Source organism: Archocentrus centrarchus, chromosome 14 (assembly GCF_007364275.1).
Source record: "Archocentrus centrarchus isolate MPI-CPG fArcCen1 chromosome 14, fArcCen1, whole genome shotgun sequence".
NCBI classification, from domain to species: domain Eukaryota; kingdom Metazoa; phylum Chordata; class Actinopteri; order Cichliformes; family Cichlidae; genus Archocentrus; species Archocentrus centrarchus.
Genome location: NC_044359.1, coordinates 25,199,101 through 25,320,822, shown reverse-complemented (window position 1 = coordinate 25,320,822; position 121,722 = coordinate 25,199,101). Strand labels below are relative to the sequence as shown.

Below are 121,722 nucleotides of genomic sequence, written 5' to 3'. Positions count from 1 at the left end.
GCACCTAAGCTTTATTTTTTACTTCAAGTCAGCAACATATGCATTATTAGTTTGATAATCAAGCCTTTGCTTCCCTGGTACCTGCTAAAAATAATTGCACACCTTTATAGAATACAGGTCTTTTGCTAACAAGCTTGTATGTCGTGTACGCTGTAAAGTCTGAGTATGTTTCAAAGCATGCAAACAGCAGAGAGCAAAGCGTGTGAAAGAAAAGTGAAAGTTTCATTTTCATTCTGAGAAAGTCACCCTCAGCTTAAAGCCTGCCCAAACATGCAGTAAAAATAATCATACGTATCAGTTACTTTTCCTGTTTAAACCAGTTTTATGAAGGCAATTTTGCATGGATAATGTAGGTAAAGTAGGCAGTACGTCAGCACAGTTGTGGTCATTTATTAATTGCATTAAGGATCCCCTTTTAGTTTAATGGCAATCCTTTTGTATTGAAAATTCTTCTTGGTTATTAGTGTTAAATCAAAATATGTACTCAGTTGTATGCTCTTGCAAAAAATGTCAGGGAACAAAATGTGCTTGTGATCTACACTGATGACTGCGGTGATCCAGCGAACCGCTGAACTCGAGTCTTGCTTCATCGTTTAAGCCAAAAGTAAACTTGTTTATCCCCTCCTGTTCGACCGGCCTGCTGGGTGTCCGGTGGAGTCTGGAGAACTGTTAACATGACAACATATTTGAGTGACAGGAGAGATAAAAGCTGCTCTCTCGTCACAAAGGTCTCAGAGGGTGCAAATTAAATAGTAAGCGGCGGGATGATTAGGAGAAATGCTTCATGGTGTGAGAGGTCGCTTCTGTTGAGGGTAAAGGAAGAGAGCAAAATAGGGTTGGAAACGACCATCATTCTCAGATTAATTATTAATTAATTCTGTGTAACAACTCAATCTGAGATGTGAGCAGATGGGGGGAAAAAAAGCAGAAAATATGAAATATGGAAACCAAGATTTGATTTTAAATCAAATGGTGCTGGAAAAAAAAAACTTGATCATGGCACATTCCCCTTTGACCAAGACTGTGTGGGAGGAAGTAGTTTCTGTATTTCAGACTGAATGTGAGACTGGATGGCACCACTTTGTCTTCTCAGCTCAGCCTTCACCTCTGACTTGCAGGGACACATTTCTTTGTTTGCTGGCAGTGTAGTGGCTGAAAACCAAAGGTGGAAAGTTGTACAATCTAAATAGGATTGGACAAAAACAAATAAATGCCTAAAGGAGCGCTCAGAGGAGGAATCATAGTTAAGGGATGGCTGCTGTTTAGTGCAGCCTGTGACCCTGTGGTTTGTATGTGTCTGGTTGTCTGTACAGTGGGTAGAAAGTGGTGCTTATCTCATAATTCATATTCAGGCTGATTTATGTGCAGTCTGTTAAATAACTCAGAAAGTTGCAATAATAAAAAAAGAATTATTGTGATCAGTGAAGCATGAGAATGAATCTTGAGGGATAATTGTGTATTTGAAAAATAATATTTGTATAGCATTTATTAGGCTTCTTGTACTTGGATATTTATATGCAAGTGAAGATGCGTTTCTGAATATTGGAAAAAATTATCTGGAGCTCAGAAAAACTGTGAACTTGTATAAAAACAATTAAGAGACTGTTTCTGATTAGAGTGTGAGAGGAAGCAGAAACAGACAATCATTCTTTGCACAAACTGTATATGAAGAGTGAGACTGGCAGTGCTTGACATACTGAATATGTACAAAACTGACTAATCAAGTCAAGCAAACCTGAGTGAGTCTATCAGAGAACCACAGTGAAATCCATTATGACCCAGCGTGAAAGCAGAGCCAGTCAAATGATTTCTAATATATATCTTTATGTAAATTAAATGGAAATGCAGACAGAATTCAGGAGACAAAATAAAACATGAAGATCTCTGAAGCTGATTAGTTTATTTGTGGGTTTTCTTTGATTGGTTGGCCAGAATCTAAGGTTAATGAAAGGACAGTGTGTGTGTGTGTGTGTGTGTGTGTGTGTGTGTGTGTGTGTGTGTGTGTGTGTGTGTGTGTATGTAAGAGTGAATGAGTCTGTTTTTAATAGTTGGCTGTTGTGCTCCCCTAGGGGACGGCACGCCTCTTTAACTGACTTTGGCACCGTGCCTCGCTGTGCTTGTTTGCCAGCCGTTAACTATTTCCTTTCCATAACCAATCCTGCCTTTGCTCCAGACACTACTTATTTTATTTTATTATATTTTTTTAGTCTTTTTAATTATGCAAACTCTTATTCAGGCCTTGAATGTCATTGCAGTCCCCTTCATTTCTGGTGATTCATTGAAATTGTGATTACAAAATTCAAGTAATGAATATTCTCATTTTCTGTTGGTGGCTTGTGTTCAGTGTCGCCTCAGATAAATGGGTTGAAGCAAAGATGAGAAGAGGGCTACAGAGGTGTGGTAACCTCACTTCTTTCTTTTTTTTAAAAAACCTGTCATGTCTGGCAGTGTTTGCAAGCAGAATTGTGATCTGAGTGCATTGTTGTGCCAAACATATTCATTCTTCCAAGATAAGCTCTATAGAGTCTCTAGGCTTTTCTTGCTAGTGTTTCTTCTTTCTAAAACCACATGACCCACATGTATTTTTTCATTTTCAGTAGATTGCTTCCTGTATATAAGATGGATCAGCCTTTGCACAGCACCTTCTTGCTTTATGCAACATTCTTCACATTGCAGATTAGTCCTTTCCTGAACAGTGTGCAGGTAGTGTTTAATGTGTAAAAAGTAGACGTAGTCCCTTCCTGTAACAGAGTAAAATCATGGCATAGAAAGGTTCATTAAACTTGTGATGTGAAAGTTGTGTTTTCACACTTCCATGCGCAAAATCTCTGGTGATTCTCCAAGTGGAGCTGATGTCATGACAATAGCAGCATAAACAGCAGGAAGTCACCTGATGATGCGTCTCTCCCAGGAGATACTACCACATACTAACCACCCCACCTGCAGAGAGAGAGAGAGAGAGTCAAGTACAGGATTCACAAAGCTGACAGAGTGAGAGAACGGAGTAAGGTGCAAAGAAAGATTCACATTTTTGAGAAAATGCCTTGAACAATTTATGCAGTTTTTGTTATCTGACTTATGCATGAAAAAAATCTGCATTTTTTTTTTTTTTTTTTTTTTTTTAAGCTTTGACTTTAAAAATTTCCCTTTACTGAGGAAAACATTTAGTATTCTGAATTCAGCTGGCCTGATCACAGTATGAAAGAACCACATGTAATTAAGCCAAAATATACAATGTACTTCCTGTTTGTTTTTGGATACGGGCCGGGGCGTAATTTGCGTTTTGACACCTGGCGTAATTCCTGGTGCCTTTTCAGGATTAGCTCCAGGAAGTTTTAACAGCAGCGGTAACATTATCCTCCTTATTTCACTATGTTTTAACATTTCCGTGTGCAGCTGTGATAGTTTTCTTTTCCTTTTTGTTGTTTTTTTTTTTGTTTGTTTGTTTCCAAACCAGTTCCTCAGCAGACATACGTGTGTGTTTAAGCCTGTCAGGCTGTCAGATTTAAAACCGTTTGACAATGCCACCCCACAGTTATCTCTGAAATGAATGTACTAATCAACAGTTTATTGTCACAGAAATACTTTTTGGTTATTGGGCTTCCTGTTTGTGTTTTCTCCAACTCCCACCCCCTCCAAGCTTTGTTAATGTGTGTGTTTGTCCTCAAGGATCCTATACGATTCACAACTGAGGCTACTGTAACTGGCTAAACAGCTTCAACCAGTGACTGCAGGCTATCAGACACTTAGATCAACGCGCAGTGTACTGGCCATCTGAAACTGCAAACACACACCATTTTCTGATGCTTTACCGCTGTGTGAGAGGGAAATGATTAAACAGCAGGAAGGAAACAGGTGTGTGAGAGAGGATATGAGAAAGAAATGATTTTGTCATTGCCAAACACGCTTCTGTGAAGGGAGGTGGGTAGTTGGAAAAGGAGAGAGGAAAAAGGGAGGGAAAAAAACAACACAAGGGAGAGGGGGTAGGGGTGGGGGGGGTAAAACTTAACAAACCACCCAATCAAGCTGCGTTCTTGGAATTGGATCCCTCCCTTTTTTTTCACCACCTGAGAGCGAAGAAACACAGCTGTGCCTCAGAGACTGAAAAACACAGAGAGAGAAACGCTCCAGGAGCAGGTGAGAGCAGCAGCAGGGCACGCAATGAGAGGAAAGGGTTTATAGAAAAATGAAATCAACTTTCAGATAAAAGAAGAAACTTTTTGGGGTTTTTTTCAAATCTTAAACAAGTGTGAGAAAAGGGCCTCTAGAGGAAAACCTGAACTCTCAGGAGAACTGTGTGACAACAAAGCAATGAGCTCACTGTCTCTGGATTGAATGAACACAACATAAAGAGAATAAACCCCGACAGGAAACTGGATGCCAAAATGTGAAAAAAAAAAGGCTGATGAAGAAAACGAAAACGGACCGAATGGCCTGTTTAATTCTTTTTTCTTCCTATTTTTCAAGTTTTGCCTGTCTGGAACAAGGATTTTTTTTTTTTTTTTTTTTTACCAAAGTGTCTTTTTTTCCTTTTTGAGTGTACTGTGGAACAATGTAGGGTTGTCTGTATACCTCTGAGGAGGGCCACATTTTGACAATATTCTACGAGGTGTCGTGAGCTCCTGTGGATATTGGCTCATAAGCAAATAGTGGAGACATGTCTCTAGAAGATGTCAAAAGCATCACCAGCCTTGGAGCTGAAAGCGGTGCTTCAGATCATTGCAACGGCCACTGTCTGAACCAAGGTCAGGACCAGGGGGAGGACCAGAGTGAGGGCCAGGATGGGGTAGTTCTGGAGCATTTTGCCTCTCTGCCAGTGGACAAGTATGAGCCCAGTGACTTTACTGGGAGGTTTACAAAGGTCCAGTTAAGGTCCAAAAAGAGGACCAGGCTCATTCATAGAGGTATGTGGAGACTGACTCTGAAGCTTTTTTTTTTTTTTGTGTGCGCGTTTGTGTGTGTGTGTGTGTGTGTGTGTGTGTGTGTGTGTGTGTGTGTGTGTTTTCTTCCTGAAGACCACAAATTGGGATGAACACATGAGTAAATAAGAAGAGGATTCAGTGAGATGCATGTTTTGTAATATTCCCAGGGAGTTTGCATGTGATTGCTAATTTGAGTTTTTGAGGGTAGAAATGGCAGAAAGACATGTTGAATATTCAGCTGGAAAAAAATGATCCTCTGCTTTCCAGCGGGAATGTGGGTGTGTTTGTTTTTTATCCACTTTGGGATTTGAAAAGGTTCCGATCTTTTACTATCTGTTTAGACCCCGTCTGCCTCTCCATGTGCACCACTACAAAGTTCTTCTGTGTTGAGGCTTGGAAACTAGACTCGACAAGTGTATTTGTTGTGGGTTTTGAAGACCCTGTGAAAACTGATACCCTCTGTGTCTTTAGAAAATACCACAAGGTTACTCCACTAATCCTCAATCCAGAAAAAGACAGCCTGGCCTCAGCATTGGTTTTTTGCCCAAACCGCTTGTTCTCTCTCAGCTTACCTTAACTGGGAGGTTCATGTCTAAACACTTCTTGCTGTGGGAGAATGCCAAGACTTTAGAGAGTCTTTACAGGTATATGGTTAAATTCAACAGTAATATATCACTAAGGTTACATTTATGTGCATGCAATGTTTATTAAGGTTCAACTGATGCTCTTAGTATGTTAGCAAGTGCCACTGAATGGCATTAGAATACCTGTATTTTCAGTGTGTTACTACAGTTTTAATTTTATTACATATCTTATTTAGGTTCTTGATTATCTCACTGCTGGTACACATACCGTGTCTGAAAAATTATGGCTTACAGCTGGGATTGGCTCTAGCCGCTTATAAACCTTTCCATTGTAGGATGATTTCTTTACAATGGAAAATTACAATAGTATAATTGATCTCTCAAGAGACAAGCAGAGCCAGTGTGTTCATTTTTGCACAGTTATAGGCAGGTCAACAGCAATAGGCCTTAAAATCTTCATTTTAATAATTAATAACATACAAAGTTACAGTTATGACACAATAATGCATTGCCTTGCCTACTGACTTTGCATATGTCATTGCATTTGATGAACTTTAAAATAAAAATTGACTTTTTAAGACTGTAGGAAAGGGGTGTGCTGGACTTGGAATACTAATCAAAATCAGCACATCATTGCAAAAAAGTCATGCAGCATGTGCTTGCATGTTCTTATATGCATATTATGTTCCAAAATTGTAATCAAAGGTATAATCACCTGGTTTTAAAGCTCAAAAGACTTGAGTGTACTTTTCCAGTAAATCTGTGACATTAGCATCGTGTCAGAGAGATGTACACCGAGCGCAAGGAAGATGCAATTGAAAGCAGAATGCTTATTTTGTCTCTGGCTATACATTTTCTGTGAGATTTGCCTGAACTTGAAAAAAAGAGTTGCACAGTGAACAGTGAAAGGGGAATTTTGGTGTGAGGTAGTGTCTGTGCAACAAAGCAGCGCCTGCAAAAACATGCAATTCTGGAAAAATTAACAGAGACTTCTCAATAAATTAGCTCGTAGACTGCAAAGGTAAATAAAAATCCCATGAAATGCAACATTACAGATGCATCTCTGCTGAGATAAGCTACATGTCTTTAGGCTTTGATGGCAGTCATAAAATCTGCTAACACAAACGCATTCTCACTAGAGTTATCTGACCCAGCTGTGTCAAGGAGACACTATTGTGTGAGCCCTGAACCTCAAACAATCCCTCTGTGGTTGTGTGTGGCGATCTATTTACATATTGTGTTGATGTGTGAGTGTGTGCTCATTAATGTGTTATGATGGTTCAGTTAACATGATAAAAACACATTACAGTTTTTGTGATTGAGTTAAATTGATATGAAGCTGAAATAATTAATACAATCATGGATGAACAGACATTTATGCTGGCAGTTTATTTGTTGAGTGATTAACAAGTACTTGTCTATAATGTAACATTAGACATGTCCAGTTTCAACTTCTCCATCATTAGGTTATGAAGGATTATGCTCCAGTTAAACTCTGTTAGACTGATGAAACTGTATAATCTCATTGGGATTACATTTAAAATGTCTGTCTTTAATTCAAAGATGCTGGTTGACCCCAGCGAGCCTAAGCAACAGGGTTTTTTGGTTTTTTTTTAAATAGACAGAGCTACAATTGTTATTATAAATTAAGAAAAAGAAAAACTATTTCATTTATCCCAAAAGTTGAGAAATTAGTGTGATGCAAAAAAAAATATATGAAAAAAGTGATTCAGTACATCAAAATTTAGATATGATACAAGGATTTTTAAAGTGAATGCAGATATTGTGGTGTGAGACGGTAAAGATTTCCTGTCTCTGTGGCAGCGGACTTTAACTACTGCATGTCCAGTATGTGGAATAGAGGGTGTTCAGGATTCAGATGGTGGAATAATCCCAACATTGCTTTAAACTGGATTCAAATAGCAACAGTAACATCTTCCAGTGGCAGGTACCATGGTTGCAGTTCAGCAGCAAGGAGACCTCTGAGACACCTCCGCACAATAACATTCAATCACAGCTAGTGCAGTCCCTTCACATCTCTTCTTACCGCTAAGATTAATGTCCCCGTCTGCTCAAAACGCCCTGAACCCAGGTACGGTCATGTGATTCATGGTCAGTCGTGACTCTGTGCTCTCTGTCCGGTACAACCTTTCTCCTTATGCTGGAAGTGAGAAATGGACTTTCCTGTCTTTCTGTCTCACTCTGTGTTTGTGCTGATGTGGAGAGAAGCTGTCTACACCTCTGTATTTATTCTGTGCCATATAGCAAGTGGGTAGTGCTATATTAATGTAGTAAAAGCCTGTCACAGCCACCAAGTTTAACAACTTCTCTGGAATAAACCGTTGCGCTCTCAGTATATTAGGCAGTTACCACACAGCAGATATTGCCATGAGCAGCTTTGAGATTTCCCGTCTAGAAGAGACGACATCAGCTCATTATCATCATCATCACCATTTTTATTACAAATAAAGGAATAACTGGTTGGACACCTTCCTGCATGTTCCTGCCTTGGCACAAAGGTGTCCACTGCTTCTTGGCCTTTGATGTAGACTGCAGCCCCACACTGCCTGGTTTGGTTTCTGCTGGTCTCTTTATCCTTACTAAGGGGTCTGGATGCTGGCTTTCACTGAGGTGCATTTTGTTGGTAACTTAAAAAAAAAACATATAATGATTCAAGTTCACCACTTTTGATTTGGGAAAGATCACATGCATGTCCTCACATATGGATGGATACGGGCACGTATACACATGCGCGTAAACACACACAGACACACACACACACACACACACACACACAGACAAATAAAAAAGGGGGTTAATGATGTATTAAAAGAATACCAGCTGACAGGTATCTCAACCTGTAGCTTATTGCACAAATGGTATTTCAGTTTCCTGCCTGTTCCAGCTACATGACCAGGGTACTTCTCTATATTTTTTTTTTTTTCTGAGGCCCTTAGGAAAAAAAAAATAAAATAAAATAAAGCACCAGTGATGAAGGCGGCTCTGGATTTTACTTCTCTTTATATCATTTCCGAGTCTGGGCTCTGTCTGCCTTTAGACACTTTTTGCAATCCGACTCATCAGGATATGTGTCATTCCACATATGCTTTTCTATCCGAATTTTGTCCTCTCCTTCTGTTCTGCTCGGGGCGTCATTTACAGCCATTGTTTCTTCAGATTCCGGTGACAGCATTACTTCATTCTGGAAAGCTGTAAACTCTTGATTTACAATGAGTACCTTTAATGGAGCTGACTCAGCTACTGATCTGGCAAACAGACTGTTTAGTGTTGCTGGCTTACAGACTGTGCAGACAAGGTATTTATCCTCAAGGCTCGATTGTTTAAATGGAGTTAGCCACCATTGTTAACTCTGGAGTCTTTCGCAATGAGATTTATAGAAGTGTACTGTTTAAACTGATGTTTCTGAAGATTAAAACCATACCTTGAAGTGGATGACATTCTCACAGCTCCTCGCTAGTATATTGCTTTATAACCTTTTTATAACCTCCACATTTCCAGCACATCAGGTTTATATTGTTTGGTACTGAGCAGGCTAATGCTTATTGATTGGCTCACTCATTCATTGTGCCACAAAAGGTCAGGTGGTGTTAGACATATAAACAAGAAATTGAGGGACTTTTTAGATATTTTATTATTTGTTTTATATGTGAGACCAAAACAGTGAGTACCAACCCAGTTTAAACTGTTGCAAGTACTTTAATTGGTTTTGTTTTTTATCGAAAAAGTAGTTACATTACTCATTACCAAAGTAGTGGAATTACAATACAAATTAATTTGTGACCGCTTACTTCCAACACTTCATAAGACAAAGAGTCATAGCACGCGCGTGTGTGTGTGTGTGTGTGTATGTATGTGTGTGTAGAGGAGTGGCATTCCAACAGCTGGCATGCTCAGGCCCCTGCTCAGAACGTGTGGAATCCCAGCCGCTCCATAAGTGTGTGTTCATCTCTATGTCCATTATTTCTTTATTTTTTCCTTCTTATAGATGTGTGTAATTGTAACACTTTGGGAAATATGCCCCTTTTCCCATTGGAAGTCATTAAATTGCATGGATTTTCATTATCATGGGCATGAGCTGTGCTCCAACAACAATTCATTAGCATCAATCAGAGAAAAAAAGAGTCAAACTGCATCTTAATTAGGAGCGTTTCCTCGTCATTGCTTTGAAGAAATGTTGAATTTCCTCCACCTCACCGCAGTTTTTCCTGTCACGCAAGTGTGTCATGTCTAGTTTGTCAGTACAGAACAATTAAAACTTCCCATAGCCCGACAGCTGGCACATGTAATGTTTAACCTAATGTGGGTCAACAAACAAACAATACAAGCTTTTAATACGTGCTTATGATTAAGACTGAATGACAAAGAGATCAGAGTGCAGACTTTTAAATATGATTTAGTTGTCAAATTTGAATTCAGCTTCTTGGTGCACCAGCAGTCAAGTGGATGTTATAAACAGGATGTTCTGACAGTTTGAAGAGAACATTTTGAAAGTTGTTTTATATTTAATGATTGTCAACTTGATCTGCTCAGTTATCTTCAGTCTGTATGCAGGTTAACAGCCAAAATTGTGATTTGCTTATCCTGTCAGGCCCAGGACGGTGATGGGATAAGCGGAAGTTGCAGACAGGAATAGGCTTTCAGTGCTTCTTTGATACATTTCTCCTCCTTTGAGATTAAACTGTAATTGTCTGTTAATATGAACGAGGCCATCCTCTGCTTGGCAGCTCTCCTGTGGGCTGCAGCTTTGCATAATGCTCTATCTTATATACTTTCTACTCCTTTCACTCTCATTTTCTTTGCTCTCCCTCTCGCTGCCGCTCACATGTCCTGTGGCACTTCCGCTGTTCATCCAGGGAATTGCACAATGACCCTAATTATCCACTTGTACTTCCACTCTTTTTAAGCCAGCCGTAACATCATTGCCATAACTTTATGCTTCGGCAGACATTTTCGAGGGTTTTTTAAGGTGGAGAGAATTTAGTTTGTACTTAAGCACATTAAAGACTCAGTTAGGAGTGGAACTTAAGCATGAGATGTGGGAGGTTATTATCAGCTACTAGCAGAGTCCTGGCGTACTGTATGTTGTATTGGTCTATAAATGAATTATCAGCTGCACTGATAAAACAAGTTAAAAGCTTAGGTGAGGGATGCTTCATCAAGCAAAGCAGACTGAAATCTCTTAAGCTGGGATAAGCAACGGGAGCTGACTGCTGTGCTTCGATTTGACTTTTCACACCATGACTCTGCATCTTCTCATTACACAGCTCAAAACAGAGATTCCTCGTTTTCAAAAAGCAAAGAATCAAGCTCACAGTGGCCACATTAAATATTTATCATCCAGAAACAATATCTGTGCCGCCTGAAATGATCGCAACACATTCACTGAAATGTCCTGCTGTTAATTAACATGATCGGAGTTCTTAAATGTGAACATTGCATCTAAATTATTGACATGTTAATTTCCTGCACGCCATCCTGTGCTGCCCGAATCCTTAGCGATTTCTGCTGAAGATGTAAAGCAGTTGTGCTGGATGATAAGTCAGTGCATACGCTGAGAGATAAGAAGTATGAGTCCAGAAATCAGCTGCTGATTTTGATCTTTTTCATTGATTTTTGGTATCCCAGTGCTGTACAGTATATTCTGTAGGAATGCAGAGTGAATATGTTGAATGTTTGGCTGCTTCTGGATTGATGGTGTTACTTAATGGTTGCTGAAGAAGATTTTGTTTACCATCCGCAGCTGATCTCCATTCATGTTTATGTAAACATGGTCTACCAAACTCCACATCACACACAGTCAAAAGCTAGTTACAATTCGTACATAGTATCTGAGGTGGTGCCTCACTGACCAGTTGTTTCTGGCTATTTGCTGGTGCAGCCTGCCTATCACTGCTTCTCGTGGCTCTCATTGGTTAATGCGGGCTGACAGCATTCTCACTCAGCACAATACGAAACAGAGCAGAACAACAATGGAAACATTAGTGTTGTTAGTCTGTGCCATCATAACTACAGCAGTATCATAAGTGCCTCTTCATTGTCCCTCGCTCTGTAGCTTTCACCTTCCCATATTATCGCCCTCTATTTTCAGCATAACCCCCTCATGCTGTACTATCTGCTGTATGTTTTCCTCTCTCTCCCCCTTTCTCTCTTTCCTCTAAGAGGATTGGCTGCTTGCATCTACCAACATCTGTGTATCACTGTCCTGAGAGAGCAAAACAGAGAGGGGATGGGGGGGGTGTTAGCCAGCAAGATAGCAACACAGAGCTCAGGCAAGACTAAGAGCCGCTCTCATTCTCTTTCTCTCTGACATACACACACTCTTCCTTGTGCGCGCACACAAACAAACACACACTCAGCAGCAGACAGCCGCAACATCCGCATCGCTCGCTGCCCACCCGCATCCTTCTCCCCCTTTCTCCTAGCCTTTTTCTTCTCGGAGTGCTTTCCTCTTTCTCTTACTTGCTCCGTCCGCAACGCCTCATCCTGCCGTCCTGTCCCCCCTCTGCTGTCTGTCACCGTGGCGACATAGCCTCTGCAGCCATGGCGACCAGCCAGCAGGATTCAGGCTTCTTTGACATCAGCCTCAAGTCTCTGCTGAAGTCCTTTGGAGGCAGTGAGTACAGCTAACAGATCACAGTTGTTGTTGCTGCTGTGCCCAACAAACCCGTGACACAGTCTGCCCTAAACTAATCATTAATAGATCCTGCAGTGTACAGACTATGCTTATTTGTGTTTACGTTTATAGTCCAGGAACAACAGACGGCATACAGTGTGATCGACACTGTCAACATTTGACGATATTACGTAACGGAATAATGGAAAACAAGTAGTTGAGTAAGAGCTGATCCAGAGGTTGAGGGTAAATCTGGCTTCTCAGCAGTTTCTACAGAACATCACTTAACAGGAAAAAAAAGTCACTCTTTGACTTTGATGTCATTTTTGTGCCGAGCAGATTTGCTAATAAATAAACAAAAAAAACCCAAAACAGATCTGTTTGTTTATATGTGATGTCATTATGTCAACCCTACTTTATGTGCTATCCAGAAGACTCAAAATATCTGTTTACGAAGCAGAAGGTAAAGCCACTGTACGTCACTCTGTGCCAGCAGCATCGTGACTGTTTTCACCGGGACATACTGTACTGTATGAGTCTGTGACATTACAGTAAGCTTAATGCATCACTGTTTTGTTTCCCCACTTGGACTCATCAGTGTAGTTCACCTTGTAGAGGATGCAAAGATCAGTGAGGAGGCTGTGTTGTTGTGCTGCGGTGATTTTCATATGTTGACTGGACGCTGCTTGTGGTAGTCTTCAGCTTGTTTATGTTTGCCTCTGTGAGAAATCACTAGGTTTCATGAGAATATTTGCTATGTGCAGAGCTCATGTATCAGGTGTGCTTTGAAGGTTACTGTCAGTGGGGGTTATGTTGGTGCAATGGTTACAGAGGAATTTCTTGGGGCGTGTTAATGGTTCACGCTAAGCTATTCGTGATGTAATGTAAAATGAAATCTCTGCAGCTGAGATCAGATATGTTAAATTCCAGCTTGTCACAGCTGTAGAACAAATGCAGTTGGTTTGTTCGGTCTGATAGCAGTCAAAAGACTTAAAAGTCAAGAAGCAGGCCGTAACTCCAAGTTAGGTTGGTGTTTTAACTTAAGTTCCTAAAGAGTGAAATCACTTGACAAATAGCTGACCTCATCATCTCATGCCACTGTTGAAATATTCATGCACAGGACTATAACTCAGCTGTATCAACAACTCATATTTTTTTTTAAGACTTTAGGTTAAATCTTTTAGTTTGTTTTGTTTTCATCATTACATGGTATAAAAACCCAACCTCTAATCCAAATGTAAACTAAAGGGTCACACCCATCTCAAATGGGGAAAAGCAGTTCTGTAATCTGCCATCTAACTCTTAAGTTGTTAAGTTTCTGACGCTCTACATCCTTTCACCTGTAATGTTCACAGCAAAGCAGTATTTTGAATTACAGTAGTTGATTCACATACATTCAAGTGGGCAAATGTACCTTTGTTGTACTTAAACTTCTCATAACTACACGAGCATGGGTCAGTTCATATAGAAACAAGAATAGCACAATAAACTCAATAAACTCCAGAATAAAATAATAAAAAGTTTGTCAGGTACCTTTTAAGCGCATACGTTTGGCTCTGCTTGGACTTGTCAGGGCCAGTCAGTGTGTGTTAGTATTATTGTCTGGGTTCCACAACTGACTCATCACAGCCCATATTAAACTGGCAACAGACTGTGCAAGCACGATGAATGATTGATTTATCTTTTCACAACCCCAGAACAACTGTAAGGAGTTAAAAACTCTAGCCTCAAGTTAAACCTCCTTATTAGGATTTCTGGATGACAGCTGCTGTCTTGATGCATCAAGATGTGTACGCTATCACTGTCTCACAATGCATGTTATTCATGACTCATCACATCAGGGTGCTTGTCTGCTTGTATGACATGATGGTTGAAGGTAAACACCAGATGTAAATTCTCTCTGCTTGGTCTATTTTTATCAGATAATCTGCTGATTACTTTTAAGACCGATTCCCGGTCCAAGTCAGGGTTTTAATGTGTCGCTGTCTCCATCCGACAGTCCAAAGAAAAAAAAGCATTGAAACATCAGGGGAATTTCCTTTAATGGAAAAAATTTTTTTTTTTTTTTTGATTGTCCCGTTTTGTCTTTGCCATTTCAGTCCCTTCCTTCCTTCATTTTTGTGCTTCCTTCTTTCCTTTGTCTCAGTCTTGCTCACACAGTTTTAGGTAAAAATTTAGAATTTGTTATAAAATGTCATTAAATCAACACAGGCTTGTATTGACTGGAAGTGACAGAATTCTGCTGAATCATCTCCTTTAATGCTGACTCATGCAAATTGTCTACAAAGATCCCAGGAAGTGCTCTGCTGCAGCATAATTGGGCCACTGTCTCTTTCGACGCTCATCTCATCATGCACAAGCTTGTATACACTCACACACAAACACACGCCTCTCTAAATTGTGCCACTGAGCAGTTGTAATAAGTTATCTCTGTTAGAGACCACCTTGTTTTTACTGCTTTATCATGTGACTCAGTTTTCCTAATATTTAGCATTGTGTACGTGTGTGTGTGTGTGTGTTTCTCTGTATTTGACCATGTCTTTGCATTCATGTGTGTGCAGTTGTGTATGAGTAGGGGTCAGTGGGAGTGGTGGGTATGTAAGAGACTGACCGCCAGTGGTCTATATATAGCACCTCCCTCCGCCCCTCGGCTCACTCTCAGAGCAGTGTTGAAATTCCAACCTAACTTCTCTGGTCAGATCTCCACAAGGAGCAGACTTTACTTAACTGCTATTGGCTACTTAAGGACAGCCACAAAACTGCTTTCAAAGAAGCACTTAATTTCAGTACTTCTTTTCAAAAGGCTTCGAGGAATTCAAGGTCACAGGAACTGTTGTGCAGAGCAGTGGTGGCAGGTCGGAGGCGGAGCAGAAGCAAAAGTAGAAACTGATAGCTGCTTGTAGGCTCATATAGCTCTCGAGCATGAGGCCCCACGCAACCTCTGAGCTACCCCAACCTCTGCTGGAGCAGGACACTGGAAACAATTTTTGATCCCCGTTGGTAGATTTCCCTTACGACAGAATAAATTGTTGTTGGTTGTCTCCACTGTTATTTTAAGAAGACACTTTTTGCACCTGCTCTTCAACTTTGATTGGAGCTCTCTTGGCATCTGAAGCATCGTTTTCGCTTGGGCAACTTTATCCTGGTTATGGCTCGTCCAGTGTGTGGATACAGCTTATCATCCTGTTTGATTTGGACTGAATGTGGGATAGAGCTGTAATGCTGCTGTCATGACGGTTTTCTTTCTCACCTCAGGCTTAAGTCTTTCACTTTTTCTGTCTTTCATTTTATTGAGGATGGAACTTCACACTTTTAGCTTTGGTTAAACCGACCTGTTGCCAAAGCCAGACGTTACGGGGACTTCTGTAGTTTTTCTGACATGGTGGAGTAGACAAACTTCCTCTGGGCCTTTAATCTCTTGCAAGGAATTGCTTTTGTTATAAATCATGGTCACTGTATTTTACAGCCTGTAAATTCCCACGTTTCTTCCCATTTCACCCACTGTATCATTGTAAGATTGTCTGCACCATGGAGGTGCCAACTAAATGGAGCAGGGCTAGTGTGATCAGCTTCATCAAGGGCCTTGGTAAGTGTAAAGGGTTGTGCATTCGTATTAACACCTGCTTGTAAAGCGTGAGTGCTCAGGTTGAACTCAGATAGACTGCTTTGTAAGTCAATGGGTCTGTAATATCCACGAGTTAGTATTTACATCTCACCTCTCCAGTGAGGTCAAGTCACATGGTCATGAAAGGTCAATTAGCCCAGACATTGTTTCTAACTCAAACACACTAGACGCATCTGGAAAATGCTGTGATAACTGCTTCTTTGTTTTGTTTGGGGAAAATAGTGCTTGATACATCTTGTTCCCTTCAGTATATTCAGGGAATCAAACCTGTAAATGTTTCATTCTGTTTGTTTTTCAGAGTATGAGATTTATTAGCACAGGAGATAGCACGAGTCTGTATCTCAGCTGTCTCATCACAAAGCAGGGAGGATTTTGTAAGGACTGCCAGAGTCTGTGCCCATCGCCGAGCCATAACTCACTCAAAATGTGAACTCACAGATGTGGTATTTATTAGTTTGAATATGATTCATGCTCAAGAAGATGATCTTTAACACATCCATTCCTCATGACTCCAGAAGTGAGCCACTGCAAATATGAACTGCTAATGCATATTCGACCTATTTGTCATGGTTCTTTTTTACCAAAAAAAAAAAAAAATCTAACAAACAAACAACAAAAACAGGCTAAAAATGGTGCTCAGTGTGCAACAACGTAACACACTCAAGCCCCCCAAATGATGAGCTCCATGGTTCTAAAACCTTTAGCATTAAATATGCTCCAGATAGCAGTAACATTGATAAAAACGTGTGCAACGCTGTGGGTCACAGAAGTATTGGCTGTGCCTGACGGGTGACCCACAGTGTCACCGTTTAAAAACTGCTTCAGACTAACTGGCCTGTCTTATCTGTCATCAGCCTCTCCAGTGGGACTGAAGCCACCCATCCCACCTGCCAGCGGTACCTTGGGTGAGAGGAAGGGCCCCGTCGTCATGGCGCCTGTCAATGTGGACCCCGAGAGCAAGCCGGGCGAGTTCGTCCTAAAAAGCTTGTTTGCCAACTTCACGTTGCTCTCTGAACGCAAGATTCGCATCATCATGGCTGAACCGCTGGTGAGTGACTGTTACAGTGTTACAGCATCATGAACTTACATTTGGGCCATCTTATCTAATTTTGTTAGTCATAGTGACTTTATATGACAATATACGTATGTTGGCTTGTCTTTTGCAATGCAAAGTTATGTCTGTAATTTGCTATCCCACTTTTTCTATCTATCCAGTCGAGCAGTAAATGAATGAGCAATAAATCAGGGAATAGCTCCTCTTTATCACAGTGTTTAGTGGTTCGGTGGAGAGTATTTTACCATAGATGAAAACCCACACACACTCCAGTGGAAGTTTCTCCTCTGCGATTCTGTCATTTGAAAAACGAGGCAGTCCTAAATAATACAGGCCCACCTCTGCCTTTCTACATAAGAAAAAATTCTGTTGCCGGCTCACAGTCAGACACACTTGCAGTTTTTCATGTCACTTTTTTGTCTTATTGACAAAGACATCTTCTTTTTGGTTAATAAATCCAAATATGCTCTGCGGCAAAGAGCTTTGACCTTCTGACTCAGTAATTTATGAGTCGTGCTGTTTACAACATTCAGGGGCAAACACCTGTTTGTTAGTGCCTAAGGGCCTAATGCAATAAGTAATAAAATATTTTCTGTTCTTCAGACTTTGCTTTTTTTTTTTTTTTTTTGGTTTGTTTGTTTGTTTATTTGGACACGATGACCTTTTTGTTCTTTCAGGAGTTTGAACTGAATTTCTTGTCTCCAAATTTCAAAATAAAACATCCACCTATGTCTTCTAACATGGACGTTTTCTCCCTCTGTCCATTGTTATCTCACAGGAGAAGCCTCTTAACAAATCTCTGCAGAGAGGAGAAGACCCACAGTTCGACCAGGTGTGTGTAGCATACATGGACACCTCACTGCTATACACTGGCTCATTTTTTGAATGGGACTAACCTTTCTTGCCATCCTTTCTCCTTGCTCTTCTTCCATACATCTGTGCAGTTGATCAGCTCTATGAGTTCTTTAGCCGAGTACTGCCTGCCATCCATCCTGAAGACTCTGTTTGACTGGTACAAGAGGCAAAATGGCCTGGAGGACGAGTCCCATGAATATCGACCCAGGGCCAACACCAAGTCAAAAAAGTGAGCAAAGACAAAAAGCACACAAATTGGAGCTGTTTGTCCATTTAGACTGAATGTGGGCTACACTTTATACCTATAAAATACCTTACTTTAAAATTACTTATTCCAAGCAATTCCATCTCAAATATTCTCAGAGCAGTCTGAAACCATTGGTCATTGTCAGAACATAGATGCGAATACCGTTCTTAATCATTCATGTAACAAAGCCTTTGAATTTAGGCTTGAAAACAACAAAAAAAAAATTCAGAAGACTTTGCACAGGTCCTACCTCTGTGGAGCTTCTTTCCCAATTTCTAACAAGCTAAACGCTGAGTCAGCACATTACATAGTGGTGTTGCTAACAAAATGTACTAAAACTAAATAATCAAACACGACCTTCACATCTCAAAAACAGGTGTGCGCACTTTGGCCTACACGTAGAACAGACGCTGTTATTGAAACCGTGTTCATGTCTTCTTTTGTCGTTTTCAGTGATGAGCAACAGAAGGACTATTTATTGGAGCGGAGGGATCTGGCGATAGACTTCATCTTTTCTCTAGTGCTTATTGAAGTTTTGAAGCAGGTGAGCCACATTTTTTAGTTCGAATCATTTGACATAATGTGTATGTATTTTAAAGGTTTGAAAGAGAAACATATGTAGACACTGACAAGTGTTGTCTGCCTGTCTCTCAAACCTTGAAAAATCCTAACATTGTACAGATACTACATTATAACGTGTTGACATGAAGTATTTTCCACTCCATTCATGTGCAGCTGTAACTGAAGCAAATACAAGAAGTCATTTACATACCCCACCCCCAAGACTGTTAATAAAATAGGAAGAAATGGCTCTTATATGTTTAAATGACAAAGTAATTCCAAATATTTTCTGTCACCTCAGATCCCCCTCCATCCTCTTTTGGATGGACTCATTCAAGAAGTTGTTAACCTGGCCTTCAAGCACTTCAAATACAAGGAAGGGTAAGAGAGATAACCTATAGAGATAATAAAAATGTACTAGAATGCATTAAATGCATTTCAGTTTTCAAATTTCTAAAAACTAAACCACCGTATATGATTGATAATATTGATGGTAATGTTTGTTTTTTAGGTATCTGGGGCCCAACACAGGCAACATGCACATAGTAGCTGACCTCTATGCTGAAGTAGTGGGAGTTGTAGCTCAGTCAAGGTACTGTTAATTAATGCTTACACAGCATGCATGTTTGTGTAAATAAATGTTTGTATTGCTCAAGTAATGTATTTGTATCTTTTGCTATAAAGTATCTTTTTAATAATGTGGGTTTGTGGATGCAAATGTCCCAAATATGTACCGAGCCAAAGCTCTCTAAAAACTGTGCAATGTTACTGGATACTTAGATTAGTGTTTTCTAAATGTAATTGTTTAGGAGGGTCAGTCAAGTCTTACATTTCACAGTAATGTGATGCGTTGTCCCCAATGTCTGCAGTGAGTATGTTTCTAAAAGCTTGCTTGGAAATCACAATCAAAGTCCCCCTTGTCTCGTTAGTCTCCAAAAATGCACTGACTAAAGCTATGTGTCTTCATAGTGTAAAACCATAGACAAAAAATATTTATTTTTGCCTTTAATTTGGAGTCAAATCCAGGTTGTGTTACAGCTGTGGGCCTGTTTATCTGGGTTACGAATTTAATATGTAGCAACAGTTGCTACCTGTCCTCTTTTTGACCCCGTTTTCAGTAAAAACAGAGATTACAAATGTTGTCTCGTACTGTAGTGATATCTGCACTCTGCTAGTCTGAATGCGTGTTTGTGAATGCGTTTGTGTGCATGAGAATAACGATAAAGGTCCTCCAACTGCGTATTGTCATGTGGGATGAAGGACAACAAAATTTCCTCATTTTCCTGAATATTCTTACTGTGAGATGCAGGTTTGCACAGCGGCTCACACACACAAAACGCAAACAAACAAAGAAAAGCCCCCCCCCCAAAAAAACAACACATACTTCATTTAATATAGTTATTAATCTAGTATTTTGAGATTTAGTTGAGCAAGTGGAGGCTGTCCTCTCTTTGCGTTACAAAGTGGTTTTCCACTAATCAAGTAGTTCTAACTCGCCTTTCTATGTTTTTCATTTGTACTCCATTATTTACACACAGCTATGAAAAGTTTGAGGACACACACTCATAAACAACCTGAGGTTACACTTTATTATTCTTGGCATTATCTACATGTTTTGTTTTGCTTTAATTTAGTTAATGGATAACAGTGTTTATATGTGCCTTATTGAAACAGTCAGCACAAAGCGCACGGCTGATAACTGTTCCACTTCGTAAACTGCTGTGGCAACATACAAGAGTATGTGCAAAAAAATTACACACACACATACATATTCCCTGCACATCACCCCTCCAGATGCCTTTCTAAATATAGGCCTGCAGAGCACTGGTGGTAAAATCTATCTGGCTGGTTGGTACATACGCAAACAAGCACTCACCCATGTGCATGTGCAACAAAAAAAAGTGGGGCAGAAAAAGACTGTGTGCAATATTAGCAAATAGACAGAGATTGGAAGTCTCGTGCTGCTTTGTTTTACTAATTCCACAAACTGTAATGCCCCCCCGCCTCCCAGCTGAGACCTAGATATAAAAGCATTAACTAAAACTCGAATAGAGCAGTTGCTCACATCTGGTCACCATTTCCTCGGCAGGTTCCCAGCAGTGAGAAAGAAGTTCATCTCTGAGCTCAAGGAGCTGAGGCAGAAAGAGCAGAGCCCGTACGTCATCCAGTCCACCATCAGCCTCATCATGGGACTCAAGTTTTTCCGCATCAAAATGTACCCAGTGGAAGACTTTGAAGCTTCCTTCCAGTTCATGCAGGTAGACTGAGCTACCATGCCAGAAAGGGGCTGTGTACCTGGAAACACTTAAGTGCCATCATAAAGCTTTCTACTTAAGGTCCACTTCAGTAATCAGAGTTAAAGCGCCTTGTTTATCACCCCTTTCATGTGAAATATAATTGCGAGAATTTTTCTATTTCCCATGACCCAGTGCAAAACAAAGCTATGGACATGTACAGAGTGATAATATGTTATTTCTTTCACTCTCTCTGACTGTCTTTCTCTTTCTTTCTTTCTTTTTTTCTCTCTGCAGGAGTGTGCACAGTATTTCCTGGAAGTCAAAGATAAAGACATTAAGCACTCATTAGCTGGACTCTTTGTGGAAATACTCGTACCTGTAGCTGCTGTAAGTGCACTTAATCTTACTGCTCAGAGCAAAAAATACACATTAGAGCAGACTCAGGTTGAAGTTATTACTCACCATTTATATAAGTCTGATGTCTTAGGGTTATCAATATATAATATCTTGTTTGTTTCTATCGGGTTAACAGACAGTGTTATGGTGGGGAAAAAATAAAATCGAATGTATATCGACATCATTTCTGCATTATCCCTCCTCCTGCAGACCGTGAAGAACGAGGTGAATGTGCCGTGTCTACGAAATTTTGTCGAAAGTTTGTACGACACCACACTGGACCTGTCCTCCCGGAAGAAACACTCTCTGGTAAGTGTCTCCCTGTGTTCAGTTTCAGCGCTGGTAATCTCTGTTCATTTCCTCTCCATTACTAGCAATTGGTCAAAGCACTTACTGTAACTCCAACATGTGAGCTTTTATCTCTTCATGGGAACGAGACAGGAGTGCAGTGTGCAGGGCACGGGCTATTTTTTTGAAGCTTTGCCAGATGGGCAGTGTCGGCCCACAGCATGGAGGTGGGTAGGAAAATCAGCAGTTCATCTGGAGCACTGAGGCTACTTTGGTTACTTTTCAGGACTAGTACCTGTAGTCTGTGTGTGATTTTTAGTGCTGTACCCTGTTCTAATCTCCTTAAAATATAGACACAAATTCTTAGAATATTCTTAGAAGCACCACAATGATGTTTCTGTAAGATGTTTTCCCACCTTTGGGATGTGTCCCACAGTCATTTGATGGAAATCTGTGATAACAAAACATGTCATCAGGCTGCTGTGCTGCATTATTGCCGGTTGCTGTTGATGTGCCATTGGTGGTATACGCTCAGGTTCTTCCTGAGTTTCGTGCAGACATGCCACTCTATAAGTGTGCATAGCTCCCCTGACAGATTCTCCACATACTGCAAGCCACCCATGTAGCAAAGACGTAACACACCTCTCTCCAAACAAAAGTCTTCTTTTTTTTTCACTTTTTTTTTTCCAAGTGAACAGCAGACAGGCATGCACACGAGCAAGCAATCATCTGTCATGTGAGACAGATCATAACTGACAGACACGATAGGAATGATGGCAATGTGGTGCTTTTCCGTAACTGTAATTTGGTTCCATTCTGAGTGTCTGAGTGAAAAAAGAAATGAGGGGAGTGTCAGATAACGGATGCTCACTTTGATAAGGAGTGACAGGTAAACGTTGTGCTTTTCAATTGTAGAGTTTTTCCAAACCATGCGTGACGCCTCTGTAGACCCACACTGGTCATTAGCAAAGAATGAGCTGCAGGCTGACTTACAAAACCTTTAAAAATGACTGAACAGAGCAGACATCAAGTCCAAGTTTGCTGGGCATCAAATTTCTGTTGAAAATGTTTATGTATCAGTCGCTTCTTTAAACTCACATTATTGTTGCTTTGATTTGACTCATGTGGAATCCTGTACAGACCGAAGATGGATGTCAGTGCCTGGATTAAAGCTTCCAATAACTAGTGAGAAAGAGTAACTGATGAATTTTGCAGGGATGCACCAAATGTAAAATTCTGAGCTGATATTAATGTTTAAACTAAAATTTTAGCTGGAAGCTAAGTCGTTCTATTTTTTTTTTTTTTTTTTTGGTTGGTAATTACCCCCCCACCCCCCACCTCCCCACCAGTGAAGCAAACAAATCTTAATTATTTTTTTTTAAAAAAGCATTCATCGCATCTGTGAACATTTATCCAGTGTAAAAAATTGCAACAAATTGGATAAATGCTGATTACTGACATCAATGTTTGGCTGATAAGTCGGTTCGTCCCCCAGAATTTGTCATGCGCCTAATTTAATTTTCTCCCATCTGTCTTCTCTCGCTGCACCAGGCTCTGTATCCCCTGGTGACCTGCCTGCTGTGTGTCAGTCAGAAGCAGTTCTTCCTCAGCCGCTGGCACATTTTTCTCAACAACTGCCTCTCAAACCTCAAGGTCAGCTGCTCTGTCTGTGCAATCCACATGCACGAATTACTGCAGAAGGGAATATTTGTTTCCCAAACAGTGTTGTACTCACATAAAACTACAGCGTTTGTGAAAAATCTCTGCCCTGTGAACTCTACAAAGTGACACGTACACGCACAAAATACTGACCTTCACACAACAAAACCCATTCAGCTTTAAATTCATCTGCCAGTGTTTATTGCTTCAAGTGAAACACTGCAGCTGCAAGGAACTAAGTGACTCACCGGGGCTCATAAAGCCTTTTGTGCAAGTTTATGATTACACGTTAAATCTTTAGAATCCAGTGTATGTTGGGCACACAGCAGTTTATACTGTGCCTATAAGGGACAGTAAAAAACAGAAACTCTCAGGGTATTATCGCATCTATCACATTTTTTTTTGCTACCAATCTGCAACAAACTCTACATCTTTAAACTCTTATCATTTTTGTCTGCATGCATGTGAATGCAGAATAAAGACCCCAAGATGGCACGCGTGGCTCTGGAATCACTCTACCGCCTGCTGTGGGTGTACATGATCCGGATAAAGTGTGAAAGCAACACTGCTACACAAAGGTAATGCTGCATGTTGTTGTGTTCCTATACAGCAAAATATAAGATGTAATTGAAAACTTGGTATCAGCCATGCTATTGTTAAATACTGCGTTGCATTTAACAGTCATCAGTGATCTTCTTTCAGCTCTGCTTGTTCTTCTTTCTGCTTTAACATTTATGAGTTATTTAGAGGAATTTCCATAAAACATGGTCCAGTTGTAAATCAAGTCAAATGCAGAGGCAACATGAGATGATTATATTAAGATATGTGATTTACATCTCTTTGTCCCTCAGCCGTCTGACGTCCATCACCTCCACTCTGTTCCCCAAAGGCAGTCGTAGCGTTGTGCCCAGAGACATGCCCCTGAATATTTTTGTCAAGATTATCCAGTTTATTGCTCAGGTATGAGTGACAAACCGCATGAAGTCTTGGATGTACACTTTGAACCTCTTCTTGATCAGAGAAATAAAGTCAGATATGTACACACACACACACACACACACACACACACACACACACAGTGGTTAATCCACAATGGTTCCAGTAACTATTACAGTAATGAAAAGTACAGGATGGCCAAGAATGTAGGGCATGAGGTATTTTTGACATTTCACCAAAATCCATTATCAAAATTGATTCCATGATATCTAATGGTTAAATTAGAGGCTGAGGTTTTGCAACCTGCTCTAATGCTGTTTAAGTGCAGCACACTTTCATTTGCTGTAGTCATTCAGCAGCTGTGTGAAACTCCCGTTGCTGTTTTCATGACTCCAACATAAGCAGTACAAATAAAACCTTCAGTGTCTTGTTTCGTTTGGTTTGTTCTTTGATTTCTTTCTAATGAGTTTTTAATAAAAATGTCTCACTGCTCACAGCAGATACACCTGCTGCCTCACACCACATTACCTCTGAAATCCTGTAACACCAGCATGTTTGTCCTTTGTTCAGGAGAGACTCGATTTCGCTATGAAGGAGATCATATTTGACCTGCTGAGTGTTGGGAAGCCCGCCAAAGCCTTCAGTCTCAATCCAGAGGTAAAAGGAGCAGACAGAGGAATCGCAGTTGCACACAGATGACCGGTGGATCTCTGCAGGCCTTTTTATAGAAATCAGCGGTCCACCTTTAATTTTTAGTCAAAGGAATGTAAAGAGCAGTATGTGGTCTGTTGGAGCCTTGAAACTAATTGCCCCGAAAGAGTCAGTATTCGCTTTTCTAGCAATAGTTACGAGAGATGCACTTGGCAGTGATCATATGCTGTGTTGAGTGCAATGCAATATGTTTTGAACAATTTAAGTATATTTACAATCCCAGTGAGACTTTTTGACAATATGTCAAAAGTCATATAAATACTGTAGTGCTCAGTTACATTCACTGCAGGATCTGCTTCTTATTGAGAAACAGTGCAAGCACCACATGTTCAAGTGCATTTACTCGATTTTTGTTGCAAATCTGCCATTGCGCTTCAAAAACACAATTTAGCGGTGCTTTATCTGTCTTCAGCGTATGAACATAGGTCTGCGGGCGTTCCTGGTGATAGCAGATGCTCTACAACAGAAGGATGGAGAGCCTCCTATGCCCAACACAGGAGCCACTCTGCCCTCTGGAAACTCTCTGAAGAAGAAGAAAACGTATCTCAGCAAGACACTCACTGAAGAGGAAGCCAAACTAATAGGTCTGTGTGTGTCTGGAGGCATTCAGGCTGCTGTAATTTGAATGTCTCCTCCTTCATGTCTCTGTTTCTGTCTGTCTGCCCCCCCGCAGGCATGTCCTTGTACTACTCCCAGGTGCGAAAGGCTCTGGACAACATCCTGAGGCACTTGGACAAGGAGGTGGGTCGTTGCATGATGCTCACGAGCGTCCAGATGCTCAACAAAGAACCAGAGGACATGATCACGTATGTAACTGCAACATGAAGTGTTCTTCAGTTTGAAGCTTTGCAAACATTACCTGCTTGTGTTTTGCAAAGAGAAATTTAATTCAAAACAAGCGTCCAGTCACCTCTCCATCTTCCATCTTTGATAGCGGTGAAAGGAAGCCTAAAATCGACCTGTTCAGGACCTGTGTGGCTGCCATTCCTCGTATCCTTCCTGATGGCATGTCCAAACCGGAGCTCATTGACTTGCTATCAAGGTAGGTTTCAGCTCTAGCTTAAGTTATCCTTAATCAATGATCACTTCATCACTTCAGTTTTTTTGCTCAGTGTTATTTTTAGTCCTTTTTTATTTTAATATGCAGATGTTTCTTTTCAGGGGAAATATTTAGGCAGTTCAGAACAGGTATTTCAATGCAAATACAACACTAAGGGGAGGCAGTGGACTCACGCTAGCTGACATCCCAGTGCTAATAAACACGTGCACTACAGCCTCCTCTGGAGGTTGTGTGGGCAAATGTGTCTCAAACTAAACAGATTTCCTGTATAATATTTTATATTGTTAGCTTTTTAAGGACATCCCATCATTTCAGTTAGTTTTCCTTTTTTTAACCTTTGTTTATTTTTGTCTCTCTGTCCCTCAGACTGACGGTGCACATGGACGATGAGCTTCGTCTCATTTCCCAGAATTCCCTTCAGAGCCTATTACTTGATTTCTCAGACTGGAGGGAAGATGTCCTTTTTGGTTACACACATTTCCTTTTACGTGAGGTACAACACAACCTTTAGATATTTTTATGCTGCAGCTCTAAAGTGTTAATCATACTAAATACCAATATAATGGCATATTAGAAACATTTCCCCAGCACTAATTCAGCACTCACAGAGTGATATAATCTTTAAATTGAAAGGTGAAAATTTAGACGCAACATAGTATTGTAAAACTCTCCACCTTAAAGTAGGTTCTTGCATTAGGACTTCTTTATTATATGCTTATTAATCACTTTATTTAAAAGTGTTGCCAGTTATGATCTAAGGAGCTTCACTTTACAAGTGGAGCTTATACTTGCAAAATTGTCCTGAAAACACAACAGGGGTGTTTAATAAAACATTATGTCCTGTGCTAAACACGTCCAGGTCCAAGACACCCATCAGGGTCTGCAGGATGCATCTGTCAAGCTCCTTCTCCAGCTCCTCACACAGTGGAGGTTAGCTCTGCAGCTCCAGGGGAAGATGCGAGGGGGAGTTGAGGTTTGTGCAGTGTAATTTATCTTGATGACATTTACACTTAAGGCAGCTATTTTCCTTTGTTACATGATGTTCAATGCATTTAAAATTATATATATATATATATAAAAAAAAATCATTGAGCTTAAACGTGTGTGAGGTGTTTTGGGTTTGTCAGGTTCACTATGTACTGTAGAGCATGATAACTACAGGCTTACTGCTCAACAATGTGGCTTCTTTACTAAACCTCCCACCTTTCCATCAGGCCAGCCCCAGACTGCCAGAGCGAAGTCCTCATTGTTCAGTCCTCCATGCGGTCGAGGGCCTGGCTCTGCTGCTCCTCTGCTCATGTCAGATCAGCACAAGGAAGCTGGCAGTCGGGGTATTAAGAGAAATACGCTGTCTCTTCACAGCTCTGGGACATGCTGAGGTACAGTACAGAAAACTCACATCTTCTCCCACCAAACATAGTGGAGGTATAACAGCTCACCAGCTTCTTTCACTTGTAAAGACTGTAACAAAGAAGTGAAAATAGATACATGTACAGTTCAGTGGCAAATATATCAGCCATCTGGTGGCAAATTGTGATTAAAGAGAAAGGACATGGAAATAGGATGGAAGGAGAGCCATCTGACTTGCTGTGATTAAACATGCTGCTTCTACAGCCTGTGAATTCTCTTGCGTTGTGTGACGCTGTTATAAAAATAACTGATTCTATAAATGTCTTTCTCTACAGGACGATGACAAACCCATGATAGAGGTCATGGACCAGCTGAGCCCGGCTGTAATGGACAGCTTTGTTCACGTGGCTGTTTCTGACTCAGTATGTACGCTTGTGCTAAGAATGTGATCAGTACCAGAAGTGTATCAGTGTGATCACAAATGACTTTATTTCCTCCTGTTGCCTCCCTCAGTCCACCTTGCCACTCAGCCACCACGTTGACCTCCAGTGGTTGGTGGAGTGGACGGCTCGACTGGTGAGCAGTTCATATGACGTGAAGAGCCCCAGCCATGTCTGGATTTTTGCCCAGTGTGTGAAGGACCCATGGGTGCTCTGTTTGCACATCTTTTTGCGGCAAGAGCATCTGCCTAAACACTGTCCCACTGCTCTAGGATATGCCTGGCCCTATGTTTTCACACGGCTGCAGCTGCTGCTGCCACTGGTTGATCCCAAGTATGCGAACACACATTTATTATATTGTTCCTTTTAGATGTTTTTTTTACTGTAAATAAAATAGCATGCACTGTCAGGCAGCTTGTGTGTGAAAGACTGAAATAATGCATTTTTCACCTGTTTTCATGCAGCAGCCCAGTGAATGCTAAGAAGACAAGCACGGCAGGCTCCAGTGACAGCTACATCTCTCTGTGGCGCAATTACCTGATCCTCTGTCTCGGTGTGGCTAAGCCAAGCATCATGTCACCTGGCCATCTCAGAGCGTCTACGCCTGAGATCACTGCCACCACACCTGACGGAAGTGTCACCTATGACAACAAGGTGCGTGTTTGTGCTTCAGAGGATAGCAGGGACAGATGTGGAGTTTAGAAATGTGCACTGTTATTTATTGAATTCCAGGTAATGAAATGCTGGAATTGCAGAGAGTTATTTGTGTTTTTGAGTGGCCTGAATTAATTAATTAACTAATGATTAATCAGTTAATTTGTTTAATTTATCATTTAATTGATTAATCAATCACAAGATAGTGACAATCTCCCTCAATTTCCCTGAACCCAGGATGATATTTTTAGGTGTCTGTTTATTGCTCCAAAATTCAAAGAATTTAAGTATCTTCGCAATGGTCTGAAACCTCTTGCTTGAAAATTATATAAAAGAATAATTGATTACGGTCATATTCTTTAATAGACATATCTGTTTCTCACTTTAAATGAGCCGCTTTGTCGGCTCTATGAAAAAAAGAACAAAATGGATTTAAAGTCTGATATTTTAAAATATAAAACTGTAAAATTGTGAAACCCTGGACCCAAGTAATAACTGTAGGTTGTTGTGTGATATCTGTGTCTGTGTGTTTTCTTTATTTTTAATAGGTGATAGGCACTCCCTCTGTGGCCTGGCTTTTGAAGCAGCTCGTCCCGCTGATGAGAGCTGAGAGTCTGGAGATCACAGAGTCTCTAGTTTTGGGGTTTGGATGCACAAACGCTCTTGTCTTCAGGTACTTTAACAATAACATACACAAATACAGAACTATGATAAAATGCACATCTTGCTTCGTACGTGCCAGCCTTGATTTTGATGCTAATATTATTTTTGCCTTTGGCAGAGAATAAACACACAAAGCCTGAGTAGACAGAACAGTTTAGAGTTCTAAATGGATGATATGCCAGACTTGACTCAAATCTCTTCCACGAGAAAGACACGATTCTTTACGATTCAATGGTTTTTTTATTCTCCTTTCATATTTTACCTACTCCCACCTGTCTGTTCATTGTCCTCATAACTCGGATGAGCTGCATACCTGACATTCAGAGAAGAAAGAGTCAGTGATGTAGAAGAGAAATTCTTGGAGGGGCAGAGACGTATCACATTTTTTTTCAAAGGGCAGAAGTTCCATTGTGATGGGGAGGTATTTTCATTTTAGGAGATCATCTATTTTTAACCTAGAATATTTTCTGAAAAGGCTCTCATTGTTATTAAAAAGATTATGGTCTACCCAGACAAATTTATCCTGTCATTACAGCGTCTGAGGATTAGTGGTTTTAGGGAATGCAGCATCTGGGTTGCACCACATAGATATATATCACACATCTTCCTTGTTTCCATGAATAAAATCATCCTTCTACTGCTCTACAAGGAAGACAGTTTAGATCCGTCTCATTTAACAACATAGCAATCTGGTTATTGATTGATTTATTTTTATTAATTTATTTATTGTTCTTTGATTAAACAGGGAGCTCGTTGAAGAACTCCATCCACTGATGAAGGAAGCACTGGAACGTAGACCTGAGGTAAAAAAAAAAAAAGCACACTCAGAGGGTGCGAGAGAAGACTGACTGCACTGAAACATCACATGATTTTTTTTTTAATCACTGATAACAAAAAGTATTTTCTAGGTGAAGCATAAAATCAGGGTTAGGTTGATGAGAGTAGAAGTTCCCTTAAAGTTGTTGGTTTCTTCCATACATCAATAATGTATAGTTTATGAAAACAGATTGTGGATTATGTGTATTGGTTATTCTGAAACCCAAATAGTCCACTGAAAACAAAAGTACTTTATTTTGCACTTGCACCTGCAGAGCTGGCACTGTGTGTTGGTCATGCTCTACAGTATAGCAGGGAACTAACAACCTGTCTGTGCTTCCAGAACAAGAAGCGTAGAGAGAGGAGGGACCTTCTCAGGCTGCAGCTCCTGAGGATATTTGAACTGCTGGCTAATGCAGGAGTCATCAGTGACAGGTAGCACACGTGTCATGTACTGAGTAATCTCTTTTTTCGGCTTTGGGTCTTATGCACATTCACAGTAACATTAACGCTAGTTAGTGTTCTTGTTTTCCTGTAGCACTAATGGAGCTCTGGAGCGTGATTCCCTGGCCCTGGGTGCTTTGTTCCTTGAGTATGTGGATCTTACCCGGATGCTTCTAGAGGCTGAGAATGAGAAGGAGCTGGACGTACTCAAAGACATACGAGCACATTTCAGTGGGATGGTAGCCAATCTCATCCAGTGTGTTCCCGGTAAAAAAAAAAAAAGTCGTATCATTATTCTAATTGTTACCTTTTTGTAATTTTGTAGTATGACTTAATGGCAATTTTGGTTTTTGTAGTCACCTACAGCAAATTTAAACGATCATGTAGATTCTGTGTCCTGTTCTCACCCTCAGTGTGTCTCTTTCTTTTTCCCACACTCACAGTCCACCACAGACGCTTCCTTTTCCCTCAGCAGTCTCTGAGGCACCATCTCTTCATTCTCTTCAGTCAGTGGGCCGGACCCTTCAGTGTTATGTTCACTCCTCTGGACCGGTACAGTGACCGCAACCACCAGATCACTCGCTACCAGTACTGTGCTCTCAAAGTAAGCAATACCCAAATCCCTGAATTCCTTTATGCAGTAAGAGTTATTCTATAATTTTACAGAAACATAAGCATACAGTCAACTCTGCATTTGTTTTCCAGGCCATGTCAGCAGTTCTATGTTGTGGTCCAGTTTTTGACAATGTGGGTCTCTCAACTGATGGTTATCTCTACAAATGGCTTGACAACATCTTGGCCTGTCACGACTTACGGGTGGGTCAACTCTGTGACCTAATGGTGTCTTTAACTTGCTGCCCTCTGTGGTATTTATTTAAGTTTCAGCATTTTACTTTAATCTAAGAAGCTTTAAATTCAGTTTTCAATACATGCATTACTGCCTCAACATGATAACATGTCTGTCTTTAGGTGCACCGTCTGGGGTGTGAGGTGGTCATCCTGCTTTTAGAACTAAATCCAGACCAAATCAACCTGTTCAACTGGGCCGTGGATCGCTGCTTCACTGGATCTTACCAGCTGGCATCTGGCTGCTTCAAGGCTATCGCCACAGTGTGCGGTAACAGGTAGGGAGTTGATGTCAGTACTCATTGGTTTAGTTCTTAGAGCAACATAAAACTAACAGCTGTTTTTTCTGATTTTGCCAGGAATTACCCATGTGACCTTGTGACTTTGCTCAACCTCGTCCTGTTCAAGGCCTCAGACACCAGCAGAGAAATATATGAAATCTCCATGCAGCTGATGCAGGTATATTCACTTATATGGTGTGCAGCAAACAAGGACATGTTTCCAATTTGATATATTTATCAACTGTACACAAAGAGGCTGAAATGAAAAGCATAAAGCCAAATGCTGGCAAAGGTTTCAAAAGGAGTGCTGTCTGCAGGTGCTGGAATCTAAGCTGTGTGCGTACTCCAAGCGGATGGTGGAGCAGAAGCCTGGTAATATTTTGTATGGGACGCACGGCCCCCTGCCTCCACTGTACAGTGTCAGCCTGTCTCAGCTCTCCATCCAGCTTGCCAGCATGTACCCAGAGCTCACTCTGCCTCTTTTCTCAGGTAAATTCTTCTTGTATGTTCTTCTGTGGAACAAATGCAACAAAGGGAACACTTACATATAAACTTACCAGTGTATATACACTTTTGGAAAATGACAAATCATAATGTGTTAATAAAAGCTTTCATCTCACCTTATTATCCCTCCTTAAACTTTGAGATGTGAACATAAAAAAAAAAAAAAAACTAGACATCAAATTAAGGAAGTGCAGTTACATAAGTGCACCCAAAATGCTGTTTTCTGTGGCATTAAAGTTACAGATGTGTTCAATGCTTGTGCATCTAGTGTAAGCTTTAAATGATGAAGGCAGGATGATTTCTACATCTGCTCAATTTATTCTTTCTTATTCAAAATTCTCAGCATGTTGTTCTCCCAGATTTAAAAAATGACTCCCAGTGTGTACAGTAGCTTGTTTTAATTAATTCTCCTGGCATTTGCAGAGGTGAGCCAGCGTTTCCCAACCACCCATCCCAATGGCAGACAGATCATGCTATCCTACCTGTTACCCTGGCTTAGTAACATTGAACTAGTGGACACGGGACTCCTACCTCCTGCCTCAAGCCCCTGCACGCCAGAGGAAGAACCTCGGGGTCAGGCTCGGGGCATGGGTGTGTGTCCCAGTCTGAGAGGTAACGGCTGGGGCTCCTTGCAGGCAACCTCGCTGGTGCTCAACAACCTCATGTTTATGACTGCTAAGGTAGGAAGCTGTGTTTGTTCTTACTTGTGAAAATTCCCAAACACGCCTCCAGCTGTCTAACAGTTTTTTTACTTTACAGTATGGAGATGAGGTTCCTGGGCCAGAGATCGAGAATGCCTGGAACGCTCTGGTGTCGAACGAGAGGTGGAGCAACAACTTGCGGGTCACCCTGCAGTTCCTTATCAGCCTGTGTGGAGTCAGCAGTGACACCACATTACTGCCTTTTGTAAGCACAGTCTATTATTTAAAAAATGTTAAGAAAAATTAAATAGTGATTCTCACGAAGATATAAAAAATATGCAGAGGCAATGCAAATAACCCAGAGGCTCTAAGTAATGCTCATCTGTTTTAGATCAAGAAGGTGGTAATATACATGTGTCGCAACAACACCATCCAGACTATGGAGGAGCTCCTGTTTGAGCTGCAGCAGACCGACCCCGTTAACCCTGTGGTTTTGCACTGTGACAATCCTCCATTCTATCGCTTTGCTGCCAGCAACAAAGCCTCCACTTCCCAGACAGGTGAGAGGATGTGTTCCTGTCAAAATCTGAGGAGATAAATGATGCTGTGTTTTCATCTCAACACTTACCCTTGGTTTGCACTCGACAGTTTTTTTTATGTGGCAGATGGGTGACTGCTGTGTTTCTGTTTAATGTGTAGGCACAACCTCCAGTAGTAACACTGTAGTGGCTGGTCAGGAAAACCTGCCAGACACAGACGAGAACAAGCTGGTCAGAGAGAGTGAGGAGCGGTAAGTATTTTTATATATCTTTATATACTTACAGATGCTGCATGAACTGTCACGGTGAGCCAGTGTTTTATTGGGAAATCAGTAGCCTGTCGAGGCCTGTGAAAATAGATAAAAGATGTCAGCATCATATGTAGTGATATTAGAGTGAGGACGTTGTCAAACAAATCTGGAAATGAGTTTTATTTTACATGTCGTGCATTTTTCACAGCAGGGCGAGGGCTCACAACAGACTGGAGTCTCGATACAGCAACAGCTCCGGAGGCTCCTACGAGGATGAAAAGAGTAAGCCCTGACTTGGTTCTCGTGAGGAATAAAATACAATCTTACACTCACACACAGAGCCCAGGGGTTTTCACAGCTGACAGCTGCTATTTGGGGAGACTCTGAGGATAATCTTCACCATATAGGTTTTTACTAAATAAATCTTTTTGTTCTCATAGATGACCCACTCCCACCTTATGCTGGATGGCTACTGAGTATTCTGGAGACCAACCGTCCTCAGCCGTTACCCATGCCTGTTAATGGAGGCTGCTGGGCACCTCTGGTTGACTACCTTCCAGAAACCATCACGCCTAGAGGGCCACTGCACAGGTGCACACAAACAAACAGACACACTCTACAGTCAGTCTACTCTGAGATGACCTTCAGTGAACTCCTCAAAAAACAAGCTCAGAGTTAGAACAGTGATGTTATTATCAGCAGAGTCAGCAAAGCAAAGAGTGTTTCACAGACTTATCACGCCTACTCTCAGATGGTCTGATAAAGTCAAGCACAGAATGAAGCCAAGCCAGCTTGCTCTGGGTCTACTAGCAAAATAGTTAATATTAGAAGGGATTTAGCACTTCATCCTCTCTGTCTCTCTTGAAACATCAGAGATCAGTGTGCCAGTAAAATAATATAAATAAATAAAATGAAAGATCTCTTGTAAAGAACTTTGGAATTTATGGTCCATGTACAGTGTATGCAGTGATGCGTGGTTTTCTTTTTGCTGTATTCATTTGATTTAAGAAGGAAATCCTCTAGTTTATGCTACATGAGCTTGAGCCTAAGACTTGAAGGATGGTTGTGCTTACACAGTGCACCAACTCATAACTCATGAAAAGATCAAATGTTGTTGGTTTTTTTGTACTCACCGGAGATTTGTGCATTCCTCAGGTGTAACATTGCGGTGATCTTTATGACTGAGATGGTAGTGGACCACAGCGTGAGAGAAGACTGGGCTTTACACCTGCCCCTGCTGCTACACGCCCTCTTCTTAGGTAGGCATACACACGTATAGCTCAGCTTATGAGTCATGTAAACCATCTATTTGTTTAATTTGGGGGAAATGGTGTAAAAAAAAAAAAAAACAAATGTGTAAAGTGAAAACGTCCCCAAAAATATTATGCATAGAATGCACCAATGGAATTTAAAGAATGTGGAAATACTTGATGGCTTATACAAGTAATTCCTCTGCCTCACTCCGATCTCAGTAACAAAACATGAGGTGGGTCGAGAAGAACTTGAACCAAAAAAGATAAAATCATAAAGTACAATTCACACTCCTTTTAATCAGGGTGTTTCCTACAGTCACACACACACACTCAAAAATAGCCTTGATGTGTGGAGTTATTTTCTGTGACGTCAAGTGAGCTCATAGCACAACGATGTGTTTTATCTTCGTCCCACACAGACATGTACTTTAGGACAGGCAGTTCTCCAGCATCACAGTGACAAATTTTCAAACAAACATGCGGGTGCATACCTGGTCCTAGCAACAATATAAGACAGTATTTTAGTTTCCTTAATTAAACATTGTATTAGTCCAAGAATACTACAAAAATATTTATTACTGCGGCTGGGAAATAACTAGATTTTGACTGAGACAAATTTGTATTCACAGCAAAACCTTTGGGATGATGAGTGTCGGCATCAGTACATGAAAAAAAATGACCAAACCACTTAATGTATGCTGAATCCTGAACCTCACTGGATATATAATTCATTTTCCAGGTCTGGACCACTACAGACCAGAGGTCTATGAACACAGCAAACGCCTCCTTCTTCACCTCCTCATTGCTCTCTCCTGCAACAACAACTTCCAGGTCAGATTTCCATTTTGATATTTATAATTAGGCCAGCTCATCACATGAAGTAGGACTGAAATGTTACTTGCATGGCTTCTGCAGAGTTTTTACCTATCCACCGAGAAAACCCTTCTTTTGGGGCATACAGGTAATAGCCTCAGTCCTGATGCTGACACGAGAGATCAGTGACAACAAGACTCTCACAATCAAGTCTAGCTATCACACAGAGTACCAGCAGTCACGTAAGTAGAAAATATTTAGCATGTATACAAGCATTTACCAATCCTGTGACATTACCAGTATAATATGAGAGATGGAGCACTTTTCATGGGAAAACTAACAAACTAAACAGCATAGTACACAAAAATATGATAAAGGGGTCCAGCAACTGCATTAGCAGTACACTTCTCTGTAGCATATGTCATTATGTTTCCGTAGATGCGCCTGACTTTCTGCGGGAGTGGCAGGCATCTCCTGTGGTGGACTCTGGTCTCAGCTCCACATCCAACTCATCCTCTGCCAGTCTGGGCGGTGGCAGCACAGCTGGCAGTGTCGGAAATCTGCCTCTTGTAACACCTGATGACCTGGAGGATCTCGAAGATGCACCCAATGAGACAGACGAGAAGACAAACAAACTCATTGAGTTCCTCTCCACCAGGTAAACACAACTCCGGTCATCTTTCGTGCAGTTCTAGAGTTGGACTCGCCGTGTGGGTGCGAAGCGTGTGTGAATTTCACTGTAGTGCACGCTGTGTGAGCTGTGCATATATTTAAGTGCTTGTGTAACTTTTATGTGGTGCTACTGGTGGTGGGTATACAGTGCTTGGAGTACTGTGTTGTTATTGCACAGAGCGTTTGGGCCACTCTGGGTGCACGAGGACATCACACCAAAGAACCCCAACTCCAAGAGCACAGAGCAGCTCAGCAACTTCCTACGCCACGTTGTCTCTGTCTTCAAGGAGTCCAAGTCAGGTGAGAAACCACTGAGGTTACTGACAAATGTCAGTCACTGAATAACAGTATGAGTTAGTATGAGTGTATGTCATTCTTTAAAATCATCTCCACAAATGGAGCAATAACTGGTTCATTTTATACCTACAGTGTGGCATATTTGGTGGTGGTATATTTAGCATCTGTGTGTCTCCACAGACTTCCACCTGGAGCAGCAGCTTAGCGACGTGGCCTTGCAGACGGCTCTGTGCAGCTCCTCGCGTCACTATGCCGGGAGGTCTTTCCAAATCTTTAGAGCCCTCAAACAGCCAATCAACAACCATGCTGTCTCTGATCTGGTCTCGCGCCTCGTTGAGGTGGTGGGAGAACATGGAGATGAGGTGCAGGTGAGGAAAAAGATGTACGGTGTGTGTAATAGAGATGTAATACTTTAAAACTTTTTATTTGGCAGAAGATTCATATTACTGCTGTACCTGTTTCAGGGCTATGTGATGGAGGTGCTGTTAACGCTGGAGTCAGTTGTGGTGAATCTAGCAGAGTGTCTGAAAAACAGCGACTTTATGGCAGCTCTGACCAGGTAGGTCTGCTCTGTTGTGAATTTTGAATCTGTAGAAGTATTCAAGTATTTGGAGGATTATGATGTATGTGAGGATTTATGTTGATGCCCCCACAGGGCAAACATATTCAGTTTGTTTTTCATCGTGTTTGATTCGTAGGACATCCTCACCAGACTTTGTGACAAGTGACAAACTGATGAACAGAAAGAGCACAGGTCAACTGAACTTCCCCGGCCCGGGATTTGTTGGCCTGTCATCACAGCGCCACCAGCGCTCTTATTCTGTTCCCAAGAAGTTTGGCGAGTGCGGCAACCAATCGAGTGATCCCCCTCGCAGTGCAACTCTGGATCGTATACAGGCAAGAATGGATGATTGTTGTCCAGTTTGACACTTCAATGCTGAAGCCTTAGTGATAATTTAGTACTCGTTTTCAATCTGCAGGCCTGCAACAGTCACGGCCTTGCACGAACAGGAAGAACTCCAGGTTCCTGCACATCATCAACCAACCGTATTGATCCCAGCGTTCTGTCAGATCCTGCACACGTGTCTCATCCTTCGTCAATACTGGCCACAGTCTTCTGGGTGGCAGTGTCACTCATGGAGTCAGACTTTGAGTTTGAATATCAGATGTCACTTCGCCTCGTTCACAAGCTGCTGTCAAAGGTAGATGAGATGAAATTTGCTGATTACAGAGGAAAAGTTATGTAACTGTAGAAACAGAAATTACTGTGAAGATAAAATGAGTGTCTCCACCTTTTCAATTGTCTCAGGTACTCAGTTTGCAGGTGGAGGGAACTAAGTTACACAAATAACTTTCAGCTTCACTTAAGCCACAACCTCCTATTTCCCAGGTGCCCTTAGACAGAGCAGAGAACCGCGAGCGCCTGGAGAAGCTGCAGACTCAGCTGAGGTGGAGCGGGTTCTCTGGGATTCAGCAGCTTTTGTTGAAGGGATTTACCTCCCAGGCCACATCCGACCTGACCTTACAGCTCTTCTGCCAACTCACTCCAGTCTCCCGAGTGCCAGTTGTTGACAGCTCACAGTCTATAGGTAGATATGGAGGATCACAGTTTTATATTGTATCATTTCAAAGTGTTTCGTTTTATTTGTACTGGGTGTAGCTGAAGTTCAAACTCTTCTCCCTGTATAGGTTTTCCTCTGAATGTGCTGTGTCTGCTCCCTCACCTGGTGCAGCACTTTAGCTACCCGACTCAGTTTTGTAAGGAAAGTGCTGAAAGGATTGCACAGGTAATATGATACTGTGATTTTTTCACTTTGGCTTTTTCTACACTTTAGTTTACTTTTATTTTACTTCCTTTTGCTTTTTTAGGTTTATTAGAAAAAGAGCAAAAATGTGCATTTGGGGAAAGATGAAAGACCAAAGTGGGTTAGAAGGAGCTGACATTTCAAAACACAGAAGAAAAAACAACTAATATGTCTCTCATCCCGCGTCTGTTTGCTTTTTCTTTGCTCAGGTATGCTTGCAGGAAAAGAACACAAAACTGTCCCATCTGGCACATGTGATGACTCTCTATAAGACGCGTTCCTACACGAGGGATCCTTTCTCCTGGGTCAGTGTGGTTTGCCGCTACCTTCATGAGGCTTTCGCTGACATAACACTGAACATGGTCACCTATATGGCTGAGGTAAGTGCTCTTAGCTTTCTGTGTTTTTAGGGTTGCAAGTTTATTGGATGTTCCTGTGGAAGCTGGAGCAAGAATGTTTAGTAAGTGATTCATTCCTCCAGCTGGGTGCAGAAAGAGTTCATGTTGGTAATTTGGCAGGCTGGCAGGCTATCCTGTCCAGTATTCAGCCAGTTGTTAAAGAACAATCCAATCATTTACAGTGTACTTTCATGTTGTTATACACACATTGACGTTGCCCTTAAGCAAAATCAGGTTTGTGGGTGCGTGTTTACTGAATGTCTCTCTCCCTTTCCCAGCTGCTGGATAAGGGCCTTCCCAGCATGCAGCAGTCTCTCCTCCAAATCATCTATTGCCTGCTCAGCCACATGGACCTGACTGCTGTGCAGGTCAAACAGTTCAATGCTGATGTTATGAAGACCATTGAGAAGTTTGTCCAGGTAAGTGTGGCGCAGTATTTGGTCTTTATATTCTGTGAATTAATATGTGATTAGAGTATGCACAGCTGTTTCTCTTATACTGTCGTTCTTTTATACTGTTTGGCATGTGACTTTTTAGACAGTACACTGGAAGGATGCTTTAAACATCTTAAAGCTGGTAGTATCACGCTCCGCCAGCCTAGTTCATCCGGTGTACGGCCACACACAGGGTGATCTTTCCAACCTAGAGGTCAGCAGAGTGTGGGACGGCTCAGCTAAAGCTCTTCCTGGAAAAACACTTGACTTCACTTTTGACATCTCCGAGGTGAGAAAGAAGCTGCTAGTGAGCTTCTTTTTTTTTAATACCCATCATTGGCTTACAGTTACAATACACAGCTTTGTTCACCAGGTCATAAATAAAAGAGGATATCATGAACGGACGCATTATGCAAACCATCAAAAAATTTGCATGCTTGTTTGTTATCTTCATAGACGCCAGTGATCGGGCGTCGGTTTGATGAGCTCCAAGGATCAGGGGGTAGAGAGGGGAAGGCCAGAGCCATGGCTGTAACCCGCAGTACTTCTTCCACTTCTTCTGGATCCAATTCCAACACCATTCTGGTGCCTGTCAGCTGGAGGCGACCACAGTTATCTCAGGTAGCATCAGAGCCTAAAATTAAGGTTTCACAGCACCTGTCAAAGCATCTGCCTCTTTATGAATGTCTTAGTTAGTATTGCAAGTGCTGCTTGATTTTGTAAGACTTGTAAAAAAAAATTCAAATTTAATAATAAAATTATATTTCTTTGGCATAATGACCTTAAATAGGACCAGAAAAACCTGTTGTAAACTTTTTGTATACTGTGCTTAAAAGTAATACCTTGAACACTGAGTTATGATCATCAAAGCATATATGAAGTAGATACTAGTATCCATCACTTTACTCATGAATACTTTTTTTTTCTTTTTTTTTGGCATCTTTCTCCTACATGCAGAAAAGAACCAGAGAGAAGCTGGTGAGCGTCTTGTCTCTTTGTGGACAAGAAGTTGGACTTACCAAGAACCCGTCTGTAAGTTGCCTTCCTTGTTGTACCTGTTCCTTATGTGTACAGTCAACAGAAATCTACTGACTTTTTAAAATTCAAGCTTGTAGTTTTTTCCAAGGGACTAATGCCTCTAAAGTTTTCTGGGAATGTTTCTGTTATTATGAATTGACTGTGAGAAGTCTGAAGACCTGTTTTTGTGCCTTCTTGCCAGGTGATCTTCTCATCCTGTGGTGACTTGGACATGATGGAGGTGCGGGAGAGTGGCGTGTCATCTGAAGACGGTGGTACCAGGGAGGACACACTAGATGACACCGCCAGTGAGCAGCAGTTCAGGGTTTTCAGAGACTTTGACTTCCTGGATGTGGAGCTGGAGGATGGAGAAGTGAGATTCATATATTACTATTTCACCCGTGGCCATTTGATTTACGCTGATAGATTTCTCCTTTCCTTCCTTTGATCTTTACTGTGTGTTTTAACGTATCCACCTGTCTTTCTTTAACATCGGTATATTTGAAAAGTATTTCTCTGCCCCCCCCCTCGTCTCTCTCTATCTAACTCTGTGTCTCTCTTTCTTCCCCTTGCTGCCTAGGAGCTCCAGGTAAGGTCTCTCACACTAAGTATTTAACATTAGCCTTTATCAGCTCTTTGGTGTTGCTGGCTCCTTTGTTTCGCTCTGAAAACAAAAAAACCTCTTTGTGCTTCATTTTGCTCTCACAGCTTGACTGCAGAACTGCATTTCTGCCGATATTGCTATTGGTCAAATAGAAATAAATTATATTATAAAGCCTAAATATTATAAAGATAATTAAACAGAGTGCAAACAGCCTTTCCAGCATATATTCATGCCATGAATAACAGTCCATTTTGCATCTTGTGCTTGTAACTAAAGCAGTTATTTTTTGTTTTGAGAGATGAAAATGAAAATGTTCCTTTCATCGCAATGATGTTCACTTCTGCCATTCATCCTTTCCATGTCTTCCAACGCCTACGTGTGTGTGTGTTTTTTGTTTTGTTTTTAAATCCAGGGTGAAACTGTCGATAACTTTAATTGGGGTGTGCGTCGGCGATCACTGGACAGCACAGAGCTGGGCGACCTGCTGGAGGAGAGCCAGCACTCAGGCAGCACCCCCAGTCTGGGTCACGAAGACCCTCACGATTCAGATGAGTCCTCAGAGGAAGAGGAGTCTTCAACTAGCCAGAGCCTTTCACATTCTCAGCTTGTACGTAGCCTTAGCTGTTGAAATAATAATAACAAAAAATAATTGTGAAACCTAAAAAGCTTTTTCTGCTTTTTCGTGAGTAAAAATTCTTGGTTTGCCTTCCCGTTCCAGACCAACCCGTCTCCATCAGAGGAAACCAATCACACTGATTCTCTGTCTACATCTTACGACACATCTGCTGATCCCCAGTCCCTCAATGCCACCACCCCGGGCCAAGGAGTGCTCCATGACGATCACAGTGGTCTACATGTGAGAAATAACTGACTTGAATATATGTCTATATTGTTTGCTTTGGTACGTTTGTGATCATCAGGAAATGTCTTTGTTTGCTCAGGTGCGGGTGTGTGGTGAGGATGAGGACACTCAGGCCCAGGATGATGAGCTGTCACTGAGTGCCAATGAGCTCCCTCCTGGCTCGGACTGTGGTGAAAGCTTCACTCTGGATTTGCCAGGACACGCTCAAAATCAGCTGCCAAATCTGGACCACAGTCTCAACCCCGACTACTGCCAGCCTCCACTGGACTTTCTAGACCCAAACTGTTTGCCCAGGTAAATATGATAGGAATTACATGTTCCCATTAATCCCTGCCTGCTGATTACAATGTCGCATTGCTGCCAGTAAGATTCGTGGTCAGGATTTTTCTTACAGTGAAAAAGTGGAGACACATGCAGAGAAGCTTCAGTCAGAGCCAAAGGACAATCTTTTTAACCAGTTTGTTTATTTTGGATTTCATTTACTCAAGTATAATAGACATTTTGTTCATGATCAGAAATAGCAGAAAATGACTGCATTTACTGTACAGACCTATCATGCTTACACGCATGATAGGTCTGTACACCCCAAAAAATGGCGACTACTAAGGCAGGAAAAAACTTGTGTGTTCCACACATTTTTGAGATCTCCTGTTAGATTTTTTTTTTTTTCCAAATATTTGTCATACCAGATGCAGACGGCACAGACTCACTTCTTTCCTCATTTTTGTTGTTACAGCTTGCGTGACGATGTCGATGATTTGGAGGACCTTGGGTTTCCTCCTCCCCCCTCCCCATTTTTCTCCGCTATCTTGGCAGCTTTCCAACCCACAGTGTGTGACGATGCTGAGGAGGCGTGGCGCTGCCATATCAACCAGCTTGTAACAGACTCCGATGGGTCTTGTGCCGTCTACACATTTCAAGTCTTCTCATCACTCTTTAAGGTAGATCATATGAAGGATTAGCTTTAGTTTTTTTTACACTTCATTTTTGTCCCTGCATTTCTCTTTTCAAGCTACCTCTTCTATCCAGTAGGATTAGCATGAATTACAGTACAATAATTCCTGGAAATGTCTGTCCTTTTCCAGAACATCCAGGGAAATTTCTGCACCTTAACAAATGATGTTGCCACCTATCTTGGTGAGGGATTAAGAGGCATTGGATCAAAGTTTCTCAGGTCCTCACAGATGCTCACCACATGCTCAGATTGTCCTACCATTTACATTGATGCTGACACGGTGAGTGCAGCTGGCAGACTGCTTGCTGGTCACAGTGTTGCTGCTTCAGTTTATGGTAGTCTGAAAACAGAAGAAATGTGTGATACTGAACTCATTTTTACTGCTTCCTTTCTTCTTGCTGGTCTGTATAGATTATGTCCTATGGCCTTCTTGAAAAGATGAAGTTCAGTGCGCTGGAGCTGCAAGAGTACCTGGATACATACAACACCAGAGAGGAGGCTGCTGTCTCGGTAACGGCACGCGATTGATTTCTTCCTCCAAATGTGTGCCAAATAAAGTATTTACCATCTCTTCTTCTTTCCACCTTCTGTTCCAACTCTTCTATTTTTTTTCTTTCAGTGGCTGAGGAACTGTAAGGACACATTTCCCAGGTGCCCTGGTGACAGTGTGGTTACCTGCCAACCTGGAGACTCAGAGGAGAAGGTACAAACAGCTCAATTTATGATGTAAATTAAGCTGTAACAAGCTGAGATTTTTACTGGCAAACTGATTTATTCTAGGAACTTAATCTTTGCTGCATATTTATGTCTTGCTCTTTGCATGCTTGCTGTGTCTTATCTAATTTTTTCTCCCAGCTAATAAGAAGTCAAATTTAAAGTTGCTGGGTTTTTTTTTTTTTTTACATTGTTGACTAATTCTTGCTAGCCTGATTGTAAATAATCGGGATTTTCACTTTGCTGTGCGTGTGTTTGATTGATGCTTTGTCTTCCTCTCACTTTACTCTTGATGTCCTAACATGCTCTCTCGCTGTCTAGCAAATGGAGTCTCTTGCAGTAAGTTCTCTTCACTTCACTCTAGATTCCTCTTAAACTGCTTAATTCACTTTACGCAAAGCAATCAGTCAGTTATGTTACCATGTGTTTGTATTCCTTTGTGATGTGCTGTGATTTTTGTGTCCTCCGCTTCTGATAAATCTAATCGTGTTTTCGTCATTAATGTCTTCTAGCAACTGGAGCTTTGTCAGAGGCTCTACAAGGTTCACTTCCAGCTCCTCCTACTGTTCCAGTCTTACTGCTCGCTCATTGGTCAAGTTCATGCAATCAGCTCTGTGCCCGAGGTGAGCCAAATCGTACTTCATGAGTATGACTTGCAGTCGAACAGAGGAACATGTTGGTTCCTTTATGTCTACGTGAGAGGATTCAGTGTGCAAGTAATCTCTGGTCACAATCAAACAGATTAAATACCAACACCTGCTTGACTGTTGTTGTTCCAGACTTATCAGTGAAACATTAAATGTCCATCAAGTTTGAGGTTTTTTGGGCCAGTGTGATTGATATCAGCTAGAGTAAAATCCCCTTGTGACTTCATCTTTCCTTGTATCATCCAGCTATGCCACTACTTTCCATCTCTGAAGTCTGAGAAAAATTCATACATATCTTCATGGGCAAGAATATGACATTCACCAGGAGAAATCTACTTCATTTAAATGTCTGTGATATACACAGCACGTATCTGTGATATAGCTCCACTTCATTTTAATTTATTTTATATGTGAACATATGCTCTTATAAGTAAATGTATTTTTTTACTAGTTGTTTTAAAATGCTGCTGACCTTAAGAAAAAGCCTTCTACACTGCGGGTGCCCAGTGTTAATCTTGAACATTCATTCTATCGATGTAGATGTTCCTCTGTCCTGACATATGACTCACATACACACTCAGCCACCATCTGTTGTTCTTCCACCTTTTAGCTGCTGAACATGTCTCGAGAGCTCACTGATCTGAAGACCAGCCTGCAGGCAGCAGAGGCAGCCGTAGCCAGCGACTTGGAACACAAGCACTTGGCCCACACTCACTCACATGCCACCCAGGTGGCAGCCATGGTTGTGCCCAACTTCCCCACCTCAGAGGCAGCTGTGCAGGCCATACTAGAGTGCCTTAAGAACCACGAGTTCACCAAAGCCGTGCGCTACATCCAGGAATGCAGGTAATGCAGGCATCCAGTAGTCTGTCCTGGCATTTAATGATTTTATGATTATTTTTTTTTTTCCTCAACATACATGAAAAAATGACCAAAACATGATCACATGAACACACTGTCTCTTTATAGCCACCTATAATAATTATAATAATAACCTAAAATACTTTTCCTTATCCACTCCTTTTTTTTGTGTCCTTTTCAGGAAGCAGTGGCCCAACGGAGTGTTCGGAGGCAGCTCAGAGAGTGAGGTCCAGACGCTGCTCAACGTCTATTTCCGTCACCAGACGCTGGGCCAGACAGGCACAATCGCCCTGGTTGGTTCCCGGCAGGATCTCAGTCTGATCTGCTCCAAGCTGCTGGAGCTCAATGGGGAGATCCGCGAGATGATCCGCCACGCCCAGGGTTACCGGGTCGTCACAACTTACCTCCCCGACTCCAGTGCCTCCGGGACCAGCCTCTGACAGGACTTCAGGAGCCCCCCGCCCCCTCCTTCTCCACCTGTACCCCCTCCATTACTGAAACCATTGACCCTTCCAAAACAACCTCCACATCCCTCTCAGCCTGCTCTTACAGAGGGGGCCCAGCACCCACATACCTGGCCCCTGCCGCCTCCTATGTGTCTGCTGCCCCAGATTCTCAGCTCCAGGCAGATTCCCACTTACCACCCTGCCCAACACTAGAACCTGAATTCAGCCTTTCATTCCTCCCCTCATCCTCATCCACTGATACTTCTTTGCTTGATTTTCCAACCCCCCCCGACTTGTTCTCATCGCATAGCTACTCCAACACAACAGGCCAATCACATTTTACACTGCCACTCACACAAGAGCCAAAGAGACGTAATCGAGATGAGAACACTAGCATTTATTATCCTATCAGAGGGCATATATCACACAGTTCACCACAGTCACATTTGCAACAAACACACAACAAACACCTGATATCATCTCTCACATCCAGCTTGCTCCCGACTGTAGCATCAGCGCCCACCTCGCTCACACACTGTTACACGAATGCATCACCCATTTCTTCCCGGGGCTCTCATCTTCCCCATTTCCCCCGCTCTCCCTACAAACACTCAAGCCCATCCTCGATTCTGCAACTGGGCCGTGACACGGTCTTAACTCACGGCCCTACGCCAACTTCATGTCTTCTCCCTCCCCCACCACCCCCTCCCTGTCCCACTGGCCCAGGAGAGGCTGCAGCTTGGGGTTGTTGTTGCTCTTTCAGTGGTGCTGCTACGCCTTTAACTCGCTACCTGGGGAAGGTGGGACATGCTGCTCTGCCCCTATTAAAAGTAGGGGGGCTCCTGAATACTGAACCATCAGACGTCCAAACCTAAGACTTTAAAATTGCCACAACAGAGGACCTAATGAGCCGAACATCGGAATTTTGTATCTGAAAAGGAGAAAATGACATGCCAGAAATACCTGGAGACTTTAAACATTTAAGGACAGGGACTCATGTTCCCATGTATAATGGGACGTATCTCTGGATACTACAGATTGCTGGCTGCTGATAAGGATGACCTGATGTGATAATATACAAGTGCAAGCTTTGCTTCAAAACTAGATGTTGTGAAATGATGTGCTCCTTGTTTAAGTCCTGCTTGACGGTCATAACTCAGTATCTAATCTGTGCTGCGCCTGAGGACCTGTGAAGGCTTTTAGCTTGAATATCTAACTGGCTTCCCAGAGGAACTAAAGACGTGCTCGACTCTTGCTGCCTCCTTCAGGAAGGATGAAAGAGAGGAAATGACCTGTGACACTACGTAGCATCACTGGAAGAAGTTTCCTCTGTTGCACTAGATGGAGTTTTGTTATACGTTGTTTTGTTTTGTTTTTAATGTTGTAGAAAGGAGATCATGTTGTTTTGTTACTGTGAGAGAAAAAAGGCTGCCACTTTTATTAAGAAGGAAAAGCCAAATGCTGGAGTAATTCTTCTCTCCTGTTGTGTGTACTGTTCTGAGACCTCCTCTGGAGGAAACTGTGCAATGCATGACCCAGTTGAATGCTTTCTACTGTACACTCCTGTCCCGCCCCTTTAGCCTCGCCCAGAAGTCTGACCTCAGACTGACTGAAAGACTCGCTGACAGAGCAGATGCAGAGTTTTCAAGCGTAATTCTTTATGCTATTCTTACCCTATTTATATTCTGTATCAGTGAATCAACTTGTCCTCTGACTACTGTTGTAAACATTGGTAGACGAATCATGCCATTATCTGTGCGTGGCGTACGCTCCTCTGTGGCTAGCTGTAGCATCTTTAGTGAGTGCACACTATATTTCTCACTGTTCCTACACTGTTACATGTTGACTTGGTGTTCACATGCAGAGAAGATGGTGCATGTACACAGTCAAATATTTGCCCGTCTCTATACTGTTAATTGTTACTGTCACACAACCATAGTAGGATATGTTTGTGTGGTTTGTAGTTACCTTCCACATAAGGGAAATGCTGATATTCAGCACTCAATGTAGATGTGCAAAATGAAGCCCACACTACACACTACTGAATTTGAACACGTCGTCGTTGTGACTCTACCTAGGTTCGGTTCTAGCGGTCACTTTGCTGTTGCTGTACAAATGTCTTCTTTTCCTATTTATATCTGATCAGATATGAAACACTTATTTGACTTAGGTTTTATAATGTTTGTTCTCTCAAATCAAACTGCCATGCATGCATTTTCTGTGTACTGTATGGAGTGTTTGAAATATTTATTAACAAAATAATTTTATCTGAAAGGTACGTTTGTGAGAGGTACTAAAGAGAGCCACGAGCTCACGTGGGTATGTTTGTTTTTTTCTGTGTGTGGGAGAATGTGTTTGCATGCCAAACAAGAAGTTGCACATTTTTAAAGCTTTTTAGATGAAGACAGTTTTTTTTTCCACCTTTTAAATACTTTCACAGCCTTTGTGAAGTTGTTTTGAGTTGAAGCTCCATACAAATTGTCGAAGTAAAGAGATACCGTAATTTATGTTGTGATTTGGTGCTTTATAAATGATTGAAAATGATTGTATTTGAGTCAAGCCATAGAAGATGCTGCACCCACTGCATGGGTTATGCCGACGTTTTCCTGGCATAACCCACTTCAGTTCACACCACACACATTTTATCAGTTCTTGCTACTCTAAGAGTCACCAGAGTTCATTGTGTGTCCATCTCACCCTATCCCTAGCACCCTCTTCTGTCACACTAACCCCCTACATGTCCTTCACATCTGTGGTCTTCCTCTTTAATCCAGTATATCCACTCTCCTCTCCTGCACATGTCCAAACCATCTCAGCCTTACTTCTCTCTGTCTCAAACACCCAAGCTGAGCCGACTCTGATGTACACATTTCTAATCATGTTCACCCTGGTCACTCCCAGTGGAAATCTTATCTTCGATTCTGCCACTTCCAGCTCCGACTCCTTTTTGTCAGTGCCACAGTCTCCAAACATAGGTCTCACTACCATCTCGTAAACCTTCCTTTTTATCTTACTGTGTGTCACAAATTGACTGCACTCTCTTCACTATTGCATTGGATGGTTGACCCCAGGTATTTAAAGTCATCTGCCTTCGCTGCTTACAACTTCACCTTTCCACCTGTCTCATTCACTCACATGTATTATGTCTTGCTTCTAGCACATATTTTCAGGAGCTCCCTGTTCTCACTGCAGATCACGGTCATCTGCAAACTGTCCAGAGAGACTCCTGCCTCCAGCAATTTGTCTAGTAGAGCTCTAGTGTTTGCAATACTGCAGCACAAGTAACAAATTACATGTTTGTCTTGTTTAGTTTCAAGCACCCTGTCACTTCATTGTGTGTGTGTGTGTGCACATTAAAAGTAGCTGATATTTTGACCAAAAATAATCCAGTCTGACTGTAGTGCAAACTCAACTTTCAGGAATCTCAACTTTGGAGGTGTAATATTTATTTTCTGAACTTTATTTCTTCATACAAAAATAGATTTCATGTAGGTACCAGGATTAACCCGGGGGGGAAGGGGGGGGGGGGGGGGGGGGGGGGCATTTTTAAAGTTGCCTTGAACCAAAGCAGCCATTCAGCTTCCTGCTGGTTGGAGAATGAGTGATTCTTCAAGTCTGCTACTGGAGGCAGCTTCCATTTGTGGCACGAGTTACATGTCAACCTTACTGGCATAACCTCAGGCCTTTCGTGGCTGATGCCATCAGATGTACGTGGCGATGGTCATGCCGGGCAACTCAGACGATGTATTTGAAGCTGTAGGTGGCATCACAGGACAGCCTCATTCCCTTGCAGCGACAACACAGGTCCTGACGGTGAGGCTTCTTCATGTTAATGTGCCTCTGCTTCTTCTCGCAGATGCAGCATGTCTGAGAGCAACCCTGAGAGGGGAAAAGACTGAAGTCAGTGGAAGAAACGGCATGCACACACACTTTTCACATCCCTGTGGAAGGAATGCCATAGTGAGACTGAACGTGCCTTCAAAATATGATCCAGTTTATTTAAATGCCACATACAGGAAAAAATAAAGTTAGTTAGTGATGTTGCTTTACAGCAAGAGGGTTTTGGGTTTGAATCCGCCAGCTGGCCTTTGTGCTTGGATTTTGCATGTTCTCACCAGACACTTCTCACCGTCCTACAACATTAACGTTAGGCTGACTGGCAATTCTAAAGTGGCCGTTGGTGTAAATGTGAATAGCTGTCACTTTGTAAGGCCTGTGAGGGAATTGGACAAGCTGTTACAAAAATGCATCGGCTACTTGAAATTGTGCATTCCCAGTTTGTTTCAGTCATCTAGGACTTCAAAAGGCCCCCAGATTGCACAGTACCACAATTCCAACAAACGACACTATGACATGTTATGAAGCGCTGCTTAATCCAAGTGTTCAAACTGTCTTTCATCAGATTTCTTCAAAAACAAGTTCACGTACCTTGCACAGGATAGATTCCACTCTGTAGGGGTTAAACCCCACCTGACACTTCCGGCAGAGCTGCTTGTAGTACACCTGCCGGAGCAGTTACTTTGAATTAGTAATATGAACGCAGAGATTTGATTGTGCAAGTAGGTTACCACCAACCTTACTGGTTCCAGAGATGCACCATACATAAGCACTCTCCCACCGAATGTTGCACTTTTTGCAGTGGAAAAACCCATACCTCTGCTCCAAGAACTAAAAAAAAAAAAAAAAAAAAAAAAGCAAATTTTCAGGAGTCAAGTACACAAAATCTTCACTTGCAGTTTCGTCCAAGTTAAGTTCTCCTACATGCCGTATTAACTGAAAACATTTACACAGTAATTAAACATGGAAAGCAGGGGGGAAATAATGGTGCTTATGCTTTAACTGGTTTGGCATTGCTTTTTTATATAAACATTTTTGGATAGTTAATTTTTAACACTGTCCTTTAATTTTTTTTTTGGAGAGTTTCTTTTTTTTTAAGTCAGTTTTAGCACATGTAGATCTGCTATTATGTTTTACTCTTCTTAAATGAAATGAACTGAACATTTAAAGATGTGCGGCATTTTAAGGCCTTTATGCCGACTCCTCCGTGTCCTTATTAACCCCTTTAGGCACAATACAGGAATTTTGGAGTGGAAAAAAAAATTGCCTACATAATCTTTAGGAAGGACATGTCATTTTTTTTGCAGTACAACATATAACTATAGAAAGAACAAAGCGGTTTGACTACTAGCTCACCATTAATATGAAAAAATATTTTCTAGACCTTGAGCTGAGTTTAGAGTTCCTGTATTGAGCTCGTTTTAATTTTTTTTTTTTAAGTTTTAAATGAGACATTTAAAGAGGCCTGTATAGCGCAGTTTTGCAGATTAACAGATCTATATTTCCACATGGATATTCTCTTTTAAATGAGTAACAATTATTAAGTTATAGTTTGAGGGCGTAAACCACAGAAAACAGCGGATTTTTTTGCAGCAGCAGTTATATCACGGTGGGGGGGCTACAGGGGTTGCTCATTGCCTTCTGCCGCACTCATCCACCTGGAAGTTGGAGCCCTTTGAAGACCGATGGAAAGCGGTCTTGGAGTCCTCTACGGCTTCGTCGTCACTTTGAGACTTGGCCTGTTCGGTGGCTTCACCTTCTTCTCCACCAGCAGCGCAGTCTTCGAGTTTCTTTAGGAAGAGCCTGCGGTCAAACACCGGTGAATAGATGGATACGGGCCTCAGGAAGCGCAGGTTGCTCATCGGCGGCGTGTGGAGCTGCGCTTCCGGACTCCTGGGGGGCTTGGAGGGGGCAGGGTGTTCGTCGCAGGACAGCGTTTTGGGGCCCAGTGAGCACTGGATGATTTTATCCACCCTGGCGTTCACTTGCACACCGCACTCTTTGGTGTTTGCCTTCTTGAGTGGAGGGGGTAAACCGGGGTTGACTTGGGACAGGATAGTCTTGTAGAGCTCCAGGTAATTGAGGCCCTGGGGGGTCATGAAGCGACCATCTCGCTTGCCCCAGTTGCTGACCTGCGCCGGGAGTGCGCAGACGGGGTTACCGTACACACTGTATGGTGGAAACGTGGACAGGAACCCCTCCATCCCGGAGCCATGAAACCAGTCCAACTTCTTCCTCCTTGGATTTATTAGCCTACGCTTACCTGCGCATAGCAGTGATTAGTTAATTGAGAACAGCGGTGTGCAGGCTCTGACCGACCTGACAAAAATATCTGATACTGTGTTCTCCAGTATTCATTAATAATAAGTCAGTGGCTACCATAGAAATAGTAGTCTCCGCACTGTAGTTGTACATTTTTGGGGTCATCTTTAATAATTAAGCTATGTTAAAAATCGTTAGGAAAAAAAAACCCATCAGCAGCAGAAAACCCCTGCTGAAATAAGGCGCTCTCCCTTCATTTGATCCGAAATGTTATATTGGAGCTCCCCCTATAGCTCATGCTGGCCAGAGGCCCATCAAAGAAAGACAAAGCAAGCAGGTGATCTATGAGGCATGCAGAGTTACACCTATATTTCTTCCTTTCTTTTATTTCTTTTAGTTTAACGTTATGTGAACCAGCTTGGCTGTGTAGTTACAATAATCTTTCAGTAAGGTCGATAAATTCAGCAGAAAGGTTCCGAAAATTTAAAAGACCAACGTGTGTCAGAAGTATCTAAAATGGGAATGAGTAGGTTAGCACACAAAGAAAATTGGGAAATAAATGCCTCTGGATTATCCCCAAAATGTGTGTGTTTTTTTGTTTTGTTTTTTAATGGCTGTATGAATAAATGCATTTTAACAGTAGGGGCACCTGTAAAACGCCAGAAGCGTTATTCGAAAGTTGATTTATTTTTTTTAAATATATAGTTATTAAGAAACGTGAATGTACCATTACAGTCATATTTATGAGATCATTTTCACCCCCCACCCACCCTTTAGTTGAATCACGGGTTGCTGGTGAGTTCAGGCTCTGTCGGAATACTGACTTTTCCATTTGAAATGCTAAGAAGAGAACAAAGCTGTAAAGAGGAATAAAATAGATAATTAAAAGTCTTTTTTACATTTATTTTCATAGCTGGGATTCAATCAGTGGGAACTGCATATGGAAACTAATGTTGTATTTGGCTGGGTTTATGTGCTTTTATAAACCTCTGCTAAACAAAAATCGGCTGTAGAGTCCTTGAGTGTGTTTTTTCATGCTAATTACCTGCTCTTTGTTTTACAGTAAGCTTCGCAACGATTGTTAAATATACTATAGCAACTGTCTATTATGCAAATATGCGTTTAGATATTCAAAATCGTTTGAAAAAAATATATATCACAAGTGAAAAGATGGTCCGCGCATCATCACGTGAAGGGATCATCAGAAGTACCCGGATTTGCTCTATAGGTGGCGCTACGCACCCATCGATGGTTTGTACCCACGGGCACTGAATCTATACATATTGGCGCCATTTTGGAGCTAGGAGGGGGAAGAGAGCTGCAGAGGAGGACACGATTTATCACAGTTCACCGTAACAGGTAAGAAAATGCACAAAGAAGCGAATCATTTTAATTAAAAAGCAGCGATATTTTCGGGCGTTGTTGCCGAAGAGCCCGTGCGATCCGGGATGTATCCGCGGAGCAGTCCGGTTTCCAGCGCTAAAAAAGGCGGAGCGCAGCCCGCCTCGTTCGCCTGTGTTCTCGGGAGCCTTGTCCGATTCACAGCGCTGGTTGACCTGGTCCTGCGGCGTAAAAAAAAAAAAAATGAAAAAATAGGAAAGGTTAGCTAGTAAAATACCAGTCTCCTGGTTCGGCTCCCTGCAGCATGAAGAAACACCAGGGGTCGACTCGGTTGTGTGAGCGGGGTCGGGGTATTGATACGGGCATAACGGTAGTTAGCCGGTGTGTTTTGTTCGGCGCAGCGTTACACTCAGTCCGCCCTCTGTCACTGAGATTGCTCTGCTGCTAACGCTAGCTCAAGCACGCTAGTCGCTAGCGTGGATACCAGCGAGCTAACAGCAGCTAGATAGATTAGCCACAGTCAACATAACAGCAACAAGACAGCCTGGCTGTACCGTAGTGCCTGGCCTGGGCACGCTGCTGTACCAATAACAATACCCTCTATTCATAAACTGCTTCTTGTCTTGTCTGATAGCTCACCCGCGTGAAATTGGCGTTGAGAATTACAATTTTAGGCTAGCTGTAGTAGTAATCGCGTAATATTTTCGTTGTGACGCTCATTAGATTATCAATACGAGGGGTATTGCTTTAAAAAAAATTGCAGCAATCTTGTTGCGGTGATTGTGTGTTTAATGCTCGCCTCGGATGAATTATTGATAACATCTCTAGATTTTACGGACTTTTCCTTAAAGAGTTTGCGCACACTTAAAAATTAGCAAATCAACGAGATAACTTTTTTTGAGGGGGAAAAGTGGTGTTTGGGTAATCAGTTTAATGAGGAAATACTTATTTATGTTTATAGGAAAGTTGTTTGCAGAGCGCTGCAGTGCATTTGATGTGGCAGCTATCAGCCTATGATGATGATGATTATTATTATTTATTTAATAAATCGCGTCACCATCAACAGCGCGGTTTGCTCAGCGGATTAGAGGCTGTAAGAAGAAGAAATATCTGATTACATGGCCATGTAATGCTGGTTTAGATATGTTTCATTTGGATTTGTCTTTATGCAACGCGCGCACACAAATCCTGTTCAAAATAACACAACTAAAAGCCCAAATTGGATTTTAATGTATTCAGTCTCGGTGTGAATTGCAAATAAAATAAGGCTACAGGCAGAACTCATTTATCAGGAACCACTTTGCAGTTCTTCAAGAGATCATTTGGCCCCATTTAAGAATCGAATACAGGCTGCACTCCTTTAAACATTAACTCAATTGCAAACTAAGCGAACTTATATTTAGGAAAGCTCCTCCTCTACAAAACCAAAATTAACATTTTTTGTTTGATGGTTGCCTTGCGGTGAATGGACACAGAGGAGCAGTGATGTCTGTGCTGCCTGATGCCCGTAGACATGTGATCCAGCCTTCACTTGTCCATTTAATTTCATCCCAGGAAAAAACTCAACTCCTTGGCAGCACTTCCCTTCTTCAGTCAGTTTCCATCACTTTGTTTTTGTGTGAGTGCCCATACGGAGGTCGGTGAGTTTGCCCTTAAAGCCAGCCGGTGTCCAGTTCCCTCTGTGTTTGCTGACATTTACCCTCGTCCCAGTGATCACCCACGAGGGTTAAAATCAAGGCTCTCTCTGTCAGGGTTCGGATTAGGCTCGAAGAATGCCTTTAAGTTTTAAAATTTATGCTGGCAGCTACGTTTAAAGGGCTAAAGTGGGAGGAGCAGAAGCAACCGATGGGGAAAACTCGGTGGGGACATAAATGTGTTTTGACTGTGATAAACCAGTAATAAGTTGAAAGTAGCTCATGTTCAGAGGTTGTGTATGGACAGCTTGGCCCTTTGTGATTATTTAGTGCTGGCTCCCTGGTGGATGGTACCCACACAGACTTCCCACGTTGAGAAATAATCTACTATGATTGGCTGCCAGAGCTCAACTGTGTATCAGTGTGGTAGAGTGAGGAGAGGGATGGACTCAAATTTGGCAGCAGCTGTGAGGTGGAAAAGAAGGTCAGAATCAAGCAATTTGGCAGCTTGCCAGTGTCCAGTGTGTCTGTGTTTGGCCCTGCATGTGTGTGTGTTTGTAAAAGCTTAAGTGCAGCTACAGAAAATTGTTTGGTTGTGATTCATAACTTGTTTTTGGAGTCTGGTCTCTAAATCAATTGCTTTTGTCAGACCCACTGACTGGGACTACTTCATAAAACCAATTTTTCTTCTGGGTTAAAAGCAGCAGAAATTGAAAGCGCAAACAGGTCAGTACTGAGAGAAGAAAAGAATCTTTTCATTTATTTTCATTGCCTTTTATAACCGCATATATGCAGTGGTGGTTGTTATTGTTATGTAGTTGCATTGAATGAAAAAAAAAATATGTCCAACAGCCATAAATGGTGAGTTTGTTTCAAATTTCAGATTTTTTTTTTTTTCATCCTAACAAGTGTAAGCAGGTAAGACTGCAACCAAGTAAAATACGACTGAATTTACTGCTTCCTGCTCTGAGAGGACTTCGGATCAGACAGTCTAATATATAGCTCATCAGGGAAGTGGAGGTAAACAGCTGACCGTGAGTGATCTTGATTTGGCATATCATATACTTTCCAAAGGAATTGTACAAAGGTGCTATGTGTTACATTTTGAAAGTTCAGAAAACGGGCTACTGCAATTTGTGAGTTGAGCGTTTAGCGTTGAGGTGATATGATGGCTTTATATGGAGAGATCCATATAAACCGTTGGATTGCAATAACTTAAGATTCTCTGAGAGTTGTCCGTCACAGTGGATGTGATACAACCACTGGTTGGGAGGGGGAATGATGTGTATTCCCCAGCTTGTTGGCAAGTAATTTGTTTGCTGCCTGTCGCTAGGTGAAAATGGTCACTAAAAGCCTTTATGTGATGCCAACTTTTCTGCAAACACGTGCTATTTGCTAGTCATTTAAAAATAAAAATTGCATTCACGTTAATATGCATTGTTTAGTTGATATTGTGATGGTCATGTTAATGTTAAAAATACATTTGATTAGTTTCAAACTCATATTTTTATGGGTCCTTTTTTTTAATTGTGAGAAGAGACAACAAGGTGATGTTAACAGGTGGGCAGCCTTGAACAGGTATGGTAAGATTGAAATAATCGTTGACTAAATGATAAAATAATTGACAGATTATTTGACTACCAAAATAAACTTTGGTTGCAGCCCTACAGTCAACATGTTTCAAAAAGCACTGCTTTTACTGTGAAGGAAAACTCTCACTTTCTGGTTTGTGTTGCACTTCTCACATTTTTACTGCTGCTAGGAGAGTAGCTTGTATATGTTTGCAGACAGGCTAGCATGTTTCATTCAATCTATAAGTAACCATGGCAATCTGCCATCAACCAAAGCAATCACAAGGAGGTTTCATGGAAACTTGATTTTTTTATTTTAATTTTTTTTTACCTTCATGACCAGTGGTTGCTAGGTGGTTGCAGACTGGTCTCTAGTCCTGTATCACAGTGGCTTTATTCACCTGACGCTACACTGTCACAAATCCAAAATGGTGGACAAGTTATCGTCACATGACTGCAAAGCCTCAGTTGAAAGCATGGTGAGTTGTTGGGCCTAAAGCAACCTCATACTGGGTCTGAAGTGTGTCTCACCTGTTTTCACATTTTGCATATGTTTGTGTGTTCTGATGGCAGATTTGGTCTTGAAATGGCTGCAGTAGCAGGAACTAGCACAAAGATGGTTTTTAAGTACTTTGGTTGGTGTCCATGTCTGTTTGTCTATGGACAGATTTTTATCAACAGGATAGTAACACAATGTGGAATTTGAAGATGTGAAAGTCTTCAGGTGTGTGGCTGATTAAAATAGAAGTCCAAGGTGATTTGTGTGATCTGACCTATGTGGCCTCTTTTCCACTAGTACTTAGTCAGCGTGACTCGACTCAACTGGACACAGTCTTGTTTTGTTTCCATTACAATTGTGTAGCACCTCAATGTGGGTGGAGTCAATATAGCAACACGGGCAGAAGTCACTTGACGTAATTTGTATGTGACTCAAACGGGGCCAGTAGCTCTGAGACCTCCTGATACACTTTCTCATTTCTTGTCTGCCACCAAGCACAGAAACATCTGCACCTCACTGTTGGACAGTTGGACCGTGTTAGGTTTGTGTCTCCATTTCCCTTGCTGTCGGATTTTAAAAATGGCGCATTTGATTCTAGTGATGGAATCGCTCTCATGACTCAGCTAGTCACAACACTCCCTGGCCAGTCGGTGGCATGATGTTCTTTACTGTCACATTTTTGGATCGCTTGGAACCACGGCTGAGTGGGTACTAAAAAAGAACCTGGTACAAGGACCTAATGGAAAACCCTACTAGTCGAGTTAAGTCAAACTGTGTAGGTACTAATGGAAACACGGCATGTGAGTACTGAATACTCATGCTGTCAGGTAATATTAATGACTTCTAAGTGCACATGACTTATTTGCTATCTTAACATATCCTGGCCAGATCAGCGGCCTGTACTATGACGCAAGAGTTGGGCTTGTCTGGGTAACTTCAGGGTTTGAGCCTGAGTTTTCAGTATTACTAGGATAGTTCTCTTTTTATTCGGGTACATTGCCATGGTAACTTAGGCTGCAGATTTAACCTGCTCCTGAGTAGGTTAAAGGTTAAAAAACAAAACAAAACACTGCCTACTGACCAGTCAGTTCTCTGGAAATAGCATCCCCTTCCTGGAATATCACTTGGAACTGTGTGGACAGATAGTAAGAGGTGCTAATTTATTTATTTTATTTTTTTTAAGTGTCTAAAGTCTTTGCTTTTCCCTGATGAGCATCAGTAAGAAACAGCTATGTTCCTTTTTTTCCTCTGTTGATTGACATTGAGTTGGTAAGCAATTATTGTGACTGTTTAAGGATTCATTATGGTTGCACACAAACAGTAAAGTCACCATTTACACTGCTGAGGGCACCCCACACTCACTGCGGTGTTCTCTTGAACGATAGGTGTTATCACTCAAACAACCTGCAGGCAACACATTTCAGCACTGCTGGTATTTGTTTAGACTCTTTTGCTTCAGTTGATCTTTCAGAGTTAACTTCAATAGTTACTTCCTCCAAACCAGCAACATGTTTATTAGATCCCATTCCTACTAGACTGTTCAAAGAAGTATTTTCAATTATTGATACTTCAATCTTAAAAATGATCAGTCTGTCTTTATTAGTTGGCTATGTATCACAGGCCTTCAAGGTGGCTGTAAATAAACTGCTTCTTTAAAAGCCATCACTTGACCCAGCTGTCTTAGCTAATTATAGGCCAATCTCCAACCTTCCTTTTCTCTCAAAGATTCTTGAATGAGTAGTTGTAAAACAGCTAACTGAGGAATGGTTTATTTGAAGAGTTTCAGTCAGGTTTCAGAATTCATTACAGTACAGAAACAGCATTAGTGAAGGTTACAAATGATCTTCTTACAGCCTCTGACAGTGGACTTATCTCTGTGCTTGTCCTGTTGGACCTCAGTGCAGCTTTTGATACTGTTGACCATAACATTTTTGTTACAGAAATTAGAGCATACTATAGGTATTAAAGGTACTGCACTGCAGTGGTTTGAATCATATTTATCTAATAGGCTCCAATTTGCTCATGTAAATGGGGAGTCTTCTTCACACACTAAGGTTAATTATGGAGTTCCACGGGGCTCTGTGCTAGGACCAATTTTATTTACATTATTGTTATGCAGATGATACTCAGCTTTATCCATCCATGAAGCCAGATGACGCACATTAATTAGTTAAACTGCAGGAATGTCTTAAAGACATTAAGGCCTGAATGACCTCTAATTTCCTGCTTCTAAATTCAGATAAAACTGAAATTCTTGTTCTCGGCCCCACAAATCTTAGAAATATGGTGTCTAATCACATACTTACTCTGGATGGCATTACTTTGGCCTCCAGTAACACTGTGAGAAATCTTGGAGTCATTTTTGACCAGGATGTGTCCTTCAATGCACATATTAAACAAATATGTAGGACTGCTTATTTACATTTGCGCAATATTTCTAAAATTAGAAACATCCTTTCTCAGACTGATGCTGAAAAGCTCATTCATGCATTTATTACTTCTAGGCTGGATTATTGTAATTCATTATTATCAGGCTGTCCTAAAAGCTCCCTGAAAAGCCTTCAGCTGATCCAAAATGCTGCAGCTAGAGTACTGACAGGGACTAGAAAGAGAGAGCAGATTTCTCCCATATTGGCTTCTCTTCATTGGCTCCCTGTTAAATCTAGAATAGAATTTAAAATCCTTCTCCTCACATACAAGGTCTTGAATAATCAGGCCCCATCTTATCTCAAAGACCTCATAGTACCATATCACCCCAATAGAGCGCTTCGCTCTCAGACTGCTGGCTTACTTGTGGTTCCTAGGATACTTAAGAGTAGAATGGGAGGCAGAGCCTTCAGCTTTCAGGCGCCTCTTCTGTGGAACCAGCTCCCAGCTTGGATTCGGGAGACAGACACCCTCTCTATTTTTAAGATTAGGATTAAAACTTTCCTTTTTGATCAAGCTTATAGTTAGGGCTGGATCAGGTGACCTTGAACCATACCTTAGTTATGCTGCTATAGGCCTAGGCTGCTGAGGGGTTCCCATAATACACTGTTTCTTTTCATTTACCTTATTTACTTTGTTTGTACTACACTAAATTACATTTAAATTACATTAATAATAATTAATGTATTTAATCATTAATTGTTATTAATCTCTGGCTCTTTTCCACAGCATGTCTTTTGTTCTGTCTCTCTCCCCTCAGCCCAACCGGTCGCGGCAGATGACTGCCCCTCCCTGAGTCTGGTTCTGCCGGAAGTTTCTTCCTGTTAAAAGGGAGTTTTTCCTTCCCGCTGTTGCCAAATGCTTGCTCATAGGGTGTCGTTTTGACTGTTGGGTTTTCTCTGTAGGGTCTTTACACACAATGCAAAGCACCTTGAGGCGACTGTTTGTTGTGATTTGGCGCTATATAAATAAAATTGAATTGAATATGTCATTGAAATGGTGCTTAAAAACTGACACAGTTGTACACTACTGTCTTCAACCTGGCCATGCCACACATGCAAGGTTATAAAAATTGAAAGGTGTACAACTGGCTGAAATGACACCAAAGTGCATCTTTTGCCACTGGATGTGACTGCAGTGGGTATAATGGGGCCCTATAGTACAGGCCCCAGAAGCTCCAAAGTATTGAGTAGTCTCCAGAGTGTGATAGTCGTCAGACTAGTGACAGTGGGTTTCCAGATGGCAGCTGGAGTTGCTTAGTTCTGGGTCTGCATGTATCTTGAATAGAGAGACTCTTGGAGTATTTATACTAGGTGATTCATACTGTACCCGAGCATGTTTCACCTTCAAAGTCCAGTTTATTTGACTAGCGATTGCTGCAAACCATGCCGTGGCCTGCTTGGAGAGGTGGACCTTGGCGCAGTACACATGTGGTGTGCTCTCTAACTGCCCCAAGGATAGAACTCCAAAGCTTCCTCAGGATCAGCTGCCTCCCTGAACGTTGCATCATTGTGCTTTGCAAGAGCGCTTTCCATTAATGTGTGCACATGAAAGTGACTGAGTGAGTGAGTGTGAGGAGTTTTTGTGCTGAGACAAACTGAAGCATACCTGGGCCCAAATCCTTAGGCACAGTGCGAGTGTGGACGGGGGCTGCAACGTAATCACATCCCCAAGTAGGCAGGGCTGCAGCAATTCTTTGACATAATCGATGACATCAACAACAAAAATTAGTTGACGTGGAATTTTAATGGCGACACATCATATTCTAAAACCACGTGATTTTGTAACTGCAATACACTACAGGAAAATATGGGGGCAGTATTGCCTCCATTGTTTGCCAATAACTACTAATGAAAAAGAATTAGTTACTTATGTTTTAGAGCGCTAGTGTGTCGCGTTGATGCCCCGTTAATGTTTGTACAGTAATGTTTCTGTTAGTTTACCTGCTGGAAACAAGGGCTCATAGCTGATGTTTGCTAAGTGGCACCATTTCAGTTGTGTTAGCTAATGAGTGAAGGACAATAGGAGCAGCTATGTTATAAGATACATGAGAGTCCATGTAGATTTTTATTTTATTTTATTTTTTTGGGAGATTGCATGAACTCATCCACAGAGATGAACAGCTAATAGCTGATGATCACAGCCAGCAGTGAAGTCCTCACGAGCTGCATCTTGCCCTCATGGCAGTGAAATATCATGCTAGGACATTTAACCATTGTGCATGGTGATGTTGATACTTTTAACTGTGTGCTTTCTTTATATGAATCACAAAGATTACCTTATTTAATTAGCCATTTGATTACATTATTGATTATGTGCGGTTTCTGGTTATAAACATAATAGTGATTCAGAGTTCTAGCCAGGAGGACCCCCGCCCTTGGCCTCCTAGATCGCTGTGATGAATTGATTTTAAATAACTAAAGTTATGAGGCAATATTCATATGTACTGTATATTAATCCTAATTATGTATAAAAGACATAACGGCCTATCAGAGTTATCTGGAGTCAGAGGAAGCATCTTCAAATTGCTTGTTTTGTTGTTTGGGCCAACAGATGAAACTCCAAAATACGACTCTTTGAATACCGGCTCCTTTAGTGAAAGTTTGCATATCTTAATAAATAAATCCAAATTGCTCCCCATGGCATGTAATCAACTATTAACCATCTTGTTATCCTGAGGAGATTTTCTGTTCTGGTGGTTCTCGATGAATTGAGGGAAATTCACTTTGGCGGAGTGCAGACATTCACATTAATCTGCTTCAGCCATGAAATATTTTTACATGTCTGCATCGTTGGCTACACAGTCTGTTTTTTTTTTTCTACAAAGTTATGTTAACAGTTAGGAAATAGACCAAGGCATGAGTCTGAAGAAAATTACTGTTTTGGTTAATAGCAGTATTTCTGAGCTGTGACTGAGGCACGCTGCCATGTCTTGGATTGTAGTTTCTAATATCAGGGTTCTGATGCAGTCCAACCAGACAGCTCACCGGGCCTAAACATGGTGCAAAAACTACAAATGTTAAGTTAGTTAATTTCAGCCTGTTGTTGCCTTTAAGCCAGAACATGTTTTTTTTTTAAAAAACAGCATACAAAGATTATAAAGAACAAGGCAGTCGTCATGACTTATCCTTATGTTTACTAATTAGAGTAAGCTAAATAATTCACTGCAATATGTGAAAAGAAAAAAATAAACTTTCTCTTTAGCAATTAGTGTTGTAGCAGAGGCTACAACAACAAGAATTGAGCGTCATAAAATGCCCAGAGGGGTGTACTACAAAGCTCAATTAATGGGTCAGCGAGTATTTCGAGCTCAAAGTTCGAAGCCTGCCACATTTTAACTGATAGTTAAAATCAGGTTTAACAGGTGGTGGGCGTTACCTTTTATTAAACAGGGCAGTGAGGAGGAGACCGGGAAGTAGAGCGAGCATGCAGTCGAGTCGAACCTGGGCTGCTGCATCTCTTAGTCACAGGAACGTACACGCATTCAGCTGGTTATGCTTGATCCTAAATTTTATTTATTTTACACTGCTGAAATGCACAGCATTGCACAAAATTAAATTACCAAAATCTAATTTGATTTCCATCTTCTCTGTTATTAAGCTATGGCCCAGAGTTGGCCCTGAATCCATTGATGTTTAAATGTATTCATTTTAAAGTCTAAAAACACCGAGTGGAAAAATACAGATCTCGTGTGGTGAATTCACAAGATTAACTTTTTTTTTTTTTTTTTTTGCAGCTTTGCTCTCTTTATGTATTTGCAGCACCACTGTTGGCTTTTGCAGTTATATTTTTTGATTTATCTGTCACATGTTCATCTGATAATGTCTCTGACTGAAGCATGCCGCACTCAATTAATCCATTTTGTACAGAAGAAGAGTTAAATCATGCCTCTTTTATTTGAGCACACCATGGAGCCTGAAGAAATCCTGGCTTAATAAATAAAGCTGATAACCACTGCTGTGATACCTGTTATCTCTGACTGTGGTTTTGTTGAGCCAGCTAACAGAAAGAAAGCCTAACTGTGTCAAAACCATTTCATAGTACATCGCTCAGCTCACTGAAAATTTGTATATTCACAAATTGTAAGTCAGGCTTTAGTTTGTCTGACAAGTGGGACTTTAGGTGAAAAATAAACACAAAAACACATTTCTGCTTTTTAAAAAATTTTATTTCATTAATGGACAAAAAAGCCATAGCAGCTTGTTTAGTAGCCGTGGCCTAAGAGCCACATAAAGTGTAGCACATATTATCTGGTTAAGAGCAGTGCACTAAATTGGACGTCAAAGCACATTTTGTATCATGTGAATGCCCTAAACACAAACTGGGTGTAAATCCTTGAAATGCTTGTGGCTGCGGTAATGAAATGTGGAGCACAATGGTAGCAGCAGCTCACAGGGAAGAAGAAAAAAAAAATCAGCTGTGCTCTCTGAATGCAGCAATTTCATCCTGGACGCAGCTTGTAGAAAGCTATTACTGTGCTGTGAATACCTCGCTGAATATTTCAGAGGTTGCTCTCTTTCATACTGCTTTAGTAGCTTTAAAGTATTAAAAAGATTTCCCATGGGTCTCTAGAAGTTAACATTGTGCATTTTCTTGCTCTTTCTTTTTTTTTTTTTTTTAATTGAGATTCAGCAAGTTTTCAAGGTTCTAGGGTTTTACTCTCTTTCTGTGCTCTCTGTCACGGCGGCGTTGCTGCTCTTGTGTTTGTAATTAATGTTATTCTTTCCGTCCTCAGGCAGTGAAGAGCTAAAGAGGATGGCTCACTCTAAAGCTCGAGCCACAGACGGGAAGGTGACCTACCCCCCGGGGGTCAAGGAGATCTCTGACAAAATCTCCAAGGAGGAAATGGTCCGAAGGCTCAAGGTCAGTGTCAGATTGGGGGGAATTGTCCCATCTTCTCTTACTGAGAAACCTGCCACAATGCTGGTGAGATTAAATGGTCATTACTGCTTTAATAGGAATTGTCTTGGAATGATTGTTTTCTCCTAGCTCAACCGCCAACCTCAGGCACTTGCCTTTCCCATTTAAAATATCCCGTCTCTTTTCCAGATGGTTGTCAAGACCTTCATGGACATGGACCAGGACTCTGAGGAAGAGAAGGAGCTGTACCTGAACCTGGCCCTCCACCTGGCCTCAGACTTCTTCCTCAAACATCCAGATAAAGATGTGCGTCTGTTGGTGGCCTGCTGTCTGGCAGACATATTCAGGATTTATGCCCCAGAAGCGCCCTACACTTCCCCAGACAAACTGAAGGTATGGTGATAAATGCTTTCTTTTGTCACTTGAAGCTAAATCCATCAAAATTACATCACGCAGCCCCATCAGAGTTACTGTTTTAATTACATAATGCTGCTTCATCTCCTCTGGAGGATTAATTAATGCTAATTGGACAAATTGATATATTAATTTGCCAAGTGTGCTTGAAATTTGAAAAAAACATTTGGCTGGAGATGCGATGTGGCGCTCAGCTTTGCAGAGCTACCTTTAAGTTTCAGTGTGTGCGTTTTCTATGAAGATCTTTATGGGTGTCCTCTGTTATCAGTTTGAAGATTTTGCTGAAAAATATTGGTTTTCTATTAACCTTCTTGTAATTCCTTGACCATGCCTGAGTTTTGCTAATGACTCCAGCTGCTGACATGAAGGATTCACTGTATGTGTGTTTCTTCTTTTGTCTAGGACATTTTCATGTTCATCACCAGACAGCTCAAAGGCCTCGAGGACACTAAAAGCGCCCAGTTCAACAGATACTTCTACCTGCTGGAGGTGCGTGACTAAGATTTTAAGGCTAAGATGCAGCGCTGGGGTTTGGTCACAATATTTTGAATTTGATCCCAAGTTGTTTGGAATTCCTCTTTGTATTTAACTGAGTTTGACTTTGAGGACTGAACTCTGTTTAAAAGTTTCATTTTAGCTTTTGTGGTGATAAAATAGTGCAAGGAGGATTTTGGGAACATTAACTCAGCAGGCTACAGTTTGAGAATATCTTTCCTTTCCAAGTAGTCACAGTGATGTTTGTTTGAAGACAAAACAAGTTGAGGGGAAGGAAGGTGACTTGTGCTGTCTTGGCTGTTTTATGAGGAACTGCAACAGTGGAGTGTTCACGTTGTTTGTTGTGACATTAAATTCCAAGAGGTGTGCACCTAGTTGGTACAATGGAGTGCTCATACTTCACTGGTAGTTACTTCTTTTTAAGAAGAAGAAGAAAGAAGAAACAGCCTTTATTGTCCCACAGAGGGGACAATAAAGCCTTCTTTGCCGTGTGTGTGTGTGTGTGTGTGTGTGTGTGTGTGTGTGTGTGTGTGTGTGTGTGTGTGTGTGTGTGTGTGTGTGAGATGCTTGCTTAAAAAGTTAGCGTGGACAACCTGCCACATGCAGGACATACACTTGTTTAATTTAATGGTTTATTGGGTGGATCTCGGCAGTGCTCGATGTTTTATCCTTGTGAGTTTTAAATTTTCACAGCATTTGACTTCTTGTCTCTGAATACATTAAGGCCTTGGGCTTGGTGATATGGACAGAAATCTGATCATATATATATATATATATATATATATATATATATTGCAATATATATATATATTGCAATATAAATCAAATTCCTATTTCTGTCAAACTTAAAGGTTCCTTTTTACCCCGAGTAAAGTTAAAGGTAATTTTATTTAAACACTTATTTTCTGTCAGAAGTTGAATCTGATAAATGCACTCTAGAAAATTATACAACTGGAATATATATATAATATTAAACTGGTGTTAATTCTGAGCAGTCAAAAGCTTCAAGTGTTACAGAAGAATACAAACAAAATGGGAATAATTTTGTCAGTTCCAAATAAATAATATTGATATTAATACAAAATTAAATCTCAGTCTACCATTACTTTTGTATATATTCAAACTGAGTTAAGTAAATAGTCAAACCGTTCTCCTTTGTTTCATATATAAATGAAGGAGAACATAAATAAATAAATCAAACATTCACTCAGTTGTGGTCCGCTTATGCTTCAAGGCACCTTTTTGAAAAAGGCACAGGAAGTGCAGTATTGTCTCAGTGAAGTGGACGGTGAGGCTCATACATGGATCAGGCTTAACCGTTTACTTTGAAGGGGCTAATTTCAGCTGCTCTCTTGGCACAAGGGGTCGCCACAGCGGGGAGTTTTACACCGGATGCCCTTCCTGACAGTCCCAAAGGGGATTTGTGCGCTACTGGCATCATCTTTTAGAGTAAAGTAGGCTGCTGATATATGATGATATCACTGTGTCTGTTTTTTGTCGTAAGGCATGGTGTGGGTGAAAGGTCAGTGGTGCACTGTGCAATGATGGCACTGTTTCAGATGGTAAAAATGATTTGTGGTGTTACCTGAATTTGTGTAGACCTGCTTTCGACACAGTTTGCAGTTCATGTCGATCCGATTGTTTGTCAGACTTTAATTAGTCAAATATTTCCACACTGCTGAATTCCTCAGGTCCTTCTTTTCAACAGTGTTCTTGTCTTTTGAGCCGTGGGCTGTGTCCAGTGGGGTGTCTTGTTCGCGAACACGATCACTTGAGTTTTTGTTAACATTTTCTGTTATCCTTTTGCCTTTTCCCACTCATGCTCCTAATGTTGTGGTGTGTATGGCTGCGAATATTAGCATTTCAACCATGCTAATATTCGCTATTCCAACCACATGATCGTCACTGGCCTTTCATGTTGTCTGTCGATTTTATATTGACCATGTCGTGTTTCTATCAAGGAAAAGCTATTTTGCAATAATTATCTTTATCATTTTATCGCCCCGCCCTGCTAAGGCCCCAGTCACAGGCCGAGAGACGGATCAGTAACCACCAGTCTTTTGGTGCTGCTGTGGTGCTGCACTGAAAGTCTCCTTTCAGTTTCTTTGGTTGCTTCACCTTCAACTTTAAAGTTGAGCCTTTTCAAATGCTGAACGCAGCAGTAAGGCATTAATTTTACTTCAGTTGAATGTTCTCTGTTTATGGTTTGTGTTGCACATTTTTGTCTGTGTAGATTCTCAGTTATCCAGGTCATAGTAGTCTCTGGAGCTTGAAAAAGGCGACTGGACTTCTTTTTGTTTCTTGAAGACGTTTCACCTCTCATCCGAAAGGCTTCTTCAGTTCTCAACCAAATGGTGGAGAGACCCAGGTATTTAAACCCCTGTGGGCGTAGTCCCCTGGAGGTGGTTATGACCCTCTATATATACGCCCACAGGGGTTTAAATACCTGGGTCTGTCCACCATTTGGTTGAGAACTGAAGAAGCCTTTCGGATGAGAGGTGAAACGTCTTCAAGAAACAAAAAGAAGTCCAGTCGCCTTTTTCAAGCTCCAGAGACTTGCACATTTTTGGTTTTTACTGCTAATCGGTGGTTAGTTAGTGGCTGTAGACAAGTCCACATCTTCCACACTAACTGTGGGTAACTTTGTCAATCTGTTGGCAGCAAATGCGATTATAAGGAGGTTTTTGGTGCAGCAGGCTTTTTGCAATCAATTTCACTCAGTCACTGCTGGCAACCACTCACCAGTTAGTCAGGGAATACACTTTTCCCTACCAACAAGAGGTTGTCAGAGTGGGTCACTGACCTGTCTCTAGGCCTGTGTGACTGAGGCCTAATGTGTGTTTGCAGTCAAGATCTAGTATTACATAACTAATGTGGAAAAGATTCGAGTGCAAGAAGTGGTAATGACAGTATAACATTAGCTACAGAAACATGCTCTTTAAAACAGGAATCTCCGTCAGACTGCAGCTGACTGAACTGTTTAAATGTTCTGTGCCTTTAGAAAATTATTTGTCTTTAAGCTAAATTATCCTTTAGCATTTTAGGAAGCTCTCTTAAGAATGTTACTCTAATTGTATTTTCTGTTATTATTTTCTTTCCCCTGATTAATTGTCCGTTGTTGTTTTTTTTTTGTTTTTTTTTTCAGTCTTCCTGCTTGTATTGTTCAGTTTGCTTTCAAAGTGTTTTTCATTAAATTATGCGTTTGTGCCAGGAAGCTATTTCCCAATGAAATGAAAAAGACAAACTGCTTATAATTGCAAGTCATTGTCTTTTGGCTGCAACTTAATGATTATTAGGATTGTAATTAAAGCTGCAGTTATAACTGGGGCACTTTGAAGCATTTGTAAGATTGAAGAAATCTTGCCATTTTAATGAGTTTTTAATGATGATTATTGTTTTGTATTCAACATGGCAGCAGTGAAATCCAACTGATTTGCTGTGGGAGTATACAATATGACGTTTTCCTCCCTCAGCATCAGTAATAGCTGGGGCTAGTTGAAGACCTCTCTTCCCCCCAGTTGTTAGCTCTGGAAAAACTATTTCACACTCTTTGTTTTGTTTTCTCCGCTCTCGTGCTATCTCTTTGGTTTCCTCTGTGTGTGTCAGAGCGGAGCACCCAAGTGCCTACACCGTCCAGTATTTATGTTTTATCATTAAACTTGGTCATTGCCCTGAAACACTTTTTTTCTCTTTTCTTATTTTCCCTTATCTGTTGAGACTGAGAATTATATTTTAGTATCTGATTGCAGTCCTCTGAAGCTGCTGCTGCCTGTGTACGGTGTCCCAGCTGAATACCCTCAGGCTTATTTTAAAAACAGTAGTAAACGTTACCTCAGCATGAAATGAAAATAATTTTTTTGTTCAGCGTGTGTGCGCACGTGCGCTACCCTGCACACTAGGCACTTTACTAAAGCAGCCAAACTTGCTGCACTGCTTATTTAAAGAATGCTTTATTCGTTAGTCCTCCGTAAGGTTGTTGGTGTTACCCTGCATATGTTAAACTGCCATTTTGCATTCGGTGTGTTGCATTTAGATGGATTTCGATTAAATGTTGTAAAGTAAGGTGACAGTTTTGAAAAGTGCACAGACTGTAAACAAAGAGTAACTGCAACTGCTTGATTTTATACACCATTTGTGCAAGTTAGGGGTTGTTCTAAGGAGCTCACGTTATTGCAGTGTGATACTGTAACTGGATGCCACTATTGCAAACTTAGGAGTTACAGAATGGGGTAGCTGAGTGCTGAGGCACGTGGTGTGTGTAAACATCACCTGACTCAATCTGCTAATTGCAGAGCTCCAAACCACCTCTGTCACAAAAACTGTGCGCAGGAGCTTCATGGCATCAGTTTCCATTGCTAAGCAGCTCCTGTAGCTGTAATAAGTAGAACTTTTGTCTATGTAGTGTATATTTATGGGTTCATGTTGCATAAATACTCAGGGCTTTCAAATTATGCTGGCGGCAGGCGCATTTTCCGCCTACCCCACCACTCTGCGCCGTCTACTTTTTAATTTTCCTAAAAAAAAATTTTTTGCGCCGTCCGCCGTCTCCATTTCCAGCGCCATGTGGACGCACGTTGCAATATTTACGTTCTTTCATTCTGACCCATTTGATTGGTTCACGACTGCCATGTGACTATTCATATCATCTGCTGCCGTCATGGCTTCGGTCTCGGTCATAAGGTGCCTGCTACTTTGGCATGCCCCCCTTGCTACTCCAAAACAATTTGAAATACTTGTACTGTATGTACTGGCATGTCAGGTTTTGGTACCTGACACGTATACTGGTATATCGGTCTTTTAGTACCCATTCCTACTGCCCACTTAGCACCAAGCTACAGATCAGCCCAGTCACCAAATGGGTGGTGAATATAATGGAGCGTTTAACTGCTAAAGAGCTTCAGGGCTGCGTAGAGACCAAAAACAAAGGTGAAAGGAGAAGGGGCATTCAGCAGATGGACACACACACACTTCACTGAGCTGTTGCTGCTCCATAGAAGCTGGATTTGATTTGATTCATTTATTTATTTTAAATATCCCCATATCAGCTTTGAACACAACGGTACATAAATATTTGAACTACTCAGTACCCATTAAGAAAACATTGCTGTCATGCATTTAAATGTGTGTTGTCACTGACATCTTACCTCTAATCTTTTTCTCCAGAACATAGCATGGGTGAAATCCTACAATATTTGCTTTGAGCTCGAAGACAGCAACGAGATATTCACCCAGCTCTACAGAACTCTCTTTCAGGTCATCAAGTGAGTCCTTTTTTTTTTCAAAACTAACCTCTATGGTTTTCATGGTGTGTTTCATGTGTATGTGGGCCCAGATTTATTTTTTCCTAATTCTCTTTTTTTGGCTTGCTGCAGTCGTTAATGATAGCACTGAGCCGCTGTGACTCAAACACCTGAATCTGTCTTTGCTGCTGCATCATAAAGCTGCACAGCAGCAGTACAGTTGTTTTTCCGTGATAGCCCTCTCCCGCCTTTCTTCTTTTTCTTCTAACCCCCTCCTCTCAATTTCACTGTGCTGAACACAACCTCGAGGGCTAAATTCTGCAGTACAGAATCTGGCTCTTTGCCACTGGAAAGAAAATGTGGTTGTCTGTGTCAAGGTTGTGCCAACACAGTGCTTTTTTACTGCAGAGGACGAATATAACGAACCCCGCTTTCCATTTAAAAGTATTTTTCAGTGATCCAGCAGGTGCAGGTGAGATCAGCCATAGTGTCGATATGTGTGTAAGTGATATTTCCAGGGAGTGCGAGGTAATGAGACTGGCAATGCTTAGTACTGTTAAAGAAGAGTCAATCAGATTTGAATTTAGGTAATAAGCTTTGCTGCCTTGCTGTAATGCAGATCATTATGAGCAGGTTCATCCAGCCTTTGTGTGAGCAGTGCATCTTCAAAGACACATGAAGTGGTTTTTTTTTTGTTTGTTTTTTGTGAGGAATGTTAGTTTTTGAAATGAGTCCCTGCAAGGAAAACCAGTCAGTCATACAAAAATGCCTTCCTTAATCTTTGACCTTTTGTGCACTGTCTCCCTAGCAACGGGCACAACCAGAAAGTGCACATGCACATGGTGGACCTGATGAGCTCCATCATCTGCGAGGGAGACACCGTATCGCAGGAGCTGCTGGACACCGTGCTGGTCAATCTGGTGCCGGCACACAAGGTATGTTCAGATGCGCATCCATTTAACCGCCACAGTGACACACTCATAGTACCACCGTGACAGATGATCCGAGTATAATCTGTAAAGGAGAGCCTTAAAAATGAACTGAAATGCTCAGTATAATTTTCCATACTCTGTAATTCAGTGAGACCCCTGCAGGTGAGAAGAGGTAAAGCAGCTTAAGCACAAGTGCACAAGAATGTGTGGACATCTGCTGCTAAAGTATCCAGATGGCATTCAGACAAGAAATGATAGACTACACCCTCATTTTTCACATCTCTGAACGTTTCTTTGCTTTGTTGTTTTATTCACTAATTATTATTATTTGTTCTTGATGTTGATGTTGTTGTTGTTGTTATCCAGAATTTGAATAAACAAGCATATGACCTGGCCAAAGCTCTGCTGAAGAGGACTGCCCAGGCTATTGAGCCCTACATCACCAATGTAAGATTAAATCATTGACACTCTTATTTATAGTATCATTTTAATCTGTTACTTCATTTGACACAGGACACTTGGTAGAATTAAAACCTGTTAGCAGTTATAACACTTAGAAATGATATTTTCAGGGGTGTAGCCATAGCTGCAAAGTTGGTGTCATGTAGTGTAATATGAAGAACGTGATATTAACGCTGCTTAAAGCACAGCCTGCCATGCTTGAAATGTTTTGGTGCCACAGGAGGCTCATGTCTCAAGCAAATGATGAAACTAAGTGATATGGTTGACATTAAGCTCAACTTTTAAACAGAAAACATTTGATGCATCCAAATCCACATGGGTTACATGTCTTTGGGTAAAACACTGAATCCTACCACCTCCAAAAGCTGTTCTGTGATGGATCTCAGACAGTGAAGATGATTTTTGGTCTTGCACTTAGATCCTGTCTCCAGACCTTTAATGTAGTCCGAGTTTGAGTTGTGCAGCCATGCAGGACTTTTCTCAGTAATCTTTATTTTTTTCTGCTTCGTTGTCTTCCTCAGTTTTTCAACCAGGTGCTGATGCTGGGAAAGACCTCAGTCAGCGATCTGTCTGAGCACGTTTTTGACCTCATCCTGGAGCTTTACAACATAGACAGCCACCTGCTGCTATCAGTGCTGCCGCAGCTGGAGTTCAAGCTCAAGGTATAGGGGAAGAACAGCGATTTTTCTTTTCCCAATGTTGGTGCTTTGTTTTTGTTTTGTTTTTTCTTACAATATTATTATGATATTTACCAGAATTAAATCTTTTTCCAGCAGTTTCAGCTGTGGATGAAGCAGCAATGCTTCAGTTAGTATTGATGTTTTGAATTCAGTCAAACTGCAGAAACCTTCATTTCCTGACCCATTACACACAGAAGTGCACATTTTTACTTTCTCTGCAGGTTTGTTGATTCATATTAGAAAGATAAAGCAGTCAGCCAGTCAGCATAATGTTGCCTCTGCAGTGTCTCATAAAGGCATCCTGCTGATGGATAACGCTCATTAACTGTTCACAGGGAGTGAGGATCACTGCTGTCTCCTCAAAATAATAGCTCTGATAAAATCTCTCTGCCTTAAACTAGATGCTCTCTCTCTCTCTCTCTCTCTCTCTCTCTCTCTCTCTCTCTCTCTCTCTCTCTCTCTCTCTCTCTCTCTCTCTCTCTCTCTCTCTCTCTCTCTCTCTCTCCCCCTCCCTCCCTCCCTCCCTCCCTCCATGTCTTTCTGATGCTCGCTTATCCTTTCCTGCTCTCTCACTCTGCCTCTTTTCATCTTTTATCTCTCATGTTTTCTTTCCCTGTTGTGCTTTTTCCTCTTCTTTCATCCTCACTTCTTCCCTCATCCTTTCTCGTCTTCCTTTGTCTTGCTGCTGATTCAAAAACAAGATTGATACCAAAGAAAGTACCAGCATTGTCTGTTATGAAAATGGTAATGTTTCCTGTGTAGTTAATGTAAATGACTTGGCACCTCGTTCCAATCGACGCAGCCAATTTCGGTGCATCATTTCTCCCTCCGTCTCTTTCTCTTTCCCCTCTCGTCTCTGCAGAGTAATGATAATGATGAGAGGCTGCAGGTGGTGAAGCTGCTGGCTAAGATGTTTGGAGCCAAGGACTCTGAGTTGGCTGCGCAGAACAAACCACTCTGGCAGTGTTACCTGGGCAGGTGGGATTCAACGTTGTGGCTTTGACATTAATAGAAAAATGTTAAAACCTCTCTATAACCCCACTGGATCATTTTAATTGATAACTTATCCCACTGGATGGAGAAGAAGAAAAAAATCTTTTTTTTTCAGTTTGCGTGTATTATCTATTGTTGGTTGACTCTGGGATTAATACAGTAATTTTTGTGGCTATGCAGGGTTCCTCCCTTTCTGACCATTACTACATAAATTCCACACAAATCCTGTGTGATAAAACAGTGACCTGTGGTCCATAGGCTGCAGAGACGATCAAAACAATGAAACTGACAGATGGAGAATCAGGTGTGAGAAGGAAATGTCCATAAAATAGATGTTTTTAAATAAATGAGAAAAATAGATCTGCACTCATTCACTCCTATTAGTCAGCATTATACGTGTGTTATGGGGTTACACTGAACAGCTGTACAACTGTGTTTAAAAATCAAGTTTCGCAGAGAACAAAGGCAAGTGTGAGAGTTCTCCCTGTTAACTAAAATACTGATCATTTTCTCACCTTTTTAACAACTGTTGTAGTGCACAGATTATAGGTGAACTGTGTTTGAGTTCCATAATGTGGCCGTGACCATTAAGCTGTGGAAATGTGGGCAACCCGGCCCTTTATAGGCTCATTAATTATATTGTGTGTGTGTGTGTATGAAATCTCAGGTACTGGGAGGGCAGGATATGGAATAGCGCTGGGGCTGAAACGTGGAGCTCGACACTGAGCGTGTCACACAGCAGAAGCGTGAATGTTGGCAGCCTAATATACTTCTGTTCTAACCTTTGGGAGAGTCTGGTAAAGCCTGGGTATAGTCAGTTAAACAGATTAGAGTCTGGGCTGGAACTTGTATCTCATTAGTTTTACAGTGTTTGGCCCCCGTTATCTGGCACCTGTTTAAAATGTAGCCTCTGTGATTACGTTTATGTACTGCTTGTTCAGCACTTGTTTGATCTCTAACACAATCAGAAAGTGTTTGCTGTTTTTATTCTCAGCCCTTTGGCGACGCTTAAAACAGCTTCATGAAGTATAAGGAGTTGTGAGAGCTCGGTGATTCTTCCTGCACTATGATCTTTTGTGTAGCTGTGTGTGCGTGAACCACAGTTTAGAGTGGCCGACATTAACATCAGTTTCTTTCACTGAAAAAGGTTTAATGACATCCACGTGCCTATCAGACTGGAGTGTGTCAAGTTCGCCAGTCACTGTCTGATGAACCACCCAGACCTGGCCAAAGACCTCACAGGTAAAACGCATCAGCTTCTTGTGAGATACGCTGCCATGTTTTTCATGCACTGAGAAATGCATCTGGATGGAAGCGGCTGCCTGGTACTTGGTGTTAGAGGTAGCCAGTCCTCTCGCATCCCACTCATTTGTTCCTGTTTTCTTTCCCAGAATACTTGAGGGTCAGATCACATGACCCAGAGGAGGCCATTCGCCATGATGTCATTGTCTCTATAGTAACAGCTGCCAAGAAAGACTTGTCTCTAGTCAACGATGCACTGCTCAATTATGTAAAGGAGAGGACTTTGGACAAGAGAGTAAGTCATACTTTAAATCCCAGTCAACATTAATAAATACAACAATAATAATCTCATCAGATGTAGTTACGCTGGTTGTTTTGTTTGTTTATTTTTTGAGCTGTTTCTCAATCACTTGTTCCAGAGTACTGATCCAATTTTTGATGAGTTACACTTTGTTACATTTGTTTATCCCTGTAATTGTTGGTACATGTTTGACTTAAAGGGCAGTAAACATCACATCAGTGCGTTTTTAGCTCGGCTGTTTCGAAGAAAGTCGAGCGACCTTGACCTGAAGTTAAAGGTCAGAGGTCAAGTTTTCTGGAAATCTTGTGAATGCGATAACTCCAGAACAGTGTGACCTAGGATGTTCAAATTCACATCATAGATGCATCAAACTTCACACACTTGTTCTCTCCCCCGCCCCCTTTCCCCCTGTTACAAATCCAAAACAGTCGAGCGTTGGCACCCCTTCAGCAGTGCTCTTGTTCATATGAGGAATCAAGTAATGTTTATTTGGGAATGAGTCATTCACTTAAGGGCCAAAATCAAGTCAACAATTCGATGTGATGCCTCCATACCAGTGATGTTTGCTGAGGGAGTGCTAGTCTCTTTTGTCTGCGTGGCTTTTGATTCTAAACTCACATCTGGCTCTAATTAACTGTGTATTTTGGAAAGGTGGCTGTTTGATCATTAAAAGAAAGAAAAACAAATGGCAACATGTTTGATTAGCAGTAGCTTCGCTTTTGTGTCTTGTCACTGTTCATGTAGTTTATATAAAGCAGCTTTTGTTGTTTGATGATAGGCCTGCAGCCGCTGTACCTTCCCATTTGCAGTCTTAAGTTTCTACCTAGTTATCAGAATTGAAATGTTTTCTTTTTATTTGCCGTCAGTGGCGTGTGCGCAAAGAGGCTATGATGGGCCTTGCATCGATCTACAGGAAGTACTCGCTGCAGGGAGAAGGAGGGAGGGAGGCCTCGAAACAGATTTCCTGGATCAAAGACAAACTGCTGCACATCTACTACCAGAACAGCATCGATGACAGGTTCGCGTGCATGTTTTTCTGTGGGCTACATTAAATTTGTGGCAAGCTCAAAAGATGTTCATTTAATACCTGTGAGTTAAGACGTTTTTTTTTTGTTTGTTTTTAAACTATTTTCCTTTGAAAGATGCTGATTAAATTCTGAAAAAGGAAAAAAAAAATTGCTGTGTAGTTGCCCAGTCACCGCTTTTGTGTGATTGTCGAGGGGTAAAAAAAAAAGCTGATGCTGGTGGATATCAGCGTCTTAATTTGCTGTGATGAATCATTCCTGTTCTGTGGGTAACTAACTGAATGTAGAAAATGGGCTCTAATAAGGTTGTTCCCAGCAGAATTCGGCAGTGTGCCAAACACCTGCCACCTTTCTGAGACACCAGCAGTCAAATCAGCTTTTTGAATCCACCTTTCTGTAGACTGCATTTCCAACCAGTTTGATAGGAGAATGTATTTGAAGAAGAGAGACCACTTCACAATGTAAAGCAGTCACAAATACTTTTGTAAGCGAGTTGTGCGTGGGACTCATTTTTTTTTTGTTATTCTTCGAGCAGCATGGCTTACGTCACTTTGAACTCGAAAAATATGGTGTGTTATTGTTTCTCCATTTTTCCAGCTACACTCACTCAACGTGGACAGTATCATTCTGCAGAATGTCACTAGCTAAAGTAGAAGTAGACTGGCTATGATGAGAGAGGTTTTTAAAGCCAAAAGGGAAGAACAAAAATCTGTGGCTTTAGTTGTCCTCTTTTGCAGTGGAGCTGCTCAGCTGCTAACAGGAAACGTTTGTAAGGTTGCAGTCAGTGTTGTAGTATGAAAGTCAGGTAACTTGTTCAGCAATTTTTCCCCTGAAAAAAACTTTTGTTGTAATGGGTGTTGACATTTAAGTTTATGTTTGAACTGGTGAATATACATAACAGTCTTTTTAATTAGACAGAGGTGTGTGAAGGTGGTGCAGGACATGTATGAGGACGGCGAGATAGTGGTGAAGTGTGCGGTAGGAGTGACAGATGGATTTAAGGTGGGGATGGGATTACATCAGGGATTGGCTCTGAGCCCCCTCTTGTTAGCAGAGCTGATACAGGCTAGTTTTAAGATAGCGTTTCAAAGAAGATTGCAGTTTGAGTCTAAGCTCTGACGGTCGGCCCTGAGAGTTGAGGTGCGCTCAGGAACAGCTGGCAGGTTTTTGTTGAGGATCTTGGTTATGCACAGGCCAGTGGGGTAACGTTAAAGAAGTAATGAATTAATGTCTAAAGTAAACTCACAGCAGCCAGTATTTATTCCTATATTAGATCAGTAGCTAGTTTAGGTTTTAGTTAAAGGTTTAGCTCCTGCTTTTTATACCAGCTTGGATCTTATGGTTAATGACTTTCAGAACACTTTAACTCAGAAACAAACAACAAAAGTTGGGCCTGTTTGTTTTTCCCCCCCTTAAAATCTGACATCTTTGTACAGGTTGCTGGTGGAGCGGGTTTTTGCCCAGTACATGGTTCCTCACAACCTGGAAACCACAGAAAGAATGAAGTGTCTGTACTACCTGTATGCCACCCTGGACACAAATGCTGTTAAGTAAGTCTGTTTCAAATTGTTATGCAACAACATGTTTATTAAAGGATCGAGGATTATATTATTTGAGTGTATTTTTATCACCATTCCCTCGCTTCCTTCACTCACAGAGCTCTGAATGAGATGTGGAAGTGCCAGAATCTGTTGAGACATAATGTCAAAGACCTGCTGGACCTGATCAAAAAACCCAAGGTGAATAACACACAGCACAAAACTGTCAAGATGGGTACACAGATAACTGCAGCCGTGTTTCTAAAAGATGTTTTTTTTATTTTATTTGCAGTCTGAAGCATCCAACAAGGCTGTTTTTGCCAAAGTCATGGTGATCACAAGTAAGGATCTCTCTGAAATGAATTCAGAACATCTTTTCAAACAGGAAAAATGAACAAAACAGATCGCAGGGTGACCTTATCACCCTTATTTCACATCGATTTCACTGTGACATGCTGAAATGTCTGTGTGAACAGGGAACCTGCCAGACCCTGGCAAGGCTCAGGACTTTGTGAAGAAGCTGGCTCAGGTCCTCGATGACGACGAGCGAATCAGAGATCAGCTGGAAACCTTGGTCAGCCCCTCGTGCTCTTGCAAGCAAGCTGAAGTCTGCGTGGTGAGTGTCGACATTCTTAGAGATAACAGTGCGGTTTCCTTTGACCAAAATGTTTTCATCCCTCCACCAGCTTTGTTTTATTTGACTCGATTCCGTCGTAGTTGGTGTAATTTAAAACTATTTATTTGTCCATAAAATTGACATCTTCCAATATTGGAAAGAAAACAGTGGAGGTCTGTTTTCATTTGTAACAATAAACATTATGTCAGTATTTGGGGTAGAAAGGAGCTTTTTTCTTTTTTTTTGAGTAATCATTTTAAATGAACAGCTGCAGGACTTTAGTACATTTAAGAGGTGGTTGTAAAATTGGTAGTTTTAGTCTTCATGAACCAGTTTGGATTCACGACAGTTGTGTGACCTGTCGTTGTCACTATGGGGAAATGTATTGAAACAAAATTCATCCCCACCCCCGCTCTGTTATAAGGAGGATTTTATTAGGACTGCCTGCCATAAGTCTTGTCTCTCTGTCTGATGCCTGGGTGCTGCTGATAGTTACTCTGTCACTCACTGAACAGAGTAGACAGATTGAGAGGTGTGCCTGTAGCAAGAGACCTTCGCTCTTACAAATGTACCCTCGGTACTATACATACAGTACTATGCAAGGCTTGGACCTCATTTCTTTATATTTTACTATCAAGGAGCCAGATTTTCTGAAGGTCTTTCAAAGTTTTTCTTTGGACTTTGGCTGCATTTTCACTCGTTTTCAGTTCAGTCCTTTAACCTGACCATTTTCAGAGGAGTGTTTGTTTTTGTTTAAGCCACTTAGCGCTGGCCTATGAATCATTCAAGCATAAAAAAGGCACCTAAGTCAAAGGATTCACTACACATAACAGACAGCTTAGCAAAGAACCAATCTTAACTTTAGACACTTTGTTATTAGCAGCCTGTCACAAACCACAGAATTTGTTTCGGTTTCTTTAGTTAAATCTCTGAACACTGGCAATGATAACTCAGTTTGACAGGAACAAAAGAGAATTTTTGCACCAAAAGAGCTGCTGGTCAAAAACTTTGCATATCTTGGCAAGCTGTGTAGTGTGTCCATAAAAAATTTGAGGAAACTGGACAAGTGGAGGAAAAAAGAAGAATTGGCAGGCAAACTACAGCAAGTGAACAGAATCTGAAAGTCATGTCTTTAAGAAACGGGGGGGGAAAAAATCCAGCAAATTCCTGATCTAAGACCTGAGAGATGCATCTGGCCCTTCAGTTGAACCATCTGCTGTTCACTGAAGCCTCATCAGAAATGGTCTCAGTGGAAGGGTGGCTGTCAAGAAGCCGTTCTTAAGGAAGGGAAACAGGGAGAAAAGGCTGAGTTATGCTAAATTACATAAGAACTGGACTGAAAATCAGTGGCAACAGGTCTGATGGAGTGATGAATCCAAATTTGAAATTTTTGGTTCACATTGTGAGTGTTTACGCTGGAGGTCAACAGTGAGTGTCTACAGCCATCTGTAAAACACAGTGGAGGCTCTGTTATGGTTTGGGGTTGCATTTCAGCCAATGGTGTTGAGATCTTGTCAAAATTAATAAACACACAAAAGTATCATCAACATTATCGAAGCAGAGTGGGATCATCTTGAGAGAGAACAAACCAAAATGCGCCAGCATCCAAAGAAGAGCTTTGAATGTCCTTCAGGAAGCTTGGAGACTATTCTTGAAGACTTCTTACAGAAATGACAAGAGAGCTGCCTCAGAGTTCAGGCTGTGTTGAAGAATAAAGGTGTTCACACCAAATACTGACTTTCAGCCACCTTAGAATTGTACAAACTCAGATTTTGTCTTATGTACTGTTTTTCCATGTATGTTTGGGCATAAATTGCTCTGCCTATTTCCCATTTCCCAAGGAAAATGTAAAGAAATGAGAAGTGGCACCAGACTTTTGCACAGTAGAAAGCTGTTTTGGGGGGGGGTGTTGCTTAATCCTGCAGCAAATTTGCTAAGTTGACAACAATTAAGTGAACTAAATAATGATGATTACTGCTGTGCATAAATGAGATGTCGCGCTTTCAAGCTGCAATGTTTGTATTTCCACATGTCAAAAAAATGAGAAAACTGCATTCGAGCTGTGAAGAATCACTTTAAATGGCTTTGGTTTGGCAATATTAAAAAGGCCCAGAGAATATAGTGTATATAGTGTTTCGGTGTGTGTGTGTGTGTGTGTGTGTATTGATATTGATATATATTTTATGTATATAGTGTTTTCTATTTTATTTCATTTGATTTATTCATCCTTTCATTCTTCTCTGTACTGAGCTGCTGTAACACGCAAATTTCCCTGTTGTGGGATCATTAAAGTTTTATCTTATCTCATTATAGTCTCGTGTGTTTTAGACAGAAATGTGTCTGCATTACTTCTTAAGTTTTTTATTTTTTGTTTGTTTGTTTGTCATCCTTTCAGCGAGACATCACTAAAAAACTTGGAAGCCCCAAACAGCCCAGCAATCCATTCCTGGAAATGGTGAAGTTCCTGTTGGAGAGGATTGCTCCTGTACACATCGACACAGAGTCCATCAGGTGCTGTGTGTTAGGATTCAAACTTGAGGCCATCCAATAAATAAAATGAATGCAAATAGCAGTCATATCTGATTCCATTATGCAGAAATTTACACAGTTTTTGTCTCCCTTTTAATCTCCACCATCATCTATCAGTGCTCTGATAAAACAGGTAAACAAATCTATAGATGGAACAGCTGATGATGAGGAGGAGGGTGTTCCTACTGAAGAAGCCATCAGAGCAGGGCTGGAACTGCTAAAGGTAAAGATTAGTAATAAACACAAACGTCTGTTATGTTATCTGCAAACTGAGATGATGAATACTCCGCTGTAAGCCGCTTCATTATCTTGTGTGGGCGCGCCATTTAACATAAATAGAATACCTGCAGGAATAAATCTAAATTGCAGGCTCTGCACTCAGTCAGTCCCTTCTGCTTCTGTCGTGTCAATTGCTACCTGCAAGTCTAGTAATCAGTGAGATAAATAAATAAATAAATTGGTGTTGCTGTTGTTGTTGTTGGGTGAAATTGAATGACAAGACAAAAAGAACCACTCACTGATGATGATGTCTCTCCTGCAGTTATGCTTTAGATGTGGGGCTGGCAGCAGTAGCCTTTATAGTGACACAAACACAATAAATTATTAATGATGAGTAAAAGACTTCCCACTTCTTTCCACTTCTACAAGTTTGCTTAAAATATCACTAATGCCTTTTTTTTTTTTCTTTTTTCTAATGACAGTTTTAGATGGAAAGGCGTTGATTGTACTCCATGCAGCTATTTGACCCATCTCTCATCACTCACAGGTGCTGTCATTCACACATCCAGTGTCATTCCACTCTGCGGAGACATTTGAGTCTCTGCTGGGCTGTCTGAAAATGGATGATGAGAAGGTGGCAGAGGCGGCACTGCAGATCTTCAAGAACACAGGAAGCAAGATGGAGGAGAGTTTTCCTCACATCAAATCGTGAGTGTCAGAAACCAGATGATGCTTTCACTGACTTGTTGTAGCTGCCTTGTGACTGTGTAATTTGCAGTAACACTGGAATTCAGTGATACATTATTTATACACTTACTAAAAATGCACTGCTTTCTGCATGAGTTACAGCAACTTTCTGCTGTATTTTATTTTTTAATGGCGTTCTCCCCATCTGCTCCCCCAAGTGTTTTACTACCGGTACTACAGGCCAAAGCCAAGAGAGGCCCTCCCCGCCAGGCTAAATATGCCATCCACTGCATCAACGCCATGTTCAGCAACAGAGACACACACTTTGCCCAAATCTTTGAGGTCAGTCAGCCAATCACTTTGGTACACATGAATTAAAAACCCCTTGTGAATAAATCCCTGAATCACTTAAATGAGACTTACTAACTTTTTTCTAATCTTTTTTTTATTATCTCTATTTTCTGTTATATATACTGTTACATTGGTGGATGCTCACACTGTGTAATGACACCTGTGAGGCAGAAGCTCAGGCTTCACGCTGCTTTAAATAGTAGGTGTCAGTTTTTCCTAGTCCTCCACCCACTTGCTGTTTAAACCTTTTGTTTGCGAGGGGCAGCCAATCAGAAGCAATTTGATAGAATGAAGGGGAAGCGTCCTTCTTTTATCAAATTGTAAATAAAACAAACTGACGTGAACTCAGTATTCAGTTTACATAAATTAAACCCTGAGAATGAAACATGAAACTCTGACGGGTCTTCGTTCTCATATAGTCCTAAAACAGTAATGCTGAACGTTCGTTCCGATGTTTGGCTTTGGATAAAACCGTCAGTGACATGTTGTGTGTTCCTTCAGCCTCTGCACAAAAGTCTGGACACTGGTAACCTGGAGCAGCTCATCACTCCACTGACCACCCTGGGTCATCTGGCCCAGTTGGCCCCAGAACAGTTTGCTGCACCTCTCAAATCTCTAGTCGCCAACTTCATTGTGAAGGATCTGCTCATGAACGACAGGGTACACGCACACCATATGCATACACATCCACACTTCTTGTTATTCAGAAAATGTTGAGTGTTTAGGTCCTCAGATCATCTTCTAGAGTATATAGAAAATGAGGGCTTAAGTCTTTCCTTTTATATGAAGTATTCTAATTGTTTGTGTTGTTTGTAGATCCCAGGCAAGAAAACAACCAAACTTTGGGTTCCTGATGATGAAGTGTCCCCAGAGACTATGGCCAAGGTCAGCAGTGAACTCCAAAAGCTCCGTCTACCTGCTGTGTTTTATCTTTTTATTTCATCTGAAGATCACTTTGAGACAGAATTCTTCTTCTTGCATTTATTTTTTAATATAGTACCTCCTGGGATGTACCAAATTTTTGACCCTGCAGTCTTTCATCTTCCTTCATTCAGATCCAAGGCATCAAGTTGATGGTGAGGTGGTTGTTAGGAGTGAAGAACAACCAGAGCAAATCGGGCAACTCCACCCTGAGGATGCTGACTGCTATCTTACACAGCGATGGAGACTTAACAGAACAGGGCAAGATGGGGTAAACAGAAAAATAAATAAATAAACTGTGTGTGTGTGTGTGTGTGTGTCAGCTCCTTGAGCAGCTCAAAGAAAGCTTTGTCTTCAGATTATGATAATGTAATTTTCAGTGACGCGCTCACTTTTTATGGGTATTCCGGACCTTTGGGGGCTTTGATTGTAAGGACATTTGTAGATAAATAAAGAAATCTGTTCCCGCTTGTCTCTCTCCAGCAAACCGGACATGTCGAGGCTGCGGCTGGCGGCAGCGTGCGCCCTGCTGAAGCTGGCGCAGGAGCCTTGCTATCACGAAATCATCACGTTGGAGCAATATCAGCTGTGCGCTCTCGTCATTAACGTAAGAACTGCCATGTTTCCTCACCTCTATGCAAAGCTCATTCTCATTTTTGGGCTCTGCGTTTTCAGTTTTATTTTTGGATTTTTGTCATTTTCTCTCCAGCACATCTTTATTCCACCTCTGCAGTGCCCTCTGCTTTTCTTCTCTATACTTCTATCCTGTTTCATCCTCCTCCTCATCACATTTCCTGTTCTCCGTGTCTTCTTCTTTGCTGTCTAGGATGAGTGCTACCAGGTGCGACAGTGTTTTTCCCAGAAGCTTCACCGGGGCCTGTGCCGTCTCCGTCTACCGCTGGAATACATGGCAGTGTTCGCTTTGTGTGCCAAGGATCCTGTTAAGGAGAGGAGGGCTCACGCTCGCCAGTGTCTGGTGAAAAATGTCAACATACGCCGAGAGTACCTCAAACAGCACGCTGCCCTCAGCGGTAAAGAAACAAAACAAAATCTGGCCATTTTAGATGGCGTCCGACGAAGGTATTATTGGTGTTATAATCCCTTGTGTGTACCCACAGACAAGCTGTTCTCTCTGCTGCCGGAGTATGTGGTGCCCTACACCATCCACCTTCTGGCACACGACCCAGACTATGTCAAAGTACAAGATATCGAGCAGCTAAAGGAAATTAAAGAGTAAGTGGTGTACTGTAAAGCCGTTGCCACAGAAGAATGAAAAATGAGATGGAAAAATCGTTTAACCTGGTGTGTGTGTTTTTAGTCACGTTAGGGGGAAATGCAGTCCCAAATTTAGCTACTTTTTATAATTATAGTTTTTGCTATTATTCATAAATCCTACCTGCAATGTCAAACTGTCTGTCCTCGTTAGGGCCCTGTGGTTTGTCCTCGAGATTATCATGGCCAAGAATGAGAACAACAGCCACGCCTTCATAAGAAAAATGGTGGAAAACATCAAGCAGACGAAAGACGCTCAGGCCCCCAGCGATCCCAAAACTAACGAGGTACTCGTTACATGCACCGCTAATGTGAACAGTAACTATCCGCCCACCGTTTTAGCTGCCATCATCGGTGCTACCGTGCAGACTGTGTTTGACGTTTGTGTTTTCTGTGCAGAAACTCTACACGGTGTGTGACGTTGCCATGCACATCATCATGTCAAAGAGCACCACTTACAGCCTGGAGTCTCCAAAAGACCCCGTGCTGCCAACGTGCTTCTTTACCAAACCAGACAAGGTCGGTGTCTGCACCCCAAAGCTTTTTCCAGAGTTTGAAATATGCAGACCATTTCTGTCTTTTGCTTTGTAATAAACGACAGCCCTTTTTAGTGTTAGCAGATTCTTATGCATACACACAAGAAAGTAGTAGTCTTTTTCTCAAGTGTTGTATAAACATGCACTTGTTTGAAGAGAAATGATAAAAAAAAAAAAAAATGGAACATTTTGTCTAATGAGATTGCTGTGAGCGTTCAGCTTGTGTTTCAGCTTTTTGGTAATTGCTGCTGTTTTCTCTACATAAACAAACTCCGATATATGCTTTCGCTCTCTTTCAGAACTTCAGCAACACAAAAAATTATCTCCCAGCAGAGATGAAGGCATTCTTCACACCAGGAAAGGTAAGCTTGAGCTTTAAAGTGGTAATGTTGGCTCACTCATGATGTTTTTGAGTTTTGTTGGCTGGAACACACACCGCCAGCTCACAGCTCGGCTCTGACCGCTTCTCCTTCCTCTTCAAGCCCAAGTCGGCTAATGTTTTGGGCGCCGTGAACAAGCCGTTGTCGTCAGCGGGCAAACAGCTCCAGAGTAAATCTTCTCGTATGGAGACCACCAGTAACGACTCCTCGTCCAACCCGGGCTCTCCCCAACGCAGCAAGAGCAGGTATGAGATGTAACACTAGTTCATTTAATACCAACAATATTTTAGCCTGCTTAAAGACTCTGAACAGGCTCCATACATTCAGTTATTCTCACAGTATTCCCATATTTATCCAGATGCCCTTTGTAGTGCAGTAGATAACATTAAAGGGAAGCCATTTTCAAGACGCCTGTTGACAAAGGCAGAAAATAAGATTTTATTTTTTAGATAAGCCATTTTTCGAAGTCTTACTCGCACTGCTGCAAGCAGTAGTATTTGTTTCAGTAACATCTGGATGAACCTCTTACTTGTTACCTTTGACCCCTGAAAAGTTTGTTGTTTATGGTGATTCAGGATTTAGAGCATGTTGTCTACTGTTCAGTGGTTCAGTCCTTGGCTCCTGCATCTGCGTGTCAGGTGCCGGGTTTCCATTAGTACCTACTCAACGCGGGTCAACACGACTCGGCACGGTCTTGTTTTGTTTCCATTGCAATTGAGTACCACCTTGATGTGGGTGGAGTCGATATAGCAGTGTGAGCAGTTATCTCTTTCGTAATTTGTATGCAGCTCAAAACACAACAATGGATGAGATAGAGGCAAGCTAACATAGCTAATGCCAGTTTAATATCATCATCATCATCATGCATAAGTCCCTTGTACAGTGTTTTAATGGATAAGAGATAAGATAAGATAAGATAAAACTTTAATGATCCCACGATGGGGAAATTTGTGCATTACAGCAGCTCATGAAGGATGAAGGTTATTATTGTTAAGTATTAACTCTATACCACCAAACCACCAATAATCGACTCAGCGTACTTCAGAAGTGCCACCGTTTGCGTACTTCTGGCAACAATTACCATAATAACCATGTTGGTTGTGAAGTGCAGTTCCTCAGCTTTCAGAAACTGTTTGAATTTTTCCGATAGGACAAACAGTCGCATAATTACGGTAATTCAAAATTCCTTTGATCAGCTGCCTCAGGCTCTGTGCTAACCAGCTGTTCGACTAGTAGGGGCAGGTAACGGGTGCTTCAGTGGCGATCGCCCGGCAGTATAGGGTTATAATATGTATGCTGTGTGAGTGTTTCAGATGGCTCTCATGTTGCAAAACTACCGCTGCAAACTGTTGGTCTGGGCATTCAACCGGTGCTTTGCGTGCTTCCAGTTTCTTGCTGTCGGGTTTTAAAAATGGCACGGTTGATTCTGGTGAAGAAGTCGCTCTCATGACTCTGCTATTGATGACACTCCCTGGCCAATCAATGGCATGCTGTTCTCCACATCACATTTTCTTATCGCCTCGGGTCACTTAGAACCTCGGGTGAGTGAGTACGGAAAAAGGACCGGCAAAGTGTACCTGATTCTAATGGAAATGCCGTCAAATTGCGGCAAGTACAGTAATCCCTCACTACTTCGCGGTTCACTTTTCACGGACTATTAGTATAAATATTAGTGTAAATATTTATTGCGGTATTTTTGCTGTTTCGCGGGTTTTTGCGGTACTCGTTCTTTACATGCGTAGTACGTGTTGTACAGTAATGTATATATTTGGTGTATAAGTGTGTGGGAAGGGTTTATAAAAACTTAAAATTGTGTATAACTACTAAAATAATTATAAGTATTAAAATAAATATAGTGTCCCTACTTCGCGGATTTTCACCTCCTGGAACGTAACACCCGCGATAAGTGAGGAATTACTGTAGTTCCTTATGGAAAGGCGGCTCTAGTGGCATGCTGTTCTTCCACGTCACATTTTCTTATCGCCTCGGACCTCTTGGAACCCTGGTTGAGTGAGTACTAAAAAAGTACCTGGTACCAGGTACTGATGGAAACACCTTGAAACTGCGTTGAGTCAAGCCGCGCTGAGTAAATACTAATGGAAACATGGCTAAAGTGTTCTCCCTAAATACGCCGACGCATCCATCTGGGTGTGCATGTCTGCACGAGCGTTAAAAAATGTCTGTGGGTCCAGCTTGAAGTGCAAAAAGTGCTTCAAGTGCTGGAAAGACAGAGGATACTCTAATGGAAAAACTCATTTATAAGTTCTTACAGAAAATTACACACTGTCGTGAATCTCAGATTGCTGAATAAATAACTTGATTGGCTAGTTAGATTAGTTACATGAGGTAGCCAATAAAACAATAGCTGGGAAATCTCCTCACAGCAAGAAGGTTCTGGTTTTGAACCTGTCCAGAGACCCGCTTGTCATTTTAACTGGTGATTCTAAAGTGGTTGTTGGTGTGACTGCAAACGATCTGCCAGCCCAGGGGGTACCCAGCCTCTCACCCAGTGTCTGGGATATGTTCCCGTGAATTGGATAAACATGCCAGCATGAGACACAGAGCTGAGCCAAAGGAGAAGCAGCCTTAATGCATCAAATACTTGGAATTTGTTGGAATCAGCGGGAATAAACTGGCACTCTGTGAATTTCTAAGCGAGTGCCATCAAATGGGTAAAAGAGTAATCCCTCGACCTGCGCAGCACGGTGCAGCTGTCAGGCCATTGGAGTCACATGTAACATGCGTCATTGCAGTTATCACTGAAGATTTTTTTCAGGTTTTAAATTTGACTTATTTGTGGTGAAAAGCATATAAATCAATAGTAAAATATTAATATTTATTCAGTTGTTGAAATTCTAAACCAGTTGTTTCATAAGATGTAAGTGATGGCTGCTTGTGTTCATTTTTGAAAGATTGCTTCAGTTATCTGCTGCACTATTGTGTCGTGTCACTCGTTACACCCCAGTTTGTTTGTTTGTTTGTTTTTTTAAATAAATAAATATAGTAACAAGTAATAATTGTTATTTTCAGGCATGACAGCACAGAGATGGATCACAGTGAAAACGAGGACATCAGCCTAAAGAGAGCAGACAGCGTCGACAAGGTATTAAAAGTCTCCTTTCCTTGATGTGAGGCTTTTTTTTTTTTTTTAATATATATATATAAAGAAAAAATGTAAGCAAAAGCATGATCCAAAATTATACCGAAGCTCACGGAAAGCAGTAAAGAATGTGCTGCTGGGATTCAGTCGAGTGCTGCCTGTCGTAAATCCCTGTGTCTCCGTTTTATGATTCAACTGTGCAAACACCAGCTGGCCTGGAGTCAAGACTGGATTAACATGTACAAATTGTGTAAACGATCATTAATGACTTGCATGCATGATTGCATGTGCCTCAGAAATTTTCCCTTTTCCCACACAGTGGTGTGGTGGTTAGCACTGTTGCCTCACAGCAAGAAGGTCCTGGGTTTGAATCCGCCTTTTCCGGGGCCTTTCTGTGTGGAGTTTGCATGTTCTCCCTGTGTTTGTGTGGGTTTTCTCCGGGTTTCTTCCCACAGTCCAAAGACATGCAGTTAGTGGGGTTAGGTTCATTGGTGATTCTAAATTGCCCAAAGGTATGAATGGTTGTCTGTGTCTCTCTGTTCTCACTTTGAAACAAAGGGAAAACAAAAAAAGGCGTAAACACTGTGTTTGTGTACAGGATATTGAAAAACCCCGGGGTCGCAAACGGGGTGTGACCTCCGGCGACGACCAGGACAGCAAGCCAAAGCGTGGCCGTAAGAAGGCAGCTGCCAACACGACTTCTACGGGTGACTCTGAGGACCCGTGGGATGAAGACAATCGGCCGGAGGACGAACAGAACAGTCCGCCCAAGAAAGGTCGCAGGGGCCGCCCCCCAAAGTCTGCTACTCCCAGCCAGGATACGCCTTCCAAGGGCAGAAGGGGGCGAAAGAAGGCAGCTCCTCCACCAGAGGAGGACGGGGAGGAAGAGGATGAGGACGAGGAGAGGGTTGAGGAGGAAGTAGAGGATGAAGACGAAGAGGATGACAGGAGCAGTGAAAATATGGAGGTGAAGACCAGGGGAGGAAGGCAAGCCAGGGCACCACGACGATCGCAAGGGTACGAAATAGCCTGTGCATACAGAAGAGTGGGCTCTGCTCCTCCTGTAACAGTCAGCAGGACGCATTTTTGATGGAAGTCATTTTCTGTTTGTCTTCGTTCAACAGATCTGAGTTGGCAGAGTCCACGCCACAGAAGAGGAGAGGACGTCCACCCAAATCAGCTCAGCCGGCTGCCAAGAAACCGACGTAAGATGCACACTAGCTTTATTTTTTCTTTTTTTTTTTCACATCCTGCAGCTGTCAGTGCACATTTAGGACCAGCAGACCTATAGCAACTGTGCCGCTCCTCCGAGAGCACATCAGCTAATATTTGACCGCTAAGGTATTCCTATTCTGTCCGTGGCATCCAGGCGCGGTGGTCGATGGAAGGCAGCTGCCACTAAGGATGATTCTGAGGAAGAGGAAGAGGAGGAGGACGAGGAGCAGCAGGAGGAGGAGGACGAGCCAACACCGAAGGTACTGGTTTTGTGTTTTCATAACCATTTGTGTGTCTTAAAATGACTTAAGTATTATAAATGAGTTCATATGCTCAGCTATTTGTTCATTTTTCTTTTTTTTTTTTCTTGTTCCAAGGGTCGCAAGAAGGCAGCCGGGCGACGAAGATGAACTAAAATAAATAAATAAATAAAAAGGACAAAAGAAGACGGCACGTCTCCTCTAAAGTCACAGAGGAATGATGCAAGAAAGAAAATATGGACTTTGAACTTTTTAAAACTTTTCATAAGCCGACGCTCCTACCGTTTCACAGAATTTACACACCTGCATATTCCACGTGCACACTACATCAATACATCCGCATCGTCAGCTGTGGGTTGTTGCTTTGTGCTGCATTGTGATGATGTTCGCCACATTAAGTAGAAATGATTTTAACAAGAAAAACAAAGGAAAAAAAAAAATAGATCACTCTTGTAAATAGTCTCTTATGTCTGTTTCATGTTCTGTTGTTGTGTTTGACGCTGACTGGGGGGATGCTGTAAAGCCGTGACCCGCTGATATTATTAAAATGCTCCCAAAAAGCAGTATTGCTTATCAAACTTCCCTCTGTGTCCTACTTTTTAAAAACTGAAAGAGATTAACAGTTACCTTTTTTTTGTGTGTGTATGTGTGTGTGTGTGTGTGAGACATTAAATGTGTGAATTTACTTTAAAAAAAATAAAACATGCTCTTTTGTTTACAGCTATGTATATTAATACCCTTTTTTCTTTTTTTACACAGCATATATTGAAATGTCAGAACCCTGTCCAACTGTAGAGTTGCTTCTGGAAATGATTGTAGTGTGCGTCTCTTTATTTTCTTTTTTTTTAGGTTTGTACTTGCTGATAGCAGGAAGTCATGAGCAGCTGTGTTGTAGTTTTTGTCACTGCTGATTAACTTGGCTTCACATCCACCCAGTCAGACCCTGATCTGTTGTATCAATATAATTCTCTATAAAAACCTGACATGTTCATTTTCTCTTTATTCTCACGTTGAAGTTTTGTGTGAAGTGGTTTTCACCTTGGTCAACATGATGAGCTCTGATGCTGGAATAGTATCGTGAACAGAAATATTTTTTTCTATTTTTGGAGTGTTTGCAGCCTGAGGGGGACGGCCTCAGTATTAGCCAGATGTTTTTAAATTTATGCCATTTTTATTTTAAACAGGTGGTGAGTCCAGGGAAACAGAATTGATAAATTTACTGATTGTTTTTTTTTCTTTTTTCCCAATTCTCAAATGCCACTTATACCTATGGGATTCATGTTTTTATAGCATGATTTTCCTGCAGTGGTGAGATGAGAAAAAAGCTGCTCTTTAAAAACTGGTTGTAGGTTTTTAACCTTTTGAAATGCAAATTCTGTGGCACCATGAAGCAGACAGAAATTAGCAGCTTGTGTGTCGATTTATTTATTTTTTTTATGGACTGTAATTCTCTACATAAAACTCCACAGCTCTAAAACCAATTAAGGGAACATTCAATTGTCACAAGATAACACAAAGGCAGTTAAACTTCTGTCCTGTTAGGACAGTGTGACTCACTGTTGGTATCCTTGTCACAGCATGAGATGGTACCTGCAGCCCATTCAGGGTGCACAGGCAGTCCAGCTCCTCCAGGATCACCCATCTGTGCTGTCACAGTAACACCAATGCAGCAGCAGGACCGATATCTGCTCCTTTGTGTTATGAAGAACAAGAGGAGCTGCCAGAGTCCTACAGAATGACCTCTAGTGGGCTAGTTGTGCACATATCTGACCAAACTGTCACAAACAGACTCCATGATGGGGTCTGATATTCTTTAGTAGGACCTGTCTTCACAACTCAACTGCCATTTGCTTGAGAACAACAGAGCTGGTCCCATCCTCTTCACAGATGAGAGCAGGTTCACACTGAGCACATGTGACAGACGGGAAAGAGTCTGGAGACAATGGCAAACGTTATACTGCCTGCAGCATCATCCAGGATGACTGGTTTGGGGAGGCATATTTTGCAAGGGTCACAAAGACCTTCACATGTCAGGCAGTGGTACCCTGACTGCTCTTAGGAACTGGGATGAATTCCTCAGACTGTATGCTGGTACAGGATGCTGTCCAGCTCCGTGTGGCCAAAGTTTAATTCCTGATGAGCTCCATGATGAAGACATTGATACCATTGACTGGCACTCATGTTTCCCAGACTTGAATCCAACTGAGAACCTTTGGGATGTTATGAATTGGTGACTATGATGTCACCAAATAGCGCCACAGACCGTCTAGGTCGGACCTCAGTGACGGCCTGATCCAGGTCTGGGAAAGAATCCCCTGGGACACCATCTGCTGTCTCATCAGGATCATTATTAGGTTTGCAAATAGGACCAGCCTGTCCTTTCAGCTTTTAACTTTTAATTTTTGGAGTGATTTTGAACCCAGTCCTCTGTTGTTGCACCACTTTCTTCTCAACAAATTACCCACCGATGTCGGTGAAGATCTTCAACTTCAGTATTTCATTCATCAAGATCTGGTGTTTGATTTAAGTCTTCCCTTCATTTCTTTGAGCAGTGTAATCTACTGTATTATATACATTTTTCCAGTAAACTCCTCATGAGTAATTCTTTTCTACAGGATATAGTTCATATATTAACTCATTACACACTCAAACTTGTACAATTGGTGTGTGGTAAGGATTTTTTTGACACACTTGGTGTCAGGACCCAAGAACTGACCTCAACAGATTTGAGATGTTTAATGAAAACAGACAGGCCAGTATCCTTCTGAATCTTTTAACCCATCTTAAAGTTTGCATTTTAAACTGCTGTAAGAGTGCCCATCAAGCAGGCATGGATTCTGTCTATATGTGGATGATTTATTTGCAGTGAGTAAAGCAGCACATAAAGACTGTCCAATCCGGCGTTTGAGGACGCTCTTCCTGTGTTGTAAATGAAACTAGCTGTGCTCTTCATTGTTTATGCACACACACACTTGAGTTTTGAACTTTGCAGTGCAGCTCGGCTCAGTGGAAAAACACCCACACGCCACAATCTGCCTTCAGGTTATGATCCGTGAGCGCCCGTAGCCCCTTAACTGGCAAGGGCCCGGTGACGGGCCGTTTGTAGTCTCTTTTATATGGCAGGCTAGACCCTCCCATTTTTATTGACACATCATTCGGCCAATCATGTAACTGGCTGCACCAAATCACCTGACAAAGCTACGTGACGCCCTCTGAGTATTATTGGCTCTGGGAAACCCATTTCTTAACATGATTGGCCGAATGAGGTGTCAGTCAAAATGGGCGGGTCTAGCCTGCCATATAAATGCACTTCATTCGGCCGGCGGACCAGACGCAGCCAGTTAATAGGCTATGAAATGGGTTGTTCAGAGCCAATAATAACCAGAGGGTGTTATGTAGTTTTTGTCAGGTGATTTTTTTGCTGCCAGTTAAGGGGTTAATCACATGCTGCGCAGTCTGTGTCCCTGCATTAGATAAACCAGCTGCCTTTTTAAGGCAAATTCAATAAATGACAAGAGCGAGGCTGCACTGCACTGACGAGCAAGCGTCCACATCCCCAACACTTCTGCTCAAGCTCGTGGAATTGAGCGAGAAGAACGGTTTGTAAAAGGTGCCTCACATTTCTTGCCTCACATTAGGTTCCGCAATAATGATGATTATGATTTCTTTATCCTATAAAGATCACATTAGCCCTGTGATGGCCCTGGCCTGAGTATGTAGCGGCCTCCAAAGGACCTTAGTTGGATAAGTAACTGAGGGAGGGATGGATGGATGAAGAGCTCATTATTGAAAAACATTCTCACACTATGGATCCGGCTTCATCTGATGTCATTAATGTGGGTTTCAGAAAGTGAAGTTTATGCTTTTCCAAACTGATAAATTCTCTTTTTGGGGGGGAACATAAAAAAAATTGTCTGACACGTTTGTCATAAAAGGTCACTTATTAGGACATTCAACATGAGGCAAACTGTCCCTGTATCTTTATAGAGTTTTTATTCGATAGAGTTAAAAACTTTGTTTACATAATATGGTTATGGTTTGTTTTCATATTTGTGTATTTCTAATGAGTGACCGGGTAAAAATTTACTGATTCATAACTAATCGTTTTAGCTCTGTTTGTTGCTGTCTTTACATTAAAAAAAAAAACTATCTGCATTAAAATATAATTCTAGCATTAATACTGTATATAGGGACCAATAAGTTCAGTTTAGAGTTGGGGTGTAAGGCTGGCAGCTGCGTGCCTCTCCACATGTTTATGCAGCAGCTGTATGGACCAAAATAGCCAAGAGTGAGAGAGGCCTGAGTTTCCAAGCAACCCAGCTGAAAGCAGGAAGATAAGGAAGCGATGTGAACGCTGTGCTGCAGGGTACACTCACTCTGCTGTTTGCATATCCTCTCTTCAAGCCTTCCTCTCCCCTCTCTGTCCACCTCCGCCGTCCTCCTCCCGCGTGGGGTCCTGATTGAATTGGATCCAGTGAGAAATGTAGATGAGTTTATATTGCGCTTGATGTGTAACATTCAAATACGGTTATGAGGTTATCTGCCAGCTGAGGATACATGAGATTACATTAAGGTTTTTGCACCTGTGCCACTCTCCTGTGCTGTGAATGGTTTATGGTATTCGGATTAAAAGGGGGAAAAAGCCTGTTTGTGGCCTTGTTTGAACAAACAAAATAAATATATTCAGTGTAGCCATGTCCCATCAGTTATAACCAAAAAAAAACCTTATATGTCCCTGCTAGGCATTTGGTCATTCATGTTGTGTGCGTGGAGAGCTTGTTGCGTCAGGTGCTTTGGCTAATATTTGATAGATTTAGAGAGGCGGCGTGTGTCTGTGTGTGTGTGTGGGGGGGGGGGGGGTTCACAGCTGGCTGGCTGCGCTCCTCTGTTTAGTCACTGAAAGCCTTCAAGCATAATTAAATGAGAACCTGTTTCAAAAAGTGGACATCCAAAGCCAGTGTTGTCAGTAACCATGAAGGGGTTCCTCACCTTCGTGACATTTCTTGCCTTCTTCACCTCCGTGACCGCAAAGCCCAACGCTGGCTTGAAAACCTGGGGTCGCTTCAATAAAATGCCCTATCCGGGTGACAAGGCTTTCCTCTACGATACCTTCCCCAAAGACTTCATATGGGCGGTGGGCACGGCGGCGTACCAGGTGGAGGGCGCGTTTGAGAAGGACGGGAAGGGACTCTCCATCTGGGACACTTTTACGCGCGGCGGAACACGAATGATTACCGGGGACGTGGGCAGCGACAGTTATCACAACATCCACGCTGACATCCGAGCCATTAAACAGCTCGGGGTCAGCCACTACAGGTTCTCCCTCTCCTGGTCCAGGATATTTCCCAACGGCACCCGCGGCAGTTACAACGAAATCGGCACCAACTACTACCGGACGCTCCTTAAGAAGCTGAAGGAGATCCGCGTACAGCCGGTGGTCACACTCTACCACTGGGACCTGCCAGACCACCTGCAGCAGACCCTCGGCGGATGGAGCAACCCGGAGCTTGTGGGGATTTTCAAAGACTACGCCGACTTCTGTTTCCAGACTTTCGGCGATGATGTGAAGTACTGGATCACCATCGAAAACCCGTTTGTGGTGGCGCGACATGGATATGGCACCGGAGTGGTCGCTCCCGGGATAAAGAACGACCCTGATCTTCCGTTCCGGGTTGGACACAACCTGCTCAAGGTGAGTGCCGGAGGTGTTGTGCCAAAAAGTGATCGTATGCCATAAAGTGATTTTCGATGTTTCTATGTGCTTTTATGTGTAATGTCTTTGTTTATATTGGTGAATAGAGTGTAGTCAATAGGAGTTATGAAGGGCTCACATATAAAATGAAGAAATGACCTGTTTTTCAATTATGTTTATGACTCTGCATTATTGCAGAGTCATAAACAATTGGCTTTTGCTTGCCATGCTCATTTTAATTCATTTTATTGTTTATTTGGCCTTATTTACTTTAGTGTGAAAAGTTTCAGCTTGGTGACATTTATGACTTACGTGGAGATGTAAGGAGCATGTTATTGTTGCAGCTGGTGGAGCAAGGACAACTTTTTTAAACTGCTGAGTCATTTTAATCTATAAAATCCATTATAATGCATAGGGTGATTGTATGGGAATGGGAATTTGATCCAGTTGCTGTCATGATCAGTAGCTTATTTCTCTCAGGACTGCTGAAAAAATAATAATCTCCCAGGTCTTATAATACTTTTGATCTCTGTATTTTTCCTTTTGTAGCTTTGAAGTCTTTAATTCATATGTTTTATTTTCTTTTACCTTTAAAGCACTTTGAGCTGCACTGATGGATTTCATTTCATCCTTCCCACCTTCATCCCTTCCAACCATCATCCCTCTCCCTGTTTACCTGCCCTTCTCCCTCCTCCAGGCTCACGCAGCTGCTTGGCATCTCTACGACCGCCACTACCGTCCACGACAACATGGCAAACTGTCCATGGCCCTGGCCTCTCACTGGATCAAACCCAGTCGCACTCGCCTGGAAAGCCTAAGGCAATGTCAGTGCTCCCTGGACCACGTCCTGGGCTGGTTCGCCCGGCCGCTGTTCACAGATGGAGACTACCCCCCCTGCATGAAGGCAAGGCTGGGCTCACGGCTGCCCTCCTTCACGCCGGAGGAACGCGAACAGGTGAAAGGGACAGCTGATTTTTTCGCCCTGTCCCACGGAGCAGCGCTGAGCTTCCATCTGATCAACGACAGCCTGAAGTTTGGGCAGCAGGAGGATCTGGACCTGAGGATGCTGCTCTACTGGGTCAACATGGAGTATGACAAGCCCCCCATCTTTGTGGTGCAGAGTGGCTGGTAGGTGTAGGTGATGTGCTGATTTGACTGCACCTCTGTGATGTCATTTAATTTCATGTCTGTGTTGACACCTCGGTTTCCACACAGGTATGTCCTCGGCAACACCAAGACAGAAGACCCAAAACACATGTACTACCTCAAGAGGTTCATCGCGGAGGCACTAAAGTGTGAGTTTACAACTCAGCTAAACTGTTTTCCATTTCTCATATCAGCATAAACGGTCATAAAAACAAGTGCAATCAGATATCTTCACACTGAATCTAAACACGGGCCATCTGTCCCGCTGTGTTTGCAACACAGCAATCATCATAGATGAAGTCAATGTGATTGGATACACTGCCTGGTCCCTGATCGACGGCTTTGAGTGGCACAGAGAATACGGGATACGACGGGGACTTTACTTTGTGGACTTCAACACTCCTGACATGAAGCGGGAGCCAAAGACATCTGCCACCTTTTACAGGTACATGTTCAGTTGTTGTCATTTAGAGAAAGGCGCACAACACTGAGATATCTGCTGAATTTATCCAACAGTGGAATGTTATGATAATAAAATTCAGTACAGTAGCACAGCCAATCACGTTTTCTCATGTGGAGATTTGTCCATCATAACCTACAGGAATAATGTAATAATTTCACTCAAATAAGAACATGTGAATTTCGTTTGATCTAAAGTGGCAGATATTTAAATTTTAGAGTATAACTATCTGTGCACACTCATGATTTTAAGGTTTTTTAATACATTCAGGCCCATGATGAGTGGATGTAAACTTTTGACTACATCTGAATCTACAGAGATGTGCAGAGATTTTTTTTTTTTTTCCATCAGTAGAGTTTGTCCTAAATTTAGGCTCTTCTGTCATAATTCCTGCAGAAACATCATCCAGAAGAACGGTTTCCCAGAACTTCCAGAGAATAGACCAGCACAAGGAGTCTTCCCATGTGATTTTGCCTGGGGAGTGTCAGCCAACTCTATCCAGGTATGTGTGGCTGTTTGTGCACGCATGCTGAGACCGGGAGGAAATAGTGGATGTACTGCATGTAAAACATTAACAGTATCAGTTTTGATAACTACGTTTTTCACCTGAACATCTATGTGGCTGCTGAATGAACAAACCTCTATAACATGTATATCTAACTCACAGCTCTGTTGGACATTTCTAAAGTATATACAGTAATTATAATATCTTATTTGAAATGATTTTTGTGAAAGGGATAATGACAAGAAAATCTCTTGCCTTTGTCTAACTTGCATCATGTGTTACATTACTTTGAGCTTGCAGTTTTTAGGGTGAAGGTTCAGCTCAGAAACAGGCACAGCAATGGATCCTCTCTTAATCATAAACCACAGAAACTCACACGGTCATCCTGTTAAACTGCTGTTCTATCATTTTCCGCCATTTTTCCTTTACTCCCACGGGTGGAGACCACACCCACCCAGTTTGCAGACCCCAGTGTTTACCTCTGGAACATCTCCAACAATGGAGAGCTGTTGAAGTTGGAGGGCTTCAGTGCACCACCTTTACACCGAACGCCACACTGTGCCGATTACGCCACCATCCGACAACAGGTTCATTTTACCCACCTTCTACCTTTCTGTGGTTTTTGGGGTACAAGGTTTGAAAGTGTAAAGGTTTAATGATTTGAGGGAGGTTTCCTGTATTGAACCTGCAACACATTTTTAGTATTTCTACTAAAAACATACAATGTATGTATGTGTGTGTGTGTGTGTGTGTGTCCCTCCTACTTCTCCTTAGGTAGAAGAAATCAGGCAGATTGGAGTGAACCACTTCCACTTCTCTCTTAACTGGTCAGCTCTGGTGCCTACAGGTGATGTAGCTCATCCTAACACCACTCTGCTGGGGTACTACCGCTGTTTTACACGTCAGCTGCTGCAGGCTAACGTCACACCTGTGGTCACTCTTTGGCACCACACCCGTCAGCGCAGCAGCCTGCCGGCTCCGCTGGATACTGCCGACAGGTGGCTGAACAGGTGAGATGTTTTCTTATTTCTGTTAGTTAAGCATTATTGACGTAGTTTGAGCTTGAAAATTGACCAAATAAACATCAGTTATGGTTTATTACAGTTTACAATAATTTACAGATTGCTGTGATGTAAAAGTAAACATGCAGTGATGTTCCCAGGAACATGTCTGTCCATGTTCTCACTGGCTTTATGACTCACTGCTGTATGCGCTCTTTTCCTGTAATAAAGAGCTACTAAACCCACCAGTCACAACATTTGAAATCAGATGTATTGGCAATCAACTGAATTAGTGACATTTGGCATTGTTTTTTATAGTGGTAATCTTCGTGATATCCACCATTATTTATTTATTATTTGTATTCACATGTAAGTGATTCAAATGTTGAGTATTTACGGTATTGTGTGAAAGTTTTGATCCACCCCTCATCTCTTTATATTTTGGAGGAGGAGACGGTCGTTTTTGTGTTTTAAGCCTCTTAACACTGACCTATAAATTATTCCTGCACAAAAAAACCACACCGAATTCAAGGAATGAACCAGCGTTGTGTCTACACATAACAGACAACTTAGCAAAGAACCAGCTTTAAATTGTATCTTTAGACTCTTTGGCACTAGCAGCCTGTTATAAAAACACAGAATTTGTTCCCGGTTCTTTAGTTGAATCTACAGAAAATGACAAAGATAGTTTGGCAGGCATAAAATGATCAATTTATCATATCTCAGCGTGGTGTACTGTGTGTCCTTAAAAAATGTGAGAAAACTGGACAAGTGGAGGGAAAAAAACAGGGCTAAAAAATCTATCTACAGCAGATGAACCGTACCTGAAAGTCATGTCCTTAAGAAACAGAAAAAAAAGACCTGACACAGGACCTGAGAGATGCAGCTGGACCTTCAGCTGATCCATCTGCTGTTCACTGAAGCCTCATCAGAAATGGTCTCAGTGGAAGGATGGCTGTCAAGAAGCCGTTCTTAAGGAAGGGAAACAGGGAGAAAAGGCTGAGGTATACCAAACCATGGCATGGTTTGGGGCTGCATTTCAGCCAGTGGTGTTGGGGATCTTGTCAAATGGATAAAATTATGAACGCAGTAAAGTACAGTCAGATTTTGACCCACCATGCAATACCATCTGGAAAGAATCTGACTGGTAATATTAATTTTTTCAGCTTGTGCATGACAAAACACACGGCCTTCAGTTCAGGCTGTGTTGAAGTATAAATGTGTTCATACAAATATTGATTGTCAAGCTTGTTAGAATTGTACAAACTCTGTTTTTGCCTTATATGCTGTAAATTGTTGCTCCTGTTTCCCTGACATAATATAAAGAAATGAGATGGTTCAAGACTTTTGCACAGCACTGTATATACTTATTTTTATTAGACATATTATAAAGCAACGAGATTACTCCCATTACAATTCTCCAGCACTGAAAAACATTATAAGCAAAAGTTTAAAACTAAGATGGAAACTAAACTAAATGAAAATTACCAAATAAAAACTAACACAAAAATGAGAAAACCTACTGTGGAATCTAACTGAAAAATATAAAGCTATTAACTCTGATCAGCTCATATCCACATTTTAAAAACAAAAAGTAAGTTTTTTAGTATTTTGACTTAAAGATTAATCAGTTGGCAGAATAAAATAATTTCAGTGAGATACTGATGTTTTAAGGTCTACTGTGACCAATATATACAATATGCCACATTTGGGCACATCTTTGTTCATTAATTACATTTCTAAATGTAGATACTGTTTGCTCTCCTACTAGGGAGACTCCAGGGGCCTTTGCAGACTACGCCAGGCTTTGTTACAGAGAGCTGGGGGCTCATGTGAAGATGTGGATCACCCTGAACGAGCCCAATGATGAGATGGTGAGCTACCAGGAGGGCCATCAGATGCTGCTGGCGCACGCGCTGGCCTGGCATGCTTATGACCATGAGTTTAGACGTGCACAGGGTGGAAAGGTGAGTAGAATTGCGGAGCTGGATCTATGTAGTGAACAGGGAAATTAAATAGTCTCAGATGCTCACCTGGACTTGCCATTCTTTGTGTTTTTATCAGGTGTCTCTGGCTCTGCATATGGACTGGGTGGAGCCGGCGTTTTCATTCAGCCGAGAAGACGTGGAGCCGGCTAAAAGGGTTTTAGATTTCTGCGTTGGCTGGTTTGCAGAGCCCATCTTTGGCAGTGGGGACTATCCTGTGGGGATGAGAGGCTGGCTGCGTCAGCTGAACTCACTCGAGTACAAATGCTTTTTTTCACACTTTAGTGCGGTTTTAAAGCCCTGTGAATAATATTAAGTGTACACAGTTAATGGTGTCAAGCCAAAACTACCAGTGTGTGCTTTTTAAATATTAGTTATATTTTATGTGCTTCCACAGGCTGCCAGTTTTCAATGAGGAGGACAGACAGCTGGTTAAAGGGACGTACGACTTCTTTGCCATCAGCCACTTCAGTACCAAGCTTGTGACTCACGCCAAGGAAGACTCGTGAGCTGAAACTATTTCTGCCTTTATTATGTTAAGGACCCATCTCCTCTGGACACCCCGTTTTGTTTTAAGTTTGTTTTAGGAATACATCTCTATCCAGGCTCACGATAACTTTTTAAACAATAGCAACGTTTTCACTTGTTTCATTTCCACGTCTGCAGATACACCTACACAGCAATGCTTGAAGTCCAGCACATGATAGACACCACGTGGATCATGTCCCCAAGACCTGTCGTGCCCTGGGGTCTGAGAAAAGCGCTTAACTGGGTGAGACTGGATCTGTGACAGTGTTTGTTGTGATGGTTGTGGTGTACACTTGAGTCATTTTGTCTTCTCTTGTAAAGTTTTGTGTTTTTCTACCGAGTGGATGAGAAGACTCTCAGGTCAAATATTGTTTCAGTGTAATGTCAGTGTAGCAGATGCTGGGTTTTTTTTTTTTTTGCTGTGTAAGGTGAAGGAGCACTACAGTGATGTACCCGTCTATGTGATGGCTAATGGGGTCCAGGAAGATCCAGCCCGCTTCAAAGACAGCCTGAGAGTTTACTACCTGTACAACTATATCAACGAAGCACTAAAAGGTGAGACTAACTTGCAGGTCATGCAGGATTAATGCAGTACAACTTGGGCGACAGTCAGCAATGTATTTGTGTACAGTCCTGTAGAGATGATTAAAGTCTTTTTCCCTCAGTGGCCTCCATACGGCTTAATTATTAGACAGCTATTTAGGTCACTGATCCTACAACGGTCAGCTTACTTGGACGCACGTTAACTGCAAACACAAATATCAACAGAGATACGTTTTCGGATTGCATCACACGTTGTCCTCTGTTTAAACATGTTTGTTTTCTCTTGGAAAAGTCAGCTGGAGTTTATAGCAGGAAAGTTTTTAATCTCACTCGGTTGAACAGCTATTAACTCCTTACTGTAAGGAGAGCACGTGTAAGTAACTTATTCTCAATAAAGATGATTTATCCTAATTACAGGTCATTTTCCATTAAAAGCAGTTTATATACAGAAAACAACATATAGCTGGTGAAAAACAGAAATGCAAGCAGTAATATAACATTTCTAAGCTCATAAATAAGCATATATTTAATATTTAATATGAAGCTCATGAAACTCAAATGTAGTGCAATACCAAGCTGTAACCAACTGCAGCTCTTTAACTTAATTATAGAATAATAACTGTATTTATATAAAATGTCTTTGAGAAATATACTTTTTTTTTTTTACTGTAGATTGGATATTAATTTTTCATTACGTTTTATGAACATTTTTTTCATACTGAATATCTAATGTTGATGATTGTTGTGCAGAGTTCAGGAAGGAGTTGAGACAGGCTCTGGGTGGTAGAGAAGAATTGCCAGATGATTGGAAAAGTACAGCTGAAATAGTGAGGAAAACTGCTAAGAAGGTGTTTGGTGTCTCTTCTGGGCAGAGGAAGGAGGACGAGGAGACTTGGTAGTGGAATGAGGAAGCAGAAAGTATTCAAAGGAAAAGAAAGAGGTTAGCAAAGAAAAAGTGTGATAGTTAGGGAGATGAAGAAAGTAGACAGGTGTAATGGGAGGCTAGGTGTACGGCAAAGAGAGAGGTGGCAAAGCCAAAAGAAAAGGACTTGTATTGATTGGCTGTGCAGAGAGATTGAGCTGGGAAGGAGGTGCAGCAGGTTAGGGTGATTAAGGATAGCGATGGAAATGTACTAATGAGTGAAAAGTGTGCTGAGAAGATGGAAGGAGTACTTTGAGGAGCGGGGGAATGTACAAAATGACAAAGAGAAGGATGGATGGAGGAAAGTTAGTGAATCAGGAAGTGCAGAGGTAAGGAGTAAGCGAGTGCAGCTATGAAGAATACAGAGTGGAAAGGCGGTTGGTCATGATGGCATACTGTGGAGCTGGGGTGGCTCTGGGGCCACATTGACTTTTTGAAATTTGACAGATGGGCCGGGCCAGCACCAGATGCATACATATAAAACATAAACATAAAAAAGGCATTACAGTGTTAATACTTAGATTTACCTTTAGTGGGAACAGTGTTGTTTCTGCCAGTGCATTGAAATCTGGTGTTTTGTTGTAGCAATTCTCAGAATCCTCGACATCAGTCAGAATTATATGATTGGAGTGCCTTGAGGCGACTATTTGTTGCGATTTGGCACTATATAAATAAAATTGAATTGAACTGAATTAAACTGAATTTGGGCAATTCTGTACCAATCTTCAGCAGGCCGGATTTAAAAGCCCAACAGGCCAGGTGTGGGCCATGGGCCAGATTTTGTCCACCCCTGATTTGGAGGTAGGGGGCAGGAGACTTTTTAACTGGATTGTTTAACACAACCCTGGAGAGTGAGGGGATGCCTGAGGAATGGAGAAGAAGAGTATTGCTTTTAAACAAGTGTGATGTGTAGAGAACTACAGAGGGATGAAGTTGATGAGCCATACGTGAAGCTATGAGAAAGAGTTGTTGAAGCTAGGTGACAATCAGTGCATAGCAGTATGGATTCATGCTGAGAAAGAGCACTACATATGTGATTTGCTATGAGAGTGTATAGAGAAGGTCAGAGAGAGCTGTGTTGTGTCTTTGTGGATCTAGAGAAAGCATATGATAGAGTGCCAAGAGAGGAACTGTGGTACTGCATGAAGAAGTGGAAGAGAAGCATGTGAGGGTGATGCAGGACATGTATAAAGATAGCGAGACAGTGGTGAATTGTGCGATAGAAGTGACAAATTGGTTCAAGGTGGGGGAGGGATAGGGTGAAATGCAAACAGATCATCTACTGTGGTGACACCTAAATGGAGCAGCCGAAAGAAGAAAACAGATTATCTAGCGTGTTTCTTCCCTCCGCAGCGTACACTCTGGATGGGGTAAACCTGAAGGGTTACTTTGCCTATGCCCTGAACGACCAGAGGGACCCAGGGTTCGGCTTGTACGGCCAAGTCCATGATGAAGTCATTGTCAAGGCCTCTCTCTCCAACTATCGCAATATCATCGAGCATAATGGCTTCCCCATTCAAGGAGCAACACCCCAGCAGTGTCCCAGTTTGGCGCCACCCTGCCTGGGCTGCCATGTCCTGGTCAAGAGCCCTGTGGTGGGATTCTTGACTCTGGTAGGTTCAGGGGTACTGATCACCCTGGGCCTCATTATTTACTATACAGCCAAGAGACACAAGGAGTGTTACTGATGACAGGAAATGCTTTTAATGCCTCTCAACCTCAAGTGGGCTTGCGCTTCAGCAGCGCAGAGCTTGTTCAAATTGTCTTAGTTTGGATTTGATGTTTAAGGAGGTCCGATTAAAGACATGGGCCAATCAGCCTCACATTTTAGGTGTTATATAAGTCATTCTGTAAAGCCATTGTTAATAAAACATGTACATTTTAGATAATCTTAAGTCTCTCATACATCTATTTATTTTGGAGAGACAAAAGTGGATTAACACATTTATACATTACTGTGTCCAGGGTTACTCCCTCTTTCTCTAAGCCAAGCAGCAAATACTACAAAAAATGATGATGATGTTCCTGAAAGAGTCATGAATGAAGCTTCAGTCATATTACATTTGCTCTATTTGATGGGATCAAAACATCACGAAATCAATTCTGATACACACCAAATCAAATTCATTTCACGTCTAAGTTACTTTCAGTTTAATAAACAGTACAGGACTGTTAACTTCTAAAAGACATGCAGTAGGACACTTAACAAAAGATGCAAATGATCTCAATAATTTTGCAGGTTTTTTGTATAATAATGTTATTTGCACTAGTGCGGGCAGTTTTGTTACTGTAGTGAATATCTGTTCACATGTCATGAACGCCTGTGCTTAGATCCCATAATTACACACCTGCAGCACACATGGTTTGACTCACCCTGGAAACATGTTCCAGTTGCTTTAACGTACAGGCTGTATGGCTGTGAAAGAAAGTTCTCACAGGTATAAGTACACTCTTACTGCTTCCATAGGAATAAAGAAGGTAAGTAGCAGCCAGTTTAATTAAACATCATCAGCAAGTGTGAGCACCTCTATAAAAGCAGATGTTTTGGCAGTTTGCTGGTCTGGAGCATTCAGGTGTGTGTAAACACAATGCCACAATCTTCCCAGGAGTGGATATGCCAGCAAATTCACCCCAAAGGTCAGACTTAGAGAAACTGCAAAAACCCCAAGAGCTACATCTCAGACTCTACATGTTTCAGTTAGCATGTTAAAGTTCATGACAGTACAATTAGAAAAAGACTGAACAAGTGTGTCTTGTTTGGAAGTGTTACGTCTCTTCTCTCTAAAAAGAACACGGCAGCACAGCTTAAGGTTGCAAAGTTGCATCTGAATAAACCACAAGACAATGTCCTTTAGACAGACAAGACCATAGTGGAGCTGTTTGGCCATGATGCACAGCATTTGGCAAAAACCAAACACAGCATATCAGCACCAACACTTAACAATTGTCAAGTACGGTGGTGGTGGAGGGGGTGATGATTTGGGCTTGTTTTGCAGCCACAGGATCTGCAGTCACTGAGTCAACCATGAACTCCTCTGTGTACCAAAGTATTCTAGAGACAAATGTGCAGCCATGCAACAGGACAATGATCCCAAGCACAACAGCAAATCTGCAACAGAAAGACTGGGCCATTGGAGCATCTAACTGAAACGTGACTGAAATGTTGTAGGGGGACCTTAAGAGAGCTGCGAACAAATGCCCACAAACCTCACTGAACTGAAGCAACATTTTACAGAGGAATGAGCCAAAATTCCTCCACAATGATGTGAAATCATCGCTTCAGTTTACTGCTGCTAAAGGTGGTTCTACAACTTATTGAATCACAGGGTATACTTTGTGTTTCCAAGCAATGTAACTAGTTTGGGCAGTTTTGTTACTGTAGTAAATTTCTATGTGGCCTTAACTGATAGGCTTAGATCTCATGATTACATACCTGCAGCACATGTGGTTTGACTCGTCCTGAAATATGCTGCATTACATTCCTGTTTGCCCATGTTCCAGCTGCCTTTACATGCCTTTGAACAATCTCAGACATTACTGTAGGCAGCAGCATGTTTTTTAATGCCCAGCAGACACTCGTAGCAATATTTGGATTTCAGGATCAAAAAAGGTCTGTGTCAAGTGTGTTTATGATAAGAATTATACATTTGTTCATATGCACAGAGCAACATCAAAACATGCTGTAAACAAAGCAATTTATTTTAATGTTCAGTACAAATCATTGTTTTCCACTGCCTTTATCAAAACTTCTTTTTTGGTGTTTCACATCATCCTATTTGCATTTTACACACCTACAGCAAGTTCACTAAAAGCATTCAGTGCTGTAAGACTTACTGTGAGGTTAACTGTGTCAGTGTCACCACAATGCCTAAAAGAATACAAGCCTGAAGTCCAGTGAAAGTTGTGTTGAAGCAACAAAGAAAAGCATCATGCTGTTAAACTCCTGACCAGAAAAATATTGGTCTTTAAGTCCATTTGAAGTCAAAACATCATCGCATCCAAACCATCTTCCATGAACTTCTTGTAGATGGCCATGAACTTGGCAGTGAAAGCCTCCAGGTGATAGATAGCTTTGCTTCCCATCTGTAGTCTGTGTTCATAGTAGGCTGCCATGTGAGCTACCTCTGTCTTCAACTGGCCATCACAGTTATTTAGCAACTCTTTCACCAGACACTGTTAGATGATTGTACAAGGAAATTTTTACACTCTTTACATAAAAGACAACCACAAATTGCACAACACTGTGACAGGAGATGTCAAAGTAAATAATACCTTCATGATAATCTCAGGAGGGATGCAGTGAGTCAGGAGCTCGTACAGTCTAGCTCGAACCTCCAGCAACCTGGAACAGAGACAGAAGTGAACTTTCATTAAAATATCGCCACAAGTCTGATAATCTCTAACAGAACCACAACTCTGTCTCTTGTACTTTTGAGGACTTTGCTGGCTGACGATGGCATTAGCCGTTTCTCTGAGATAAACCTCCCAGTCTGTCTCTGGGACGTCTTGGTCCACTGAGAATGGGTACCTTGAAAAGAATAACATAGGCTAAATAAACAAATGTTCATATTTAATTGCAATCCACGAAAAACTGATAAGCTTTGCCACAACTTACTGCTGCACTCTGCAGGCCTCACACATCAAAAGGGCTTTACGGAGGTTGCGGCCAGACTTCTCACTGATTCGCTTGGCCAGCTCAGGTGGGAGGAGCAGACCCTCCTTTTTACAGACTGATGTAAGAACACTGCATACCTGAAAAAAACAAGAAGGCCACAGAGACAAAGGGGAAAAAGTTACCTTAATGAACAAATGCACATGTTCCAAATAATGCTGATTAGGAACAGCAACCCAAACCACGCCACCTCCCCCTCACCTCCTCTGTGCTCGGCAGGGGAACTCTGATTGCCAGACAACGGCTCAGAATTGGCCCGATGACTTTGGAAGTAGAGGTGGAGCAGAGGATGAGACGGCAGGTGGCCATATACTTTTCCATAGTCCGACGCAAAGCATGCTGGGCATCCTTCGTCAGTCTGTCCACCTCTGTTAGTAGCACCACTGAGAAGGAAAAAAAAAACAAAAACGAGTGCCAATTACTAAATGAGTCACAGCCAGCGGCATCAGGTGAAATTAGTTAACAGCGAAAACACAATAACCTAATTGCACATTTTTGGTCTTTACAGTTAAGTAATCGTACATTTGACTGCTAATCACAGGCTGAATGAGCACAAAGGGAGAACTGTCTCACTTCTACCTTTGAATTCTCTCTGTGTGCTTGACTGGATTTGCTGAGACTGTGCCACAGTTTTGATCAGCTCTTGAATCACAACACGGTCCTGGTTCCCTGCATCACTATACAGCACAGAACAGGAATATTTAAGTTTCATAATAAACAACTGTTATACCTGAGGCAAAAAGGCCTTTTATAGCAACTACAGCTGTCGTATGTACTGGAGACAAAAGCAAGTCTGAAATTTAGGAGTAAAAGTATCAAGTAAAAAAAAAAAAGTATTTACCTTGGATTGACTTCCAAGTGATAGTTGCTGGCTATGGTGTTGATCTCAATTTTCTTCTTTGAGGGAGCCTGCAGTCAAACATCAGAAACTGGGAATGCAGCTTAATTTTAAAACAATTTAAGCTGAAGATTGATCAGAGATCTAACTATAAACACTGCATGTGAAATGTGTATTTTGAGGAAGTTATTCACTTGGGGAGAGTGACTATTTAATTATTTCCCCTCTCACCACAATGGTCTGGTGCTCTATGCGAAGCTTCTCCACCCCAGGACCATACAGCTCCCTCAACAGACACATGATGCGGGTCTTCTTTCCTGCACCCGATGGACCGTACACCAACAAGTGTGGGAAGTCGCCACATTGAACCTGAAACATCGGCACAAAATTCTTTAGGGTTTTCTTAGAATAGGTACAACATATTTCTCAAATCAGCTATTTGCCATTAGGCATTTGTTTTGAAATATAAACATTATGCTCTGCACACAAATAAAACATAACTGCTTTTAAACTTTAGTTTTCATAATCAACAGTATAATATATACCTTTCTGTATTACATTTTCAGCTGCACATACAGTTACAGGTTCAAATATATACATGATGAGTGGACAGAAACTTCTGACCACAACTGTAGCATCTGCACGCACTACATTCAAGTATTCAAAATGAGTAGGATAAGAAAGATAACCTAATATGTACAAGCATTTAAAAAAAAAAACAAAAAAAAAAAACAACACGTTCTATGTGCGCAATATTTTGAGTAGGAAAGGATGGTGTGTAACGTGGATGTATAGAGAAAGTGTGAGAGGATCTGATCATTTTTAAGTGGTTTTAGAGCCTTAAAATGATAATCAGATAAAAGGGGTTACTTGGCTTTCCAGGTCAATACTTTTAGCCCCATTATAGTGTCACAGTGGGGCGTTGTGGAACATCATGCTGGAAAATCTTGGAGGCTCCATATCTGCTCTGATCCAGGATCTACTAAACTCTTTCACATCTTCTCCAACCTTATAAAACAAGCTGCACATTGCTAACGGACACGTTAACATAAACGGGGGTGCTTAGCAAACTGTACACGCAAATAAAATCGCTGCACCAGCTCAAGAAATCATTTCACTTTATGTTGCCAAGTTAAACCTGGTGATGCCAGCTCATATGGGGCATTAATCACGATGCTACCGTTAATATCTTGTGAATAAACAGCTAGCGTGTGCGAGCCTGCCTCTCTTACCAGGTTCTTCAGCTGAGCCGCCTGCTCTTTGTGGAAGTCGACCTTCCCGAGGGACGACGGACGATATTTGTCCACCCACAAACTCATTGCTTTATGGATTTAGTGAATGTTAGAGTGGTTCGTGTTGACAGCAGACACACTGCTGCTTGCTAATCTCCCGCGAAATGTTATTCTCACACCAACCAACCCGCGCGGCTGTTTCCTACTCGGCTACGGAGAGCCGGAGAGGACAAATCTGCTACAGGCGCGCAGGAAAAAAAATATATACCGCGCCAAAAATGTTAAAATGTTATCCAAATTTCTGAATATATGTTTCATTCACGAAGCTTTTTAGCAATATTATTGGCACCGTGGTGTCTCACATTCACAGTAAGCACACATCTTTAAAACGTTGTGTAATTTCCAAAAACAGTCTACAAAAGGTGACCTTTGCTAGTGCCTGTCCTGTCAAGGTGTAAGCAGACAGTGACAATGACTATGCAGCAGCACAGCAGACATGCCTTACTGGGTGAAAGCCAAGGAGAGAGATGAAGGGTCTGTTCAAGGAAAACAGTCTAATATCGCAGGGGAATGTGAGACGGTTAATCCCATGCAACATAAACAAAGCTTTGAATGTCACCAAGCTGACATTGTCATAATGAAAAAGTAAGAGTGCATAGTTTTTGGAGGAGCTGACCTTACTGTACAGGTGAGTACCCTTTCTATCTCTGTGATAATTATCTGCTCAATACAGCAATCTGATTTTGCCACACTCATAGTGGGAAAAGTAAAAATTTTACAAGCAGAAGAAAACATACACCCACTGGCCACTTTATTAGGTGCATGTAGCTAGTACTGGGTTGGATCCTCTTTTGTCTTCAGAACTGCCTCTAATCTTCATGCCATAGGAAACATTCCTCAGAGATTTTGGTCCATATTTACATGATAGCATCACACAGTTGTTGCAGATTTGTCTGCTGCACATCCGTGATGTGAATCTCCCATTCCACCATATCTCAAAGGTGCTCGGATTGAGAGGTTACTGTAGAGGCCGTTTGAGTGCAGTGAACTTATTTTCATGTTCAAGAAACCAGTTTGAGATGATGAGATGATGCTTACCCACATACCATTACACCAGCAGCAGCAGCCTGAACCACTGATATAACGCAGGATGAAGCCATGCATTTTGTTTATGCCAAATTCTGACCCTAACATCCACATATTGCAGCAGAAATCAAGACTCCTCAGATCAGGCAAAGTTTTCTTCAGTCTTCTGTGGTCCAATTTTGGTGATCCCGTGCAAAATGTAGCCTCAGTTTCCTGTTCTGAGCTGACAGGAGTGGCACCTGGTGTGACCTTCTGCTTCAAGGCTCAGTGTGTTGTGTGTTCAGAGATGCTCTTCTGCATACCTTGGTTGTGACCAGTGTTTATTTGAGCTACTGTTGCCGTCCTATCAGCTCAAAGCAGTCCAGCCAATCTCTTGTACATCAATGAGGAATTTTCGGCCAGAGAACTGCCGCTCACTGGATATTTTCTCTTATTCAGACATTTTTAAAATTTTTTGCTTGTTGTGAAGCCTAGAGATGGTTGTGTGGGAAAATCCCAGGAGATCAGCAGTTTCTGAAATTCTCAGACCAGCCCATGTGGCACCAAGAACCATGCAGCATTCCAAGTCACTTAACTCACCTTCCTTTCCCATTCTGATGCTCAGTTTGAACTTCAGCAGGTCATTTTGACCGCGTCTACTTCCCTAAATCCATTGAGTTGCTGCCACTTGATTGGCTGATTTGTGTTAATGAGCAGTTGACAATGGGTACCTAATGAAGTGGCCATGAGTGTCTGAGTTATGATGTTTCCCTCCCTTATCAGGAGAAGAGGCTCTGAATTTTAATACTATGTTTTCTGCAACAATAGAGTTCAAAAGGACGTTTTTCTGACTGAATGTTTGTTGCCGAAATCAGGACTTATCGTCTTTTACATTTCAAACAGTATATAAGTTAAACACTGTGAAGATACGCACAAGTCTTTAAAAACAGGGTTGTCATTTTTATTCCTGCAGCTTCTCTTCATAAACATTTGATGTGATTCCTCACTGGAATTGATTTATACGCTTAAAATACCTGAGAAGACCTTCTTTTCTCTAACTGTTGAAACTTTATTTACCCATCAAACATCACCTTAATGTTTTCTCCATTTAAAAATTTTTTTTCCTTTACTTTGCTTTCCTTCAACCTGACCCAAGTGACTATACCTCTCTTTCACTGGAATGTTACACGAAACATGTCTCAGCAGGATAGCGTAGCTTGTATTGAAATGCATGCATGTTTTATTAATAGACTGGAGATAAATCATCACAGCAAAGATGAGCGGTATAACATCTGGGGTAGGTTTATCGAGATCCTTCAAATGGGATAGCTTTCATGAAGTAAAGTTCATTGACAAGCATCAGTTTCGCTTTGTGAGTCCCTCTGTTCTAAGTAATTAGATAATACTCTGAGAAATATACCTTATAGTAAGTGAAGAGGCTTTACATTTATTACAATCTCCCCTTGTCTAGACCTCTTCTCCCCAAAGAGCAGGCCTCAGCAGGCTGAGTAATTTTCAAGGTTAACATTCAAATAACAGGGCTTCACCCCAGACCATAGAGGTTCCCTCCAAAATGTGACATTAAGTGATTTCTGTCAAACTTGAGGAATTCCACAGTCCATCTGCAGCTCTGTAAATACCACGGGCTTTGAGGGTATTGATGACAATAATACTCACAGGCAGCTCAAAAAGTATGGAAGGGGAGATATTTACAGAAGATAAGAAGAGTTTGAGGAATTACCTCATGTGTTAACGAGGAATGTGCTTTTGAGGTGAAAAATCTTTTGCCCCGGGCTGGATTGTATAGAAATGAGTGAAAAGGAGGAACGGCGAGGGGTGGGTGGGGGTGGGTGACATCAAACCTAAGTCTGGTTGGCTTCATGCGGCTATTTAATCCGCTCGATCATTGCCGCAACAAAAAGATTTGATTTCCTTTGTGTGGAGTGCATAATTGATTTATTTTTGTCTCGCACAAACTTGCGTTCACATGCAAAGTAATAAATAAGAGCCTTCAAACATGCAAACTTACACAAATAACCAAAACACCTGCCCATGGAGCTCCCTGTGTTCTTGGTGAGGTAATGTAGGAGGGAAGAGCATTCCTCAGCCCTTCCTTTTACTCTCCTCCCCTCTCGGCATTTCACATCTTTCCCAACAAAAACGCATTCGGTATCACGCGGCACATATGCACTGCTCACTTTGTTGGACAGATCTGTCACCTCCTGATCTTCAGCCTGCTGAGAGGGAAGAGTTCCTGGATGATACAACCGCTGTACTAAAATGTCTGGTATGTTGAAATATGAATCTGTGTTTGTTTACAATACAGAATGATTTCATTCATGTTTTTTTTTTTAAAGAAACAGGCAAAAATCACAAATCTTTCCCATATTTGGTAGTTACAGAGAGCTGACATGATGTTGTTACGTTTCTCTACAATAATCAGCAGATTTGTGGGAAATAATTATTCTGTTTGCAAGAATGCTGCAAGACACTTGTTTGTTGGACAGGATTTTTTTTTTTTTTTTTTACATTCTGTGTATTTCTACACACACTGTGTGTGTTTGAAAGGCAAAGAAAACATTCAATACCAGGCAAGGAAAGGGTGTGTTGGCTCCAGCCAGAAATAGCTATCTTCCAGGAAAAAACAATGTGTTTGAGAAAAATGCATGTGTCAAAAAAAATGTCTGATAGTTACAGAGTGATGGAATGAGCCAACAATCACATTAATCATGGTTCAGACCGACATGAGTCACAGAGCTAATTTCACTAAAAATGGAAAAGTATTTTCTTTACACTTTAAAGTAATACTCTAAAAACATACTGCAGCCCAACAATCTTTTTATTCATTTTAAGTATTTTGGATGTAATGTTGAAATCTACAGCAGATTATAACAGAGCTCCACTCTCTACCCCAAGAGTTATTGATTTAGACAAAAATGATTCATTTAGACAAAGATGATGAATTCACTGAATGGGTTCCTGGCAGAGGAGAAGTTTCATCCTTCATGAGCACCTCCACCTGCAATTCCAGCCTTGAATGCACACATACATCCATTTACAGAACAAATAGCACTCTATTATACATGCATATGTTTTTCATTATGTGTACATGTGTGAACATCAGTCAGTTTGCCTAAATGTGTGCTCTCTGTCTCACCTACGGAAAACTGGTGTAGTTTTGTCTTTGTAAGAAAATGATTTATAGTCTTTTGAAATCATGTGTTTTTTTTACATTTTTACTTTGCTTTTCTGTGCTTTTTTTTTTTTTTTTTTAAAGGGCAACATGGTGGTGCAGTGGATAGCACTGTTGCCTAACAGCAAGAAGGTTTATCGTTTGAACCTGTGCTTGCGTGGCCCCTCTCTGGGTACCCTGACTTCCTCCTCACAGTCCAAAGACATGCATGATGGGTTAATGTCTGTCTGTCTTTCTGTGTTAGCCCTGGAGCAGACTGGGGGCCTGTCCAGGATGTTCCTAGCCTCTCGCCATATGACAGTTAGGATAATTCCCCTCCCCACCAACACACACAACACCACCACCTGAATTGTACACTATTGTCAAAAGTATTCACTTGTCTGCCTTCACACGCATATGAACTTGAGTGACATCCCATTCTTAATCCATAGGGTTTAATATGATGTAGGCCCACCATTTGCAGCTATAGCAGCTTGAGCTCTTCTGAGAAGGCTTTCCATAAGGTTTAGGAGTGTTTATGGGAATTTCTGACCATTCTTTCAGAAGCACATTTGTGAAGTCAGACACTGATGTTAGAGGACAAAGCCTGGCTCACAGTCTCTGCTCTAATTCATCCCAAAGGTGTTCTATCGGGTTGAGGTCAGGACTCTGTGCAGGCCAGTCAAGTTCTTGCACACCAAACTTGTTCATCCAGGTCTTTATGGACCTTGCTTTGTGTGCTGGTGTGCAGTCATGTTGGAACAGGAAGGGGCCATTCCCAAACTATTCCCACAAAGCTAGGAGCATGGAATTGTCTTGGTATGCTGAAGCATTAAGAGTTCCTTTCACTGGAAATCCTGAAAAACAACTCCACGCCATAATCCCCCCTCCACCAAAATTTACACTTGACACAATGCAGTCAGACAAGTAACATTCTCCTGGCAACCACCAAACCCAGACTCATCGATTGGAAACCCATTCCACAAAGCTCCACAAGCTAATCTGTAGGCCACATGAAGTTTGGAGGTCTGTAAATGGACTAAGATAAGATAAGATAAAACTTTAATGATCCCACGACGGGGAAATTTGTGCATTACAGCAGCTCAATACAGAGAAAAATGAAAAGGATGAGTAAGAACAAATAACTAAACTAAAATAGAATAGAATAAAATAAAATAGCAAAAATCTATACACATATACATAAGCACTATATACATAAATATATATATCAGTGTCAATACCCACATTTACATATACACACATATACACACACGTCAAAACACTATATACAGATATCAAAATATTATAGTTCTTATATAGTGCTTTTCTACTCTGTTTGAGCACTCAAAGCACTTATACAACACGTTTAAATTTACCCCGTTCACACAAGCACTTCCAAGACTAACTAAGCTAAGTGCTTTTTATTATCATTCACACTCCAACGCTTGCACCAGAGAGCAACTTGGGGTTAAGTATCTTGCCCAAGGATACATTGGCATGCAGCCTGGAGTAGCCAGGAATCGAACCGCTGACCTTCCGATCAGTAGGCAACCTGCTCTACCTCCTGAGCTACAGCCACCCCAATTGCAATTGGCTCTGCAGAAAGTTGGCAACTACTGCGCACTATGCACCTGACTATCTGCTGGCCCTGCTCTGTGAGTTTATGTGGCCTGCCACTTCATGGCTGAGTGTCTGTTGTTCCCAATCGCTTCCACTTTTTTATAATCCCACTAACAGTTGACTGTGGAATATTTCACAAGGAATTTTCAGGACTGGACTTGTTGCACAGGTGGCATCCTATCAGGGTACCACGCTGGAATTCACTGAGCTCCTGAGCGCGACCCATTCTTTCATAAATGTTTGTAGAAGCAGTCAGGCATGCCCAGGTGCTTGGAATACCTGAAATCAATGATTTGGATTGGTGAGTGAATACTTTTGGCAACATAGTGTATCTGCAGTAAAGAAAATGAATGAATGGATGGATCTGAAAAAACAAACAAACCCTATATTTCAGTTTGCAACAGATTGATTGATTTCTATCTTTGTTTCCTTTTTTCTCTCTAACTTAGGCATCAAAGAACTCGGGAACATTTAAATTTCGTCCAAATGACAAATATCATCCAAGGGTACCTTCACTTTAGCAGTCTCACCTGATGCAATTCACCAGACTCTTTCCAAATGGGCCCACATCGAGGTAACCACAAAAGAACTTTCAGATGGTTCAGTAGAGATGAGTGAAGGCTGATCGTTTTTGCCTGTCCAGGAGTAGTCAAACAGGCATACTTAACACCAGGGTGTGGATCTTCTGTTGGGTGACCCTCAAGGTCAAACTCAAGCTCTTTTCCTGCCTCAAATATCCACCAACCAGCTTAGAAGAATGTCTGAGTCTTTTCCTTTGATACTTTGTGCTCTGAAACCTGTGGCCAGTCATACTACAAAATAGAAGGAGCTAAAAATGGACAAGGGCTCCCTGCGTGATACTCCTGTGTCTGACTCGAGGCAGAATGGACACGGTGAATGCATACAGAGTTCAGACACGTCTCCTGGAGCAGGTCAGGACATGGAGGTGTCATACCTGGATTGCAGAGCAGCTGTTCACAGTGATTCTCAGATGGAGGCACAGAATGCAAAAGACTGTGGAGCTCCAATCCTTCAGCAAAAGGAAGAGAGCCCTGCAGAGACCTCCACAGTCCTGCACAAATGTTGTCATAAACATCTGCTTGCATCTGTGAATGCATCAGAGGATGTGTTAAGGGTAGTAAAACACCAGCCGAGTGCCATTGTGTTCTGCGATTATGACTGCGGAACGGGCAATCAGATCATCAACGAGAGCTCTGATGGCAGAGAGTCCTCCTCATCCACTTCTAAAGAGGGAGAGGGCGAGGATGGTGATGATGATGATGACTTTCCTGAGACGTTACAATATAAGGAATTCCTGGTCAGCCGTCGTCGTAGAAACTTGAGCAGGAACAGGAAGTGTTTGAGGAGGAGACAGGATGTCCAGCCTAACAGCCCAGCATCTGACTGGCAAAAGCCTACCAACAAGGGCAAACCTGGGTTCACAGGTAGCCAGGAGGAAGAGGATACATGGAAGAACAATGGAAAACAGGTAAGGAAAACAAGACGGGGGTTAGAACATTAATAAAAACAAAGAAGTCTCATTCACACAGTAGAATATCCAGAGACAGCATGTCGAAAGCTTTCTGCCTGTGTTAACTGCAGAAAACCTTTTTTATAGCAGGAATTTGTCCTGTCATAGTAGGAAAAGCACAAGTTTTACTCTTAAATGAACAACTGTTCTATTCAAGGCAGTGTGACAGTGAGCCTGGACTGTAAAGCCAGTTTTAGCCATAATTAATCTTATTACGCTCCCTCCTCTGGTTTCCTAAAGAGATCTGCTAAAACGCCTTCAGCCAAAAAAGGCCAGTTGTGAGCCCTGCGAGCACCACTAGAGGGCAGCAATGTCAAAAAGGTTTGCACTTGATTTCATTTGAGGGGCCAGAGAGAATTTTCTAAATACTTTTCTATTGTCGTTCAGTAAAATAGTCATTGCATTCATATCCTGCTTGAATATAATAAACAGCAGATTGTTGTGTGCTGACCCAGTCCTGTATTTAGGCTAAAGGTGCAGGACAGCAGAGGGTCTCCACACAAAAGATCAGACACAACAAAATGAACTAATTAAAATAGCCTATTTCTTGTTCTAACTTTGTTTTCAATAAGTGCATATTTAAAAAAAAGCTGCCACATTCATTATGCTACTAATTGCGTTGACTTTTCAAGTTAAAAAATAACAGTTTTAACAAAGACTGTCTGAATAAATGGGAATCTTTCAGCAGGTTCCTCCTGTAATAAATTCCTCCCATATTTCCACTGGCCTGGCCTGGCATCTCCTATCCTCCCAGCATACACCACAGCAGCAGGCCTCCCATAGTGTGACAGTACCCCTGACTGTGTTCTCACACCTGTCAGAGCAGCCCTCAGCCGCTGGCACATTTCCACAACAGTCCTCCTGCTCACTGTATGCCGCTTTCCCGCCTTGGCCTGATATGAAGGGATTATTCCGAGAGTCTGACCAAGCAGCTTTTCCAGTCACTTATTGACAGGCTGAAGCTCATTTGAATGCCTCTTTAGTCGAAGGGGCCCCGCTGCAGTTTCACACATTCTTTGAATATTTTGGCTCAGGCACATTGATACATCCCCTAAATATGGATTACATTTTCACCTAATTAAATGATTTGGGAATGTTAAAAGCAAGTTATTAAACTTTGTTTGGAGTAAAATGTGTCTTATAGGCTTGGTGATTGATAATTATTAGGTTCTATAAGTGAAGTACAGAGGATTAACAAGTACTTTACACTTTGTCTAGAGTGACATTTAGGCCTAGACTTGATCCTCTTTGGACCTGATTTCTTATTGTTTTCCATATTTATCGCACCTACGTGTTCTGGATCTGAAGTACATGTAAGTACATATAAGTACATGTAAGTACAACAGGCAAATACTTTTTCATTGCACTGCAGCTGAAGAAAAAACTCTGCAGTTCATATTGTTGAGATTCAGTAAAAATGTAGCTTCTAAGCCTGATTTAAGACCTCTCCTCATCTCTACAATACACGTTGCCGCCATAATACACAAACTATACACTTCTTTAGTATCCATACTGAAATATATAAAAATAATAGGCATCTTGGCCTCTCCATATAATGAAAAGGTCTTTTAGCATAGATGTCACGATGTATTAAAAGCTCCATCTTCTCTAAACACTTGGAGAGGAGTATATTAACATTTCATGTGATTTTGAGAGCACTCTGCTTTGAAAGTGTGCGTCCGTGTGTATGCTGTGGTGTGCATTTGTGTCCGTGTTGGCACATTTACCTGCCACTCTGTGTGTGCTCGTGCTCGTGTCTGCAGTCACTGAAAAACCTCCTCTAGATGTGTTCTCCCCTTGCTCTCGCTCTGTCCCCCACACTGAGGGTAAAAATAGCACCCGGGTGCAGATAGACGGCCTTCTGTGTTCCCGTGCGTAGGAATCTGGAGATGTGGGGGGGCTGTAACACACAGGAAATGGCTTTGCTGCCAAAGCCCTTATTGCTGATATTTTTCAAAATGGTCAACGTGATGGCTTTGGGAAAGGGAGTGGACAGAAGGGTGTGTTTGTGTCTGTGAGTGTGGCAGTGGGAGGGTGGGTGAGTGCATGCTTGTGTGTAGCTATGCATGTATGTGTGTGAGCGAGGGGGCTGTTTTTGGACTTCAAGCTCCTCAAAGGGGCCCTATGTGCTGCTATCAGCCCCTGGGACTCTGGGATTGGCAGTAGTGCCCAGAAACAAAGCAGTTTGTTCATTTCCTGGAAGGCAAGTGAACAAGTGTCTCAGTCAGAGCCCATGACCAATGGGTGCAGAAGGAAAGCAAGGGAACATGAGGGTTTAGGTCTGTGCATAACTATTGGCATGGAGAGATACAACACATTTACAAAACATGCAGTGGCTGAAGTGCTGTTGTTATACGAAGCAAAGCTTGTTCCTTACAAGCAGTCATCACTGGCATTGACTCCAGTATTTCTATTCTATCAAAAGAGCATTGGCTCTACAATAATCACATTGAGAAGGTGTCACTGCCTCCACGGTCTACACTTCAAATTGTACCCCTGATCAGGCCAAAAAGAACAATATTCATCTCCAAGGAGCCCTACAGGCAGTAAAGGGTGGAGTAGCTGAATGAGGAAGAGGAGTGTGTGGTGTTAGGTTTAGCGTACACGAAAGGCCTCAGTATAAGATTATCCCCAGAGCTTGCCCTTGAGAAATATTTTCCTGCATTTGTGTTTTTTGACCTGCATGTTCAGGCTACTGCGTGTGACTCCATGACCCTGCTGATGAAAAAGTTGGACCACCTCAATGAGGGCATCCAAGAAGCTCAAGACACTGTTTCCTCCGTCTCACACGAGGCCAGTGCCGATGAGGAGCAGCAGAGCACCACGGTAAGTCAAGTTCAATTAAATAATGTTATATTTATTCATATGTTGCTTTAAAAAGTACTGCCTCAGAGTGTTTCAGCTGAAATTAAGATTATAAATGGTATGCCACAGTTAGCTGAGGCAATTCATCAATATCAGCGCTACGGTGCTGTGCAAAAGTCTTGAGCCACCCCTCAATTCTTTCTGTTTTGCTGGGAAAATGGGGAAAAGGTGCAGTGATTTCCTGCAACATGTGCAAACATAAATGAAAATACAGTATATAAGTCAAAAACAGAGTTTGTACAATTCCATCATGTTTGAAAGTCAGTATTTGGTGTGACCACCTTTATTCTTCAGCACAGCCTGAACTCTCTGAGGCAGCTTTCTTTTTAATTTCTGTAAGTAGTCTTCAGGAAAAGTTCTCCAGGCTTCCTGAAGGACATTCAAAGCTCTTCTTTGGATGCTGGCTGCCTTTTGTTTCATTCTCTGCTAAGATGATCCCACAATGCCTCAGTAATGTTGAGTTCCTGGCTCTGGGGAGGCCAGTTCATGACAGATGGTGTTCCATTATGTGTTTTTCTATCCAGGTATGCTTTTACTGCACTGTCACTGTGTTTGGGATCACTGTCATGCTGGAAAACAAATATGTTGCCTATCAGGCACTTTCCAGATGGTACTGCATGGTGGATCAAAATCTGATGGTACTTTTTTGCTTCCATAATTCTGACAAGATCTCCAACACCACTGACTGAAATGCAGCCCCAAACCATGACAGTCTTTACAGATGGCTGTAGACACTCGCTGTTGTACCTCTCGATGATGTGTTTACCATTAACCGATCAAACATCACATCACACATGAAAGATCTGTGCTTTCCATCTCTCCCCCTGTTAAACTGCCCACCTTGCCTTTAACAAGGTAACATAGCTCAGGATATTAGTTTGGATGTTCTCCAAGTCTGTTGTTTTCCCATCATTGACCTCTTTCACAAAGCAAACGGTTCCTGACTTGTTTGGCATCCCCCTGGATAAAGCGCACATGTCTCCAAAGAGCATATTATAGGAGCTGAGCTCATCAGTTCAGCTTGCTGTTATTTTACAGGTGTGCTTAACGTGGATTTTGGAAGAGAAACTCAGCCTGTGGATAGCTCCTGTGCTGTGCTCTGCTCTCCTCTCTCAGAGCATTCCAGCTGCCTCATTATGCTTACCAAGTGTAAATCTGGTAACCTCAAAAGCTCTTTAACCAGCAGCACAGAACTTTAGGAATGTAATAAAATGGTGGTATTTAATCGTGCTAATCTCATCCAAACTGTCAGGAAACAGCAGTAAAGCACGTTTACAGTATCTTGCCGTTTTTGGCTTTATGCACCACATTCTCTGTCGAGTACTTTTATGTAACACTTAAATACACTTTTATTTTCAGTGAAGATGGCAACATACCACAAAACACAGTGTAGCAAAATTTTCAATAATAGGAAAAATCTATACAAATGGATGTGATACAGGGACTTTGCTGGAAAAAACAAAAATCATCTTCTGCATGTATAATCCTTTTAGGTAGGCGATGTCAGAAAATTTACAGTACAATATATAACTACAGAAAGTGATATACACATTTGTGTACGCAGTGACCGAAGGGGCTATAGTAGAAGAAGCACAGATGGAGACCAGTTACTCCCAAAATCTCATTTACAGGGTCACACAGATGACCCCAAACTCTAATCCATTTCTTTCTTCCTCTTCTTTTTTAATAGGGGTAAGAAATATACAGATAAATATGAAAGCTTCCTCTCATAGACCACCATGTTATTCCTCTAAGCAGCACTCTTCATCAGCCCTGCTGTTTGAGCAGTCCCAAAGTTTAAGGTCATGTGTTTTGTATAGAAACACTAGTAGCTTCAGTGCTCCAGTCAGTATCCTCTTCATTCTTTCCTTAGACTCTATCTGGTAATCATGATGCTACATGCTGATTACTCTTTCCAGAGCTGCATTAGTTTTGTCAATGTAGAAATTTGTTATTTGTGTCTTTCATTTTGCCATCCGAGCCACAGAATCAGAGCTCTAGGTGATGGTAATGTCTAACATTATGTCGAGCGCTTGGATCCAGGTTGAAATATCTCAACAACTATTAAATGGATATCCATGGCATTTTGATATTCACCCACATGATCCGCCTGAATGAGTGGATTTCCTCTAATGCTGCCATGAGGTTCACATTCATGGCTTTCAGTAAAACAGATGAACCATCGTGAATCCTAATGCACACATTTAAATGCACCTCAGAAGAAACTGAGAAAGAAATTTCGTTATCTCCTTATTTACTTATTTTTATCTTGCATAACCGTAGATCAGGATTAACAGCTTTATGCGAACATATGAAAAATTTCATCAACTTCATCTGTGTTTTTGTGCTGAACAGTGAAGCTAACGGGCTAAAACTGTAAAAATTACACCTGCTTCAGCTGAGCTTACGGAGTCTCACTAGTGCAGAGTAGTTGCAATTTTAACTAGTATCATTAAAAATACATTCTATGGTCTTTCTTTTAAAAGCAAAACGACATTTGCAACATTTCAACAAGCCCTGCAACATTTGGCGACCTGTTCAAGGTGTACCCCTCCTCTCACCCTGTGACAGCTTGGTTAGGCTCCAACCCAAAGTGGAAGAAGATGGATGGATGTCTCAACATTGCCAGGGCATACATTGGCTAATAAGATGATTTATATGGATACAATTAGTCAGTTAACACCTACCAAGTTGCAACCCATTTAGGGTTATGTTCATCTGGACATTTTATGAAATATTTGCAGACCCAGAGGGAAAAAAAAGACAGAAGAAGTATAAGGCTTCTTTAATAATAATGATAATGCTTTTCTTTAGCATGGGGCTAAAACAGTTAAGAGATTGAGTCAAGCCTCAGTGCAAAAACTGTAGTTCTGTTTTTAAGTGAAAGAGCACAGAAAAATCTACCAGCATGCAAACTGTCACATTTTAAACAAATTTTCCATAATCTGCTGCACTGCACAGAGCGGCTAGCTTGGCTTTGAGTTTTATTTAATGAAGGAATATGAACTGTGGGAATGTCCTCAGTGCGATTCCTGCTAGTTAAAGGAAAGAAGAGAAAAATCACATGCTTTATTTAAGAGTAACACAATTGAAATTCAGATGAGAGCGTTCCTGACAAAATTAATCTGGA

At 41.6% G+C, this 121,722-nt stretch overlaps 5 protein-coding genes across 8 annotated transcripts; 3 read left to right on the top strand and 2 right to left on the bottom strand.

Annotated features, from left to right (window-relative positions):
• Window positions 1–4,657: 4,657 nt before the first annotated feature.
• fryb (furry homolog b (Drosophila)) lies at window positions 4,658–45,635 on the top strand. 2 transcript variants are annotated; one of them, XM_030745869.1, is made up of 67 exons: window positions 4,658–4,904; window positions 16,620–16,813; window positions 17,598–17,651; window positions 17,764–17,903; window positions 18,375–18,465; window positions 18,784–18,863; window positions 18,994–19,074; window positions 20,572–20,740; window positions 21,014–21,106; window positions 21,326–21,424; window positions 22,955–23,056; window positions 23,537–23,640; window positions 23,914–24,022; window positions 24,569–24,655; window positions 25,122–25,293; window positions 25,383–25,515; window positions 25,644–25,751; window positions 26,136–26,262; window positions 26,629–26,742; window positions 26,984–27,148; window positions 27,455–27,541; window positions 27,633–27,892; window positions 28,024–28,213; window positions 28,762–28,886; window positions 29,622–29,679; window positions 30,036–30,127; window positions 30,231–30,403; window positions 30,580–30,740; window positions 30,842–30,952; window positions 31,106–31,260; window positions 31,342–31,441; window positions 31,581–31,752; window positions 32,191–32,447; window positions 32,527–32,673; window positions 32,800–32,968; window positions 33,108–33,198; window positions 33,407–33,480; window positions 33,639–33,789; window positions 34,354–34,457; window positions 35,191–35,282; window positions 35,413–35,506; window positions 35,703–35,922; window positions 36,115–36,236; window positions 36,414–36,601; window positions 36,698–36,792; window positions 36,932–37,130; window positions 37,214–37,435; window positions 37,624–37,822; window positions 37,923–38,020; window positions 38,248–38,418; window positions 38,715–38,855; window positions 38,974–39,159; window positions 39,327–39,491; window positions 39,828–39,902; window positions 40,090–40,260; window positions 40,468–40,476; window positions 40,904–41,098; window positions 41,210–41,347; window positions 41,433–41,647; window positions 42,090–42,294; window positions 42,439–42,588; window positions 42,720–42,818; window positions 42,928–43,011; window positions 43,344–43,361; window positions 43,535–43,645; window positions 44,280–44,515; window positions 44,712–45,635. In XM_030745869.1, the coding sequence occupies exons 1-67, from the start codon at window positions 4,658–4,660 to the stop codon at window positions 44,968–44,970; spliced, it is 9,303 nt and encodes a 3,100-aa protein (XP_030601729.1). In that variant the 3' UTR covers window positions 44,971–45,635. The 2 variants fall into 2 exon arrangements, with proteins under 2 accessions (XP_030601729.1, XP_030601728.1); XM_030745868.1 differs by having other exon boundaries at window positions 36,085–36,236.
• Window positions 45,636–48,504: 2,869 nt separating this feature from the next.
• Window positions 48,505–51,020, bottom strand: zar1l (zygote arrest 1-like). Its single transcript, XM_030745834.1, has 4 exons — window positions 50,472–51,020; window positions 49,552–49,644; window positions 49,405–49,479; window positions 48,505–48,855 (listed from the first exon to the last, which is right to left on the bottom strand). Exons 1-4 carry the CDS (start codon window positions 51,015–51,017, stop codon window positions 48,712–48,714), a joined length of 858 nt encoding a protein of 285 aa, XP_030601694.1. The 5' UTR covers window positions 51,018–51,020; the 3' UTR covers window positions 48,505–48,711.
• Window positions 51,021–52,319: 1,299 nt separating this feature from the next.
• pds5b (PDS5 cohesin associated factor B) lies at window positions 52,320–89,795 on the top strand. Its single transcript, XM_030745830.1, has 35 exons — window positions 52,320–52,434; window positions 63,283–63,410; window positions 63,597–63,800; window positions 64,224–64,310; window positions 69,480–69,577; window positions 70,365–70,491; window positions 70,855–70,935; window positions 71,472–71,612; window positions 72,493–72,608; window positions 73,771–73,865; window positions 74,015–74,160; window positions 75,033–75,184; window positions 76,628–76,741; window positions 76,849–76,930; window positions 77,022–77,070; window positions 77,206–77,345; window positions 79,741–79,856; window positions 79,992–80,097; window positions 80,641–80,801; window positions 80,999–81,122; window positions 81,633–81,791; window positions 81,948–82,016; window positions 82,187–82,323; window positions 82,536–82,659; window positions 82,879–83,083; window positions 83,171–83,285; window positions 83,479–83,611; window positions 83,724–83,843; window positions 84,160–84,222; window positions 84,343–84,485; window positions 87,271–87,343; window positions 87,939–88,357; window positions 88,465–88,545; window positions 88,710–88,815; window positions 88,933–89,795. Exons 2-35 carry the CDS (start codon window positions 63,303–63,305, stop codon window positions 88,963–88,965), a joined length of 4,227 nt encoding a protein of 1,408 aa, XP_030601690.1. The 5' UTR covers window positions 52,320–52,434; window positions 63,283–63,302; the 3' UTR covers window positions 88,966–89,795.
• A 3,901-nt stretch (window positions 89,796–93,696) lies between these two features.
• On the top strand, window positions 93,697–103,807 carry kl (klotho). Of its 3 annotated transcripts, none has more exons than XM_030745832.1 (13): window positions 93,697–94,507; window positions 95,205–95,635; window positions 95,723–95,802; window positions 95,936–96,098; window positions 96,510–96,615; window positions 97,062–97,205; window positions 97,393–97,628; window positions 99,391–99,586; window positions 99,684–99,862; window positions 100,002–100,109; window positions 100,271–100,376; window positions 100,561–100,687; window positions 102,951–103,807. In XM_030745832.1, the coding sequence occupies exons 1-13, from the start codon at window positions 93,788–93,790 to the stop codon at window positions 103,283–103,285; spliced, it is 2,931 nt and encodes a 976-aa protein (XP_030601692.1). In that variant the 5' UTR covers window positions 93,697–93,787; the 3' UTR covers window positions 103,286–103,807. The 3 variants fall into 3 exon arrangements, with proteins under 3 accessions (XP_030601692.1, XP_030601691.1, XP_030601693.1); XM_030745831.1 differs by having other exon boundaries at window positions 97,056–97,205; XM_030745833.1 differs by lacking the exon at window positions 102,951–103,807 and adding an exon at window positions 101,426–101,577 and having other exon boundaries at window positions 97,056–97,205.
• A 1,468-nt stretch (window positions 103,808–105,275) lies between these two features.
• On the bottom strand, window positions 105,276–108,555 carry rfc3 (replication factor C (activator 1) 3). Its single transcript, XM_030746797.1, has 9 exons — window positions 108,340–108,555; window positions 107,339–107,476; window positions 107,111–107,178; window positions 106,849–106,946; window positions 106,471–106,652; window positions 106,213–106,349; window positions 106,027–106,125; window positions 105,870–105,939; window positions 105,276–105,770 (listed from the first exon to the last, which is right to left on the bottom strand). The coding sequence occupies exons 1-9, from the start codon at window positions 108,424–108,426 to the stop codon at window positions 105,579–105,581; spliced, it is 1,071 nt and encodes a 356-aa protein (XP_030602657.1). The 5' UTR covers window positions 108,427–108,555; the 3' UTR covers window positions 105,276–105,578.
• Between the last annotated feature and the right edge of the window lie 13,167 nt (window positions 108,556–121,722).

Coding starts and splice junctions, on each gene's coding strand:
- fryb (XM_030745868.1), top strand. CDS start 4,658: ATGTCTCTAGAAGATGTCAAAAGCATCACCAGCCTTGGAGCTGAAAGC. Junction 18,466..18,783: donor TTATTGAAGTTTTGAAGCAG/GTGAGCCACATT, acceptor CTGTCACCTCAG/ATCCCCCTCCATCCTCTTTT. Junction 30,404..30,579: donor TCTCATCCAGTGTGTTCCCG/GTAAAAAAAAAA, acceptor CCACACTCACAG/TCCACCACAGACGCTTCCTT.
- zar1l (XM_030745834.1), bottom strand. CDS start 51,017: ATGGAGGGGTTCCTGTCCACGTTTCCACCATACAGTGTGTACGGTAAC. Junction 49,480..49,551: donor GCATCTCTGGAACCAGTAAG/GTTGGTGGTAAC, acceptor CTGCTCCGGCAG/GTGTACTACAAGCAGCTCTG. Junction 48,856..49,404: donor TGGAATCTATCCTGTGCAAG/GTACGTGAACTT, acceptor TTCCCCTCTCAG/GGTTGCTCTCAGACATGCTG.
- pds5b (XM_030745830.1), top strand. CDS start 63,303: ATGGCTCACTCTAAAGCTCGAGCCACAGACGGGAAGGTGACCTACCCC. Junction 76,931..77,021: donor ACCTGATCAAAAAACCCAAG/GTGAATAACACA, acceptor TTTTATTTGCAG/TCTGAAGCATCCAACAAGGC. Junction 84,223..84,342: donor CATTCTTCACACCAGGAAAG/GTAAGCTTGAGC, acceptor TTCCTCTTCAAG/CCCAAGTCGGCTAATGTTTT.
- kl (XM_030745831.1), top strand. CDS start 93,788: ATGAAGGGGTTCCTCACCTTCGTGACATTTCTTGCCTTCTTCACCTCC. Junction 96,099..96,509: donor ACATCTGCCACCTTTTACAG/GTACATGTTCAG, acceptor TAATTCCTGCAG/AAACATCATCCAGAAGAACG. Junction 100,377..100,560: donor TGAGAAAAGCGCTTAACTGG/GTGAGACTGGAT, acceptor TTGCTGTGTAAG/GTGAAGGAGCACTACAGTGA.
- rfc3 (XM_030746797.1), bottom strand. CDS start 108,426: ATGAGTTTGTGGGTGGACAAATATCGTCCGTCGTCCCTCGGGAAGGTC. Junction 106,947..107,110: donor CACTTGGAAGTCAATCCAAG/GTAAATACTTTT, acceptor TGTGCTGTATAG/TGATGCAGGGAACCAGGACC. Junction 106,653..106,848: donor CACACAGAGAGAATTCAAAG/GTAGAAGTGAGA, acceptor TTTCCTTCTCAG/TGGTGCTACTAACAGAGGTG.